Source organism: Pristiophorus japonicus, chromosome 24 (assembly GCF_044704955.1).
Source record: "Pristiophorus japonicus isolate sPriJap1 chromosome 24, sPriJap1.hap1, whole genome shotgun sequence".
Classification (NCBI taxonomy): Eukaryota; Metazoa; Chordata; class Chondrichthyes; family Pristiophoridae; genus Pristiophorus; species Pristiophorus japonicus.
Window position 1 is genome coordinate 9,932,807 of NC_092000.1, and position 144,179 is coordinate 10,076,985.

General features: G+C 47.0%; 1 protein-coding gene across 2 annotated transcripts; it reads left to right on the top strand.

Annotated features, from left to right (window-relative positions):
- Positions 1-4,252: 4,252 nt before the first annotated feature.
- Positions 4,253-89,404, top strand: LOC139237920 (phospholipid phosphatase 3-like). 2 transcript variants are annotated; one of them, XM_070867216.1, is made up of 6 exons: positions 4,253-5,135; positions 49,839-49,996; positions 64,269-64,549; positions 66,242-66,299; positions 80,627-80,803; positions 87,052-89,404. In XM_070867216.1, the coding sequence occupies exons 1-6, from the start codon at positions 4,961-4,963 to the stop codon at positions 87,151-87,153; spliced, it is 951 nt and encodes a 316-aa protein (XP_070723317.1). In that variant the 5' UTR covers positions 4,253-4,960; the 3' UTR covers positions 87,154-89,404. The 2 variants fall into 2 exon arrangements, with proteins under 2 accessions (XP_070723317.1, XP_070723318.1); XM_070867217.1 differs by lacking the exon at positions 4,253-5,135 and adding an exon at positions 12,442-12,503.
- The last annotated feature ends 54,775 nt before the right edge of the window (positions 89,405-144,179 follow it).

Genomic DNA, 144,179 nt, shown 5'->3' on the forward strand with positions numbered 1-144,179 from the left:
GCCCCCCGGTTGCAACACCAGCTCGAAATCTGAAACTCGCCCGATCCACAGCGGGGTGTGAACACCTCCCTTAGCGCTCCGCCCCACACTCAGGGCCCTGCTGGTGAATTTTGCGGCTGGAGACTCAAGCCATTTTCCAGCGCAAAATTTACTGCTCCGCCCGGGTTAACGCCACAACAGAGACGCGCGAGCAAATTTCCACCCCCAAGGGTTTTAATCCCTCTGACAGAAAAGTGTGAAAAATCAAATAAGCGCATCCCAGCGTCCCTTTATCTGGCGGACTCCTTTTAACTTGTTCGACTCATGGTGGCAGCCTTGAGTTGAAAGGATTGTTCTGCATATATACAGAGAGAAGGGAGAGTTCTGTGTGAGCTAATGTTTAATGTATAAGTGAGGGAGAAAGGAATAGAGGAATGAGCGGGCAGGTAATTAGAATGAGAGGAGGCTCTTGCGGAGTATAAACACAAGTATAGACCAGTTAAGAATATAAGAACATAAGAAATAGGAGCAGGAGTCAGCCATTTGGCCCCTCGAGCCTGCTCCGCCATTCAATAAGATCATGGCTGATTTGATCATGGACTCAGCTCCACTTCCCTGCCCGTTCCCCATAACCCTTTACTCCCTTATCGCTCAAAAATCTGTCTATCTCCATGTTAAATGTATTCAGTGACCCAGCCTCCACAGCTCTCTGGGGCAGAGAATTCCACAGATTCACGACCCTCTCAGAGAAGAAATTTCTCCTCATCTCAGTTTTAAATGGGCGGACCCTTATTCTAAGAATGGTCTGTTTCTGTGCTGTAGGTTCACTGCAGTTATGTGCACAGTGTGTGTGTGTGTCACTGTGTAGCCATAAATGTGCAAATGCAAATATATACAAATGTGTGTGTGTGTGTGTGTGTGTGTGTATGGATAGTAAGTGCTTGTAAATGCATGGGTATATATAGATAGTTCTGGGTACAAGCACAGGTTTAGTCAGGAGTTTGCAAATCTGTACACTTTTTTTATATACTGAGGCGGCAAATCAGTTTACCCAAAGGATTTGGCCAAGTGATTAATGCTGCCCTGCACCCGATGATAATGTTGCTCCTTCACACTGAACTAGACTCTGTGCTGTGCGTATAGAAGTGTGTCTATGGTCTTAGAGAGGGACGAGAGTTGGAACAGTGTCTCTATAAAGGGGGAAGTGATTGTCGAGGTAGCCTTTAGAGAAGTGTGGGTCTGGTCGGGCTGTTAAAAATAGATCAAGCTAAATATTGCATATTTATCCTATCATTTTTTTAGATTCAAAAATCTAACAATTGTGAAGTTAAAAGTGCACCATTCATGCAAATATTAGAACCTTTTCCAGGGTGAGCATCTCCTTGGAGATGGGTGCCAGGCATTGAAGAAAGTATTTAGAAAGAACTTGCATTTATATAGCACTGTTCGCAACCTCAGGACATCCCAAAGCGCTTTACAGCCAATTAATTACTTTTGAATTGTAGGGAAACACAGCATCCAATTTGCACACACCACCACCTCCACGTTCCCCTCCAAGTCACACACCATCCTGACTTGGAAATATATCGGCCGTTCCTTCATCGTCGCTGGGTCAAAATCCTGAAACTCCCTCCCTAACAGCACTGTGGGAACACCTTCACCACACGGACTGCAGCGGTTCAAGAAGGCGGCTCACCACCACCTTCTCAAGGGGCAATTAGGGATGGGCAATAAATGCTGGGCCTTGCCAGCGACGCCCACATCCCGTGAATGAATTTAAAAAACACAGTAAGATCCCACGGACAGCAATGAGATAAATAACCAGATCATCTGTTTTAGTGATGTTGGATGAGGGATTATTTTTGTCCAGGACACCGGGGATAACTCCCCTGCTCTTCTTCAAACAGTGGCGTGAGATCTTTTATCTGAGAGAGCAGACGGGGCCTCGGTTTAAGGTCTCATCCAAAAGACAGCACCTCCGACAGTGCAGCGCTCCCTCAGCACTGCACTGGGAGTGTCAGCCTAGATTTATGTGCTCAAGTCTCTGGAGTGGGACTTGAACCCACAACCTTCTGACTCAGAGGTGAGTTTGCTACCCACTGAGCCACGGCTGGCACTTTACATAGAACGACATAGAAATTACAACACGGAAATTGTCCTTTGAGAGGACTTGCTGCCTGGGATGCTGGGCATGTGTAGATATATCCATGGACGGTGGGACCAAACGAAAGGTGGGTCCACAAGAGATGTAAATGACAACAGCAGAACCGTTAGCAGAACCTGCTGTCCGAGACAATGGGACCGCGAGTTGTTGAGCTCAATGTTGAGGCCTAAAGGTTGTAAAATGCCTCATGGAACGATGAGGGCCTCTTCCTTGAGCTTGTGTTGAGCTTCATTGGAAGTGTCTCTTCTCTTCTTCTTCTTAGGCACGCCCCCGGAGTCGGGGATGACTTGCTTCCACACTAAGGTGAGTCCTCAGGTGACTGATGAGTCCGATGTGGGACCTCCAGTCTCTGTCACAGGTGGGGCAGACGGTGGTTGGAGGGACGGGTGGGTGGGGTGCTTGATTTGGCGTGCGCTCCTTCCGCTGTTTGTACTCGGCCTCCGCGTGCTCCCGTGTGAAGAGACTCGAGGTGTTTGGCGCCTTCCCGAATGCTTCTCCTCCACTTTGAGCGGGCTTGGGCCAGGGATTCCCAAGAGTTGGTGGGGGACGTTACATTTTTTCAAGGAGGCTCTGAGGGGGTCCTTGTAGCGTTTTCTCCGCCCTCCTGGGGCTCGCCTGCCGTGTCGGAGCTCGGAGTAGAGCGCCTGTTTCAGGAGTCTAGCATCAGACATGCGGACGATGTGGCCCGTCCATTGGAGCTGATCGAGCGTGGTCAGTGCTGCGATGCTGGGGAAATTGGCCTGAGAGCGAACGCTGATGCGGTGCACCTATCCTGCCAATGGATTTTCAGGATTTTGCGGAGGCAGCCTTGGTGGTAATTCTGCAGTGCTTTGAGGTGCCTACTCTCTGTCCATGTCTCTCAAGCATATAGGAGGGCGCGTATCACTACTGCTCTGTAAACCATGAGCTTGGTGCCGGCGTAGGAGTGTAGTAGGTCGAGGACAGAGAAGTCAGAGTGGAATGGAGAATTAAAGTGGCTGCAATGTATACAGGGCAGAAAAAAGGACAGTGCTATTTTTTTCAGGAAAATATCTCTTCCTGTCAGCTGCTGCCATTGTAATCCATGTCTAGTGTCAGAATCCTATTATAATGTAAACTGGGCCCAGAAGAGCCGAGGGCCCGGGACAGCCTAGGCCAGCCCACACTGCAATATGTGTGCGGCTCGGTCGGTGCAGCAGAGCTGGTCTCCAATCGTCTTGGGTAACCCTTGTCACTGGACCAAGACCTCGCTCTGTCAAGCCCGTGTGGTGGCTGGTGTGCAACGGCCACCCCACGTTAAAAAAAATCCACGCACAGACATCTTCCACCCTCCAAGATGTAGTTCGGGCTCGAAGGGCCAAATGGCCTACTCCTGCACCTATTTTCTATGTTTCTATGGTTCTATGATCTGGAATATTAGGCCCTTCATTGAAACACCTGTGAACTCATCCCTTTTTGGCGTGGAAACAAGTCATCCTCGCTTCGAGGGACTGCCTATGATGATAATGTAAACTGATAGGGGTCAGACTCAGACACTCTATTGTCACATCTAGCATCAAAGGATGGCTGAGAGCAGATGTACATTCTAAATGATTCCAGAGCCTGGTGAGTGGGGCCATTTTACAGGGATTACATGATTTCCTGGGATCGGGAAGACGCCGTCCTTTAACAACAGATTTTAAAAGTATTTCAGGAATTGATGACGTTTTGTGCAATAGTCATTATATACAGGGTAAAGACTTGCATTTCTTGGGGGCAGTATTGGTCTGGATGAAGTCCGACAGTGGGGCATGAATTTACAATCTTGGAGCACTGTGAGCCATGTACACACTTACTTGCGGTTCCAATGAATGGTCCCATTGACTTGCAGAGACCTCAAGCGCCCCATATCAACAGATCCTGGTGTCAGACCTCGGACCTATCCACCAATCAGGGTAGCAGCACTGAGGAGAGATGTCGCCAAATCTGCCGACCCCTGAAAGCAGAAGTAAGAAATATTTTAAGTGCATATTTTGGAGGTTGAATAGCTACAGCCAGGCCCCTCCCCTTCCTCAGTTGTAGTTTGTGCACCCCAGGGGGAGACTAATTCTCCAGCAAGTTCCAATTAAAATACTGGTGTTGCAATGACCAATCCTGCAGTTTTGACGTGCCGCGTCCCTGTTTCCTTTTGCTCTGAACACTCAGCTGAAGCTGGGAGATTGAACGTTCCGCGAAACTGGCCGGAGCGCAAGTTTTTTTTTTCCTCCCCAATTTCCGACCTGCCGAGCCGTCGATCACTAGGTTGTCCCCTGGGTTTGAGTTTCAGCAGAGAAAGAGACCCCGCCTCAGAGTTACCAGGTAATGTGGTTCTGACCACAGGAGAGAGAGAGCGAGAGAGACGAGGAACCAGCAGCAACTCACGGGGCTGTTTGTAGCTGAGAATCCAGGAGCGGGACTGATCTTCGAGCTCACACATTAGCAGCAACTCCAGAGAGAAAAAGAGTTAACTTTTTTCCCAAAGTTTCTGAAACTTTTTGAAAAGTTTTTTTTTGTTGGAAACCTGAACTTTGTAGCTTTTAACTAAAAATCAGGAAGAGCTCCCGGCTTTTTTTCTGAAAGTGTGGGGGGGGGAGATAGAAACCTGGAATTGTTGGAAAGTTTTGGAAGTTTTTGCAGAACTGCCAGCTTGAAATAACGGAGACGGGAGCGGCGGTGACACCGAGTCTGCAGCTGGCTGGGGGGGGGGGGGGTTGAAGTTATTTGGAGAACTGTGGAGTGACAGGAGAGCCAGGGGAAAGAGATAGATAGAGAGTCAGAGCCAGCCAGAGTCCGGGGAAACAAGCGAGCCAGCGACCGGCCATGTCCAAGTGTAAGGCGGACGGGAGTTATACAACTGCAGCCATCGTGCGGATTCCGGACAACGGAGATGCCTGTGATTCGGAGCCGGACGTCGGAGATGGGCTCCCGAGAGGTCGCAGAGCACCCCGAGGCAGGAGGATGTTGGTCTTTCTCGATATGATCTGCATCATACTGGGTAAGAGTGCAATGGGACCAAAGCTGTGGGGAATATCCCTCAGTACCATTCGATTGGCATATAATGGGGCAGATTTGAGCGGAGGTCGGTGTCTGAAAAACACTTATTCAGGGTTAGAATTTCTGTGTTTATATCTCGGGTGTCAAATGACTCACTGAATATTGCATGTGTTAGTACTAATGTCCCAGGATAATTCTTCCCATCCACATACACATGTACCCCTAAGGTTGATGGCGAAGTGATTTTCTCCCAGTAGCATGTTTCATCCATAGCTTGGCCCCATCCTACCTCTGCTATCTCCTCCAGCCCCGCTCACACCCTCCCTCTCAGCTGTGCACCCTCTCTGCTCCCACACTCTCGAGTTTTCCTACATCACTTCACCTTGATATGTTTTTTCAGAAGTCTCCTTTAAAACCTACCTTATTACCTCCCCCTCAGTCGCTTCCCCTAACTCCTCTCTCTTTCCCTCCCCATTCACTCCCCCTCTGCCCCGCCATCCCATCCCCTTCTCTCGCTCCCCCATCCCATCCCATCCCCTTCTCTTGCTCCCCCATCCCATCCCCTTCTCTCGCTCCCCCATCCCATCCCATCCCCTTCTCTCGCTCCCCCATCCCATCACCTTCTCTCGCTCCCCCATCCCATCCCATCCCCTTCTCTCGCTCCCCCATCCCATCCCATCCCATCCCATCCCCTTCTCTCGCTCTCCCATCCCATCCCATCCCCTTCTCTCGCTCCTCCATCCCATCCCATCCCCTTCTCTCGCTCCCCCATCCCATCCCATCCCCTTCTCTCGCTCCCCCATCCCATCCCATCCCATCCCATCCCCTTCACTCGCTCCCCCATCCCATCCCATCCCCTTCACTCGCTCCCCCATCCCATCCCATCCCCTTCACTCGCTCCCATATCCCATCCCCTTCACTCGCTCCCATATCCCATCCCCTTCTCTCGCTCCCATATCCCATCCCCTTCTCTCGCTCCCATATCCCATCCCCTTCACTCGCTCCCATATCCCATCCCCTTCACTCGCTCCAATATCCCATCCCCTTCACTCGCTCCCATATCCCATCCCCTTCTCTCGCTCCCATATCCCATCCCCTTCACTCGCTCCCATATCCCATCCCCTTCTCTCGCTCCCATATCCCATCCCCTTCACTCGCTCCCCCATCCCCTTCTCCCTCTCTCGCTCCCCCATCCCCTTCTCCCTCTCTCGCTCCCCCATCCCCTTCTCCCTCTCTCGCTCCCCCATCCCCTTCTCCCTCTCTCGCTCCCCCATCCCCTTCTCCCTCTCTCGCTCCCCCATCCCCTTCTCCCTCTCTCGCTCCCCCATCCCCTTCTCCCTCTCTCGCTCCCCCATCCCCTTCTCCCTCTCTCGCTCCCCCATCCCCTTCTCCCTCTCTCGCTCCCCCATCCTCTTCTCCCTCTCTCGCTCCCCCATCCTCTTCTCCCTCTCTCGCTCCCCCATCCCCTTCTCCCTCTCTCGCTCCCCCATCCCCTTCTCCCTCTCTCGCTCCCCCATCCCCTTCTCCCTCTCTCGCTCCCCCATCCCCTTCTCCCTCTCTCGCTCCCCCATCCCCTTCTCCCTCTCTCGCTCCCCCATCCCCTTCTCCCTCTCTCGCTCCCCCATCCCCTTCTCCCTCTCTCGCTCCCCCATCCCCTTCTCCCTCTCTCGCTCCCCCATCCCCTTCTCCCTCTCTCGCTCCCCCATCCCCTTCTCCCTCTCTCGCTCCCCCATCCCCTTCTCCCTCTCTCGCTCCCCCATCCCCTTCTCCCTCTCTCGCTCCCCCATCCCCTTCTCCCTCTCTCGCTCCCCCATCCCCTTCTCCCTCTCTCGCTCCCCCATCCCCTTCTCCCTCTCTCGCTCCCCCATCCCCTTCTCCCTCTCTCGCTCCCCCATCCCCTTCTCCCTCTCTCGCTCCCCCATCCCCTTCTCCCTCTCTCGCTCCCCCATCCCCTTCTCCCTCTCTCGCTCCCCCATCCCCTTCTCCCTCTTTCGCTCCCCCATCCCCTTCTCCCTCTCTCGCTCCCCCATCCCCTTCTCCCTCTCTCGCTCCCCCATCCCCTTCTCCCTCTCTCGCTCCCCCATCCCCTTCTCCCTCTCTCGCTCCCCCATCCCCTTCTCCCTCTCTCGCTCCCCCATCCCCTTCTCCCTCTCTCGCTCCCCCATCCCCTTCTCCCTCTCTCGCTCCCCCATCCCCTTCTCCCTCTCTCGCTCCCCCATCCCCTTCTCCCTCTCTCGCTCCCCCATCCCCTTCTCCCTCTCTCGCTCCCCCATCCCCTTCTCCCTCTCTCGCTCCCCCATCCCCTTCTCCCTCTCTCGCTCCCCCATCCCCTTCTCCCTCTCTCGCTCCCCCCATCCCCTTCTCCCTCTCTCGCTCCCCCATCCCCTTCTCCCTCTCTCGCTCCCCCATCCCCTTCTCCCTCTCTCGCTCCCCCATCCCCTTCTCCCTCTCTCGCTCCCCCATCCCCTTCTCCCTCTCTCGCTCCCCCATCCCCTTCTCCCTCTCTCGCTCCCCCATCCCCTTCTCCCTCTCTCGCTCCCCCATCCCCTTCTCCCTTCTCCCTCTCTCGCTCCCCCATCCCCTTCTCCCTCTCTCGCTCCCCCATCCCCTTCTCCCTCTCTCGCTCCCCCATCCTCTTCTCCCTCTCTCGCTCCCCCATCCCCTTCTCCCTCTCTCGCTCCCCCATCCCCTTCTCCCTCTCTCGCTCCCCCATCCCCTTCTCCCTCTCTCGCTCCCCCATCCCCTTCTCCCTCTCTCGCTCCCCCATCCCCTTCTCCCTCTCTCGCTCCCCCATCCCCTTCTCCCTCTCTCGCTCCCCCATCCCCTTCTCCCTCTCTCGCTCCCCCATCCCCTTCTCCCTCTCTCGCTCCCCCATCCCCTTCTCCCTCTCTCGCCCCCCCATCCCCTTCTCCCTCTCTCGCTCCCCCATCCCCTTCTCCCTCTCTCGCTCCCCCATCCCCTTCTCCCTCTCTCGCTCCCCCATCCCCTTCTCCCTCTCTCGCTCCCCCATCCCCTTCTCCCTCTCTCGCTCCCCCATCCCCTTCTCCCTCTCTCGCTCCCCCATCCCCTTCTCCCTCTCTCGCTCCCCCATCCCCTTCTCCCTCTCTCGCTCCCCCATCCCCTTCTCCCTCTCTCGCTCCCCCATCCCCTTCTCCCTCTCTCGCTCCCCCATCCCCTTCTCCCTCTCTCGCTCCCCCATCCCCTTCTCCCTCTCTCGCTCCCCCATCCCCTTCTCCCTCTCTCGCTCCCCCATCCCCTTCTCCCTCTCTCGCTCCCCCATCCCCTTCTCCCTCTCTCGCTCCCCCATCCCCTTCTCCCTCTCTCGCTCCCCCATCCCCTTCTCCCTCTCTCGCTCCCCCATCCCCTTCTCCCTCTCTCGCTCCCCCATCCCCTTCTCCCTCTCTCGCTCCCCCATCCCCTTCTCCCTCTCTCGCTCCCCCATCCCCTTCTCCCTCTCTCGCTCCCCCATCCCCTTCTCCCTCTCTCGCTCCCCCATCCCCTTCTCCCCCTCTCGCTCCCCCATCCCCTTCTCCCCCTCTCGCTCCCCCATCCCCTTCTCCCCCTCTCGCTCCCCCATCCCCTTCTCCCCCTCTCGCTCCCCCATCCCCTTCTCCCCCTCTCGCTCCCCCATCCCCTTCTCCCTCTCTCGCTCCCCCATCCCCTTCTCCCTCTCTCGCTCCCCCATCCCCTTCTCCCTCTCTCGCTCCCCCATCCCCTTCTCCCCCTCTCGCTCCCCCATCCCCTTCTCCCCCTCTCGCTCCCCCATCCCCTTCTCCCCCTCTCGCTCCCCCATCCCCTTCTCCCCCTCTCGCTCCCCCATCCCCTTCTCCCCCTCTCGCTCCCCCATCCCCTTCTCTCTTCTCTTCTCTTCTCTTTTCCACCCCGATCCTATTCTCTTCCCTTCCACCCCCCCCCCCCCCCCCCCATCCTATCCTCTCTCCAATTTATTTTTTGGCCCTATATCAATACGGAAGGTACTATATCAGTAATGTTTGTCACTTGGGCACCCTGGAGCTGCATGGGAATGGTTACCTCCAAATGTTCTGATCCTTCCCATCTAGAATTCGCAACCTTGTTTTCAAATCCCTCCGTGGCTTCACTCCTCCCTATCTTTGTAATCTCCTCCAGCACTACAACACTCCGAAATCTCTTCGCTCCTTGAATTCTGGCTTTCATCACTCCACCATCGGTGGCCGTGTCTTCAGCTGCTTGGGCCCCTAGCTCTGGAATTCCCTCCTGAAACCTCTCTATCTCTCCTCCTTTTAAGCTGCTCCTTAAAACCGACCTCTTTGACCAAGCTTTTGGTCACCTGCGCTTATTTCTCCTTATGTGACTCGGTGTGGAATTTTGTTAATGCTCCTGTGAAGCGCCTGGGGATGTTTTACTATGTTAAGGGCGCTATATAAATGCCGGTTGTTTGAAGGAGCAGTTGAGCCTCAGCTCAGTTGAGGGATTGAAAGTTTGAGCCTGTATCGTTTTATTTAGTGCCATGGTACATTTGTGCCCAGCTGTCTACCAGCTGTGTCACTGCAACCACTGGGAAATTAGAGTCACCCCGAGCCAAAGCTTGATGTGGAATATCTGTTGGCAACTGCGAGGGGTTACAAATGAAATCAGGAACTGGTGGTGTCTGGTGAAAAGGGAAACTGCATTCTGGAAAGCTGAAATAAAAGCAGAAAATGCTGGCAGTACATTGCAAGTCCGTGAGTATCTGTAAAAAGAAAAGTCAGAGTTGACGTTTTAGGATGAAGACCCCCTTATCAGAATTTCATCTGACCCGCTGTCTGTTCTCTGCAGATGTGTCTGTCGCACAGTTCCAGCATTTTCAGATTTGATGAGTAACTCGTTCACAGTGCCCTGTGTTAAACGCTGAAAAGCATAGCGATATTTGCCTACTGCCCATCTGCTATGACCATCTACTGAGCCGTAACCTTCACTTTTACTGTCGGTCGCTGAACACTCCTGCGAAGTGCAAATGGATGGCAGAATACTTAGTATGAAACGCCAAAAAAAGAAGCAAGGATTATTAGCCCTTTGAGGTGCCTCCTGTGATGTTTATGATTAACGAGACTAGTCTAGTCTCATGGTTAAATATTAAAGGAAGATAGCAATAAACAGATTCCCCCACAGATCTCCGGATGCATTCTAAGCTTCAAAGAGGTATCTGAATCCAAACTAATCCAAAATGGATCAACTAGGATCTATCTTGTCCCTTTCTCTCTGTCCTCAGCCGGTTGAGATGGGATTGGACTTCAGACCACTGTTACACCTGTGCAGTCAGTAAATACCCGAAGCTGCAAATGAATTGACTTACTCTTGACGAGGATGAATGTTAGGGGCATTCGTGTGAACGGGGCTTTGCACTTGCATATTCAAAGGGTATGAGCTAACAGTTGGGATGTAGCAATTGGTCTCTGGTGTCCTACGCTTGGAAAAGGAAATATCAATTGGGGCTTTTGCTCCTAATCACGACAACTAGTTTAAATAAACGGATACAGCCGCGTGCCCCCTTATTAAAGGGATACTTGACCCCACAAATGAACAAATGAAACTTTAACCAATCAAATCCGGGGGGTGATGATGCACTCCAGTCCCTCCCGTGCCCACCTCTCGCGGAAGGCCGCGAGCGTACCGGTGGACACCGCGTGCTCCATCTCCAGGGACACCCTGGCGCGAATGTAACTGCGGAAGAGAGGCAGGCAGTCGGGCTGAACGACCCCCTCAACCACCCGCTGCCTGGACCGGTTAATGGCTAGCTTGACCATGCCCGGGAGCAGTCTTACGAGAAGGTCTTCCGACCCGCCCACTTCCCTCCGCACCACCTAATCACTACAGAGCGTGAGATCAGGCTCTCCTCAGTCAAATAGCCTGCCAATACATCATGCCTTCTTGGGCACAAGCCTGGAGGATTGCTTGGAACTATCTATGTCAAATGCCTTCAGGGCATGAAATGAGAACATTGGAGCAAGGGATCTCATTGTAACTTTCACCGCTGGCTGTAGGACACAGTGTATGGAACTGTACAGGGGCTTGCTGGCCATAAGTAGACTTCAGTTGTGCAGATGCGCTTGTCTGTGTAAGGTGTTGAATTTAAATCCCAAATTTTCACCCATTACAAACGCTCTAAAACTTCAACAAATTAAAAAGCGTTCTGAACTTTAGATTCCGAGGTGCATGGAATGGAAGCAGAGTTTGGATTTGATCCCGTTAATGTGATGGAGCCTAGTACTTGGTAACTCAGTCCAGATCAGAATTTTGTAGGGAAGGTGCTCCTGGTTACTTGTTCTTTGTCACGCAACAGCGACTACACTCCAAAAGTGCTTCATTGGCTGTAAAGCGTTTTGAGGTGTGAAAGGCGCTATATAAGCCTTTTTTTGAATAAGACCCATCAAACATAAAAGCCAGTTTATATGGAACATATTAGTGAATTAGCAGCTGTAATCCAATCAAAGGGCTCAGATGACTACAAAAACAGAACTCGAACAGGTTCTATTTTGCTCTTTGAACCCTTTGAGTGGATTTACTGCTTTAACTTAAAATAAAAAAGTGTGTTCCTGGGACTTGGGTGTCACTGGCAAGGGCTGCATTTACAGCCCAACCCTAAACGCCCAGCTATAACACTAGCAGGTATTCATGGGTAGTCCAAAGTCTAGAGCGTGTCACTAATATTTTGCAGCCTAGATGGAACTGCGTTTGCATGGTCTGTCCCTTTTTATAAGGCCACTGCTCAGGTACAGCCTGTGGTGATTTGAGGCTTATCGCTGAGAGAAGATTGGCGGCTGCTTGTAAATTCTTGACCGTGCCCTCTGGGAGGGGTCAGGTCAGAAAAACCTGATTTTTCTCTTTTTTTTTAAGAAAAGTAATTTTGACACAAGTGTGGCAGATGTGCACCAGATGGAAGGCGCGTATATCTGTCACACTGCTGTCTTCTCTGTCGTGTACTACCCATAGCCCATGGCGCTCTGGATGGAGGTGCCAGGTGGACAAAGGTGAGAGGACTGTCTGCTCTCCACTAGCATCAAGCATTACAGTTTTGGGCTTGAGGCAGGCTGCAGGCGTATACCCCAAGTGGTGTGAGTCTACCTCCTCGTGATGCTGTTTCGCCTCTTGCTTAATAATTGTTTTGGGTGATTTTGCACCTTGATTACACTGTGGTGCAATCCACCGATAAAATAACAATGTGACTGTTTTTTAAGAATGCAGTTTATTTATTACTTCTGCTCACCGTTCCTCCTTTGGAAGACGAAGATAGCAACTAGCTCAAAGGGAAGTGGCGACTTTATGATGGAGGTCCGGCAGGCATTTAAGGCTGTCATGGCTGCTGCTACTTGCAGTGACTTGCAGAACAATACTCTCCCTAGTAGACCAGGTACTGAGTAGGTAGGAATTGGTGAAACCACACCAGACCAGAGATGCCAATAGGAACGTACCTCATTAGCCGTGGGTACTCTGCTCCCTTGTAAATAAAATTATTCTTTCCTGGGATGTGGCCAGCATTTATTGCCTTGGTTTAACATCTCATCCAAAAGGCGGCACCTCCGACAATGCAGCACTTCCTCAGCACTGCACTGGGAATGTCAGCCTAGATTTGTGTGCTCAAGTCTCTGGAGTGGGACTTGAGCCCACAACCTTCTGACTCCAAGGCAAGAGTGCTGCCCATTGAGCCACTGGCTGTTAAAGGCGCTTTATAAATGCAAGTTATTGATATCAAAGTGTGACACGTATGCGCGGCTGCACCACATGTTATAGTGCTGCAGTGTCTGAACCAGGCGGGTCTGAAGCTACCAGGGTTCAATCAGTGCTATGTTAGCTGATCTGAACCAGGACAGCGGCTTTGGTGTAATCCTTGGTCTTGATGCCCTGGCTTAGGGAGGGGGAGGAAACATTATCCATTGGCCCTCCCGGGAGAGTGCGCGCATGTGTGTGGAAGTTTTAAGGGGATGGAATCATTTTCTCCCCTCTCCTGAAGGCAGTGACCATTCCATGGATGCATACAACCCTCTGTTACCCCACCCAGGGATAGAGCTCAGCTGTGATGCCCTCCATGGTTCAATAGCTCAATTATGTTGTCCAAGGCTTGTATGAGGAATGACCATGGGGGGAGGGGGCGGTATGTTGGAGACCTGCTGCTGCCTGCAGAATGGTATGCTAGCACTTGTGGGCGGCGAGGGAACAGGAAAGGACCACTGGTTTAACAACAACTTGTATTTATATAGCGCCTTTAACGCAGTAAAGCATCCCATGGCGCTTCACAGGAGCATTATCAAACAGAATTTGACACCCAGCCACAGAAGGAGATATTTGGGCAGATGACCAAAAGCTTGGCCAAAGAGGGAGGTTTTAAGGAGCGTCTTAAAGGAGGAAAGAGAGGCGGAGAGGTTTAGAGAGGGAATTCCAGAGCCTGGGGCCGAGGTAACAGAAGGCATGGCCACCTATGGTTGAGCGATGAAAATCAGGGATGCTCAAGAGGGCAGAATCAGAGGAGCGCAGATATCTGAGGGTTGTGGGGCTGGGGGAGATTACAGCGATAGGGAGACGCTATGCGTATGGTATAGACGGATGGCAGGGACCCCCAGCTTGGGATCAGTATAAATGTACAGGTCTATCGGCTCTCAATCAATGCAGAGTATAACAACAACAACTTGTATTTATATAGCGCCTTTAATGTAGTGAAATGTCCCAAAGTGCTTCACAGGAGTATTATGAGATAAGAAATTGGACATTGAGCCGCATAAGTAGAAATTAGTGCAGGTGACCGAAAGCTTGGCCAAAGAGGTAGGTTTTAAGGAGCGTCTTGAAGGAAGAAAAAGAGGTAGAGAGGTTTAGGCAGGGAGTTTGAGCTTGGGGCTCAGGCAACAGAAGGCACGGCCACCAATGGTTGAGCGATTTATAATCAAGGATGCTCAGGAGGGCAGAATTAGAGAATCGTAGACATCTCGGGGGCGGGGGTTGTGAGGCTGGAGGAGATTACAGAGATAGGGAGGGGGTGAGGCCATGGACGGATTTGAAATAAGGATGAGAATTTTGAAATTGAGGGCCAAGGCAACAGAAGGCACGGCCACCAATGGTGGAGAGATTCTAATCAGGGATGCTCAGGAAAACACCAAAGAGCACTGCAAGTACCCGCTCTCTTAAAAATTGATAGTTTATTGGCTGTGGTTCCAATGGGCAGGATTCAACACGCCCTATCTTGGTTTTCATTCCTCCTTTCTAAATAAATGAAGACTGTCCAGGAATGTTGCATGCCCGAGGCAGAAAATACCAGGTGACAGATAACAACAAGAACAGACATGGCCCCTCTGTGCCCTTGAGCAGTTTTAAAAAAAAAAAAAACAGGCCAGCAGTTCTCCATCAAGATCTTCTTTTTGGCCTCTTTTTATGTTTCACCTGCAGGCAGGTCGAATCCAGTAATCTCCCAGGCAGTGCCCAACCCCCAAGGAAAATTTAGAACTCTCTCTCGCCAGCGAGCCTCAAACCTTTCCGATGGTTCCCCATTCATCAAATGGACTGAATTGCTGACATTGTCAAGGGTCCTGCTTCTGACCCCTTATCCATGTGCATATGTGTGGGCATTGGTCAAAGATGGCTGTGATGCCCCTCCACCACCCCGACTATCAAATAATCTGCTTACACCCACGATCTAGGATCACACGTGAAGAATTGGATTCTCTTCGAGGAGCTGATGGAGCAGGTTGTAGCCAACATGAGACATCAGACTGTATTGGAGAATGTTACTGTGCGAGGCATACAAGATCATTGGGTTGTTCAAGTCTCTGATTATCAATCCTATAAAATGCTGTCCATTAAAGGAACATCTGTATTTTTCACAAGTGTACAGGGAGTAAAGAAAGATTTGAATTTATATAGCGCCTTTTGTGACCACCGGTCTCAAAGCACTTTACAGCCAATGAAGTACATTTGTACTGTGGGAAACACGGCAGCCAATTTGCGCACAGCAAGCTCCCACAAACAGCAATGTGATAATGACCAGAGTATTATGGAGAGGAAAAGGTAGGGGAGAAGGAAAGAAAGGAACGTTTAATGCTCTGTAGTCAGTGCCAGAGATTGGTGTGTGCAATTGTTGGACTATCCCCCAAAATAAAAATTTGTCCTTTTTTTTAAAATAAGTTCAATATTTTTTCCATCTTTAGATTGCCATCTCTGTTGACTTTCTAGATCCACGTAATCCTCCTCCAGCTATGTAGGGTGGGCAGTCTGGCCGATGGAGTGCTCCCCCCCCCCACCCTCCCTTCCGGCTTGCAGTAGTGGGCTGTAGGATAATGTGCATTATGCGTGAGGAGAGAGGGACTATAATTGACCATTTTGGTTTAAAAAGTACTGGCAGAATAGTTCGAGAGATGAGAATTGAGGGCTGTTTAAAATGAAGGTTCCTGATTCAGGCAGACTGATGGAAGTCAGTTTATTGTTGAAGTACTGTTTAAAAATGGGGTCAGCTCGGGTCTTGTTAACTTGACGACATTGCATTAGGAGCCAACCATCCTAAGTGCAGACTCCCCCAGGAGTCTCTTGAAGACTGAATTTCCTTTGCAACTTTTCAGAGACACGTGCCGTCTGTAAAGCAACATTTTATGTCGATGATCTAACATCTGCACGGGTTAAAATCCGTTAAACTTCAGGTTAAGGACGCTGGCTATGAATGTGACATTGTTGGATTTCCCGAGCTCAACCTACCCAACGCACGAGAAAAATGCTCAGTATTTATCTTAATTTTCATTTTATCTTAATAAGCTTACTTCCATCAAACTGTCTGGGTCACAAGGTTGCATGCACTTGATAAGTAAGAGGACAAAAATATCAGTCTTAATTCCCATTTATATTATTTATTTGGAAAGATTTTGGTGATTACTGCGTACACGCACAAGCAGTGGGTGGGAAGTGAAAACTTAACCCATCCCTCTAGTTTACTCCCCACCTCTCCCAAAGGTGCTGACTTGCTGGGGTACAGTTCTATGGCCACTGGCAGTCCTAAAGTTGCGACAGAGGTTAGCAAGGCCATAAAAAAAAGCAAACCAAGCACTAGGGTTTATTTCTAGAGGTATAGAATTGAAAAGTCGGGAAGTTGTGCTAAACCTGCATCAAACCTTGGTTAGAACACACTTCGAGCACTGCGTACAGTTTTGGTCACCATATTAGAAAAAGGATATAGAGGCACTGGAGAGGGTGCAGAGAAGATTTACAAGAAATGCGAGGGTAGACATATCAGGAAAGGATGAACAGGCTTGAAAAAAGAAGGCTGATAGAAGTGTTTAAAATTATGAAAGAGTTTGATAGAGTGGATACAGAGAGCATGTTTTCAGTTGTTGGGAAGAGCATAATATAAGATAGTCACCAAAAAATCCAATAGGAAATTCAGAAGAAAATTCTTTACCCAGAGGGTGGTGAGAATGTGGAACTCGCTGCCACAGGGAGGGGTTGAGGTGAATAGTATCGATGTATTTAAGGGGAGGCTAGACAAGCATATGAGGGAGAAGGGAATAGAGGGTTATGCTGATAGATTTAGATGAGGAAAGAAGGGAGGAGGCTCGAGTGGAGCATAAACGCCGGTATGGACTGGTTGGGCCGAATGGCCTGCTTCTGTGTCGTTTATTCGATGTAATCCTATGTAAGAAAAATGTATCCTTCAATCTCTGAAACCTGGTTTCAAATGAGGGTGTGATACTTTAGACTGAATCTTTTTGCCTCTGTGACCTGAGTATGGATCCACCCAGATCAATGGAATGAAGGTTTCCCCTCATGAGTTTTACTTTATTCAGGAAGCACACATTCACATCACAAAAATGCCCCCAATAATTTACATTTGATGCAAAGAAAAATTCGGAAAGAACGGACAATGATAACATCTCAACCTAATGGACTGCGGTTTGAAATGCTAGTGCATGCACTTCGTGTCAAAAGTCATTGATGGATCAGAGCGGGATGCCCACCTGGATCAGGAGGTAATTACTGGTTTTGGTCTTTAGGAATGAATCACACAGCAGTGTACAGGCTGCAGGCACTCCAACACAGACCCACAAACCCCGCGTGACTCTCCCCTTTAGCTGTGCCTCAGTGGGTAGCACTTTCGCCTCTGAGTTAGAAGGTTGTGGGTTCAAGTCCCACTCCATAAATCCAGGCTGACACGCCTAGTGCAGTGCTGAGGGAGTGCCGCACTATCGGAGGTGCTGTCTTTCGGATGAGTCGTTAAACTGAGGCCCCGTCTGCTCTCTCAGGTAGATGTAAAGGATCCCATGGCACTATTTTGAAGAAGAGCAGGGGGAGTTCTCCCCGGTGTCCTGGGCCAATATTTATCCCTCAATCAACATAACAAAAAACCCCAGCTTATTGGGTCATTATCACATTGCTGTTTGTAGGAGCTTGCTTGTGCGCAAATTGGCTGCCGTGTTTCCTACATTACAACAGTACTTAATTGGCTGTAAAGCGCTTTGAGACGTCCGGTGGTTGTGAAAGGTGCTATAGAAGTGCAAGTCTTTTTTTTTCCTTTTTTTTTTCTTGCCGCTGCTTCGAATCAAGGCCCGTTGGCGGCCATGCCCTGTGAGTAGTAGCGCAGAATGGGAGGGAATCTGTCCCCTATGTGTTCAGTTCAAGTGGAGACTACATGTTAAGTTTGCAAGGCTCATGGAAATGTGGGCCTCCGGAGGTGTCAGTCTCTTGTACTAGTGAGTGTAACTGATACTAGCAGTACCATGAATTAGTTGTCAACAAAACTCCATCTGTAATGGTGTCTACTGAAAGAGAGCTGTCTTGTAAACTACTTGCCCCAGGTGGCGTGGTTGATGTTTTCAGATGTGCTGATAAAGTTTATTGTAAATTCCAAGGAGCCCTGAAAGATGTTTGGGTTCCTCTAAATCCACGCACCTGGTGCTGACTTGACCCTTCGTTGTCTTTTGAATTGCGAGATCATTAAACCGCATGTCGTTACGCACTCTGAAAAGCAAGCATCTTTATTCCTGGCCTTTGTTACTGGATATGGACTGCATTTCTGGCAGTACTGCCAGAACAGGGACTTTCTTTGGGCATGTTGGGTTATGTACAGCTTCCGTTTCTACAGCGCTGTTTGCAGTAAACGGGAGAGGGTAATGCAAGAGTTTGGTCCTGTGAATGTAAAGTGTTTGCTCATAGAATGACTGCCGTTAGAGATTCTGCTATTTTTGTTGTGGATTTACCATAAGAACATAAGAAATAGGAACAGGAATAGGCCATTCGGCACCTCGAGCCTGTTCCACCATTCAGTAAGATCATGGCCGATCCTCGACCTTTCCCGCCTGATCCCCATATCCCTTGATTCCCCTAGACTCCCAAAATCTATCAATCTCAGCCGCAAATATATTCAGAGACTCCGCATCCACAGCCCTCTGGGGCAGAGAATTCCAAATATTCACAGCCATCTGAGTGAAGAAATTCCTCCTCATTTCTACCTTAAATGGCCTAGCCCTTATCCTGAGACAATGTCTCCTAGTTCTAGACACTCCAGCCAGGAGAAACAACCTCTCGGCATCTATGAAATCCCAAACTTTCTCCCTCGCCAATGTTCTCCATCCCCTGCTGAAGTGGGAGCTTCACTGGGACCTAATGCCCGGCCGTTCCTTCCTGAATTAGCCGTTCTACTTGTCGAGTCCAGCCAGACCTTGCCCAGCATTTCAGCCGAGCTCAGTCCTGCCCTTGTTTGACCAGCTCTGAGGGTCCCTGATGATGATCAGAAGCAGGAATCCTGGTGAATATTCCCTGCCACCCCATCCCTGTCCCCTCCCCCATCTACCTGAAGGACACCGAGACCCGTTATAGCATTCCAACCACTGCTCAGCACTGATCAGGAATTCACCTTCCTCCTCTATATGCTGCAGAACCACACCAGTCAGTGTATTAATCAGTCCCGCCACCAGAGGCATTGTGGAGTCCATATTTAAGCTCCTCAAACACGCCAAGGGACAGTTACACGAAAGAAGACCAATTGGGCCAAAAGTAGTGGAGATAGTCAATGCTTGACCTGAGGCCTCTATGGACAGTCCTTTAAAGTACAGAGTTCAGCAGGAATCTATCACGTAGTAGGATGCAGACTGCAGCAGGGAAAGTACTGTTCATTCAAAGCTTTTCCCCACACGACCTACTCTCCCGCTTACAATGTATTACCCAATGTTATCGCTGTCTATATCATTCAGTGCTGACTTGCGGAATTTCCACCAACAGTAAACTGGAGCATGTATCCGAAAATAGAGAAAGGTCTCTTCATGGCTGGAAGATTTCCGCTAGTCACTTTTTAACAAAACTATAAACCGGTTCCACGCTGAAAGAAAGAATAAAACAAAATGACCTCGCAGTCAGACAGCGCCTATTGCATCTCCGGAAACATTTTGAAGTATAGCTATGATAATATTGTTAGGTAGGCAAACGCAGCAGCCCTTTTAAATCCACTGGGATCTCATAAACAGCAATGAAATGAATGGCCAGTTAATCTATCTTGGGTGATGTCGAATGTTGACCAGGGTTCCCTGCTCCTCTCTCAATAGTTCCATGGGATCATTTAGCATGCACTCGACCCGCAGGAGCGAGCAGGCAGGACCTTGCTTTAATGTCTCCTCTGAAAAACGACGCCTCCAGCCAGTGTTCCCTGTCATTTTGTTTTGGGCCGTGGGGCCCCTTTAATGGGCTGCACGGCCCATTCAAAATTCCGCGCACGCTTGTTTTTTTCCCAATTTAAAAGCCGGCTCATTGGCTGCGCGGGAGCTGCAGAGTGCTGATAGGCTGCGCAGCTTAAAGGGAACCTTGCCTCCAACAATGTATCACTCGCTCAGCACTGGAATGGTGGCATAAATGATGTCGCCGGTCCTGGACTAGGGCTTGAAACAATAGCCTTCACAGCTTAAGTGTTACCGACTGACAAATTTGGATCAGATTCAAATATTAGTCTGCTTATCTTGTATCATTGTGTCAAAAAGAGCAGGAATGTGCTCGCTGAAGGCCAATGAAAAGAGTGGTGACCTCCCGTGACCCCCCCCCACAAGTGAGATGCAGGAATGCTTCTCGAAGGAGGGGGATGCATTTTACAGGCGTGGTGTGGAAGGAAGGGCGGTTTGCTGTGTGGATTGTGGAGGAGCAGGGAGTGTCCCATGGGTACGAGCTGTGAACTCCACCTTCATCTATCACATTGGCTGTGCTGGGGAAAGTCGTGCAGGTGGTGACGTTACCGCATCCTTTCCGACACTCCAGACGTTGTAGAAACTGTAATTTAAATGGAAGGATGAGGAAATGCAGATGGATTTAAAGTGGAGCAACGCAGGGTAATGCACAGCGCAGCAGGAAATGTGAAGCCTGCGAACAATGAATGGATGTACATTATCAAAGGTGAAAAGGAACAGGATGAGGGTGTGACTATTGACTTGAGAGTCGCCAGTCAATGCAAGGCCCTTATCAGCAGGGCTGATCAAGCGTGCAAATCCATCTCCGCCATATTAGTTATCGTTAGTTTATTTTAACCCTTCAAAACTCACCGCTAAATCACACTTTCAACATTTTGTGCGTTGTATTTTCAGAAGCCAATAGTGCAATGGAGAAAGTTCAAGGAGAACTACAGGAATGATTCTGGGGCTTAGAATGAAGTTTATATGGCAAGAGATCACTGTAACTGAAACTCTATCAAAATGATAGTCCAGATTCCTGGGACCCAAATGGCATGTCCCTTTTTATATTTAGTAAAGTAATTTTTTTTTTTTAAAAACACCCACACAAACAATTGTTATCTCAAAGCTGGTTTTAGGAATACAGAAACTTGTCTCCTAGAGGGAGGGTTCTGGAGAACTGGAACATCTCCCAAATCTTTCAAATGATGAGACATGGATAATGGAGATACTGGCAGGGTGTTGCTTAACATGAGTGCAGAACGAGAGGACATGAAGATAAAGTTCACAAACTTCAGGAAAGGGAATGTAATAAAAGACCTTTACTTCTACCACCAAAAATCCATTAAATTCTCATCCTTGTTTTCAAATACCTCCAAGGCCTCGTCCCCCCCTCCATCTTTGTAACCTCCTCCAGCACTACAACCCTCCGAGATGTCTGCACTCTTCTAATTCTGCCCTCTTAAGCATCCCCAATTTTAATCGCTCCACCATTGGCGTCTGTGCCTTCAGCTGCCTGGGCCCTAAGCTCTGGAATTCCCTCCCTAAACCTCTCCACCTCTGTCCTTCTCTTTCCTGCTTTAAGAAGCTCCTTGGAACCTACCTCTTTGACCGTGCCCTAATATCTCCTTGCATGGCTCGGTGTTAAATTTTGTTTTGTAATGCTCCTGTGAAGCGCCATAGGGCGTTTTAATAAATTGAAGGTGTTGTATAAATACTTGTTTCTCAAACTAGATAATACGGCATCACAGTTTCTGTAAAAATAGAAAGGTTGGATAAACACCTTTTTTAAAACGGGGATTGAGGTTTTAAGAATAAGGAGAGAGAGAGTAGATTCAGCAGAATGTATTGGTACCTGTGACCCAAGGTAGGTCTTCTGTAGAAATCAGCTGTTGAGAATCCACATCCGGACCGGGGTCAAACAGGGCTGCATCATCGCACCAATGCTTTTCTCGATCTTCCTCGTTGCAGTGCTCCATCTCATTCTCAACAAGCTCCCCGCTGGAGTGGAACTAAACTATAGAACCAATGGGAACCTGTTCAACCTTCGTTGCCTCCAGGCTAGATCCAAGGTTGCCCCATCCTCTGTCATCGAACTACAGTATGCCGACGACGCTTGCGTCTGCGCACATTCAGAGACTGAACTCCGAGCCATCGTCAACATCTTCACCGAGGTGTACATGCATGAGCCTTGCACAAAACATCTGTAAGACAAAGGTCCTCCACCAACCTGACCCCGCCACACAGCACTGCCCCCCCCCTAGGTCATCAAAATCCACGGCGAGGCCTTGGACAACGAGGACCGTTTCCCATACCTCGGGAGCCTACTATCAGCAAGGACAGACATCGACGAGGAGGTCCAACATCGTCTCCAATGTGCCAGCACAGCCTTCGGTCGCCTGAGGAAGAGACTGTTTGAAGACCAGGACCGAGAAGGGCGTTGGCACGGTGATGCAGCCCTGCTTGAACCCGGTCCAGACATAGATTCTCAACAGCTGCATTCTACAGAAGACCTACATTGAGTCACAGGTAACAACACATTCTGCTGAACCCTCTCTCCTTATCCTTAAAACCTCAATCCCTGTTTTAAATCCAGCACCAAGCTTATGGTCTACAGGGCAGTAGTGACCCTCCTATATGGCTCGGAGACATGGACCATATACAGTAGACACCTCAAAGTGTTGGAGAAGTACCACCAGCATTGCTTCCGCAAGATCCTGCAAATCCCCTGGGAGGATAGACGCACCAACGTCCGTGTTCGAGCTCAGGCCAACAACCCCAGCATCGACCAGCTCCATTGGGCAGACCACGTCGTCCGCATGCCCGACACGAGACTCCCACAGCAAGCGCTCTACTCGGAACCCCTTCACGGCAAGCGTGTCCCAGGCGGGCAGAGAAAATGTTACAATGACACCCTCAAAGCCTCCTTGGTAAAGTGCAGCATCCCCACTGGCACCTGGGAGTCCCTGGCCAAAGACCGCCCTAAGTGGAGAAAGAGCATCCGGGAGGGCGCTGAGCACCTCGAGTCTCATCGCCGAGAGCGTGCAGAAATCAAGCGCAGGCAGCGGAAAGAGCGTGCGGCAAACCAGTCCCACCCTCCCTTTCCCTCAACGACTGTCTGTCCCACCTGTGACAGAGACTGTAATTCCCCTATTGGACTGTTCAGTCACCTGAGAACTCACTTTTGGAGTGGAAGCAAGTCTTCCTCCATTTCAAGGGACTGCTGATGATGATTGGTGTTGTGCAGGGTGAGTGAGTGGTCTTGAGTATCACATCATTAATTTCAGGGGTCAGGGAGACATGTCTGTGAACTTTATCTTTTTGGTGGTTGAATTTTCACCTTCAGGAGATTGGGTGGGTTGGATAGAGTCTGTGCAGCCAGATCTTCAGGAGAGAACAGGGATGATAAATCAAAACATGTTTTCTTGTGTGGTTTCAATTAAGTTATGGGAAACTCCACCTATTCCAGTTCTTGTGGCCAATTTCTGTATTCCTAAAACCCAGATTGCAGATATCACTTCACTTGTGAGACTTTCGATTACTTTATTAACCTCGGAGGGACGGGCCATTTGGGTTCCAGGAAGCCTGGGTTGGTTTTCGACTCGTAAGGTAGATTAATACTAAAAGGCCTCCTACGACAATTCTGACAGCAGTGCAGTTTAAACTATGTCAGCTGTGGCTCAGTGGGTAGCACACTCACCTGAGTCAGCAGGTTGTGGGTTCAAGTCCCATTCTAGGAACTGGATCACATAAATCTAGGCCGACACTCCCAGTGCAATGCAGTGCTGTGCGAGTGCCGCACTGTCGGAGGTGCCATCTTGCGAATGAGACGTTAAACCGAGGTCCCGTCTGCTCTCTCAGGTGGACGTAAAAGATCCCAAGGCACTATTTTGAAGAAGAGCAGGGGACCCTGGTATCCTGGCCAATATTTATCCCTCAATCAACATAACAAAAAAAAAACAATGATCTGGTCATTATCATATTGCTGTTTGTGGGAACTTGCTGTGCTCAAGATGGCTGCTGTTTTTCCCCACATTACAGCAGTAACTACACTTCAAAAGTACTTCATTGGCTGTAAAGTGCTTTGAGACTTCCGGTGGTCATGAAAATGAAAGTCTTCAGTCCCTGTCGTCTCCTCACTGCCTCAGTCGGGGGAGTTCCTCTGACATTGTGTATTAGGCCTAAGTACGAAGATGGCTTGTACATTAGTCCTATTCCCTCCACCCTCTGCAGATGCAGACTGGTGTACAGCCCCACAAGCACGCGTCCAAGTGGCCATTCCTTGTGAAAGCCTGTGGCCAGTGAGCAATTGGCTAAGGGATCTCTGAGCCAAGCCCGCTCCTGTTCTCATTTGACCTCCACTCACGTGTGTGCTTTCTCGGAGCAGTCACTGTATAGTGAGTGTGAGTGGGAGTGGGACCCCTGATTTTCCTTACCTGGCGCAGAAGCCAATTGTCGTGCCTCCTACCTACCCCAAGCCTGGAAACAACTAATTCGGCACAGGCTGGGAATGGAAGCCACGATCCTCTGGTTGCATGGATCAGCTATTGCTGCCTGTACCAGATGATCCACGGGGGACCCTGATTCAAGTAAGGTTACAGTCTTTAGTTAGCGGATAGAAAATGCCAATACTAATTAACTTTTGACCCACCTCTACTCTCGGTATGTTGACAGAATAAAGCGAGTTACAAGGGGACATTTTGAGGTCAGGTCGTTCATTGTACTAAAGTTAAACGTGGTTGGAGATTATTGATAGCAATCCTGTTAACTCTCAGAGCGCTGAAGGAAAATTTCCGTGTCCTGATGGGTCAACAGCTTTTCATTAACATTCTCTTAAAGGGAGAACTTCAACATCAGTTGTGTGTGGCGCTGTGTGTGTGTGTGTGTGTGGCGCTCTGTGTGTGTGTGTGTGTGTGGCGCTGTGTGTGTGTGTGGCGCTGTGTGTGTGTGTGGCGCTGTGTGTGTGTGTGTGTAGCGCTGTGTGTGTGTGTGTGTGGCGCTGTGTGTGTGTGTGTGTGGCGCTGTGTGTGTGTGTGTGTGGCGCTGTGTGTGTGTGTGTGTGGCGCTGTGTGTGTGTGTGTGTGGCGCTGTGTGTGTGTGTGTGTGGCGCTGTGTGTGTGTGTGTGGCTGTGTGTGTGTGTGTGTGTGTGTGGGGCGACGAGGACAGGGTCCGGTTGACTGCGATCACTTGCACATTTGGCACTCACTATTGTTCACGTATAAAGAATAGTCACTTGGGTGGGATGTGTGTGGACAATCTAGTCTAACCCTCGAATTCCTCACCCTCTCCCTGGTCTTTCTTTAATGTTGTGGCTGAGATCACAAAATGGGGGAACACAGGGGCATGAACTCGAGATCCGCCCAGTCTGCGGCAGAGGTGGATTAGTAAAAAAAAAAAGTCTTGCATTTATATAGCACCTTTCACGACGCGGGACGTCTCAAAGCACTTTACTGCCAATGCAGTACTTTTGAAGTGTGGTCACTGTTTTAATGTAGTAAATGACGGCACTGTGGTATGTGGTAGTTCTATATTTGAATCTATTACTAAGAAATCAACTTGAGCTAAGAATTTTCAAATAATGAATATTAAAAGTATAATTTACGCTGATTTATATAATTACTAGTCAGCGGTGCCCTTGATTCCCTGCTGTCCACTATTCCGAGAATACTCCCCATACTAAGTGCCCTGGTGCCGATCGCTTGGCTCTGTCACAAATTGAAATGCGTAATTTGCTGTTTACATTTTAACCCTTCGCTGGGTAGCACCAACCAGCGCCGTGTATTCACTCACCTAGCAGCGAGAGGCCTGAGAACAGGCAACAGCTGAAGGGCAAACTCTCCCACTGCCTCAGCAGGTTTCGGAGTGCTGGCCTGGCACAGCCCACTAATGCCCTGTTTATTGACTTTGGTGCAGTGAATGTTGGAGGAGATGAGGTTGACGGGAAGATGGAGTTTTGATTCTGCAGCAATTTCTCAGCTTTTTAATTGATGTGTACGGTGTACGGTGACGAAGAGGGCTAACTGTGTCTTGTTAACAGACGGGTTGTTAAACTCTGTGAAATCAGTCGCGCTGCTGAGAAGGAGCATTTTTCTGACCAGTTTTCTCGGTGGGTAGCACCCTCGCCTCTGAGTCAGAAGATCGTGGGTTCAAGTCCCACTCCAGAGACTTGAGCACAAAAATCCAGGCTGACACTCCAGTGCAGTGCTGCACTGTCGGAGGTGCCGTCTTTCGGAGGAGATGTTAAACCGAGGTCCCATCACTAAAACACATTATCTGGTCAATATCGCATTGCCGTTTGTGGGAGCTTGCTGTGCACAAATTGGCTGCTGCGTTTCCCACCTTACAAGTGATTACACTTCAAAAAGTATTTAATTGGCTGTAAAGCGTTTTAGGACATGCTGAGGATGTGAAAGGCGCTATATGAATTCAAGTCTTTTTCTATGGGAATAATAAAATCGAGGCTGTCATGTATGTAGCCCATGTATACGAACTGTAGTCACATAAGGTGTGCCACCAGAGGGCACTGCGGTGGGAGACCTGAGGGTCACCTGCATATAGGTGTGCAGGGCCCAGTATAAAAGGCTGTCTCACTCTGGAGTTGTAATAAATGGGACTAAGGTCACAACAGCTCAAGTACAATACTAGACCTCGTGGAGTCATTCATAAGAGTAGGAAAGACATAACGGAGGAATTGCTTAACTGAGAGCCAATGTAGGTCAGCTGAAGGGAGAAGGTTAATGATGGGGAGGCCACTTGAAAGGGAGATGACGGAAGTTGGCTGTTGAGTCCATGGAGCCTGTTCCACCATTCAGTGCGATCAAGGCTGATCGACCTAACTCTGTATACCCGCCTTTGGCCCATATCCCCTTAATACCTTTTGGTCTTGTCTGTAGAATTAAATAGACTGCACAAACAGGAAGAATAGACACTGGATAAGATACCAGTGGGTTGCTGGCCCACATTACAAATGTATGATTGCAAGAATCAGAAAAGGAGGGGAGTGAAATGGAAAAAGGAAAACAACAATGTTTTCTTGAAGCTCCCACATAGATGGAAAACATTCTTATCGTCTCTTGATCAGTTACCTTGACAGGAAACGCCAGCATGCATTCCTGCAAGCCTCTCGCCGTCTGTGTGCTTTTATACGCCTTACCTTGCTTTCTTCGAGTTAAAGATGTTGGGTGCAGGAAATGGTGGGTTGCATTCCGAATGCTTGTTCGTGGGTGACGCAGACTGTAACAGCTAAAGTGACACACAAAGGAGGAGTGATAGGCATCGTACCTGGCACGCAGGGCAGGGCACACCCAGAGTGACCTGTGGAAAAGGTGCAGGGTGGGTGAGTAAAAGGAGGAGGGATGAAGGAGCCGTGGTCGACTTGTGTTTAGTGCTCTGTGTGTTTTGAGCAGTTCGTTTACGGCTGTGTTTCTGAGCAGTTTGCTGCTTTTTTTGCACATCCATTTTAATAAAAAAGAAAGACTTGCATTTACATAGCGCCTTTCACGACCTCCGGACATCCCAAAGCGCTTTACATCCAATGAAGTACTGTTTGAAGTGTAGTCACTCTTACAATGTATGGCTGTGTTTGTTGAGATGTGTATTTTTGAACCGTCTGTGTATTGCAGTCTGTTTTTGAGCGATGTGCTTTTATTTTGCTGTTCATGGCTGTATGTTTATGGTTGTGCATTTTTTTGAGCAATGGCTTTATTGCTCACGTCGTGCTTCAGAGCACATTCCAATCTCTCCGAGTGCAGATGCTGCAAATCTCCATTGTACGTGACCCAATCTGGATACTCCATTGAATATGAAATATTTGCCCATTGCACCATCAGTTGTGCAGCCATTGAGGTTGGTTCCCTGTGGATTAGGCTTTGGCAGAGCAACTGGGAACGGGCTGACCTGCTAACATTCAGATTCTGCAGTTTTTTGGGGTCTCTGATTCTTAAGGAGGAACTCTGCCATTAGTTGAATGTTTTTCTCCCGCAATGTTCCTCTTTTCTCCTCTTCTCCTCCACTCCTGAAGGTGCTGGATGTGGCTGCAGTACCATTCCATTGCTACCTGACTGCTCCCTTGCCACAGACGGGTGACATTCTTGTGTGTAACCCTGGAAAGTGACTGGTGGCTGTTCACTAGCATGGGACATCATGGTGAAGCTGGACTCTGTTCTCGCCCGCGTTCATCTGGACTTCCTAGTGGGGGTTACTGGATAGCGATCAGGACTGGGAACCCTGACTTGATTTTTGTCCCCAATTCCTTACTCTCTGCCAGTGAGGCCAAGTCCAGCACCCTAACTGCTGGCTCAATGGAGATGGGTTAACTGGACAGTGACCACAAATGACTCTTACCAGTCTGCTAGAAGACTTGCATTTATATAGCGCCTTTCACAACGACCGGACGTCCCAAAGCTTTATAGCCAATGAAGTATTTCTGAAGTGTAGTCACTGTTGTAATGTGGGAAAGGCACCAGCCAATATTGCGCACAGCATGCTCCCACAAACAGCAATGTGATAATGACCAGATAATCGTTTTTTGTTATGTTGATTGAAGGATAAATATTGGCCCCAGGACACCGGGGATAACTCCCCTGCTCTTCTTTGAAATAGTGCCATGGAATCTTTCACATCCACCTGAGAGTAGACGGGGCTTCGGTTTAACATCTCATCCGAAAGGCAGCACCATATGACCAGTGCAGAACTCCCTCAGCACTGCTCTGGCAGTGTCAACCTAGATTTATGTGCTTAAGTCCCTGGAGTGGGACTTGAACCCACAACCTTCTGACTCGGAGGTGAGGGTGCTACCCACTGAGCCACAGTTGGAGAGAGAGAGAGAGAGAGAGCAGATGCTGTGGGCCAGATTCAGCTGTGATGTCCTCGAGATCGAATCCCTTGCCTGGAGCCAAAAGCGGTCTGTGCACCAATGAGCTGTGCCCACAGAAATGCCTTTATCAGGTGAGAACTGACCCTGCCAGTTTGCACCTGATGAAGTGATTCTTGACAACTTGTGTATCTTAGCTGCCGAGTTTGTTTATTTTCTCTCAATGTTTGCACAGAATCTCGTTTTATAAAGAAATCCTGTCAACACGGTCAGAGTGGACACACTCAAATCCCACGGCAGTTTATCGAGAAACTGAAGATTAAATAACTCTGCAGAGTAAACACTTGAACACTGTCAACTGATGGCCAGTAAACTAGGCCTCAATTCCCCGAGCCTCCCCTCTGGCCTGGATATTAATTGGTGCTGTCAGTCCCTAATTAAGCCTCTGACACTGTTTCTTCCTAGGCTCTGATTTTGTCGAGCTACGGAGCTGCATCAGTTTTTTTTTCTTGGATAGTTTTAAGGTAATTAGCAGCTCAATCATTAAAATAATTAAAGTATGCTTGCAACAGTTGATTAAACATTTTAAGCGTCTGTGTTTTGGTTGACTTGCCCTCCGCCAAGAGTAGTTTCTAGTAAACTCTGGTCAGGCAACTGGGAGCTGTAATTACATGGTACAGTCCTTGTGTCTGTGATAAAGTGCAACATCCTTTGGCTAAGATCATGCGTAACTGACCTGACAGGGGAGTAACCATGACCCCAAAGTGGTTCTCCCTGGATCAGGAAGGTGGTTCTCCTATGCTTTTTGGAAATAGGAGGTGGGTGGGGTGGATTGACCCATCCACCTCCATGGAGGTGTGTGGGGGGCCTGACCCATCCACCTCCATGGCACGAACCTGGTATTGCAGTACTTCCAGGAACGGTGCAGTGGCTCTCGGCCTTTTGGCTAAGAGTATTGGCGCAGAGTGATCCTTGATGTGTGCAAGGTGACCTCTGGCGTTTGTGATTTGACAAAGAATTGGAAAGATTGGCAACGAAAAATTAAAAAAAAAAAAAAAAAATCCCCACCGACACCTGGGAGTCCCTGGCCAAAGACCGCCCTAAGTGGAGGAAGCGCATCCGGGAGGGTGCTGAGCGCCTCGAGTCTCATCGCCGAGAGCATGCAGAGACCAAGCACGGGCAGCGGAAGGAGCGTGCGGCAAACCAGTCCCACCCACCCCTTCCCTCAACCACTGTCTGTCCCACCTGTGACAGAGACTGTAATTCCTGTGTTGAACTGTACAGTCACCTGAGAACTTCCTTTTTAGAGTGGAAACAAGTCTTCCTCAATTTTGAGGGACTGCCTATGATGAATGCATATTTTTGTTAAATAATTCTTGGAAATGTCCCTTTTCACCAAGAATGTTGCGCAATGCCAGAGAGTCATGAAGAATTTAAGTTCTGAGGCAATAGTATAACGGGGATGTACAGCATTAAACAGGCGATTCTTCACTGCATGTGGTCTGCCTCGTAGTGTGAATGCTTTGCAATGCAGCTATCTGTTCCAATGTATTTATGGTCTATCACCGTCCACTTTGTCCTTCTCCATGTGCATGCTGCAGCTGCCCCCTTGAATTTGTGCGATTAACAGGCCAGAGCCCCTATTCCTGCTACTATTTCAACATTTTCAACCTTGTTTACAAATCCCTCCATGGCCTCGCCCCTCCCTATCTCTGTAATTGGGCAAGTGCAGCAGGAGCGGCGAGTGATTATGGAGCGACACGATCACGGCCAGAAGAGGCGAGGGCCCAGGGGCAGCACGGACCAGCCCACACTTCGATATGTGCGCGCACTAGGTTCATGCAGTAGAGCAGGTCTCCAGTCGTCCTGGTTAACCCTTGCCACTGGACCAAGACCTAGCTCCGTCGAGCCCGTGTGGGGTGGCTGGTGTGCAATGGCCACCACACTTTTTTTTTTAAAAAGTCCACGCACAGGCATCTTCCACCCTTCAACATGTAGTTCAGGACCTGGAATATTTAGGTCCTTCATTGAAACACCTGTGAACTCATCCCTTTTTGGCGTGGAAGCAAGTCATCCTCGATACGAGGGACCGCCTATGATGATGAATCTCCTTCAGCCCCACAACCCCCGAGATGTCTGCATTCCTCTAATTCTGCCCTCTTGACCATCCCTGATTATAGTCGCTCAACCATTGGTAGCCATGCCTTCTGTTGCCTGGACCCCAAGCTCTGGAACTCCCTGCTTAAACCTCTCTGCCTCCCTACCTCTCTTTCCTCATTTAAGACGCTCCTTAAAACCTACCTCTCTTACCAAGTTTTTCTTCTTGTGTGGCTCGGTGTAAAATCTTTGTCTTGTAACACTTTTATGAGGTGCCTTGGGATGTTTTACCACATTAAAGGCGCTATATAAATACAAGTAGTTGTTACTGTACCCCTCCCCGGCTAGTGGGACCACAGATTGCATCAGTGCTGGGCTTCCCGCCCATCCCCTCCACAACATTGACAACCCCACCTCACTGAAAAAGCCAGGGACCAAGAGCCATCTGAACGGTCAGTCTAGGTGTTGGCTCTCTGAGTGGCATTAACCCAGGGTCAATAAGAGCCCCTAGCAGAAGTACACGTTGTTGAACACCAACAGCAGAAATGTGAATTTCTTTCTGATAGTTAGCACCAAGAGCAAAGCGTTTACTTTTACTTTTCTTTTTAAGCAGTCCGCTTGCGTGGCACCTTTAATGTAGAGCAAGATCCCAAGGTGGATTGGACACTGATCATTTTTTTTTTTAAAGTCATTCACAGGCCTGCAAGACCATCAGCAGGCTGGGGCCATCAGAGGGAGCAGCGCGTGCTGCGGCAGGGAGGGCGACGGCTACGAAGCCAGGTCGCTGATTGCAGCGCGGGCAGGGACAGCAGGAGGGGCGAAGGAGCGGCAAGAGTCCGTAGAGGGACGTGACCGGGGCCCTGGAGAGGCGTGAATCTGGGGCCCAGAAGAGGTGAGGGCCCAGGGGCAGCACGGGCCCAGCCCGCACTGCAATATGTGTGCGTGCTCAGTCTGTGCAGCAGAGCTGGTCTCCAGTTCGTCTTGGTTAACCCTTGCCACTGGACCAAGACCTAGCTCTGTCAAGCCCGTGTGGTGGCTGGTGTGCAACGGCCACCCCACGTTAAAAAAATCCACGCACAGGCATCTTCCACCCTTCGCGATGTAGTTCGGGATCTGGAATATTAGGTCCTTTAGTGAAACGCCTGTGAACTCATCCCTTTTTGGCGTGGAAGCAAGTCATCCTCGCTTCGAGGGACTGCCTATGATGATGATGTATCACTGGCAAGGCCGGCATTTATTGCCTATCCCTAATTGCCCTTGAGAAGGGGTGGTGAGCCACCGCTGCAGTCCGTGTGGTGAAGGTGCTCCCACAGTGCTGTTAGGGAGGGAATTCCAGGATTTTGACCCAGTGACGATGAAGGAACGGCCGATATATTTCCGAGTCAGGATGATGTGTGACTCAGAGGGGAACTTGGAGGGTGATGGTGTTCCCATGCGCCTGCTGCCCTTGTCCTTCTAGATGGTAGAGGTTGTGGGTTTGGGAGAATGATTAGGGAGATGACTGAAGGTAAGGTCAAAATGGAGACTTTAAAGCTGCGAGAGATGTAGCAAAGTGAAGGACAACTCCACAGTGCACGTGTGAGATGGCTCTGCCACCAATTGAGGAGTGAGGGGGACATTCAGAATCAGCAGTGCAGAAGTTGGGAGCTGGGACATTGGGCTGGGGCAAGGGGAAGGATATACAGGTACTTGCATTGGAGGCAGTTCAGAGAAGGTTCACGAGGATGATTCCTGAGATGAAGGGGTTGTCATACGAAGCAAGGTTGGGCCTATACTCATTGGAATTTAGAAGACTGAGAGGTGATCTTATTGAAGCGTATAAGGTTCTGAGGGGGCTTGACAGGGTAGATGCAGAGAGGTTGTTGCCCCTCATCGGGGAATCTAGAACTAGGGGGCATAATTTCAGAATAACCCATTTAAAACAGAAATGAGGAGGAATTTCTTCTCCGGGTCGTGAATCTTTGGAATTCTCTGCCCCAGAGAGCTGTGGAGGCTGGGTCATCAAATGCATTTAAGATGGAGACAGACAGATTTTTGAACGATAAGGGAGTCGAGGGTTATGGGGAGTGGGCGGGGAAGTGGAGTTGAGGCCAGGATCAGATCAGCCATGATCTTGAATGGCAGAGCAGGCTCAAGGGACCGAATGGCCAACTCCTGCTCCTATTCCTTATGTTCTTGTGTTCAGAGATAGGATAGGAATGAGATGGGATTAGAAGGATGGAATAGTGGAATGTAATAGCAGTGAACGAGCTTCATACACCTGAACACAGCTGTCTAAGCAGATACTATTATCTGATTAGTAACTATATAATTTAGACATAATACAGAAAGAATCTTCACTGAGCAGATGTGTTGGCAGCAACAGCGAGAACTGCCTCGAGCTAACTGCAATCTGTAGCAATTAGTTTCACATTAAAAAGCATTGGAGAATTTTGTGCATCACCAATAGAAATATTTGTTAGCTGAACAATACAATAACAAATAGAAAGCAAAGAATTTGCATTTATATAGTACCTTTCATGACCTCGGGCTGTTCCAAATTGCTTTACAGCCAATGAAGTACTTTTGAAGTGTAGGCACTGTTGTAATGTGGAAAACTCGACAGCCAAATTGCTCACAGCAAGCTCCCACAATGAGATAATGACCAGAAAATCCATTTTTATTTTAACGTGATGTTGACTGAGGGATAAATATTATCCAGGACACTTCGAATAGTGTGATGGGATCTTTTGCATCGACCCGAGAGAGCAGACGTGGCCTCGGTTTGACTCCTCATCCGAAAGACGTCACTTCTGCCAGAGTGGCACTCCCTCAGCACTGCACTGGAGTGTCAGCTGAGAATATGTGCTCTGGAGTGGGACTTGAACCCACAGCCTACTGACGGAAGTGCTACCAACTGCCACCTTTCGTCTATGCTCACTTTTTTTTTCCCAAACAAAAACATCCCTTATCCATTTTTCCCTTTGATATTGTCTCCTTTATCCCCATCTCTCTCGAGGCTTGTCGACCACATGCTGGAAGCTTTCCATTGTCTCGTCCAAGTGGTCCATCATCATTCTTGAGCCTAGACAGCGAGTGACGGCAGGCTATTTGACTGTGTGGGTACCGTGATATTTTCTCTACGACATCGCAGACTGCAAGATGGCTCTACAAGAACGTATGTGACCTTGGTCACATGCTCCTTTTATTGTATTTACTGCAGCAGTTGCATTACCACAGTAGTCTACTAGGTGGCGCTCTATATCATTGTCAAGCTCACTTCTGGCCTCCCCCTGACAGTGCTCGGAAACAGGAAGCCCAAACATTTTTGCTGCCTAACCCAGGGCTCCTTGTATTTCTCCTACCATACCCCCACTACAGCTGAAATCCAGTAGCTTGGCATAGACTGGAAATCCAACCGTGGTCAGAATAGTGCAGACGCATTTTTACACACCACTGTTACCCACTCAACAAGAGAAGGGAACTTATCAATATCCTATTCTTGGGCAGTCCCCCGGAGTCAAGGGTGACTTGCTTCCACACTAAAATGAGTTCTAAGGTGAGTGATGAGCCCAATGCGGGATCTAGTCTCTGTCGCAGGTGGGGCAGACGGTGGTTGGAGGGACGGGTTGGTAGAGAACCTTTGTCTTACTGATGTTTAAAGTAAGGCCCAAGCTCTCTCTCACGTCAGTGAAGGTGTCAACGATGGTTTGGAGTTCGGACTCCAAGTGTGCACAAACACAAGCATCAGCTGCCTATTGTAATTCAATGACAGAGGTTGGAACAACCTTGGATCTGGACTGGAGGCATCGGAGGTTGAACAATTTCCCACTTGTCCTGTAGGTTAACTCCACTCCAGCGGGGAGCTTGTTAAAGGTGAGATGATGCATTAGGTATTATAACATTGAAGGGGCACGTTATGAAGCTGTATCCTAACGGCATCTACTGCTCCTGCCGACGGCATAGCGACTCGTTTGATTTGAAGGCAGGTTTGTCAAGCCACATCCTCGTGAGTCTGTAATGTTGGTTCTCTGTAGGTCAGGTTGTTTATGCTGAAGAGACCCTGAATTCTTCTAATGAAAGAGCCTCTTTGAATCCCTGATGGCCCTGTGGATGAGGCACTGCATGTGCAGCTCGAAGCTCCGCAGACTAGAAGGCCCCAGGTTGGATCACTTACTCACTTGTCCAGGTTTACGCAGGATGACTGGTTCTTTGACAAGGCCAGCTAGCATCTGGGGGAATGGCACCCCGAGAGTTCAGCAGCCTGAGGAGAGGAGGAGGGGGGCAAACGCTTTAGCAGCAAAACCTTTCACTTCTTCAGACTGAGCAAAATCCAACTGTCAAATCCAGGAATATCTGATGTGAAACAGCACTGTAATCGACTGCTGCAATATTATGGTGCGTTGTAAAAGCATCACTCCAGCTATCAAACTGTCTCTTCACAATAGGAAGCATTCTAACTTGGATTAGGCCTATTCTTGAGCTGCAGCTGAGCCTGACCCATTGTTTTCACTGAAGCTCTGGCTTTTTACAGTCGGCTCAATCCCCTATTGTGCTTACTCCCAATCAGCGGCAATCCTCCTCCGTGCTTGTAAATGTCAGCCTTCCCGTCCTAGTGTCTGGTTTCCAACAGCTGCTTGTACCATTCTCTCTCTCACTCTCCTTTTTTTTTTCTCTCTCTCTCTCTCTTCACTCTCTCCAATATCCCAGTCTGCTCACTGGATCACCGCACATGGACCTGGAATTCTTATTTTGAGACGCTGTTGGCAAAAAGTTAGTCAACTGCTTCCACATGATCAGAATTTGAGTCAGATTGCCCATCTCCCCCGTTGTTTAATAGCTTGCTGAAGCTTGCGCTTTCACATCGGATATAACTGCTAGCACCTGTGTAAAATTCTGTCCCAGTGTGACTATGTGAATGCCAGCTGGTATGGAACTCTCTCCCAGTATGGGTACTTGGCTATTAGTATCTGTGGAACTCTCTCCCAGTATGGGTACATGGCTGTTGGTATCTGTGGAACTCTCTCCTAGTATGGGTACTTTGCTGTTGGTATCTGTGGAACTCTCTCCTAGTATGGGTACTTGGCTGTTGGTATCTGTGGAACTCTCTCCTAGTATGGGTACTTTGCTGTTGGTATCTGTGGAACTCTCTCCTAGTATATGGGTACTTTGCTGTTGGTATCTGTGGAACTCTCTCCCAGTATGGGTACTTGGCTGTTGGTATCTGTGGAACTCTCTCCCAGTATGGGTACATGGCTGTTGGTATCTGTGGAACCCAAACCCAGAATGGGTACTTGGCTGTTGGTATCTCTGGAACTCTCTCCCAGTATGGGTACTTTGCTGTTGGTATCTGTGGAACTCTCTCCTAGTATGGGTACTTTGCTGTTGGTATCTGTGGAACTCTCTCCTAGTATATGGGTACTTTGCTGTTGGTATCTGTGGAACTCTCTCCCAGTATGGGTACTTGGCTGTTGGTATCTGTGGAACTCTCTCCCAGTATGGGTACATGGCTGTTGGTATCTGTGGAACCCAAACCCAGAATGGGTACTTGGCTGTTGGTATCTCTGGAACTCTCTCCCAGTATGGGTACTTTGCTGTTGGTATCTCTGGAACTCTCTTTCAGTATGGGTACATGGCTGTTGGTATCTCTGGAACTCTCTCCCAGTATGGGTACATGGCTGTTGGTATCTGTGGAACCCAAACCCAGAATGGGTACTTGGCTGTTGGTATCTGTGGAACCCTTTCCTAGTATGTTTATTTTGGCTGGAAGTACCTGTGAAAGCCTATCCCAGTATGGTTATGGCTATTGGTACCGATGGGGCCTCTCCTGATAATGGGTTCTTGGTTGGAAGTACCTTTTTCAAATCACGTTCCAGTGTAGGCAGTCAGGAGCTGTGGAACCCTATTGGGTATGAGTAACACATTTTGGAGAGGACAGAAAAAAAATTGCGGGGGGGTTGGGGGGTAAATGAAACAGATATATCAGGTATGGGAGTCTTGCCTCCTTTACCACACTACACTTCAAAAGCACTTTGAGACATCCTGAGGTCATGAAAGACGCTATATAAATGCAAGTCTTTCTTTCTTTTACCTAATTAGTTACTGTGTCTCGGAGTGTAAGAATGTACAGCACTGCAAAGGACCATTGCAGTAAAATTGGCTGGGCACAAAGTTTATATTTAAAAAAAAAAAGAATCCTGAATCTCTGGGAATCCTCAATTATGTCTTTCACCAAGAACTCACCATCTTTAATTTGCTGACATGACCATCTCCTCTGTCGCACACATTTACCGCCCTCTGTAAAATAGTTAAATCTAAAACTGACTGACCACCTTGCGTCTTCTGAGCTCGCGTCCATGGCCTCCTGGCTATAGCGTGTGTGATTGTGCCCAACAAGATATCGGGGTTCAGTTTATTTACGTGAAGTTTGCAACGGCCGTGCTTTTTGCAGGAATTGAGTGGACCAGCCTCGGTTTGGACTTTGTGTCCAAGTTGTGCCTCCAGCTCAGCATTCTCCAAATCACATCTGCTCCACTGCAGTGCCTGTGCCAGGAGGCCATAGTTCAGAGAGATGCTGGGCTCGGCTCCACAATCCTCTTCCGGCACAGAACAATCTGCCCTTGTACAGAAGTTAAACAGAGTTGAAACCTAGTTGCTCACCAGCCAGATCACACCGGTGGGAGTTTGAGTGGGTTCACGTTTTCGGCCGGGGTACCACCAACGTCCTCTCCGACCAGGATTTCCTCGTCTCCCTTCCCCCTGCTGAATATCCTGCCTCATTGCTGGGATTAGGAATTCATGGAGATCAGGTAAACCTCTGCTGCCTCGCTTAAGTGACCATTTATGTGGAAGCCCAGACAATGAATGTTGGTGGGATGTTAAGACTGCAAAAGGGGGAAGCCACATCTGGTTCTGACTGGGTATCTGCAGGTACATGATTTCCACCAGGGCTTCGTGGATAGCAATTGGGAGTGGAATCATGCCTAAACTTTTCTCCCAAGCTCTGCGAGAACAACAGCAACTTGCATTTATATAGCGCCGCTAACGTAGTGAAACATCTCAAGGTGCTTCAAGGCATTATCAAACAAAAATTGACACCACATAACTGCTCTGGCTAAGATCTGCTGACTTGGTACAGCCTTGGCCTTAAACCTGGGGCCTTCCTAGCTAACGTGCACCCATCTCTCCTGTGCTCGCTGACCTACATTGGCTCCCGAATAAGCAACTCCTCGATTTTTCTAAATTCTCATCCTGGTTTTCATATCCCTCCATAATCCTGGCCTTTTGAACATCCCCGATCTTGAATACTCCACCATTGGCGGCCGTGCCTTCGGCTGCCTGGGTCCCAAGCTCTGGAATTCCCTCCCTAAACCTCTCCGCCTCTCCAATTCTCTTTGCTCCTTTAAGACGCTCCTTAAAACCTATCTCTTTGACCAAGCTTTTGGTCATCTGCCCGAACATGTCCTTACATGGTTCAGTTTGTTTTAGCTAATACTGCTGTGAGGTGCCTTGGGATGTTTATTACGTTAAAGGCTCTATATAAATATATTTTGTTGTTGCACGGTTCAGTAATCCACTGGGCAGTGGAGTTATTCTGAGCTTTGCCTGCTCACCCTTGATGCCGAAGCAGCAAGTTCAGCTGTCGGCCCTCCACATGCCTCACTGGAGTTGCTTTTGGAATCATTTTTTGCTCATTTTACCATCAGCCCTGGAACACCAACGAGAATGTTTACTGCCTCACAAGGGCTTTGAACTCCCCGAGGAGCCTCACTCCATCCATCTGACTTCTATTCCTGAATTTCAGCTCCATTTCCAAGAAAGAGATGGAGCTGTTCCCAGCAAACTGTGTTGCTGGCTTGTGTTTGGGCTTTATGTTGGCACGGATTCTAACAGGTGAGGGGAAAGCTGGCAAAGCCTCTCTGTCACTAATGGAGAGCGATTCCTACTGCCTCCGTGTGCCACTGTGAGTTACAAAGAAAATATTCCGCAAGCAAGATTCCGCCATGTTCGGCTAGCCGATAGTTTATGCTCTGGAGTAGAGATATTAATCATATTGCACTGCTTGTCCTGATAAATACTCATTATTCTTTTTGGAAAATGTACTATAATCATTTCAGTGAGGATTTTTTTGTGTCGCTTTAATTTGATTCTGTCTCCGCCCAGTGTCGGAAAATTCTGCTTCTACTGATGCATACATCATCATCATCATCATCATCACCGTTGCACACCAGCCACCACACGGGCTTGACCGAGCTAGGTCTTGGTCAAATAGCAAGGGTTAATCAAGACGACTGGAGACCAACTCTGCTGCACGGACCTGGTGCGTGCACACATCGCAGTGTGGGCTGGCCTGTGCTGCCCCCGGGTCCTCGCCTCTTCTGGGCCCCGAACTCGCACCTCTCCTGGACCCCGATCACGTCCCTCTACAATCTCTTGCCGCTCCTGCTGTACCTGCCCGTGCTCCAATCACCGACCTGGACCTTGATGACGTCCCTTTTCACTGCCGTTGCCCTCCTGCTCCAGCTCCCTGGAGTGGCATGCCGCTACACTGCTCCTTCTGCTCCCCAGCCTGCTCCGATGGTGCTCAGGGGCCATGCAGACTGCATACAGATTCCCGATGGGCCTCATACCCTGGAGATTCCTGACGGACTCTGTACCCTAGAGATTCCCGACAGACTCCAGGTGCTCTTGGTTGCTGTCTGACCGGCTCATCGCTCTGTTAGCTTTGTTGATTGCTGCTCTACATTGGACATCTTCTTCTAGGCTCTCTCCCATTTTCAGCATTGACTAATGCAATACCATTCGTGGCCATATGTGCGTTGCACATTTTTTCTCTCTGTGCAGAACCTTCACCGAGGCCCAAACACGACAGTACAAGTCAGAGGGCGTCCTGTTCACGCTGTATGGTGCTCTGGTCAGACCGCACCTTGAATACTGTGTCTGGTCACCAAGACAACAGCAGTTGGGGAACGAGCCATAAGGCTGATTTCCCTCTAGTGTCAGCAATGACTGGAGAGGCTTGGGCCTTTTCAGCCTGGAAAGGAGGCGTCTGATACTGGTATTTCTTTTTCTAGAAAGGAAGACTTGCATTTCTATAGCGCCATTCATGACCACCGGAAAAGCGCTTTACAGCCAATGAAGTACTTTTGGAGTGTAGTCACTGTTGTAATGTGGGAAACACGGCAGCCAATTTGCGCACAGCAATGTGATAATGACCAGATAATCTGTTTTTGTTATGTTGATTGAGGGATAAATATTGGCCCCAGGACACCGGGGAGAACTCCCCTGCTCTTCTTCAAAATAGTGCCATGGGATCTTTTACATCCACCTGAGAGGGCAGAAGGGGCTTCCGGTTTTTAACTTCTCATCTGAAGGACGGCACCTCTGACAGTGCAGCGCTCCCTCAGCACTGCACTGGGAGTGTCGGCCTAGATTTATATGCTCAAGTCCCTGGAGTGGGACTTTAACCCACAGCCTTCTGATGCAGAGGCGAGGATGCTGCCCACTGAGCCACGGCTGACACTGTGTAGCTGTATAAAATGATTGCTGGTCAATGCCGAGTGAATGGTGGTCAATATGGGGCGATTGCTCTATGTCACTGCTGTCCTTGAGTGATTAATGTGATCTTATAAACAATCTTACTGATGTTAAAGGAAAACTAGCTAATAATGAGGGGATTAAAAGGATTAAGCACATTTTGTTCAGTCACTTCATCAACATCTGGGTTTCACAGAAATATTATGGTGTTAGAGGGGGAGTTCTTATAATTTACTCCTCCAATCAGTTGGGTTTGTAAACATTGAATATCAGGCTCACAGATTATTAAGTATGCAGTAATTAAAGGTATACTTAAAAAGCAGTACTTGCGACAAAACCTTTTGCATCCACCTGAGAGAGCAGACCAGGCTTTGGTTTAACGTCTCATCTGAAAGGTAGCACCTCCGACAGTGCCGCACTCCCTCAGCACTGCACTGGGAGTGTCCTTGAGGTCCGTGTTAGTTCAAAGTTCAGTCATTGCACCTAAATTGACTTGTACTACCCTGCCTGACAGGCAAAAGCTGAAGGGTGATATTTCTACAATGTGATCCATTGTGCTATGTAGATAGTTATTAGATGAAAAGCTGGTTTGAGTTGCCTTCAAAAGTTTTTATTAAAAAAATATGAAGAACTGATAGCCGGCCAATAAGAGCGCTTCCTGTGGAGTGAGTGGGAAACCGGTGGTCCTGACATATTGCTGGTGCAATGTATTTGCTTCATGGGTTCTTTGCTTAAGAATTCATAGCAACACATTGCTATTAAGAACTAGTTGTTTTTTTAGCAAAGGTTTAACAATCACACCACACATTACCAGTTCATCCACTAGGCTCTCAACCACCTGCCTCGTCGTGGATCCTCCGAACCCAACTGGCCGGGGTTTGATTGAGTCTTGTGAACATCACGTGACTGACTAAGCCACTCAATTCAACAGCTCTACAACTAATTTAAAAATAAACAGATAAAGCCGAATGCCTCCTTAATTAAAGGGGCACTAGAACCCACAAATTTCCAAATAGAACTTTAAAAGGGAAATTGGATCAAATAAAAATTTGGTTACCGGGGTGGGGGGGGGGGGGGGGGGGACGTACTCCAGACCCTCCGGTGCCCACCTCGTGGAAAGCTGCGAGCGTACTGGTGGACACCGCGTGCTCCATCTCCAGGGACACCCTGGCGCGAGCGTAGCCGCGGTCAACAGCTCTGCAAACCTGAGAGCCTACTGGTGCATACCATTACGCTGGGGGTGCTGGGTCATTGGTCTGCTGGCTGGTCCAGGTTACTGCTGTCCGAGAGTGGTTAATGTGACCCGATAAACTACGCTGTTGTTGTAATTAAAGAAAGGCTAGCCAGTAACATGGAAACAAAGAAGTAAACACATATTTTACTCAACCACGTCTTCCTCTGGGTTGCACGGAAATATTATGGGATGCGATGTGTTGTGTACAGATAGTTATTGGATTAGAAGCTGGCTTGAGTTACATTCTCTCTGCGGTTTTCAAATACCTGGCACAGCTGCGTTTTGTGAGTTTGTCTCTACTCTTCCTCCTCCACAGTTACATGGTGGCTCTCGGGTCAGTTCACAACTCCGTGCCACTTTACTGACCACCCTTTGCCCCATGCTGCAATTGTGGATGTTGGTGAACATCCCTGTTTCCGGGTTCAGTAGAGAAGAAAAATGAACAACCTCGACTTTATTTAAGAAGAAAGCAAACCTGGGGACTCCGATCTGAGACGATTGTAGATTCCCAATCGACACCATCAACGACAACTTGTATTTATGTAGCGCCTTTTCATGTGGTGAAACATCCCGAGGCGCTTCACAGGAGTGTTATGAGACACAGAATTTGACACCGAGCTGCATAAGTAGAAAGTAGCGCAGGTGACCAAAAGCTTGGTCAAAGAAGTAGGTTTTAAGGAGCGTATTGAAGGAGGAAAGCGAGGTAGAGAGGCGGAGAGGTTTAGGGATTGAATGCCAGAGCTTAGAGCCCAGGCAACAGAAGGCACAGCCACCGATGGTTGAGCGATTTATCATCAGGATGCTCAAGAGGGCAGAATTAGAGGAGTGTAGATGTCAAGGTGGTGGGGTGCGGGGGGGAGGGAGGGGGTTGTGGGGCTGGAGGAGATTAGAGAGGGGCAAGGCCGTGGAGGGATTTGAAAATAGGATGGGAATTTTGAAATCGAGGCATAGCTTAACCAGAATAGTAGATAATGTAGATTGTAGAGTCGTCAACCATCCTGTCCATTCACTTTTTAGAATTATTTTCCCAAACCACCCCCACTCCACCATCAAAAGTCTCTTTGACCAAGCCACTGGCCTCCTGCCCTGATGTATCCGACTTCCTGCTCAGTGCCCACTGCAACCTTTTGTAAAGCACCTTGAAACGTTTCATTGTGTGACTGGTCCTATACAAGTTTCTAGATGAATTATAATGATTTTGATACATGAGCAGCAGACCGACGACTCACTGCCTCGCCGGGAGTCAAAATCCAGCTCTTACAGGCTTCTTGTGTCCGCTACTGGCTCAGTGGGTGGCACCCTCGCTTCGGAGTCAGAAGGTTGTGGGTTCAAGTCCCACTCCAAAGACTTCAGTACAAAAATCTAGGCTGACACTCCGAGTGCAGTGCTGAGGGAGTTCTGCATTGTCGGAGGTGCTGTCTTTCGGATGAGACGCTAAACCGAGGCCCCATCTGCCCTCTTGGGTGGACTCGCAAGATCCCACGGCAATATTATCCCTGGTGTCCTGGCCAATATTTATCCCTCAATCAACATCTAAAACAAATTATCTCGGCATTATCATATTGCTGTTTGTGGGAGCTTGCTGTGCGCAAATTGGCTGCCGTGTTTCCCACATTACAACAGTGACTACATTCCAAAAGTACTTGATTGGCTGTAAAGCGCTTTGGGCTGTTCAGTGGTCGTGAAAGGCGCTATATAAATGCAAGTCTTTCCTTTCCTTTTCTTTTCTTGAAGACCACAAGTGAACTAGCATCAGCTGAGGCGGGTATATGTTCACCGACCTGCCCCCTCTGCTCTGAAATAATGTGTGGTGTGGTCTTCCTGCCTCCTTCCTAAAAGCACCGACTTCTCCCAAGGGCATGTTCCAAGGACGCTGGTGTCATCTGGTACCCCATTTTAGTGGTCATTCTGCAACTTGGAACCTATATTGTAGGCGTTGGCAAGCTATTTCCCGGAGACTGCAACAGGGCCAAGCTCGAGCTTGTCAGCGCACAAGTGCTTTCCCATAAAATCACTGAATAGCAGTCAGGAGCAGGAAGCTGAAGCCAATTGTAGCACCACAGCTGCTGCCCTGACTCTGTACAGATGAGGGACCTGCTAATCTGGACATCTCAATGTCACAATGGTGACAGAGCAAACTGTTCAAGGGCAACTTGTAGGGACTGTGCTGTTATAAGGACATAAGAATTCGGAGCAGGAGTAGACCATTCAGTCCCTTGAGTTTGCTCTGCCATTGAATGAGATCATGGCTGATCTTCTACCTCAACTCCACTTTCCTGCACTATCTTTCCCCCCCCCCCCCATATCCCTTGATTTCCTTAATATCCAAAATTAATTCAACAATGCTGTTCCGATTTCCCTTGAAGCTCAGCATGCCCTTCAGGTAAAGCACTCCACCCCCTTTGTTCTGGTAAAAGACTTGCATTTCTATAGCGCCTTTCACGACCACCAAACGCCCCAAAGCGCTTTACAGCCGATGAAGAACTTTTTGGAGTGTAGTCATTGCTGTAATTTCAGAAACACGGCAGCCAATTTGCGCAAAGCAAGCAAGCTGGGATAATGACCAGATCATCTGTTTTCATGATGTTGGTAGAGGGATAAATCTTGGATAACTCCCCTGCTCTTCTTCGAAACAGTGCCGTGAGATCTTTTGCGTCCTCCTGAGAGCGCAAACAGGGTTACTGTGTATCTTTATTTTTAAGAAACTTTATCTTTTATATTCAGCAACATTTCACAGGCAGTTTACACCGGGTGGATTAACTCTGAAATAGTAGGAAATAAAAACAGCAGCATACTTTAAATGGGTTCCCGTTTATTGGGAAGAGTAATGGTTAATTCATGTCGACCATAGAATTTTACAGCACAGAGGTAAGTCAATCAGCCCTCTCTAAAAGAGCAATCTACTTAGTCCCTTTCCTGATCTTGTTTTAAATTTTTCTCTCTCAAATATTTATCCACTTCTCTTGTGAAAGCAGTTATGAATTTGGCTTAGTTTCTGGTTAAACAATGTCTTAATGATCCTCTGACCAAAAAATGGCTCCCTTTGTTCTGTTGGTGATGCTCTTTAATATTTGCCCTCTAGTTACCGACTCGCGTACCAGTGGAAACGGCTAGTCCTGACTGACCTTCTCAAAATCCTTCATAATTTTGAGCACCTCATCAGTCATTTTCTTTCCACCCCCCCCCCCCCCCTCACCCCGGCTTGTCTCGGAGGAAGGCTTAAATATAAATTGCATCACATAGTGAGATGTCAGCACAGTGCAGACGTAGGGCTGGGCAAGCAGCAGCTCAGCCAGAATTAATGTGTCAGAATGTCACCAGGTCAGGACCCTGGACTGCTTCTAACTTAATCATTTACCCGAATTTAATCCATTCCCCATCTGACGGCAAGGCGGTTCCATCTTCGCGGAAGGGAAGCACTGACATTTCCCAGCCCGCCCATACGATTCATATTTCCTGACATCTGATTGACCAGAAATGCCACTTGTGGAGAATTTCATATCCCAAATTCTCCTGACCGGGAGGAGGGAGAGAGAGAAAGAGAGAGAGAGAGAGAGAAAATATATTTTAAAAGCTATAAGCAGTTTTTAAGTCAAATAAACTTAGACCTGGATCGAGCAGTCAGTAATTTCACACTCTCTGACAGCTTCTCTTGGTTTCTGCAAATTCGGGTGGAGGGGCAGTGGGGGGAAACCTGGGCAGCAGATGTGTGCCAGATTCATTAGAATGCAAAGGCAGATCGAATTTGGAGGGTGTAGCTGTGGAGGCTGGCAGGAGCTTCCCTGATAGGATAGAGGCCTCAAACCCTGCTAGTCTGACCGGGTGGTCAGCTGCACATTCCACATGTAATTTATACTGTGGTTTCGGTTATGTGTGGGTGCATTTTCATTGAGGACAAGGCTGAACACTTTCAGTCTCTGCACTCTGGTGGAATCTGGTACTCCTAGGCCCGATATGGTACAGATTAGAGGCACCCCTTCCTCGGGGTTGACTTGACCTCTGCCCTAACGTCACAACACTACCTACTGTGTCACTGGGCCCGTTTCATTCACTGTCTCTCGCCACCTTTCTTTCTTCCTGCTCCTTCTCGTGCTCTACCATCCTTTTCACCTTCCTGCTCCCCCTCTTGCACACTCTTTCTCGCTCTCCCATCCTTCTCTCTATCCTGCTCCCTCTCTCACACTCCCATTCTTCTTCCTGCTCCCTCTCTCATAAGAACATAAGAAATAGGAGCAGGAGTAGGCCATTTGGTCCCTCGAGCCTGATCCACCATTTAATAAGATCATGGCTGATCTAATCTTGGCCTCAGCTCCACTTCCCTGCCTGCTCCTGTTATGTCCGTAATGCACTTATGAATGACTCCACGAGGCAATGTGTTGTACTCTAACTGTAGTGACCTTGGTCCTTTAATCGTAACTCCAGAGTGAGGCACAGGCATGGTGGGCATCCTTTTATACTGGGCCCTGCACACCTATGCAGATGACCCTCTGGTCTCTCACCGCAGTGCCCTCTGGTGGACAGCCTCCTGCCACAGGAGCAGGAAACCCCGGTCTCCACCAGTTACACCCTCTAGTGGTGCCAGCATAGTATATACACAGTGTGTAAACCTTATTGATAGTACATCAGGTAACAAGTCTCCATCTTATGCAACTATACAGTGACTACACAGAGAGTATATCTATAGTCTGCATATATAACACTCCCCATAACTCTTGACCCCCATATTGATCAAAAATCTGTCTGTTGCCACCTTAAATATATTCAGTGACCCAGCCTCCACAGCTCCCGGGCAGAGAATTCCACAGATTTACAACCCTCTACGAGAAGAAATTCCTCCTCACCTCCGTTCTAAATGGGTGACCCCTTATTCTGAAACTCTGCCCCCTAGTTCTAGATTCCCCCACGAGGGGGAAACATCCTCTCTGCATCTACCTTGTCGAGCCCTCTCAGTATCTTATACGTTTCAATAGATCACCCCTCATTCTTCTAAACTCCAATGAGTAGAGGCCCAACCTGCTCAACATTTCATCATAAGACAACCCCTTCATCTCGGGAATCAACCTAGAAACAACTCTTGCTCTCCTTCTCTCACTCTCCCATCCTGCCCTCCTTCCTGCTTCTCTACCTCGCTTCCACTCTGGAGACGAATAGATTTGTGTCAATGACTGCTTGTGTTTTGGAGGCATTATCTGTTGTGATTTCATGGACAACAACTTGCATTTATATAGCGTCTTTAATATAGTAAAACGTCCCAAGGCCTTCACAGGAGTGTTAACAATCAAAATGTGACATTGAGCCACATAAGGAGATATTGGGACAGGTGACCAAAAGCTTGGTCCAAGAGGTAGCTTTTGAGGAGCATCTTAAAGGAGAAAAGAGAGGCGGAGAGGTTTAGGGAGGGAATTCCAGAGTTTAGGGCCTTGGCAGCTGAAGGCATGGCCACCAGTGGTAGGGCAATTAAAATCAGGGATGCTCAAGAGGCCAGGATTAGCAGAGGGGGGAAGATTACAGAGCTAGGGAGGGGCAAGACCATGGAATGCTTTGAAAACCAGGGTGAGAATTTTAAAATTGAGGACCCTAGAGTTATGAAACTGTCATGCTTAATACTTATTCAAAATGAACAAGCCTAGGTTCAGAGTTGAAAGTGGTGTCAGATAGAATCTACTGTACCATTCCATTTCTTTATCTCCTCGACCTGTGCTGAACTTGAACCCAGGCTGCAGAGGTGAAAAGATAGTGATGAATATCTCATCTCCAATTAGAGGCATGACCCCTTAATTCCCCTAAATGCATTACATCAGAAGATTGATGGGAAATCCTGCCCTGACCTTTTCAGTATTACACCGACCATGTAATACTTTCCATCCATCTTCTAATGTATTGCTCATTAGAGTCATGGGGAAGTAAAGTTGAACCCAGGAGTTGCCCAATCCTAATTTATTTAAATCATATCACATTTAGATCTTGGCTTTGAGCCTCTTAGTTTATTTCAAATCTCTTTTGGGGAAATTCCTGTATCAGTTGGATTTTTTATTTTATTCGTTCCTGGGATGTGGGTGTCACTGGCAAGGCTGGCATTTATTGCCAATCCCTAATTGCCCTCGAAGGTGGTGGTGAGCTGCTTTTTTGAATACAACTGAGACTTGCTAGGTCATCTCTGAGGGCAGTTAAGAGTCAACCACATTGCTGTGGGTCTGGAGTCACATATAGGCCCAGACCAAGTAAGGACGGCAGGTTTCCTTCTCCTAAAGGACATCAGTGCACCAGATGGATTTTTACGTGTCCGTGTGGTGAAGGTGCTCCCACAGTGCTGTTAGGGAGAGAGTTCCAGGATTTTGACCCAGCGACGATGAAGGAACGGCGATATACTTCCAAGTCAGGATGGTGTGTGACTTAGGGGGGGAATTTGGAGGTGGTGGTGTTCCCATGCGCCTGCTGCCCTTGTCCTTCTAGATGGTAGAGGTCACGGGTTTGGGAGGTGCTGCCGAAGAAGCCTTAGCAATGTAGCATTATAAACTGCCGGTTAGATTTCCTGTATGCGCTGGGTTAGTGTTATACACCAGTGGGAAGTGGGGGGGGGGGGGGGGGAGAATTCCTGTATATGCTGGGTGAAGCACACGCAACATATAAAGTAATAATTCTAGTTTAATAACCCAGACTCCCAATGCCACCTTACGGGCAGAATCAGAGTTCCAGAATGGTAAAGGATGGGCAACTGTGGGAGTCAGAGTCTTGGATGCTCGGTTTACACTACGCCCTCAATTTCGTCACTCTGTCTGCCTGTGACTCGGGTCAGTGTACAGACACCCGAACTCTCTATGTAAACACCCTGCAAGGTCCAGTAAAGTTTGGGATTAAATAGTGAAAAAGCAGCTCTGGCTAACAAAATAAGACCGCAGTCTCAATGGCCTACTCCTGTTCCAATGTGTTTTCCAAGGAGTTAGAAGATCCAGATGCTGTTGTATAACCAAATGAGGAGCTAATTGAAGAAAGCATTGATTTTCCATACTGGATATGAGAATACATGACTGGATTGGTAATGTTCTTCATTTCCTTTCCAATCATTTTCCAGTTGTTTCTGTAAAATACTTAAAAATCCTGAAAGAAAACAAAGCAGCACATGGGCTGGAATGAAATATCTTTAATTCTAATGGCAAAGTATTCATCGTTTCAGAATAAGGAGTTGCCCATTTAAAACGGAGATGAGGAGGAATTTCTTCTGAGGGTTGTGAATCTTTGGAATTCTCTACCCCAGAGAGCTGTGGAGGCTGGGTCATTGAATATATTTAAGGTGGAGATAGACGGATTTTTGAAGGATAGGGGAGTTGAAGGTTATGGGGAGCGGGCAGGAAGTAGAGTTGAGGCCAAGATCAGATCAGCCATGATCTTATTGAATGGCGGAGCAGGCTCGAGGGGCAAAATGGCTTACTCCTGCTCCTATTTCTTGTGTATCTTAATTTCAACGTTTTATAACATCTGTAATATGATAAAGCGTCTCAAGTGCTTCAAGGAGAGAATCGCAGTATCAGCAACAACGGCTGATTTAGGGAAGGGGCTTATTTTGATGGACCCAGAAGGGTGACACTGGGTAATCAGTGCCCCTTTTAGGGAACTGAAGAGGCTTCCCGAATATAATAACTTTTATTTATATAGTGCCTTTAATGCAGTAAAACATCCCAAATCGCTTCGCAGCAGTGTTACAAGACAAAACAGATACATTTGACACCAAGCAACAAAAGAATTAAGGCAGATGACCAAAAGCTTGGTTAAAGGGGAAGGTTTTAAGGAGGGTCTTAAAGGAGGAAGGAGAGGTTTAGGGAGGGATTTCCAGAGCTTGGGGTCCAAACAGCTGAAGGCACGGCCACCGATGGTTGAGCAGTTACAATCAGGGATGCTCATGAGGACACTACAACCGTAGAAATGAATTAGTGGATTTGTTTGTCAGCAACATGCTTCTTCAGTCCCTCTGTGAAAACTATTACAAGCAAATGGCTGACCTTACTCCATTATTGCTCCATTGTTAGTATATAAGAGATAAGAATTAGGAGCAGGCATAACCCATGCAACTCTGCAACCCTGCTCCACCATGCAATAAGCTAATGGCTGATCCCTAATCGGGTCTATTCACATGATAAAAACAAAAATGATGGAAATACTCAGTGGGTCAGGCAGCATCTGTGGGAAGAGAAACTGAGTTAATGATTCTTTTCAATGGCCTTTTGTCAGAAATGGCAAATGTTGGAGATGGAACCGGTTTTAAGCAAGTGTTGGGGGGGTGGGAGGCATCAGGAAGGAAAGAACAGTCGATTCATATATTGGATTGTATGGAAGTTTATGTAAAAGCTAACAGTCCTTTCTTCCCAAGACGTCATACATAGCTGTTCATTTTCTCTGTCTTGTCTCTCTTGCAGCCTCACTGCCATTCTTCATGGTGGAGTTCAACGCAGTCAAGCCCTACAATCGTGGCTTCTACTGTAATGACGAGAGTATCAGCTACCCACTGAAGAAAGCGGAGACCATCAGTGATCCTGTGCTGTGCACCGCAGGCATTTTAATCACTGTCGTTGCTGTAAGTTTGTGTATTTATCCCGTATGATTGACATTTCCCAGGACTGGGTCCGACAGTGTCACAAGCAGTCCATTCCTGGCCAAGAGGACAGTGACCGGGTTTTGGGGGGGGGGGGAAGAAGACTCAGTCATGTGTAGATACCAAAGTCCATCCTACTCAGCAGAAGTTCCTTCTCAATGTGAAGTGAGCTTACACGGGCAAATCATCTCCATTCGATTCAGAGTGACTTGATTGCTCAAAAGGACGATGTCCTCTCCGTGCTATGTGCAGAAGATTGTAGTGTTTATTTATAAAGAAAATATTTAGGATTTCACATCGTGCCAAGAAAAAAATTAAATGAGTTGGGAGATTTATAATGCTATGAGATACTGTGACTCATTAGTCGTGAAGTGCTGGGCAGAGAAAACAAAGTCTTGGATTTATATAGCGCCTTTCACGACCACCGGACGTCTCAAAGCGCTTTACAGCCAATGAAGTACTTTTGGAGTGTAGTCACTGTTGTAATGTATGAAACACGGCAGCCAAATTGCGCACAGCAAGCTCCCACAAACAGCAATGTGATAATGACCAGATAATCTGTTTTTATGTTGATTGAGGGATAAATGTTGGCCAGGACATTGGGGATAACTCCCCTGCTCCTCTTCTAAATAGTGCCGTGGGATTTTGTATGTCCACCTGAGAGAGCAGACGGGGCCTCGGTTTAACGTCTCATCTGAAAGAGGGCACCGCAGACAGTGCAGCGCTCCCTCAGCACTGCACTGGAGTGTCAGACTAGATTTATGTGCTCCAATATCTAGAGTGGGACTTGAACCCACAGCCTTCTGACTCCGAGGAGAGTGTGCTGCCCATTGAGCCACAGCTACTGTTAGCCACAGTACTAATGGGAAGTCTGGGATGCTGCATCAGAGGTTCCTCATCCAAACATTAGGGGTTCTGATACACAAATGGAAAAGAATGGGCAGTATACAAATGAGCAGATGTAAATGTTAAACAGAGACCAAAAACATGGTGTGTGGATCTTTCAGCACAGTGGGAAAACTTTGAAGAACTTGGGAGGAGAACTCACCGTCAACATCACATGGGAGAAACTTACTCTGGCTCATAGCGTGATGTCCAAGTAAATTAAACAAAGCGTTCAAGAAACAATAGCTTGCACTCAGTGCAAGTACTTTCAGTGAGGGACGGGATGAGAGCAGAGCTCTGGGTCTCGAGCTGTTGTCACTCGGATGATGCCAGTCCAACACTGCGCTGGGAGCATGGCATCACTTACTGCCATGCACTCTCAGTGCCACACTTGCATATCCACATATCTGTGGAGCTTAGTATTCAGAAAGACTTACATTTATATAGCGCCTTTCACGACCACCGGACGTTTTAAAGCGTTTTACAGTCAATTAAGTACTTTTTGGAATGCAGTCACTGTTGTCATGTAGGAAACGCGTCAGCCAATTTGCGCACAGCAAGCTCCCACAAACAGCACTGTGATAATGACCAGATAATCTGTTTTTTGTTCTGTTGATTGAGGGATAAATATTGGCCAGTACACCGGGGATAACTCCCCTGCTCTTCTTTGAAATAGTGCTATGGGATCTTTTACATCCACCTGAGTGAGCAGACCAGGCCTCGGTTTGACGTTTCATCCAAAAGACGGCACCTCCGACAGTGCAGTGCTCCCTCAGCATTACTGGCCTCCTGTAAGGGTGGTGAATCTTCTACTAATTGGAAAGAGCTGGTTTGACAGGAAGGTGGGACAGGACACTCTGATGGGGAGGTGGGGTGGGACATTATGACGGGGCGGTGTGATGGAGTGGGACAGGACATCGTAATGGGAAGAGTAATGGGATGGGGCTCTGTGATGGTAATGTCAGATCTTTCAACCAGTAGACAATAGACAATATAAATTAGCTTCATATTGATGGAAGACCAATACAAAGCAAATCTTGCAGCAACCCTTAAGACTAGGAGCCAGCTGAGAGAAAATGTCAGCACCAGTACCAAGGGTTAGTATAATGGAAGAGGTAATCAAGAGGAAGCAAAGGAGGCTCCCAAACCTTAGTGTTGATTCTCCTACACAAGCTCCTGTACATGTGCTGCTCATTCCTCGTAAGAGAGCAACAGAATTTATGGAAACTTTAACAAGACCTGTTTAAATGGAAATCGGGAACATCTGTCCAATCTGATTGGAGGTTAACCTTAACACAAGGTTATATAAAGATGTAATTTGATGAGGAACACATGGTGGAAATTCGTCTGCATTAACCCCGTGAGCGCTGTCGCAAAGCGTGGAGGATTTTACAAACCCCAGACACCAATAGTGAAACATAATCAGTTTTGATTGTAGACCCTGATGAGGGTGACGTTGAATAATATAGAGACATGGCTTAATGTGGGCAATTGCTCTCTCCAGTCGAGTCCTGATCTAATTAAATCAATACCGATTATTACTACATGGTGGGAAGCGGCTGATAAAAAGGCTATCGGTTTCCATCAGGGTGTCGTAATTAACCAGATTAAAATATTTTAATAAGCTATTCAGTTTCATTCACTTGGTTGAATGTTATTAAAAGGACTGTTTTCATCAATTAATACAGAAATGATCTTGTGATTTTATTTGAAGATCCTCTCCGAGAAACCATTGTTAAGTTGCACATCTTATTTACATTGGGTCCTTGTGAATAAGCAAGATGCTGGAGGGTATTTTGTAGCGAGATATTGGCCAAGAAACTTGGGTTACCTTTTATAGTTTTTTTAAAAAAAAATGCTTTTAAAATCATTCTTTGAATATGGATATCGCTGGCAAGGCCGGCATTTATGGCCTATCCCCAGTTGCCTTGAGAAGGTGGTGGTGAGCCACCTTCTTGAACCGCTGCAGTCCGTGTGGTGAAGGTACTCCTGCAATGATGTTAGGGAGGGAATTCCAGGATTTTGAGCCAGTGATGATGAGAATGGCTGATATATTTCCAAGTCAGGATGGTGTGTGACTTGGAGGTGGTGATGTTCTTGGGGACCTGCTGCCCTTGTCCTTCTAGGTGGTGGAGGTCACTGGTTTGTATCAGTCTTTATGGTAGAGGACACTGAAAATATCCCAACAGTGGATAGTCAAGAAGCTATAGGGGGGGAGGAACTTAACACAATCACAATCACTAAGGAGGTGGTGCTCAGTAAGATAATAGGACTAAAGGTGGATAAATCCACTGGACCTGATGGCTTGCATCCTAGAGTCTTAAGAGAAGTAGCAGCTGGGATAATGGATGCATTGGTTGTAATTTACCAAAATTCCCTGGATTCTGGCGAGGTCCCAGCAGATTGGAAAACTGCAAATGTAATGCCCCTATTTAAAAAGGAGGCCAGACAAAAAGCAGAAAACAATAGACCAGTTAGCCCAACACCTGTAGTTGGGAAAATGTTAGAGTCCATTATTAAAGAAGCAGTCGCAAGATATTTGGAAAGCATAATTTAGTCAGGCAGAGTCGGCATGGATTTATGAAGGGGAAGTCATGTTTGACAAATTTGATGGAATTTTTTGAGGATGTAACGAACAGGATTGATAAATGGGAGCCAGTGGATGTGTGGTGTATATGGACTTCCAGAAGGCATTTGACAAGGTGCCACATAAAAGGTTACTGCACAAGATAAAATTTCACAGGGTTGGGGGTAATATATTAGCATGGATAGAGGATTAGCTAACTAACAGAAAATAGAGAGTCGGGATAAATGGTTCATTCTCGGGTTGGCAATCAGTAACTAGTGGGGTGCCGCAGGGATCAGTGCTGGGACTCCAGCTATTTACAATCTATATTAATGACTTGGAAGAAAGGACTGAGTGTAATGTAGCCAAGTTTGCTGACGATACAAAGATGGGAGGAAAAGCAATGTGTGAGGAGGACACAAAAAAACCTGCAAAAGAACATAAACTGGCTAAATGAGTGGGCAAATATTTGGCAGATGGAGTGTAATGTTGGAAAGTGTGATGTCATGAACTTTGGCAGAAAAAAAATCAAAGAGCAAGTTATTATTTAAATGGAGAAAGATTGCAAAGTGCTGCAGTACAGCGGGACCTGGGGGTCCTGGTGCATGAAACACACAAGGATAGTATGCAGGTACATCAAGTGATCAGGAAGGCCAATGGACTCTTGGCCCTTATTGCAAAGGGAATGGAGTATAAAAGCAGGGAAGTCTTGTTACAGTTATACAGGCTATTGATGAGGCCACACCTGGAATACTGCGTGCAGTTTTGGTTTCCATATTTACAAAAGGATATACTTGCTTTGGAGGCAGTCAGAGAAGGTTCACTAGGTTGATTCCGGGGATGAGGGGTTGACTTATGAGGAAAGGTTGAGTAGGTTGGGCCTCTACTCATTGGAATTCAGAAGAATGAGAGGTGATCTTATTGAAATGTATAAGATTATGAGGGGGCTTGACAAGGTGGATGCAGAGAGGATGTTTCCACTGATGGGGGAGACTAGAACTAGGGGGCATAATCTTAGATTAAGGGGGCGCCCATTTAAAACTGAGATGAGGAGGAATTTCTTCTGAGGGTTGTAAATCTGTGGAATTTGCTGCCTCAGAGAGCTGTAGAAGCTGGGTCATTGAATAAATTTAAGATAGAGATACACAGTTTCTTAACCGATAAGGGAATATCGGGAATAAGGTTATGAGGAGCGAGCAGGGAAGTGGACCTGAGTCCATGATCGGATCAGCCATGATGGTATTATATGGCGGAGCAGGCTCGAGGGGCCGTATGGTCTACTCCTGCTCCTATTTCTTATGTTCTTATGTTTGGGCGCTGCTGTCGAATAAGTCATCAGGATCTTTATCATCTGTCACGACCTGCAAAAAGAGTGTGTGACTTTTTTAAAATTAGTTCATGGGATGTGGGCGTCGCTGGCAAGGCCGGCATTTATTGCCCAATCTAAATCGCTCTTGAGAAGGTGGTGGTGAGTCGCCTTCATTGGATTCATATAACACCTTTCACACCCTCAGGACATCCCAAAGCGCTTTACAGCCAATGAAGTACTCTTGAAGTGTGGTCACTGTTGTAATGTAGGAAGTAAGTTTAAACTCTTGTCTGAGGGAAGCCTTCATTGCAATTCAGTGAGGTGTCAGTACTGGGAGTAAGCAGGGCTTAAAACCCACAGCTCTGTGGTTTATAAGGATAAGCACAGCCAGCTGATCCGATGTGTACAAGCACATCAGTTAGTCCAAGATGGCAGTGGAGGTAAACGTTTGCAGTAGTTTTTATACTAGAGTTATTTTTAGCCCAAGAGTGTTTAGTACCCGCTCCATTGAGCAGCAAGGACTTCCTGCACATTAATGTCTTTTGGAAATTTAATGTTGAAAGATTACTTTCATTGGTTAGGAGGATTCCGTGAGATCAGTGGTTTACCAGTGACATCAGGCAGGGTAGTGGTTTGGGGTTGTGGTGAAACAATGATCACGAGTCATGTGTCTACTAAAAACTGTATTAGTGAAAGGAAGCATAGATACACCATGGGTCATTTCTACATTTTGGAAATTTTTACATTAGTTTTCAACCGTGGTCATGTTTGAACATCAGATTCAAACAACTTATACTGTGTCCACATGATGCCTCACCTCTTCTCTTCTATCATTTGTGCGCTGGCAAAGGGGAAAGGGGGTGTGGGAGTGAGTCACCAGCTGTTGGGAGGTCAGGCAATTGGCTGAGAATGCTGGGCAGGATCAACCAATCAAAGGGTGGGATGCTACTCCCTGCCACCAAACAGACTCTGCTGATTGGACGGGGGCACTGGAGCGTTGCCAGATATCTCCAGATTGGTGACATGCAGCCCCTCAGCCCAGCAACCAGGGCTGCAAGTCTCTGTAATATTGCCCTATTTGTGCTTATATTTCTTCCTCTCTGGGATTTGTCCTGTTTGAATTCCCTGGGTCTGGAGGTTTGAGCAGGGCTGTTCTTGATATTGGTGCTTCATGATTGGATAATTACTAAATCAGCAGCTTGAGGTAAGAACATAAGAAATAGGAGCAGGAGTGGGCCATTTGGCCCCTCGAGCCTGCTCCGCCATTCAATAAGATCATGACTGGTCTGATATTGGCCTCAACTCCACTTTCCTGCCTGTTCCCCATAATCCTTGACTCCCCTATAGTTCAAAAATCTGTCTATCTCCACCTTAAATGTATTTGATGACTCAGCCTCCACGGTTCTCTGAGGTAGAGAATTCCAAAGATTCATGACTCCCTGAGAGAAGAAATTCCTCCTCATTTTAAATGGGCGACCCCTTATTCTGAAACTATGCCCCCTAATTCTAGATTCCCCCATGAAGGGAAACATCCTCTCTGCATCTACCCTGTCAAGCCCCCTCATAATCTTATACGTTTCAATAAGATCACTTCTCATTCTCCTAAACTCCAATGAATACAGGCCCAACCTGCTCAACGTTTTTTTCCCTTCATCCCAGGAATCAACCTCGTGAACCTTCTCTGAACTGCCTCCAATGCAAGTATATGCCTCCTTAAATAAGGAGACCAAAACTGCGTGCAGTACCCCAGGTGTGGTCTCACCAACGCCCTGTATAGATAGCTGCAGATTAATGGGAATATGGGTTTAAACTTCAGTTGAGGCTCCATGCTACTCACCTATGTGATCCTCAAAGGCAACAGGCTTGGACACGCAAGACATCGGCCTCCAGGGTAGCTGGAATTTTCCAGGTTTTGGATAGAGGCAGGATGTCACCTGCTCCGAAAGGCAGATATTTCATAGGTGCCTCATTGACTTTAGTTGTGGGAAAAGTAGATCGGCATATCACAGAGATTGACTGGCTGGGATAATTTCATACATCTCTCAAATTACTGGTTTTAGCTATGGCTGGAGTGTTGAACTCTCACTCAAGTGGGCCCGTTTTGGATGACTATTCAGAGGGTGTGTGATTATGGTATGTATGATGTGGGATTATAGTTTTACAGTGTGTATTTCATCATTTGTGTCAGCAATCTCCAGGGAGTCTTGTGTGATAACTCTTTGGAACAAACATGTCGTACAAGACATCAATGTACCTTACTAGTAAATGTGGGATGCTGTTCATGCTGGTGCCCTGAGTCCGTACGTTGCTGTCTGCCACTAGTTGGGTTTTGGCGTAGAGTCAGAAACCATTAATTCCTGTCCAACCTGTGACGTCTACCACCTAGGAGGACAAAGGCAGCTGGCGCATGGGAACCCCGCCACCTCCAAGGTCCCCTCCAAGTCACACGCCATCATAAATTGAAAATATACTGGCATTCCTTCATCGTCGCTGGGTCAAAATCCTGGAACTCCCTCCCTAACGGCACTGTGGGAGCACCTTCACCACACGGACTGCAGCGGTTCAAGAAAGCGGCTCACCACCACCTCCAAGGCAATTCGAGACGGGAAACAAATGCTGGCCTTGCCAGCGACGTCTACATCCCATGAAAATCACCACATCTCTTACTGCAATAAGAAAGTATAACCTGTTCACAAAAATACAGCAAGATGAATCACAGGTTACATAACCTGAGCCAGCCGCAGCCAATGTGACTGAACCTGGGATCCATCACTTTCTATTTTCTGCCACTCATTAGTGCTGCATTCTGTTTTGACATGAATAAGTCTTGTTTGTGTTGGCACAAAGCTTGGCTCCGGTGCGTTGCAGAAAATAGAAAGTGAAAAGGACAGAAGCCCTACTCGCCCGATGGCTCTGGGAGTTATTAAGCCGAGTGTCCTGGATTCAATCTCTGATCTGTGCTGAATTCGCGGAACTCTGCTGGGGGTGGTGGATACAACAATTGAGTTTCGTACCTCTGGGTGAGGGAGAAGAGAAACTCAGCCAAGAATCCTGTTCCTGTTCGCTGCCAAGCAAAATATGCTAAACTGTGCATGTGTGGATGACGGGTGACTCAGTTGTGATGCCCTCGCAAAAGTAACCCACTGACACACACTCTCGATGCTATCGCATGAATAATGACTACTTACTCGAGACAGTCTAGGTTCCATGTTGCCCATACCATGCTACAGTAAAAGCATTCAGGAACGAGGGAGAAATAGGAGAAAATAAACAGGAGTTAAGCTAGAACTGTGTACAACACTACTTGACCTGAGTGCTGCGTACAGTTCTGCTCACCGCACTAGAGAGGGTGCAGAGGTGATTTACGAGGATGTTGCCAGGACTGGAAAACTTAACTATGAGGAAAGATTGGATAAGTTGGGGTTGTTTTCCTTGGAACAGAGGAGGCTGATGGAATATTTAATTGAGGGTTATAAAGTTATGAAGGGCCTCGATAGAATGGATAGGAAGGACCTATTTCCCTTAGCAGAGGGATCAACAACTAGGGGGCATAGATTTAAAGTAGTTGGTGAAAGGATTAGAGGGGCGATGAGGAAACATTTCTCCACCCAGAGGGTGGTGGGAGTCTGGAACTCACTGCCTGAAAGGGTGGTAGAGGCAGAAACCCTCATTGCATTTAAAAAGTACTTAATTGTGCACCTGAAGTGCTGTAACCTACAGGGCTACGGACCTAGTGCTGGAACGTGGGAATGGGCCGGGTAGCTCTTTTCCGACCGACACGGACACGATGTGCTGAATGGCCTCCTCCTGTGTCGGAATCTTTCCATGATTCTATGAAAAGGTGTGCAGCCAAGCCAGTCTGAAGCCAAACAAGGCAAAGGTGGGTGGAGTCTGGCCATTGTATAACTGGAATTAGCTTTACACAAGTACGAAGTTTGCTAGCTTGAGCAAGCTGAGAGATTCAAAAAGAGTTTTCCTCCCAAGGGGAGTTGATTTGGAGTGGACTGACACCGTAGAAAAGAGCTGGGGTAATATCTGTTGAGAAAAGGTCTGAGTGAGAGTTGGAGCTATTTAAGAGCATAGGTAATGTTTGTTAAAGTAGGGGGATCAAAAGGTGCTGGTGGAAGAGGGGGGGGTGTTCCATGACAAAAGACTTGCATTTCTATAGCGCCTTTAATGACAACCAGACATCCCAAAGCACTTTACAGCCAATGAAGTACTTCTTGTAGTTACTTGCAATGTAGGAAACCGGCACAATAATTATACACGGATCCTGCATGGAGGTGGCTCATAGGTCGAATGGCCGTTTTTTTTTTGCCTTCTGACTTTATTTAGAACATTGTCACAAAATAGCATTTCCTTTCATTGTTTGATGAAGTATGTACCCAATTTATGGGGCGGAGGAGCTGCTTTTACTTTATTACAATAGGTAATTATTACGGAGCCCTATTGCGTATGTGATGTGCTTCATGTTGGTTCATGTCCTCTGTGGGTCAAAAGGCCTTGTAGTTCACAGTAGAGGGTTACTCCTGAGTGTGGGCCACACTCCTGTTCTAAGGGATATACTATAAATCGCACTGCTGTACAAACAATCCCCATGTACTTTGAAGGGCTATATTAGCCCTCAATAACTTGAGTTATGGACTAAAGGGAACAGTGAAATGTAAAGATAACCCCTTGAGTGAGCGAGATCTCGTGATCCATTGCTGATGAGGTCAAGTGCATTTACAATGGAAAGAGAATATTGACACATTGCATTAATTAGTAACTTCAGGAGCACATGGAAACAGTTACATACTGAGGGCAGTTCGTCGAAGGTCAGAAGGAAACTGAAGTAACATAGTTATTGTGACATCCGAGAAAATGATTACATTTTCGGTAGAATGTGGAGCGTACAGAGTAAAGGATGATGGGGGAGGAGTGGGGCCCGAGTAGCCAGCATGAATTTCATCGAGACAGCCAGATGATATCATGAACCACAAGTGTCTAACTTGAGAAGTATGTGGCTCTCTCCCATAATGCATGATTAATGGACATGTGTTGAACTCAAATCACAAGTATTTATTATTTTTAATAAGCAAAAAAGTTTGCATTTATTCAGCACCTCATCACATCTTCAGGGTGTCACAAAGTACTGTCAGATGATGAATTACTTCTGAAGTGCAGCCACTGTTATGTAGCCAATTTGCACACAGCAAGGTCCCACGAACAGTAATTGTAAGAATTGACAAGCTAACCTGTTTTGGCGGTGTTGAGAGAGACATGATGGCCAGGACACTGGAATAGTTCTCTCTTCTTTTGTGAACTGTGCTGTGGGATCTTTAATATTCACCTGAACAGGCAGGTAGGGCCTCATAGTTTTCTTCATTTGAGGGACCACATGCATCACTCCCGCAGTATTACTGTGGAGTGTGCGTCTAGATCATGAGTTGTTGTACTGAAGGCCTTTAGACGAGTTCTAACAACTGGGATAAGCCAGCATTTATATTATGATATACCAAACCAGATTTAGTATTTAAATTCAAATGAGATGGAGATTTTGGGGCTCTAGGGGAATCGAGGGATTATGGGGATCAGATGGGAAAGTGGAGTACAGCTCGAAGATCAGCCATGATCTCATTGAATGGTGGAGCACGTTCGAGGGATCGAGTAGCCTACTCCTGCTCCTAATTCTTATGTTCTTAAAAGCAGATTGCACCAGGTTCCACCTTGGAGTCAGTAAGAAACTATTGAGATACTTTTATATCACGTAATTCCAAGGAGGGTACAATTAGGGAATTAGTTGGAAGTTGGTATTATAAATTATAGGGGGAGTCGGGGGCTTGCACTGTAGAATATGTCAATTCTATTTTACACCTTTGCTGACCCCACACCTTAGATGGAACAAGGGCATACTCATTCTTGCTTTTAATATCTATCTCAAATGGACAAATGTTTTTTTTTCTCTACCATTTTGAGTAGTTACCATTTTAAAATCTTCATCACATCACCTGAAAATCCTACGGGCTGGATTTCCTGCCCATTCATAGTTGATGGCCGAAAAGGTTTCCCTTGGCATCGGCTGCTAGCATTTAGGTATTTACTGCCTAATTGATTTGAGCATGTAATCCAGGCTCTCACTCCAGGACAGTACTGAGAGACTGCTGCGTCATCAGAGGCGTAAAACTGCTGCCTTGTCTGCCTGTTACTGTAGTTCAGGTGAATGTTAAAGAGCCCATCACACTACTCCCAAGCTCTCCTGGTGCCCTAGTCAACATCCGTACCTCAACCAACACCAGCAAGGACACATTAACTGGACATGCAACACATTCCTATTTCTGGTATGTTGCCAGTGCATATGGTTGCCATGTTTTTTTTCCACATAACACGTTACTTTGCGCCCAGCGTAATTAATTGCGTGAAATGTTTTGATAATGAGGTGCCCTGGAGCTACTTCGTCCTTGGAATAAGAGGAAACAGTGGCTGAATCAAGTGCTACCTTATGGGCAGATAGTGACTGGTTGTGACATTGTTTTGAAGGACTCCTCATAAGTCAAGGCCTGCCCTGGCAGGTGCCAGTATCTTGCATCTAGAACCGTCATAAAATCGCCATAAATATTTTATATTCGAACTCCGAAAACCAAGTGGCATGGTACCACAGGGCAGAGCATGAATGGAGGGTCCACCATGGCACATGGAGCAGAGTCAGCTGAGGCCTACAAAGTGGGTCTGAAAATCTGAAAGTGTACAGCCTCAACACTAACGTGCTTTCTACATCCATTGCTCTTAACTCTAACAGAATAATCCAGCTCTGCATCGTGAAATAATTACATCGGATATACGGCACAGAAACTGGCCATTCGGCCCAATCAGTCCATGCCGGCGTTTATGCTCCACTCGAGCCTCCTCCCGTCTTTCCTCATTTACCTCTATCAGCATAACCCTCTATTCCCTTCTCCCTCATATACTTGAGCACATAAATCTAGGCTGACATTCCCAGTGCAGGGCTGATGGAGTGCTGCACTGTCGGAGGTGTGCCGTCTTTTGGATGAGACTGCCCTCTCAGGTGGGCGTAAAAGATCCCACGGTCGCTATTTTGAAGAAGAGCAGGGGAGTTATCCCCGGTGCCTTGGCCAATATTTATTTATCCCTCAATCAACAGAAGAAGAAGCAGTATATCTGGTCATTATCACATTGCTGTTTGTGGGAGCTTGCTGTGCGCAAATTGGCTGCCACATTTCCCACATTACAACAGTGACTACACACCAAAAGTACTTCATTGGCTGTAAAGAGCTTTGAGACATCCGGTGGTCGTGAAAGGCGCTATATAAATGTAAGTCTTCTTCCTTCTTTCTAGCGTCTCCTTAAATGCATCTGTACCATTCGCTTCAACCATGCCCTGCGAGTTCCACATTCTCTCCGGATAAAGAAGTTTCTTCTGAATTCCCTATTTGATTTTTTGGTGACTGTCTTATATTGATGGCCTCTAGTTTTACTCTTCCCTGCAAGTTGAAATACTCAAGTGAAAAGGGACCCAGCCTGTTCTTTCCTGATGGGTATAATTGAGTTGTCTTGTAGTTCCCTGGTGTGTGCTTTCTGATGCAAAGGCTGTTTTTCCAGACCGGAAGGGGTTAATAAAGCTATGTCAGCAGTTTGTTCCTGTAAAGGAATTCCTGTAGTTATTTACATGTTAGATGTCAACTGTGCAGGCCCTTTTGGTGCTGCCTGCTCCCTGTGTGATTAACGATGTGGGGAAGGAGCAGTTGCTCACTCGTATGCCACAGAATTTATCTTGGCATTGGGCTCGCACTGACGTCACAGCTGTCAAGCCTGCCTTGGATGCTACGAATTTGTCTTTGAAAAGATCAGTGGAAAACACAAATGGGAAGGACGCGGCCAGGTCAATCGACTGAAACGTGCTTCTCACTGTACGGACACAAATAGAATCTTGTGTTGTCTTTACCTGGTAGGGGATGTTTCTTGAGGGAACACAAAGGTTAGCCTGTACCTTAAGCATACAATAAGGATATCATTTATTAACTACGCAAATACACTGCCAATGGCTTGCTTGCCAGCTTCTGGCTCGGACCTTTATTGCCTTAGTATAACAATAGCCTCGTCTGTCTTGGTGTCCTTGACTTATAAGAATGACTTAGTCGCTAATCTATACAGTGGCCACAGAGACCTGAGGTTTTGTTTCACAGAACTTGTACTCTCCCATGGGCAAAGTTCAGCAAGAGTAACGTTGAGATTTTGACCTGCATCTAAAGAAAGACTTGCATTTCTATAGTGTCTTACACGACCAAAGTACTTTGCAGCCAGTTAAGTACCTTTTGAAGTGTAGTCACTGTTGTAATGTGGGAAATGCAGCAGCCAATCTGCGCACGGCAAGCTTCCGCAAACAGCAATGCCGGAGGTGTCATTGTTCGGATGAGCCGTTAAACCGAGGTTACGTCTGCCCCCTCTGGCGGATGTAAAAATCCCATGCCACTATTTCGAAGAAGAGCAGGGGAGTTCTTTGTCCCTCCTTTCTAACTCTCTCTCTCTCTCTCTCTCTCTCTCTCTCTCTCTCTCTCTCTCTCTCTCTCTCTTGCATTGCTGACAATAGCCCCGCCATCTTGTTTGGTCCCTCAGCCCAAGAAGTGGGGTGTGTGGTTCTGTTTTTGTTATTGTTATGTAATGATGTGGGTATCGTCCCAGTACCTTAAATGTAATGTAAGCACTATGCCACACCACAGAGGGCGCTGTGGTGGGAAACCCTGGTAGTACCTGCAACAGGTGCTATATAAGGCTGACCACCACACCTGAGAGGCACTTTGGAGCTGAACAATAAAGGACGAAGGTCACAGCAGTTAGATTTACACCAGACCGTGTGGAGTCAGTGATTTGTGTGCTACATACACCACAGTTATGTTGATTGAGGGATAAATATTGGCCAGGACATCAGGGATAACTCCCCTGCTCCTCTTCGAAATAGTGCCATGGGATCTTTTACATTCACCAGAGAGAGCAGACAGGGCCTCGGTTTAACGCCTCATCCGAACGATGACACCTCCGACAATCCCTCAGCACTGCACTGGAGTGTCGGCGACATTCTTGTGCTCTAGTATCTGGAGTGGGATTCGAACCCACAACCACCTGACTCGGAGGCCAGTAGTCGGTTTTCAGCCATGACGGCAGAGTGTACTACTGCCCATTCAAAGGCCCACTAGCCTCACTGATGGTGGTGGGTTTCTATGCAGATAGCTCGAGTTCAAATCCCCTTGCCTGACTGGATTAATTTTACGAGTTCTGGCCCAAACTGGTTAAATAAAACTCTGCTGTTGAGGGCAGAGACACATCTTCTGCCGTCCCTTGTGTCCATCCATGTGTTCTGAGCTGTGCCAGCAGCAGAGGCAGCGAGTGCAGTGGGATGACAAAGGGAAGGATGTGAGGGCGCGGGGAGGGGGAAGAGTTGAAAATAGCCAATGTCACAAAATTAAATTTTTTTTCTCGCTTCCATTGTCTCCCCACAGATTGCCTTTGGTGAAAGCTATAGAATCCGATTCTTGAACGAGAAAACAAAGTCATTCGTCTCGAACCCCTACATATCCGCGATCTACAAGCAGGTTGGCTGTTTCCTCTTCGGCTGTGCTGTTAGTCAGTCCCTCACCGACTTGGCAAAGGTTGCAGTTGGGAGGCTGAGGCCCAACTTCCTGGATGTCTGCAAGCCAGATTTCTCAAAAATTAACTGTTCCAAAGGCTATATAGAGGATTATGTCTGCAATGGGACAGCTTCGGCAATTACAGAAGCCCGGTAGGACAGCTTTGTGTCTCTTTCTAACTGATGCACCTCTCTCTCGCTCTCTTTCTCTCTCTCTCTCTCTCTCCCCTGCATTGCTGACATCAGCCCCGCCATCTTGTTTTCTCCCTCAGCCCAAGAAGTGGGGCGTGTGGTGGTATGTGCTCTCACTGCAGCTCTGTGACTGGCTGATCAGACCTGCCCATCCCGGGGGCAGGGAGGGGGGATGGGTGTGGAGGTGTGATAACTGAGTCACCAAGACCAGCAGGTCGCAGGTTTTATCTGTGGTTCAAGCTGAACTAACTGTTGGCCTCAAAATGACTGAATTATGGAACACAAGAAATAGGAGCAGGAGTAGGCCATTTGGCCACTCTGGCCTGCTCCGCCATTCAATAAGACCATGGCTGATCTGATCTTGGCCTCAACTCCACTTCCCCGCCCGCTCCCCATAACCCTTCACTCCCTTATTGTTCTAAAATCTGTCTAACTCCACCTTGAATATATTCAATGACCCAGCCCCCACAACTCTCTGGGGCAGCGAATTCTACAGATTCACCACCCTCAGAAGAAATTCCTCCTCATCTTACATGAGCGGACCCTTATTCTGAGACTATGCCCCCTCGTTCTAGATTCCCCCACATGGGAGGATGCAAAACAGCCAGGGTTTCAGGTGCTGATCGCTGTCCAGTGATCTCGGCTGGAAAGTGTCGCTCGCGTGTGTGCGCGGGATTTTGAACTTTCCGACCTGCTCGGAGCAGAGGTGCCGGCAGACCGTGGGAATCCAGGAAGCCGGGGTTTCCCCGCACCCTGTGGAGTTCTTCCTCCACCGCGTGCATGTGACCAACGGGCTGGCTTCCAGTTGGGCAGGAAACACTGGTCAGCAAGCCACACCAAAGGTGTGGGGTCCGCCGTCGAGGGGTCCGTTTCCCGGGAGAGGGGGGGGGGGGGGAGTGGTGGGGGGTTCCCGATTCCCGACCACGGGGGGGGGGGGGGGGGGGGAGGGGAGAGGAGAGAGAGGGTTCCGACTCCCGACCCCGGGGGAGGGGTGGTTCCGATTCCCGACCCCGGGGTGGGTTCTGATTCCCGACCCCCCAGGGGAGGGGGGGGGGTTCCGATTACCGACCCCGGGGGGGATGGGGGTTTGATGGTGGTTGACCGTGGAGGTGGGGTGGCGCTGGAAACAGCTGGACGCACTCCTGCTCCTCCCTGCCCACAAGGATTGCTACCCGAGTCTGAGCTTTTCTCGCTGCAGCTACTGGGAATCCCAGGGCCCAGGATCCCTGGCCAGCCACAGTTCAACCTGCACAGCAGGTTAAAGCAGATGCCTCGGGGCCCGATTATCATATTTAAAGTGCCAATCCGTGCCCCCGTCCCGCCTGAGTAAATACCGACGTAGGCGGGTTTGGGATCGGGATTTAGGTTTCGAATTCTTTCACTGTTTTCTCATGTTAAAATTCCCGTGTGTAAGTGCGAGTGCACGTCGGGGCTGAAAGCAGGTTTAGGCTTGACCTGTGAGAATCTCCATAGTCGAATAGTCTGCCAGCCTTCGCTGTCTGGCCAGTGGAAAGGGAGCAGCCGGTGCCCTTGGAGTTCTCTTCCCTCCCCCGCCCCGCCACCGCCCCGAGCAAAACCGAATTTTCTCTCTGGCACAAAGTGCTCGCCATTCACCGGAGTGTCTCACTCGGAGTTTTGTGTTTTTATTTTTAGGAAATCATTTTACTCTGGACATGCCTCCTTCGCGATGTACACCCTGCTCTACCTGGCGGTAAGTAACTTTCCAAATTGGCAAAGCAAGTTAGTGTTGAGGCTGTATACTACAGGCAGCCCCCTTCAGACCCACTTTGTAGCCCTCAGCTGACTCTGCTCCATGTGCAATGGCGGACCCTCCATTCGTGCTCTGTCCTGTGGTGCCATGCCATTTGGTTTTCGGAGTTCGAATTTAAAAAAAAAACTACTTACGGCGGTTTTATGACCGTTTTTAGATGCAAGATACTGGCACCTGCCGTGACTTATGAGGAGGCCTTCAAAACAATGTCACAACTGCACAATCTGCCCATAAGGTAGCACTTGATTCAGCCACAGTTTTCTCATATTCCAAGAACTAAGTAGCTCCAGGGCACTTCCTCATATTATCAAAACATTTCACGTAATTAATATTCCATCGGCTGATGTCGAGCTTGAACAAGTCACAACACTGTGGCGTTATCACCGAAACATGTCGTGGGAAGGAGGAAGCGATATAAATTTTTCAATGAAACTACGCAGTACATTTACAAATTCATACATTTAACCATTCCTTGTTTGAATTTTTTAAACTTTGCCCTGATTTGCTTGGGTTTCAACTTGCGGTGAGGTCAGGGGATAGGATTGCAATAGTGCCAGGAGTGCATAGCTTTGGCACCAGAATCTTGGCATTCACACTGGCTTCAAACTCATGAAACAAACATTGCCACTTGGCAACGTCGTAGGGGGCAGTAGAGGGGTACCGTGGTATAGTGGTTATGTTACTGACTAGAAATCCCAGAGGCCTGAACTAATGATCCAGAGAAGTGAGTTTAAATCCCACCATGTGAATTTATATTCAGTTAATTAAATACATCTAGTGTAAAAAGCTGGTGACCATGTAATGACCAGATTGTTGTAAAAACCCATCTGGTTCATTAATGTCCTTTTTTTAGGGAAGGAAATCTGCCATGGAGGGAAATATGAGACTCCAGACCCACAGCAAATGTGGTTCACTCTTAACTGCTCTTCTGGTGATCGCCACCACCTTCTCGAGGGCGATTAGGGATGGGCAATAAATGCTGGTCTTGCCAGCAATGCCCACATCCCGTGAATGAATACAAAAAAAAAAAGTTTAATCACTCTGTATGTGTGCTTCCAGTGTGACAGTCTATTAAATATAAGCATGGAAGTGACCATGCATATTAGCTTAGGAATGTTCAGCATCTTCCTGTGACATCGCTTTCTGCTGTGTCTTAACAGCAGCGATAAGCCATTTAATAAAAGTGCAAACCTGTCCAGATCAATGCAGTGACTACTGATTTAATTTTGCTTATTAAAATGAGCCGTGATCTTTCTGACAGGCGGAACATAAAATCATATTCATCTGCATCACCCTTGTGCTCACTCACCACCCTTGTGCTCACTGACCTACATTGGCTCCCAGTTAAGCAACATCTCGATTTCAAAATTCTCGTCCTTATTTTCAAATCCCTCCGTGGCCTCGCCCCTCCCTATCTCTGTAATCTCCAGCCCCACAACCCCCCCCCCCCCACCCCCGAGATATCTGCGCTCCTCTAATTCTGCCCTCCTGACCATACCTGATTATAATCACTCAACCATTGGTGGCCGTGCGTTCAGCTGCCTGGGCCCCAAGCTCTGGAACTCCCTCCCTAAACCTCTCTGCCTCTCTACCTCACTTTCCCCCTTCAAGACACTCCTTAAAACCTACCTCTTTGGGCAAGCTTTGAGTGCATCTGGAAAATGGTGACATGATAGGTCCAAGTCAGCATGGATTTGTGAAAGGGAAATCATGCTTGACAAATCTTCTGGAATTTTTTGAGGATGTTTCCAGTAAAGTGGACAAAGGAGAACCAGTTGATGTGGTATATTTGGACTTTCAGAAGGCTTTCGACAAGGTCCCACACAAGAGATTAATGTGCAAAGTTAAAGCACATGGGATTGGGGGTAGTGTGCTGACGTGGATTGAGAACTGGTTGTCAGACAGGAAGCAAAGAGTAGGAGTAAACGGGTACTTTTCAGAATGGCAGGCAGTGACTAGTGGGGTGCCGCAAGGTTCTGTGCTGGGGCCCCAGATGTTTACATTGTACATTAATGATTTAGACGAGGGGATTAAATGCAGTATCTCCAAATTTGCGGATGACACTAAGTTGGGTGGCAGTGTGAGCTGCGAGGAGGATGCTATTAGGCTGCAGAGTGACTTGGATAGGTTAGGTGAGTGGGCAAATGCATGGCAGATGAAGTATAATGTGGATAAATGTGAGGTTATCCACTTTGGTGGTAAAAACAGAGAGACAGACTATTATCTGAATGGTGACAGATTAGGAAAAGGGAAGGTGCAACGAGACCTGGGTGTCATGGTACATCAGTCATTGAAGGTTAGCATGCAGGTACAGCAGGCGGTTAAGAAAGCAAATGGCATGTTGGCCTTCATAGCGAGGGGATTTGAATACAGGGGCAGGGAGGTGTTTCTACAGTTGTACAGGGCCTTGGTGAGGCCACACCTGGAGTATTGTGTACAGTTTTGGTCTCCTAACTTGAGGAAGGACATTCTTGCTATTGAGGGAGTGCAGCGAAGATTCACCAGACTGATTCCCGGGATGGCGGGACTGACCTATCAAGAAAGACTGGATCAACTGGGCTTGTATTCACTGGAGTTCAGAAGAATGAGAGGGGACCTCATAGAAACGTTTAAAATTCTGACGGGTTTAGACAGGTTAGATGCAGGAAGAATGTTCCCAATGTTGGGGAAGTCCAGAACCAGGGGTCATAGTCTGAGGATAAGGGGTAAGCCATTTAGGACCGAGATGAGGAGAAACTTCTTCACCCAGAGAGTGGTGAACCTGTGGAATTCTCTACCACAGAAAGTAGTTGAGGCCAATTCACTAAATATATTCAAAAGGGAGTTAGATGAAGTCCTTACTACTCGGGGGATCAAGGGTTATGGCGAGAAAGCAGGAAGGGGGTACTGAAGTTTCATGTTCAGCCATGAACTCATTGAATGGCGGTGCAGGCTAGAAGGGCTGAATGGCCTGCTCCTGCACCTATTTTCTATGTTTCTATGTTTTGATCATCTGCCCTAATTTCTCCTCATGTGGCTCGGTGTCATTTGTTTTGTCTCATAATACTCCTGTGAAGCGCCTTGGGACATTTCACTGCGTTAAAGGCACTATATAAATACAAGTTATTGTTGGATCAGGAATTAAAAAGCCTCAAGTGCAGCAAACTCCGATATCAGTGTTTGAGAGTTACACTTTCTCTCTCCCTCTCTCTCTCTCTCTCTGTCCAATGTTACATCAGGTTGAATATGAAAAAAAATGTGTCTTTGTTAAAGAGTAAACAAGGTGTTCGACTGGCTTCACGGGAAAGACACCCTCCGCTGCAACGACTCTCAGCAATGTTTCCGAGGAAGCCGTGTTCCCTTTATTCAATCAAGCGATTTATTTTTTTACCCTGTTTTGTTTTGGAGTGACAGAGTTGTGCTGGTGTAAATTACAGGCGGCTTTTCACCTGGACCAATGTGCTATCTCTCGGGACCATTTGCCCCAGTTCCAATGAATGAGCAAGTACTGAAGCCAATCCTATCAACTGTTTGAGTACAGTCACTGTTCCATTCAGTCCCAAGCTCTCTGGAGGTAGCCGGTTGATCGCCTAGTGCCTAGGGAAACATGCAGAACAGCCCCAGCATCGTCAAGCACAATACAAATAGCTAGAAGAAAGATTGGCCCAGGAACTTGCTGCCCTGATGAAATCATTTTGCCTATGAAACTGACTGACTGCAATTTTCAGGATGTACCACATGCGCAGCCTAACGCAGAAATCCAGAAGTTGTGGTCTGTCATTCACTACTCCTCTACAGCTGTGCTGTGGGCCCCGGCCCCCCCCACCCCCCTCTGCCCAACCATTTAAAAAGAAACCTCCCCAGAGCCTGCAATCAGTGAAATCACTGATCTGATGATGAGACACAAACCCTCACCACATTTAAAAAGTACTTGGATGCGCACTTGAAGAGCCGTAACCTGCAGGGCTATGGACCGAGAGCTGGAAAGTGGGATTAGGCTGGATGGCTCTTGGTCGGTGCAAACACGATGGGCCGAAATGGCCGCCTTCTGTGCTGTAAATGTCGATGATTCTATGAAATTGCGGGCCATTAACATATAGTTTTAACATCTCGTGCAATGTTTACTCGCGGGTCATTGGAGTGTGGTTGTTGGAAGCCGCACAAAATGGGTCCAGTAACAAACTGTTAGTACAATAATCTGCTTATTCTCAAAGTGACCCACGTGCAATTTTCTTAAAACCAGAAGGTAAATATTGAATTCTGCATTGAGGGTGGCTGCTCTCCACAGCCCGAGTCCCCACATTCCGATTGGTGTGCGGGTGACGTTGGGAGGAATAGCTGTTCCTTTTGCACTTTAAATGCAGCAGCACCACTTGTGCTGCTCTGGGGTGGGCATAATGAGCGCCAAGTTCAGCACATTTACCCGCTCCCAGTTTCTAAACTGAATGTAACATGATTCCACCGCATCCGTAGCAACACTGTAAACATCACATACAAGCACGAATGGGGCAGGCTTGCACACGAACTGTGCCGCCAACACAACTGCTTTGGGCAGAACTGAAATAAAATGTAGTCCCCTGGTCTCTCATCCTCGCTTTCATTTTAAAGATATTTGAATGTACCCACTCTGTCCCATCAGCAATCTACATTTAAGGAGCTAAGTGCCTCGTCAAGTGTGATTAACTGTATATTAAAGAAAGACTTGCATTTATATAGCGCCTTTCGCCAACACTGAACATCTCAAAACGCCTTACAGCCAATGAAGTACTTTTTGAAGTGCAGTCACTGTTGCAAAGTGGGCGACGCGACAGCCAATTTGCGTACAGCAAACTCCCACAAGCAGCAATGTGGTGATGTTGATGGAGGAATAAATATTGGCCCAGGACACCGGGGATAACTCCCCTACTCCTCTTTGAAATAGTGCCATGGGATCTTTTACATCCAGCTGAAAGAGCAGACGGGGCCTCGGTTTAACATCTCATCCGAAAGACGGCACCTCCGACAGTGCAGCACTCCCTCAGCACTGCACTGCACTGCACTGCACTGGGAGTGTCAGCCTAGATTTTGGTGCTCATGTCTCCGGAGTGGGACTTGAACCCACGACCTTCAGACTCGGAGGTGGGGTGCTACCCACTGAGCCACAGCTGACACTGGAGTCAAAGTGTGGAGAATAAATTGTACACGAGGACAATGCACGATGGTTTATTCCTGTTTTTATACAGTTGAGAATTATCAAGCATTGAGCTGCAGCATAGCAGCATAAACTATATCTCCAAGATGTTTAATGGAGGAGCCTGCCATTAGATGTGCTTTTGATTAACTTAATTCCATTTCCAGCTTGGCACATTCCCTACACCCACACACCCTGACGAGCTTGCCTTTTAGTGATGCAATACAGAAACATTAGTCTCTGTGCTCCCCACTTCCTGTCTGCTTTCAGTCTCTGATCAGTTCCAGTCAATCTTCTTTACGTTTATTTCATTTTACAGGAAAGAATTGGCTGGAAATTCCATGTTGCGTGCACAACCTGTGCCTTTTGATCACTTTCTCAAAAGCTGACCTATTAGAACATAACATAAGAAATAGGAGCTGGAGTAAGCCACCTAGCCCCTTGAGTCCGCTCTGCCATTTAATAAGATCATGGCTGATCTGATCATGGACTCGGCTCCACTTCCCCGCCCGCTCTCCATAACCTCTTATTCCCTTATCGCTCAAAAATCTGTCTATCTCCGCCTTAAATATATTCAATGACCCAGCCTCCACAGCTCTCTGGGGCAGAGAATTCCACAGATTTACAACCCTCCTGAGAAGAAATTCCTCCTCATCTCAGTTTTAAATGGGCGGTCCCTTATTTTGATACTATGTCCCCTAGTTTTAGTTTCCCCTATGAGTGGAAATATCCTCTCTGCATCCACCTTGTTGAGCCCCCTCATTATCTTGTATGTTTCTGAATTGCAATGCGTATAGGCCCAACCTATCTTAATAAGTCAACCCCCCCCCTCCTCTCCGGAATCAACCTAGTGAACCTTCTCTGAACAGCCTCCAATGCAAGTATATCCTTCCTTAAATACGGAGACCAAAACTGTACGCAGTACTCTAGGTGTGGCCTCACCAATACCCTGTACAGTTGTAGTCGGATTTCTCCTGCTTTTATGCTCGATCCCTGTTTCAATAAAGGCCAACATTCCATTTGCCTTCCTGATTACTTGCTGTACCTACATACTAACATTTTGTTTCATGTACAAGCACTTTGCAATTTTTCTCCATTTAAATTAGAATTTGTTTTTCTATTATTTCTGCCAAAGTGGATAATCTCACATTTCCCACATTATACTCCATCTGCCAATTTTTTGCCCACTCACTTAGCCTGTCTGTATCCATTTGCAGATTTTTTGTGTCCTCCTCACAATTTGCTTTCCCGCCCATCGTTGTATCATTAGTAAACTTGGCTCCATTACACTCGGTCCCTTCAACCAAGTCATTAATATAGATTGTAAATCGTTGAGGACCCAGCACCGATCCCTGCGACACCCCAATAGTTGCTGTTTGCCAACGGAAAATGACCCATTTACCCCGACTCTCTCTATTCTGTTAGTCAGCCAATCCTCTATCCATGCTAATATATTACCCCCAACCCTGTGAGCTTTTATCTTGTGCAGTAACCTTTTATATGGCACCTTATCGAATGCCTTCTGGAAATCCAAATACACCACATCCACTGGTTCCCCCTTATTCACCCTGCTCGTTACATCAAAAAAATTCCAACAAATTTGTCAAACATGATTTTCATTTCATAAAACCATGCTGACTCTACTTGATTGAATTTTGCTTTTCCAAATGTCCCACTACTGGTTCCTTAATAATGTACAGTGTCAGGATCTTCCCCCAAACTTGCTGATGTTTCCAAGATACTAAATCTTTACCTTTTGGTGGGTGTATTGTACTTTCTCAGCTTTTTGAGCCCTACAAACTAATTAAATCCACAGTGCAGAAGATCATTATCATAAATCCAGTTTAGGAAGGCCCTATGGACCACCTTTTCAGGTGGTCAAAGTTTACTGCCTCACAATTGGTTTTCTAATCCGATCTTGCTATATGTACAATACCATTCAATTCTCCATTAGGGGTGTTATCCCCAATGTCCTGGCCAATATTTTTCCCTCAATCAATGTCACCAAAACAACTTATCTGGTCATTATCGCATTGCTGTTTGCGGAAGCTTGCTGAGCGCAAATTGGCTGCCGTGTTTCCAACATTATGACGGTGACTACACTTCAAAAATTACTTCATTGGCTGTAAAGTGCTTTGGGACATCCGGTGGTCACGAAAGGCTCTATATAAATGCAAGTCTTTCTTTTTATAACTAAATTTGACACTGCGTCAGTCCTGTGGCTGTTCCCTATACCAACTCCATGTTTTCCTCGTGTATACATGATCCAAACAGTACGCAGTACTCCTGGTGCAATCCAAACCGCACTGTCCTGTTTAAGTATGATTTGGTAATATCCCTTGGCATTCTTTCCACTTTGTTTATTGCTGCTCCAAAGTGATTAGAGATGTTCAAGTGCTTAGGTGACAGCATTGGCTCAGTGGGTAGCACTCTCACCTCTGATTCAGAAGATTGTGGGCTCAATTCCCGATCCAGAGACTTGAGAAAATAATCCAGACCAACACTTTAGTGCAGTACTGAGGGAGTGCTGCACTGTTGGAGGTGCCGACTTTCGGATGAGATGGTAAACTGAGGTCTTTTCTGCCCATACAGAAGGGCGTAAAAGATCCCAAGGCATTAATAATGAAGAATAAATGGGTCGTCCTTCTGGTGTCCTGGCCAATATATGTCCCTGAATATACATCACCATTTAAAAAAAAAACAATGGATTATCTGGTGATTTATCCCATTGTTGTTCTTGCGCACGTTTCTCCACATTATAATCGTGACGACACTTTAAAAGTATTTAATTACACCAGTTGGAACAATGTCTGCTAGAGAAGAGCAGCAAATCTGACTGGAACTCTAAATCCAGGTGAAGGTTGGAGATGTGGACACATTCGGGACAGTTTTGAATTTGGATCTCCGCTGGTTCTTCCTGTGGAAATTTGCAACTTCCTGCCAGGAAACTAAGCAAAAAAAATGAGCCTAGAACAATCGCATAGGGGAGTGAGGGGATGCTTTAGCCTTGTGGTGCCACATATGATGTGTAAAACTCACCATAACCTGTGTGGTTTGGCCCCAAAGTTTCCAAATTGGAACCAGTACAGTAGCTTCACAAACAAAGACTTTGTGCTCATATTCTGAGCTGTGTGCCGCTGTACTTATGAATCCAACTTGAGACCTTCTGACATCTTTCCACGGGTGGCGACATTCTGGCTTCCATCTCCTTGATGATTTCATGTTGCACCGGCCTACTCAACGCCAGGTATTGTGTTGTATGGCGCTGAGCTCAGTAAACGGATCACAGGACAATATTGTGCATTTGGCACAGTGCATCTCACTCAGGAAGTCATCGGTGGGAAACCTGAAGTAATTAAGCAAGCAGGAAGACGGCAGCTTGTCGCCACCCACTCTCATGAAGTGAAATGACAATGCTTCGAGCTGAACTTTACCACAGTGCACAAACACACCCATCTGAACACTTGTGTTTATGAGGAAACTGTTGAAGTTTGTCATTTTTTTTTTTAAATAGGGTAGAGATCCCCTTTAAATAGAGCGGCACTTCCCTTTCAAAACAAAACAAACCTTTCAGGCTATTTCTTGCCTCACACTAGAGCTCTTCAGATGTTGCTAAAAATTCATCTCTTTTTGGAGGCTGTTGCGAGGGTGGGGCAGACATGACAGGACTTCGAAGTGTCGGCCAAGCTCGATGTAGAGCACGTACTGCTCTCTAGCGCCAGCACTCTGTTTCCTGTGGGGCTGAATCTGCTGTAGGAGATACCGGACCTGAGATCGAATGAGCCTGCTGTAGTCAGAAGGGATGAGCTGGAAGGAAAAAGATTGGTTGAAAAATTTGAGTTAAATTCTGACACAGCAGTAGGTTGTAGACAGAAAAATGGCTGCCCCCCCTGGGCTGAAATCCATGCCTCTGGCTTTACTGTGACCTCCACCTTTACTGTTGCTTTTTTTTTAAACCAAGACTGTATTCTCTGCCGCACTGCCTCTATTTCAGTTCCTGATCTGCTCCTATGGGCTCTCTTCTTCTTCGCAGTCCCCCGGAGTGGAGGATGACTTCTCCAGTCTCTGTCACAGGTGGGGCAGACGGTGGTTGGAGGGATGGATGGGTGGGGTACTTGGTTTGCCGTATGCTCCTTCCACTGTTTGTACTTGGCTTCCGCGTGCTCCCGGCGACGAGACTCGAAGTGTTCGTATGCTTCTCCTCAACTTTGAGCGGTCTTGGGCCAGGGATGTTACATTTTTTTCAAGGAGGCTTGAAGCATTTTCTGTGTCCTCCTGGGGCTCGCCTTCCGTGATGTAGCTCGGGGTAGAGCGCTTGTTTCAGGAGTCTTGTCGTCATCATAGGCAGTCCCTCGGAATCGAGGGAAGACTTGCTTCCACTCTTAACATGAGTTCTCAGGTGGCTGAACAGTCCAATACGAGCGCCACAGTCTCTGTCACAGGTGGGATCGACAGTGGTTGAGGAAAAGGGTGGGTGGGACAGGTTTGCCGCACGCTCCATCCGCTGCCTGCGCTTGATTTCTAAGTTCCCGGCAACTATGGCGGTGCTGCGTTCCGGCCTGTCGGTGTTGGGGTTGTCCATGATGGTCCTGACGTTCCAGGTCCCGAACCTCATGTTGACAGGGTGGAGGATGCCTGTGCGTGAGTTCTTTTAACGTGGGGTGGCCGTTGCACACTGGTAACCACACGGGCTGAGCTGAGCAAGGTCTTGATCCAGTGGCAAGGGGGTCCAAGACAACTGGAGACCAGGCACTGCTGTATGTTGCGCAGGTGGGAACAACCAAGTCAGGATCAGGCACTTCCCCGCTGTGCGGAACGGGAAAACCAGAGAGTGTTGTAGCTTCAAGTCCCACTCTAGGACTTGAGCATTTAATCAGCAACAACTTGTATTTATACCCCTCCTTTAACATAGTGAAACATCCTAAAGCGCTTTACAGGAGTATTATGAGATTAAAAAAAATATGATACTGAGCTGCATAAGTAGAAATTAGTGCAGGTGACCAAGTATCGGGCATGCAGACGATGCAGCCCGTCCACGGGAGCTGGTCGAGCGTGGTCAGTGCCTCGATTCTGGGGATGTTGGCCTGAGAGTGAACGGTGACATTGGTACGACTATCAAGCCAATGAATTTGCATTCCGCTATCATTTTAATAAATGGCGAAACCCGGAGCGCAAGGGACTGGAAAATCCAGCCATGTCTCTTTTCACACTTCTAAAACATGGATCGCCACTAAAAATATTTAAGATTCCCCTGAGTTATTCCAGCTTGACCTTTAAACTCTCGGCTGCACGTGCTGGTGAAAGTGATTTGAATAGTCATTATAGATGAGTGATCTGTGGAAAGCAGGCATTTTCTGGTTATCTGAGGACACGATACCGTCGAGGGGCTTGCATGTCACTGACAGTTTATCATGGCACTTATCTGGAGCTAGCTATGGAATGTCTGTGTGGGTGAGAGGGGGTGGAGGGAGAGAAGGAAAACACAGAGCAGAAGAAAGAATTGGAACCTTTGTTGTTGCGAAGTTCTTCTAAACCCCATAGTGATTTTATTTTGGCTTGAAATCATGCCGCGAGATATTTACCCAAAGGTTTACGCGCTTCATTCAAATAACACAGGAATTTCATACATGCTTCTTTGTTCCTAATATTGTACAGCATGGTTTCAGGATATTCCAAGTATTTATTTCTTTTTCAAAATAAACAAGGTATTTTCTGACCAGTAAATTAATCGGTATACAAAAGCAAAATGCTGCGGATGCTGGAATCTGAAATAAAAACAGGAAAATACTGGAAACACTCAGCAGATCAGGCAGCATCTATGGAAAGAGAAACACAGTTAACGGTTCAGGACGGTCATCCTTCATCGGAACTTCCCTTGTAGGAATACCCACCTTGAAGTTCTGCTCTTCCCTCTGTTTGTCTTCTTCATTACTTTCCGTTTCACTTCAGTTCTGACGAAGTTCTGCCGAGATTTCCAGCATTTTCTGGTATATTATAAATGAATCCGTATGTACAGGACCCTGCTGTGCTTTCAGATGTTGGCCGAGGCTTCTTAATTGGAATGCCAATTACCTTTACCATTTGGAATTCTAGGCTGTTCAGTCCAGGGAAGTAATAATACTTCATAAACAGTTAACAGTATTTCCAACATTGAATACAAGGATTAACTCCCAGCGAGTGGACTGCTGGGAAAAGCAATAACGAAAAACAGTTTAACAGAAATAGAAGGAAAGGAGGCTTCAAATTGAAAGGTGCAGCTGAGAAAGACATGACCCTTGCATCATCACTCCACTTAGTGCTTCACAGGCACTTTGAAGTGTAGCAGCCATTTTGCACACCGCAAGATGATGCCACCAATATGTTTTTTGTGTTACTGGTTGAGGGAGGGATGTCTGCCAGGAGATCTGAAAAACTCATTATTGTGAAAAGTTCAGTATCCGCTGGGAAGGCAAACTGGATCTCCGATTTCATCTCATCTGGAGATGGCATCTCTGACTCTCACCAAGACACTAGAGTGTCTCCGTGCCCCACGCTAGGATTTAAGCAGGTAGTCTCGGCTGACACTTTCTCAATCCAAGGTGACTGAGCCATGTCCTCTCCACCTGCACCTTCCACAGACTCAGTACAATTTACCCCATCAGATATCTCCTATGGGAAGGTTCTATATGAATACTTCCTGATCCCAAAGTTAATCAGACAAAACTCCAGTGCATTGGGGAGACTTGATTGAGGTGTATAAAATTATGAGGGGCCAAGATAGAGTGGATAGGAAGGACCTGATTCTCTTAGCAGAGGAGTCAATAACTAGGGGGCATAGATTTAAAGTAATTGATAGGAGGTTTAGAGGGGAATTGAGAACTTTTTTCACCCAGAGGTGGGTGGGGGTCTGGAACTCACTGCCTGAAAGGGTGGTAGAGGCAGAAATCCTCCTCGTATTTAAAAAGTACTTGGATGTGCACTTGAAGTGCTGTAATCTACAAGGCTACGGACCAAGAGCTGGAAAGTGAGATTAGGCTGGATAGTTTTTTTTTGGCCGGCGCGGACATGATGGGCCCAATGGCCTCCTTCTGTGCTGTAAATTTCTATGATTCATCCATCCTGACACCTCCAGAATTCAGTCCTGGTCAAGGAATAATGCATCCTGTGACGTTAGAGAAAAAATACATTCTTTTTTTAAAAGCACCATATCTAAAACATGACTTCTTATTTGTTGCTCCTTTTCCCAGCAGTATAATAAAACTACACATTGCCTTACAGTCAGTTCTGGTGTGTCAGCATCAAAGACAATGAGGTCGATATTGCTCTGTTTAGCGATGCCCTCCAGGGAGTGCTAACTGGGCGTGAACAGTTTTTGCCCTGCAAAATTGTACGGGAGTTAGCGGAGGTGTTGCCTACAGTAGCGCCCGGGGCCGCCGCACAACCACCGATTACATCATCGTCGTATGCAGCGACCCATTAGCACTGTGCGCCGACTCCTTTCTGTCCAGCGGCGGACATTGGCTAGCGCCCCACGCGCGGTGTCAGCTTCAACCTCGCGGGTCGCGAACCGGGGCGGAAGTTAAAGGGGAGGTCAGGAGAGCCCCGCGCCGCCATCTTACCTGTATGGCCAACTCACCGGTGTTGGCCCCTTCTTTGCTTCTTTGGCTTGGTCCGGGCTGCCATCGTGCAGCCCGGCACCACGCCGCCCTGGTGGCCCAGTGGGGACCATCAGAGGCCCGGCTGAGTGCGCAGCGGCCCTCCCCTTAAAGTGAAGGGGAGGGCGCTGCCGATCGCGCCCCAGTAATGACCCGGAACCCGGCCCCATCAGGAAGTGGAGCGTGCAAGATGGCGCACCACCTCTTGTGAGGGGCGGTAACCGCCATTTCACGGCCAGGGCAGGACTTCCGCACTGGGCGCAGGAAGTTCCACCATCTTCAGTTCATCTGGAGTCTGTCATACTGTGGGCAGAGTGACCCGGCAATACTGTGTGTGTGTCTGTATTCTGTATTTGCTGACCTATTGTAATACACTATTTATTTTGCTGTACAATGTTGGGGGGGGGGGCAGGGCGGGGGGAACATGCACTGGTAGCGCAGCTCCCTTTTGGGTAGCTGACAGTGTTTTTCAGAAATAGGGCAGGAGACCCAGAGGCTATGTCAATATTTACAGGAGGTCCCCCAAGGGGTGTGCAGTATTTGTAGGAGATTCCGTGAATGTGTCAGTATATGAAGTATATGAAGGAGGGCCCCGCAAGTGATTATGCAGAGGTGCGTTGATATTTACAGCTCTCCTCGGAAGGTTTTACTTTTTGCAGGGAATCCGAGGGAGTGTTAATATATATCAGGCACCCCCGATTGTTTCAGTATTGGTAGACATCCTCTGTCAGCATGTCAGTTTTTACAGGGGATCCCTGGGAGAGTGTTAATAAAAGAAAAAGACTTGCATTTTTATAGCGCCTTTCATGACCATCAGATGTCCCAATGCTTTACAGCCAATGAAATACTTTTAAAGTGTAGTTAGTCACTGTTGTAATGTGAGAGATGCGGCAGCCAATTTGCAAACAGCAATGTGATAATGACCAGATCATCTGTTTTAGTGATTTTGATTGAGGCATAAATATTGGCCCAGGACACTGGGGATAACTCTCTTGCTCTTCTTCGAAATAGTGCCGTGGGATCTTTTACATCCACCCGAGAGAACAGCCTCGGTGTAACGTCTCATCCGTAAGATGTCACCTCTAACAGTGCAGCACTCTCTCCGTATTGCACTGGGAATGTCTACCTAGATTTATGTGCTCAAGTCTCTGGAGTGGGACTTGAACCCACGACCTTCTGACTCTGAGGCGAGCGTGCTAGCAACTGAGTTACAGTTGACATTTGTGTAGATGGTCCCTGGGAATGCATTAGGATTGACAGGAGATTCAAGGGAATGTGTTAGTATTAGCAGGAAGTGTGTTAATATTTGTAGATGGTCCCTAGGAGTACATTAATAATTAGAGGGGATATCTGTGTCAGTATATGTAGTGGCTATCAACACTGGAAAAAGTTTTTTAAAAAACTAGTGCATTGAATGTCTGCCATCATCAGAGGAAAAATTTCAGTATTGAAGGTTGACTTTAAAAATACTTTTTCTTTCCAAGTTTTATCTGGAAGCCCGGTTTACCTGGAAGGGAGCACGGCTGCTGAGACCACTCCTACAATCGCTCTTAATCATGATGGCATTTTACACCGGACTTTCCCGTGTGTCAGACTACAGGCACCACCCATCAGATGTCTTGGTGGGGTTTCTACAGGGAGCATTAATCGCCTACTGGATTGTAAGTAGTCATATTTTTTTCTCTAACTGTAACAAGGGGGTGGGATGGCATGTTTGTCATCGGCTCGAGAGAGAGGAAAAATATTAGCCCAAGTTCCTTCTATCAATTGGCACTCTGACTCCTGCAGGGAGAATGTTTCCCCCGGGCTGGGGAGTCTAGAACCAGGGGTCAGTCTCAGAATAAGGGGTCAGCCATTTAGGACTGAGATGAGGAGAAATTTCTTCACTGAGGGTGGTGAATCTTTGGAATTTTCTACCCCAGAGGGCTGTGGACGCTCAGTCATTTGAGTAAATTCAAGTCAGAGATCGATAGATTTTTGGATATTAAGGGAATCCAGGGATATGGAGATAGTGCAGGAAAGTGGAGTTGAGGTAGAAGATCAGCCATGATCTCATTGAATGGCGGAGCAGGCTCGAGGGGACGAATGGTCTACTCTTGCTCCTAATTCTTATGTTATGTTATGAAGTTGGGTGAGGACAAGATCGGGCATGATGCCCTTTGATTGAATACTTTGCTGGCACTCATTGTGTAGACTCTCAGACCTGAGTGTTTGGGCTGACTCTTGACCCCCACACACAGGTGGGTTGGGGTCGAGTGAGATGTTAAGACGTTAAAGATCGCAAACCCGCCCATTTCTGGGTTTAACGGAGGTGCGGCAAGGCGAGGAGAGCAAACTAATGTTCCTCCTGAGATGCGCAGCCGTGCAGTAATCTCTCAGGTCCCACGCAGACCACTCGCCGGTTGTCATACTGTAAACACCGCGCATGCGCAGAAATTTAAAGGGACTGCGCATTAAAAGAACCAGGCCACGCAGCTTACAGGAAACATTGCAGCCAACCTGCTCCCAGAAGGCGGGCTGGCCAATTAAATGTTTTAATGAGACTGGCAGCTTCTGATTTAACCCTGGCCAGCCGGGTTTCCCAGAAGACTGTTACCCAATTTAGCCGAGAATGCTTGACTGAGAGTGACACTGGTGAAATCCTGAGATATCTGCCAACTGGAACACCGACCTCCTGCTCGAGAACAACTGGGAACAGGTGGAACAGATGAAATAAAACAATCTTTTGATAACAGCCATTTTACAATTGCAGGCATATGTAGGAAATTAATGTGGACAAATGAAAGGTACAAATCCCAGGGGACACCAATTAAGCATGCGTAATGGAAGTCAGACAGAACTCCTTCATGAAAAGGGTAATCAAGTTGGGGAATAAGTTACCAGGGAAGGTCGGTGAAGTGGGTAGTGTGAATGAGTGAGTTTGAGAAGCAATTAAATGTTTCTGGAGGGATAAGGGATTAAGGGATATGACAAAAAGTTCGGTAGGTAGGCTTGATTTATGAATTGGGGACAGCATGGTAGGTCTAATGGCCTTTGTTGTTCCTATAAATTCTTGTTCTTGTATATCATATGAGAGCTGCACACTATTGGAGCAGAAAACACAGACCATTTATTATCAGAAGGTTGATTGCAGATTCTCTGTCACAGATAGTTTTTCATGCTCTCAGATGTCAGCTCCTCTGATCATGTGTACATCTTCCCTAGTTGGTAATGCACAGGAATGAACAGTGAGATAGAGAGAGCCACACAATAGTGCACATAAGTGAATTATTCCTCGTCCTCTGTTCGTCATTGGATGTGCCCATTGTTCCTCATAGCCTGTGCTCCCCTAATTCTTGCTGGGACTCTGTGTTCATTCCTGGGACCTTCACACAGGCTGTTCCTTCCTTCCGTAATCACCTTGTATGTGGTGTGAAATGTTGGCTTAGCTCTACCCATTATTCTGCATTAATTTCTCAAATCACATCACTATGGCGGGTGGAATATCACTGACTAGTAGAAACTTCTTGGAAAACATATTCACCAAGTACACCCCACATTTAGGGAACTGATTCACAGGAGCAAAATCAGGGCAGGTTACAATGCATGTTTGGTGAGTTGCTATAACCGAAAAAATATTGGGTCGGAACTTAATGGCTTCAATTTGAAGATGTGAAGAAGAAATAAATGGTTTGGTATTTTACTCTTGGGCTTTGTTGGACTGTGGAACCAAATAAGTATATTTTCAGAGGATAGAATCTTATTTTCATTGGTGTGAAATATTATCTTCAAGGACCATACCTACAGAAGGGCTGGGCCCCATCTCTAGATCAGTGTCTAAAATGTTCTCCATCTCTGGTCATTTAAATGACAGTGAGAAATACACAATCATTCTATCACTCATCACTGGCTCCAACCCTTTATCCCTATCACTCACTCTTAATTTGTATCTCGGGTTGCAGCAATTTTAGCACAACCATTGTAACTCCTTGTGCTGGTATGAAACTCTTATATTACACCACACAGACATGCTCTCGCACGTGTACACATACGCACATGCGTGCTAGCACACAATTGCACATTCCCTCTCGCACAGATGTGCACACATTTAGACATACGCACGGCCACATTCATGGACATACACACAACCATACTCTCTCATACAGCGATACACACGCACATTCTCTCTCAGATGCAATCACACACACACAGATTTATACACACGTAGATACAGGCACGCACATAGACTTTCTCTCGCACGCAGATTCAGACACACTCTCACATTAGACTCTTTTCCCTCCCATTTTCACACGAGGACAAGACTTTATTTCTCCTCTTTCTCTCTTCTGCCAAAGACAAAAGATAGGAGTAAAAGTGTATCAGGTTATAATAGTTTCCAGAAAAGCAAGAAAACCTCTTAACAAATGTCTATACAGTGAAAATATGGAGAGAGCTGCTATCTTTGATTATACTGATAGTATAATTTGAGAGATGCTGGCATTTAGCGTGTTCTGATAAGTGTAGATATGTGTAGAAATTAAAAAGCTTGTCACTTGACAATTACACAACAATGACTCAATTCTTTGCGGAGATTAAACCTCATAGTTTCCAATTACCAGTAACTACTTCAGACTGTAGGAATATTGTGAATAACCTTCTTCACTCTTTCCTGCTTTACACTGAACCTTACTTGACCTTGTTGCATGCTCAGACTGATTTGGAAATAGGATTGCTGCAATCGGTGTAAAACAGCTGTGGCCTCCGAGCCAAGCCTGAAATCGTTGGGACTGGCAGTGAACATGTCCCCTTTAACAAGTCATTCATAGAATCATAGAAATTTACAGCACGGAAGGAGGTCATTTTGGCCCATTGTGTCCGCGCAGCCAACTAAGAGCTAAACAACCTAATCCCACTTTCCAGCTCTTGGTCCGTAGCCCTGTAGGTTACGGTACTTCAGGTGCATATCCCAGTATTTTTTAAATGTGGTGAGGGTTTCTGCCTCTACCACCCTTTCAGGCAGTGAGTTCCAGACCCCCACCACCCTCCTAGGTGAAGAGATTTCCCATCAAATTCCCACTGAACCTTCTACCAATTACTTTAAATCTATGCCCCATGGTTGTTGACCCCTCTAAGAGAAATAGGTCCGTCCTATCCACTCTCTCTACTTCCCTCATAATTTTATACACCTCTAAGGTCTCCCTTCAGCCTCCTTTGTTCCAAAGAAAACAACCCCAGCCTATATAATCTTTCCTCATTAGCTAAAATTCTCCAGTCCAGGCAACATCCTTATAAATCTCCTCTGTACCCTCTCTAGTGCAATCACATCATTCCTGTAATGTGCTGACCAGAACTGTAAGCTTACTCTAGCTGTGGCCTAACCAGCATTTTATACAGTTCAAGCATAACCCCGCTGCTCTTGCATTCTATGCCTCGGCCAATAAAGGCAAGTATTCCGTATGCCTTCTTAACCACCTTATCCACCTGGCCTGTTACCTTCAGGGACCTGTGGATATGCACTCCGAGGTCCCTTTGTTCCTCTACACTTCTCCGTGTCCTACCATTTAATGTGTATTCCCTTGCCTTGTTAGCCCTCCCCAAATGCATTACCTCGTACTTCTCCAGATTGAATTCCATTTGCCACTGTTCTGCCCACCTGACCACTCTATTGATATCCTCTTGCAGTCTACAGCTTGCTGCTTCATTATCATCCACATGGCCGATTTTAGTATCATCTGCAAACTTCTTAATCATATCCCCTATATTCAAGTCTAAATCATTGATATATACCACAACAAGCAAGGGACCCAGCACTGAGCCCTGCATTCCTGTTGCACAGCAGACTCCAAGAGAATGAATTAGTGTTCGAGAAGATGGGTGCCGATAAAGTAGGTTTCCCACCTACCGTTGTTGGGAGCCTGGATCTTGGTGACGTCCAATCCAGTCGCCCTCTTCGCTGCCGTTGCTCTCCTGCTCCAGCACGTGCTTCTCCCTGGAGTGGTATGCCGCCATGCTACTCCTTCTGCTCCCCGGCCTGCTCCAGTGATGCTCGCAGGCCGGGGGCCGCGCAGACTGCTGGGCCAGGCCGCCAAGCTGCTGCTTCTGCTCGCAGGCCGAAGGCCTCGCTGATTGGAGCGTGGGCAGGTACTGCAGGAGCGGCGAGAGATTGTAGAAGGACGTGCTCGGGGCCAAGGAGAGACGCGAGTTCGGGGCACTGGAGAGGTGAGGGCCCAGGGGCAGCCCAGGCCAGCCCACACTGCGATATATGCGCGCACTAGGTCCGTGCAGCCGAGCTTGGGCTCCAGTCATCTTGGATAATCCTTGCCACTGGACCAAGACCTAGCTCTGTCAAGCCCGTGTGATGGCTGGTGTGCAACAGTCACCACACATTAAAAAAAATCCCCGCACAGGCATCTTCCACCCTTCAGGATTTAGTTTGGGATCTGGAATATTAGGTCCTTCATTGAAACACCTGTGAATGCATCCCTTTTTAGCGTGGAAGCAAGTCATCCTCGCTTCGAGGGACTGCGTATGATGATGATGATTGACCACCATAATTAAATGGATTGACTCTATGTGTAGCTTCAACATCCTCCACAGGTTGAGGCCAACTCGATTTTGGTCTCTCTGCAATGACACATTTTGCTGTACCGGAGTTGTTGCACTTCAACATCAAAAGTGCATTGACAAAGAGCTGTTGTGCTATCAGCGGCTCGCAGATTGCAGCATTCTTTGGGATGAGATCTTTGCCCGGGGCCAACAACACAGAGTTCAGTAGAGGGACGTGGCTGCTCTCATGAAGCGCTCTCAGTAACATTTGCTCGAGGCATTTTGTTTAATGTAATTTTGTAGTAGAAGTATCATGGGGTCAAAACTGAAACTCGAACTAACCTTTAGATAATTAGGTTACATTTTAAATTCCCAATATTCATTTTTCTGAAAGTTTTAAAGGCAAGAAATAGGCTGAAGATGATCTCAATAGGAGGCCTAAGTGGTTGGGTTGCTGCTCTCCGATTGTATCTATTACTGCCTGTAAGTTAGACTAATAGCAGCTATGATACTTGTATGAGGGGATACATGATTAAGCCCCATAAGATTAGCAGTTGACTATCACAGACCAGGAAAGTTCCAGTGTCTATCACAGTTTATGCTGAGTTGCTCTGTGTCAGGGCAGCAATAGGGGTGCCTCAATTAGCCTCGGTGCCCCTGGATTGTGGTTTGGAAATCATCCCTGGTTTCCACTTTGATCTAGTCAAGACTTGACTGCTCCACTGCACTCCTGGCTGGCCTCCCACATTTCACCTTATGTAAACTAGAGGTGATCCAAAACTCTACTGCCACTGTCCTAACTCGCACCAAGTCCCACTCACCCATCATCCCTTATGCTCGCCCACCTACATTGGCTTCCGGTTAAGCCAACGCCTCAATTTCAAAATTCTTATCCTTATTTTCAAATCCCTCCATGGCCTCGCCCCTCCCTATCTCTGTAATCTCCTCTCAGCCCTCCAAACCCCCCCCCCCGCCCCCGAGATGTCTGCGCTCCTCTAATTCTGCCCTCCTGAGCATCCCTGATTATAATCACTCAAACATCGGTGGCCGTGCCTTCAGCTGCCTGGACCCCAAGCTCTGGAACTCGCTGCCTAAACCTCTCTTCCCCCTCTTTTCTCCGTCAAGACGATCCTTGAAACCTACTCTTTGACCGTCACCTGCGCTAATTTCTACTTGTGTGGCTCGGTGTCAAATTTTTATCGGATAATACTCCTGTGAAGCGCCTTGGGATGTTTCACTCCATTAAAGGCGTTATATAAATACAATTTATTGTTGTTGTTCTTGTGGCCTGACTGATCTGAGTCCAAATATAATTTGCAGATTTGAGAAAGGTGATTTAACCCCTAATGGTGAAAGTGATCATTGCTGTATTCTTTCCTTTCAGGCGCTTCACATCTCCGACATGTTTAAATCAAAGAGAAAGCTGACAAAAGAATCAAACATCTGTTCAGACAGTTCCATACAGACCAATCACACGACGTGTTAGCAGAGACGAGTGCCACGAGTATGGGAAGGATGTTGGGGGAGTCAGCATGGACCACCTTCCCCATCCTGCACCAGAAATGTATCGTGAAACCAGTGCTCAAAGACAACTTTCCACTTTTTAATCTCCAGAATGTTTTCCAAGCACTGCTTCATTCTGATTTTAATTTTCAGCCAAGTCCTTGATCCCATGTTCACTTGGTGACCATCTGGAAGTTTTCATGATCATTCTGTTACCTACTGGCTCTCTGAGTATTTATTTCTGTTACAGTTTCTACTGCAGTGACTGATGGATTTTGAACCCTTTCAGTCACAATTGGCCTATTTTCTCTTTAGATGACAGCCCTGAAGTGCCTGATGCCATAGATGCTAGCATCATATGGAGACTCTAAACAATGCACACACATTTAAAGCTGTGAGCGACAATGTATTCTGTAATGAGAAATTAATATTATGGGTCAGACTATGTTGAGCCTTTAGTGAGTGTATCCTTGTGACTGAAGGAACCATGATTAAGATATTTACCAGTTATTCAGTATATGGATGAAACAAGCTAATTTCTTTCCAAAATTATTACCTGCTTTTATTGTATCTGTAACTAATGGAGTCTAAACCAGGGACAGGAGTTGGCTTGATGACATGTTTTGGATAATTTGAGTTCCACTGCAATTTATTCAATTCAAGTCATAAAGTTGAGATCTGTGTTTTAATTCCAATAGTTTTATTTACTTTTTGTTTTACATAAACATTTAGTATAATGCTCAGTTGGATACCTACGAGCTCTGTTTTAACTTGTGGGTGTTATTCTATTCTTAACTGTGGACTTTTGAACATCAATTTTATTCCATGTGGATATTTTACCCTCCCTTGAGGTAGCTGCCCGAATCAAATCTCCTTCAGAGAATAGAATGGCATTAAATCACTGAATTTCTTCCCCCCACCCCCCCCCCCCCCCCCACCCAAAACCCGAGAAGTTCATAGGGCCTACACTTGGAAGTGGCCACAGTGTCTGTGTCATTTCAGAAATACCACATCGGAACATGGAACATCATGGCACAGTCACCCATAACACCAGCATTAATATCTGTAGTGTTGCAGTTAGCTCTGTGAATGTCATCATTAAATGCTACTGTAAACTTGTTTGTTGAGGGAGATCATTGTACAATATTTACTGGGTTCAATGTTACTGAGCTTCCACTAGTGTTGGGTTGAGGATTCAGAATATTCCAAACCGCCCAGAATTTTCCATTCATGTCACCTGCCCTCTTGCTTTGCAACTGTCAAGGACAAAGTAATATTTTCTTGTATGGAGCGAGGCTTGGAACTGTGCCTTGTTAAAATTAGGCAGGGGGGTGAAGAGAAATCTACTTTAGTAGCGTGCCGAGTAGAAAACTGGCAATAACATTCAAGTTGAATTGAAATATTCTGTTTTCTACTCTAAGTGTGGTGACCCCAGCTGCAGTTTCTGCTCTACTTGTGTCATTGTTGTGTGAATAGGGATTCATTTGTTAAGATTATTTGTTAAACTAGATTTGGGCCATTTGTATAACATCATTACACATCTGTTCTGCTGTCAACATCGACACTACAATAAAGGAAAAATAGCTTGCATTTAGTTAGCACCTTACCGTCAGGACATCCCAAAACTTTTTAAATCCAACGGATCACTTTTGAAGTATGGTCAGTGGTTTCCAGGGCAACCAATTTGTGTATAGCGAGGTCCAACAAGCACCAAAGTGTTTGAGTTTGCATGAAAATAGTGTTTAGGAAATCTTTACTAACATGAGGAATATTTCTCTCTATGTACCTTAACCCCAGCCTCAAAGTTCCCATTGAATTTAGTGTTTTAACTCTATTGCAGTAATGGCTGGTTTGTGCTGGGCATTTATGCCCCAATAAGGGATGGATTAAGACTAATTCCAGACTCATTTCACTTGAGAACATTTCCAGCTCGGAGAAAGGGCCCAAGGGATGAAAAGCCAGTTTTATTTCTAAATCATTGGAGCATCTGGTCATCAAAATCTTAAATTCTATAGATGTCTGGTGGTGGTGTGCAAATGGCCTGATTGTGAATTGCTTCGTTATGCTGCTATAACCCAGGCGACTCTTGTAGACACCTCAACAGCCCTACCAAAGGGTTTTGGTGTATGTTATTATAAATTGTGAGTATAATGTGTGAGAAACTTAAAGCCTCAAAATATATGTGTATAAAAATTTTATTGTAAATAAAAAGTTAATTCCATTTTCAATTTTAATGAGAGCAACAGTGATTTTTTTAATTGACTCTTGCATTTCAACTTGGCAACAACAATTATATCGCACCTTTAGTGTCCCACACACTCCCAAGAGTAAAATTATACTTCTGAAGTATAGTTACTAAATAGAGTTTTTGGCAGTTATGGGGTATATTATTTTTGAATAAATAAGCCAGTAAAGCAAATGCTCTGAAAATGCTACTTTCAACTTCACTTTTAGTGTACAATTGTTGCAGGATTCAGCATTTCACACATCATCAGAAGAGCAGGAGTGGGCCGTTTGGCTCCTCTAGCCGGCTCCGCCATTCAATAAGATCACGGCTGATCTACCACAACTCCACTTGCTCTCACTGTCCCCATATCCCTTGGTTCCCTTAATATCCAAAAATTCCATCGATCTCTGTCTTGAATATACTCGACGACTGAGCCTCCACAGCCCTCTGGGGTAGAGAATTCAAAAGATTCAGCACCTTCAGAGTAAAGAAATTCCACGTCTCAGTTCTAAATGACCGACCCCTTATTCTGAGACAGTGACCCAGCCCGGGGGAAACATCCTCCCTGCATCTACCCTGTCGAGCCCTGAAAGTATGTTGTATATTTCAATGAGATCACCTCTCATTCTTCTAAACTCTAGAGAATATAGGCCCAGTCTGCTCAATCTCTCCTCAGGACAATCCATCTATCCCAGGAATCAGACTGGTGAACCTTCATTGCACTCCTTCAATGGAAGTATATCCTTCCTTGGGTAAGGAGACCAAAACTGTACACACTACTCCAGGTGCGGTCTCACCAGGGCCCTATATAATTGCAGTAAGACGTCCTTACTCATACACAAATCATCTTATAATAAAGACCAACGTACCATTTTCTTTCTTAATTGCTTGCTGTACCTGCATATTAACTTTCAGTGATTTGTGTACAAGGATACTCAGATCCTTCTGAACACCAACATTTCCCAATCTCTCACCATTTTAAAAAATATTCTGCTTTTCTATTTTTCCTACCAAAGTGGATAACTTCACATTTCTCCACATTATATTCCATTTGCCATGTTCTTACTCACTCACTTAGGTTGTCCATATCCCCTTTGATATGTCCTTACTATGCAGTATAAATGCACACGAGGCCCATACTTGAGAGAAGGTCACTCTGTGACCAGTAACCTTTATTACCAAGACCTCAAGTGATGAAGGTGGGTGGAGCTTCCCCTTTTATACCTGAAAGTTCAGGTTAGGAGCGTCTCCCACAAGTTCACCCTCTTGTGGTCAATGTTCTCAAGGTGTACAACTTAGGTCAGCTTATACATGGGTTACAATGATAGTTGAATACATGACTTCACCTCCCCCCCCCCCCCCCCCTCCAAAGTCTTATTGGGATCACAGGTTAAGTCTCTGGTTTACGCTCCCTTGTAGAGCGCCTGAGTTGGGGCTCCGGTTGTTGGGCGCTGGCCTGAGTGTCTGCTGTTTGCGGTGCCTCAGGCCTGTCCGGCCTGCCCACAGTGACTGGGCTCTCCTCCCTTTGGTTCCGGTGTTCGGTCACCTGTGGTGGAGTGAACTCTACATCGTGTTCTTCCTCTGCTTCTTCTATGGGTTACTGAACCTCCTTTTAGTTTGATCAACGTGTTTGCGGCAGATTTGTCCATTGGTAAGTTTAACTACCAAAACCCTATTCCCCCTCTTTGCAATCACAGTGCCTGCAAGCCATTTGGGCCCTGCAGAGTAATTAAGGACAAAAACGGTCATTGACATCAATACATCACGCCCTCACATTCCTGTCATGGTAGTCACATTGTGACTGACGCCTGCTCTCAACAATTTCTTTCATAGTCGGGTGTATAAGGGATAACCTGGTTTTGAGCGTCTTTTTCATTAGCAGCTCTGCGGGTGGAACCTCTGTGAGTGAGTGTGGTCGGGATCTATTGGCCAACAGCAGGCGTGATAAGCGGCTTTGTAGGGAACCCCCTTGGATTCTGAGCATCCCCTGTTTGATTATCTGCACTGCTCGTTCTGCCTGGCCGTTTGAGGTCGGCTTGAGCGGTGCTGTTCTGACATGGTTGATTCCATTGCCTGCCATGAAGTCCTGGAATTCAGTGCTTGTGAAGCACGGGTCACTGTCGCTGAGCAAGCCATTCGATAGACCATGGGCGGCGAACATTGCCCGTAGACTTTCTACCGTGGCAGAGAATGTGCTTGAATTTAAAATGGCGCACAGTCCATTTGGAGTAGGCGTCTACTACGACCAAAAACCTTTTTCCCATGAAAGGACCTGCGTAGTCCACGTGGATGCGTGACCATGGCTTGGCGGACTTCTGGAGGCATAAGCTGTAATTGACCATTGGCATTCACATGCTGCAACACACACCCGACACCATAGGACGACGCATCGCACGTTAACACAGGTTTCTTACACTGGTCATATAACGTTGCATGCTCTATCAAAAGCCCTTTCCTGGCTGTCCCCCCAGACCCAATCGCGACCTTTGCGTAGGAGCACGTGTAGCGGCTCTAGCAACGTGCTCAATTTGGGAAGAAAGTTACCAAAATAGTTCAAGAGCCCCAGGAACGAACGCAGCTCCGTCGTGTTACAGGGTCTGGGTGCTCTCTGGATCGCTTCCATTTTGGACGCAGTGGGTCTGATCCCGTCTGCTGCTACCCTCCTCCCCAGGAAATCTACCTCTGGAGCTAGGAAGATGCACTTCACCTTTTTCAATCGCAGCCCTACCTGTTTCAGTCTGAGTCCCACTTTGTCCAGACGATTTAGAACCTCTTCCAGGTTGTTCAGATGTTCCTCGGAGTCGCGACCTGTGATCAGGATGTCATCTTGGAACACGACGGTTCTGGGAACGGACTTCAGTAGACGCTCCATGTTCCTCTGAAATATTGCTGCAGCCGAGCGAATTCCAAGAGGGCACCTGTGATAAATAAACAGTTCTTTATGCAAGTTAAAGCACGTAAATCTCTTCGACGTCTCGACCAGCTCCTGTGTCATGTAGGCCAACGTCAAGTCCAGTTTGGTGAACGACTTTCCCCCGGCTAGCATTGCAAACAAGTCATCAGCCTCCGGTAACGGGTTCTGTCCTGTTTCGAAACCCTGTTGATCGTAGCCTTGTAGTCTCCACAGATTCTGACTGTGCCATCACTATTCAGCACAGGAACAATGGGGCTAGCCCATTCATTAAATTCAACCAGTGATATCCCCTTCACGCTGAAGTCTGTCCAGTCGATTTCGACCTTCTCCTTCATCATATATGGAACTGCCCGAGCTTTATGATGGACGGGTCTTGTATCTGAGTCCATGTGGATCTGCACCTTGGCTCCCGTGAAGTTGCCGATTGTAGGGGGTTTTTGCTCTGCCCAATTACGGGGGTCTTTGGTGGCTGTTGGTGTATTGGGCCTCTCTGTCCCTTCTAGGGGACGGTCCAGCAGCTTATGGCTCGCTGACCACTAAACTGGCGGTTTCGAAGCGCCCTAGCACCCCTATCTGGTTCTAACCTCAGAATTTTGGTGGATTATGAGCTTCCAAAAGGGAAAACAAAACACTTAGAGACAAGTGGTCCTTGGAACGAAAAAAACGGGTAAGTCCAATTTATTAACCACGGTAAGTTTCCAACAAGGTCAAACTTCATCAAAACACAGATCTGACGCACACTTATAAACTATGAACATCTATGGGAAGAAACGGACACAACGAAAACCTTACACAATTTTATCTTTACAAGACAGATCTAACACCACCCCCACACCCCCTTTTTACCTGACTGACCTCGGCTGACAGTTGGGAAAAGAAACCCCAGGATAATACTTACGATCCCTTTTGACAGTTATTGTATTTTAGCCTTAGGATGGTTGGTTTACGGGGTAGCTGGAGTGAATGTTGCCTCTCCCAGTTACTTCGGTCTCCGGTTCTTCAGCTGGTTGGCCTCGGAGCGTTGTTCGGTGTGCGGCTCGGCTTCTTGAGACGACGTTAGGCCTCTCGGTAGTTGGGTTGTATATTCTGCACACAAGTCGAGTCCAGGGCCCGTTCGATGGTAGGTTTCCCAGCCGGTAACAGTCCGTCTCCGTTCTCTCTCGGTTTCTGTCCGTCTGTGACTGCTACTGCTCCTCGACTCCTTCTCCTACTGCTCCAGCTGCTTCTCCCCTCTCGGTGGTTCCGTAGGTCCTATATTTGTATCCAATTTAGTTCTGGCCTTTTCGCGCCCAAACTCAGTTGGTGGTCCATTGTGTAAGTTTGGGCGGGGAGATAGCTTTGAATATTTAATCAGAAGATGTCACAGGTACAGGTAGGTGTGAGGACAGGGGTATTGTTTCAGTGCACATTGGTGCCTCAAAGTCCGCTGGTCCATTGTAACAATCCTGGGAGTCAATCGGTTTGGGCCTCCAGTGATCCAGTGATCTCAGGACGATTGTTCACTGTCCATATTAATTAGGTAGATGATGGTCCACATTCATAATTTGATTAGGGGTGAGTCATATTTTCGAACTGGGCCAGGTAGTCCCCATTGGTTGAGGATTTCCCCGCTTCAGGCCCGGCCCGACCCCTGATTGGCCTGCCAGAATGCACTTTTCCCCCATTGGCCAGTGCCTCTGTCTCACTTGTGAGCCAGACTCCACAATGTCTGTATCCACCCACACGTTTCCCAGCCTGCCTGGTCTGAGGATTTTACTTGGCCAAAAATGTTCATTTAAAATGTATAGGATGATCCCATCTTAGTTTTCTTGTCCTTAGGGTGTTCCAATAAAATGCGGCCGTGGATTTTCGAACCTTACACGATGCCTGGTTCGAACAGCGAGGGGAACTTGCTCAGTACTTGGGCACATGTATCTTTCTCCGACAACAATGCCTTGATGTCATTCCAATCGCATCTGAATTTTTCAAGCCAGTTCCTGTCGAACAGCGTTGGGCCATTGCCTGGGACAATCCATAGCGGTAACTCATGAACCGCACCGTCATACACTTTAATTGTGGCACTGCCAATCACTGTTATGAGTTCTTTGGTGAACGTGTGCAACTTGGCATTGACTGGACTCAGCCTGAGTCTCACAGCCATAGTATCCCACAGCTTGTCGAATGCCCTCTGGCTCTTAATCGATTGACTCGCCCCCGTGTCCAGTTCCATCGATACCGGCACCCTATTAAATTTCACGTTGATCATTATCGGTTTGCTCTTAGTTAGGAACGAGTACAGTTCCATACACTTCCTCCTCTGGTATCTCAGATTGTGTATCCGGATCCGTGCTAGTCTGACCATCATCCTCCACATGCTGTGTCGCAGCACGCTTGCTCATCTGCGGACATTTGCGTTGGAGATGCCCCACTCTCAGACAGCCTTTGCAACTATATTGTTTAAATCGGCATTGCTGCTGCCGGTGATTTCCCCCACAACGCCAACACGGAGAAATCGGATGCATTCCCGCTGGTGGACTTTGAGCAGCCACAAGTTTCACGTACACAGTCGGGTAGGCCCTGCCATGTGCTGCTCTGCTGAACGGCGAATCAATCACATTTACAGTACTTGCCGAGTTTCGATTTTTCACTGATATCTGCTTTAGACTTCTATCCATCGTCATGCATGACTGAGCGATCGTGATGGCCCTGTTCAAGTCCAACGTCTCCACCGCCAGTAGTTTACGCAGGATTATCTCGTGGTTGATGCCGATTACAAAGAAGTCCCGCAGCATGTCTGCCAACACAGCCCCGAACTTACACGGTCCCGCTAGACCTCTCAGGTCGGCAATGAATTCTGCCGCATTCTGGCCCTCTGAGCGAACGTGCGTGTAAAATCTGTATCTCGAGATGATGCTGCCTTCGTCTGGCTTAAGGTGCTCCTGTACCAGTGTACACAATTCTTCATACGTCTTCTCTGTTGGACTCACAGGCAGGAGTAGATTCTTTATCAGACCATAAATTTTTGGACCGCAAACCGTGAGGAACACCGCCCGGCGCCGATCTGCGTCGCTGACCTCCTCCATTTTGTTGGCCACGAAGAACTAGCTCAAATGGCCCACAAAGTCTGCCCAATCTTCTCCTTCCACAAATCACTCCAACAATCCAATTGTGCTCATTTTTGCATGCAAAGGTTCTTGTTAACTCGTCGCCAAATGATGTGTATGCAAAAACTGTTAGACTGAGTACTGTTTAACTCCAAGAGGTATGACCTTGGCTCTGCTTTATTAAGGCCCAAAATGACTAATATACAAATTGGCTGGCCTTTTATACTTGGGCTGCACACACGACTGTGCAGCCCAATGGCCTCCAACAGTGACGCCATCTAGTGGCTAGTGATCCCAAAAGTACATACATGACAATGGGAAGAAAGGATTGTGGATTTAATGACATATCAGTTAACTGATTGAGAATTGGTGTCAAAATAAAGGTTGAGGCATTGAGTGGTGCAGCTTTAAGGGGGCCATCTGGGTGCCCTGTTATTCATGCTACAGTACTGAAAAGTATTGTGGAGCAGGCGGCTTCTAATATTTGCCGATGACAGCAAGCTATATGGCCATGTGACTAGTATAGGGGAGATTTGATAGCTTTGAAGGGCTGTGGATAAATTAAGCTGCTGGGCGAAGTAATAGTAGATGAGTTTTAATGCTGATCTAAATATACACTAATGCATGTTAGAACAGGAAACTTGAAATGCAAGCACATAATGAATGGCTGTCTATTTACAAAGGTGGAAAAGGAACAGGATCTGGGTGGGATTATTAACCATTTACTAAAAGTATCCAATCAACACAAAACTGTTATCAACGAGGCAGACCATGTACTTGACACATCCTGGGGGGATTTAATTATAAACCACAACAAATTATTTTAACCCTGTGTGACTTACTGTGAAAAACACTTAGGATATTGTGAGCAGTGTAAATTATCACATTCTAGCTCGTAACTAACTCATAGGTATTTGCTTATTCTGTCTAAAGCATTCAAACCAGTTCATTAGATTCTAGCCTGTAACTCTCTCTTAGCTATCTGCTATTCTATGTATAAATCATCTAAACTTCTTGATCATATTTCAGCCATTGGCAGAAGTGTCGAGAACCGATAACCAGAGGGCACAGATTTAAGGCGATTGGCAGAAGAACCAAAGGCGACATGAGGGAAAACGTTTTTCCCGCAGCGAGTGGTTAAGATCTGGAATGCGCTGCCTGAGAGGGTGGTGGAGACAGACTCAATCGTGGTTTTCAAAAGGGAGTTGGATAAGTGCCTGAAGGATAAAGAATGTGCAGGGTTACGGGGAAAGGGCGGGGGAGTGGGACTGGCTGAAGGGCTCTTGCAGCGAGCCGGCACGGGCTCGACGGGCCGAATGGCCTCCTCCCGTGCTGGAACCGTTCTGTGATTCTGTGAAATCACTCCTGGGTATCCATTATTGCATATATAAACTATCTGAACCCCTTCATTACATTCCCAGATCTGTTATTCTATATATAATTCATCTCAACTCTTTGATCAGATTCCAGCCTCTATCATTTAATGGTATCTATTATTCTGCATATAAACCATTTGAGCCCCTCAGTTAGGTTCCAGTCTAAAAAATCCTTCCCAGTTATCTTGTCTGTCTAGAAGCTATCTTAATCATTCAATCAGATTCCAAAACTCACCACCTGATGGGTAATTTTAACTCAGCCCAGCCGACAGGATACTGATGGGATGGCATCAGCTGTCCATTTTGCACTCCACCCAATTTAGGTTACCATTTACTTTAATGGAAAATAAAATCAAGGAGGTGGCTGATCCAATCATTAGATGAGTTGGGTTAAGATAAGCCCCTGCTATCTGTAGTTCTATATATGTACCATCCGACCCCCTCAATTAGATTCCAGCCTGTAACTTATTCCAATTATCTGTTATTCTATATATTCGCTGATGGCGAAATGCTTGGAAGAACTGTGACATACGGAATGGATTCCTTATCGAGGACCCCACAGTACAACCTGAAGGATCAAACCTTCCTCGCAAACCGTGGATAACCATCGACCACCTCGGAACTGGTTATGGTCGATGCTGTCACCCTCTCCACAGGTGGAAGATTAAAGCATCCCCAACATGTGACTGTGGAGCTCCTAATCAGACCCTGGAGCACATCATTGAGCACTGCCCTCAGAGGGAATTCGCAGGCAGTCTATACAGCATCCACGCTGTTACACCGGAAGCTTTGGCCTGGATATCCAACTTGGATATTGATGTTTGATTTGCTTTGCTACCACCATACGAAAGAAGATATATTAACCATCTGAACCTCTCAATGAAATTCCAGCCTGTAGCTCAATCATGGTATTCTTTCTGTATAGCAGAATTTGGTTGTAATCAACTCATATAGAAAATAAATACTTCCATTTATAAAGCGCCTTTCATAACCTGAAGACATCCCACAGTGTTTTACAGCTTTCCTTTTGACGTGTAGTCACTGTTGTATTTTGGGAATGTTCAAAACTGGTCTGGTCTAGTTTGGGTATAGACCCATTGCTCCTCATCATCCTGGACACCCACATCATTCATGGTGAGTTCTCGGCCTTCTCTCACAGGTGCAGAGACGGTCACTTCTCGCTCAAAGTGCAATATCCTGATCACTATTGAGTCAGTGTCAATGATTGCAGATAAGAGGGGGGAGAACAGCTTGAGTAGAGGTGAGTCGATGGGGACATCGTCGCCCTCTGACAACACTTATGGAAAATGGAGTAAGCCATGGAATGCTACAGACATGATCAAACGTGTCAGCAAACAATGCCCATATTCCTGTGGGCTTCCCAGGCAGCAGATTGTGCTTTGAGGAGATGTCAAAACCATTACTCCTCTGAAAAAAAAACATCTCTGCCCACGAACACCATAAAAGGGTTCTTCAGAAGCTCATTCCGCCTGGCCCCCAAAAAAGACAAATTAGAACTAGCCTTGGGGATGTTTATCGCATTTCCTTGGTAATCCTCTGTGAAAACAATCCTCTTTAAAACAAAGTTTACATTTGTAAAGAACAAAGGGACCCATCAAGGAATCAGACATTCAACATCAAGGGTCTTTTATCTCCCCAGAAGCTGTTAAAACCGTGCCTGGGATGCTGGTACTTTTCTGTAAACTTCTATCGCTGAAGAATGCCCCTCATTAATTTCACTTTGAAAGGAAATCGACCGTTGCTGTCGTTAAGGGTCAGGCGCTCTTATCCTTTGAGATAGGGTGGCATACTTGTTCTAAGTGCTGATAAGGGATGCTGGGAGTTCAAAGACAACACAAAGAGATTAATTTTTTACGGGTCTATTGTGACTGGCATCTCTGCACCTTCGTAACTCTCTGTATAATTTTAAATATAACCAGCTTTTCTCAATTTAACTTTGGTATTTGGCACTCAACCACTCATTGGCTTGCGTGTGTATACCTGCGTTTCTCTATAATGTGTACAGGCAGGATGGCAGGGTCGGTGAAGCAGCTCCATGGGTTAAAATGTTCTTGTAAAAAATCAATATTAACTGTTGAGAAGGGTTGTCAATAAGTTAACGCTGTGTTTATAATGTTGACTTTGTTTATTTACTGTTAATTTTAACTAAAAAACACTGGAACAGGAGAATGAGGGAGATAAGTGTAAGTGTATTTGTCCTGGTTTTGGTGTTTCTGATAACAAAGGGTTAAAATTGAGGTCCAGGTCGGTGATTGGAGCGTGGGCAGGAACAGCAGGAGCGGCGAGGTCGGGTCGAAGGCGTGCTGACCAAGACCTAGCTCTGTCAAGCCCGTGTCATGGCTGGTGTACAACGGTCACCACCCTTCAAGATCGGACCTGGAATTTTAGATCCATCATTGAAACACCTGTGAACTTTTTGGCGTGGAAGCAAGTCATCCTCGATTCGAGGGACTGCCCATGATGATGATTGAGGTTGTATTCATCTGTGCATCCTGCCAATTCAGTCACTTTGATGCTGGTCAGGAGAGACACAGACAACTTTGTTAGTATTGGTACCCTGAGGCTCTCCTCCAAACTTTCTCCAATATCCAAGTTCTGTTGTTGGTGTAAAAATAACCAACTAAACACAGTCCAGCCTAATTCCAGTGATAGTGAAAGAAAGACTTGCATTTATATAATGCCTTTCATGACCACCGGATGTCCCAAAGCGCTTTACAGCCAACGAAGTACTTTTTGAAGTGTAGTCACTGTTGTAATGTAGGAAACGTGGCAGCCAATTTGTGCACAGCAAGCTCCCACAAACAGCATTATGATAATGACCAGATAATCTGTTTTTGTGATGTTGATTGAGGGATAAATATTGGCTAGGACTCCCCTACTCTTCTTCAAAATAGTATCATGGGATCTTTTACGTCCACCTGAGAGGGCAGACAGGGCCTGGGTTTAACGTTTCATCCGAAAGACAGTTTAGCTCTGACAGTGCAGCACTCCCTCAGTACTGCATTGGAGCATCAGCCTAGATTTTCGCGCTCAAATCTCTGGAGTGGGGCATGAACCCATCTCCTGACTCAGAGGCGAGGGCACTACCAAGTGAGCCACAGTGAATGGCTTTGATTTAAAATCTCTCCACTGGATGTCTATATCCTCAGGCAAATTGGTTAAAGAGGAGCATATAGGGTTGCTACTGGGTTATTGTGTTTTGTTAAAAGGTACTAACCTGGTAAATTCTGAGTATTTTGCTGAGTTACTGTGTGACTCCTCAGTGGGGATGGGTGGAGACAGTTATTCACCATGTTGCTCCCCAGCATAACAGACGTTATTGCAACATTGTTCTGTTGCTAACTGCTAGAGCGATCAAAGGTTTTATATAAATTTATATAAACATCCAGTATTTTTTGTAGTAACCAGCGAGTCCTACAGATTGAGTTGTCATTCACTAAGGCATGCAATGAAGGATCATGGTGTGCAGCTTATCACTTTAAATTCTCCAGATTCTGCTATCTTTAGACTGAGATTGACATATCCGTCAGTTTGTTGTGACAACAGCCGAGGGAAGTTTTGCCGTTGTCACAATGGAGCTGAAATCAGAAGAATCAATCGGATAATTGAGATCACTCAAATCAATCAGGAGGTTGCCTCTGAAACTGGCACGATCCTTCAGGACAAATGCGCGTCTCACCTATTTCTTTATGTTTTGTTTCTTTATTGCTTATCATAGAATCGTAGAAATTTACAGCACGGAAGGAGGCCATTTCGGCCCATCATGTCCGTGCCGGCTAACAGAGAGCTATCTAGCCTAATCCCACTTTCCAGCTCTTGGTCCGTAGCCCTGTAGGTTACGGCACTTCAACTGCACATCCAAATACTTTTTAAATGTGGTGAGGGTTTCTGCCTCTATCACCCTTTCAGGCCGTGAGTTCCAGACCCCCCACCACCCTCTGAGAAACTCTTTGAATTTTATTTCTGTTTTATGAGTGATTTATCAATTCTATTTTTATTTTAGTATTGTGTGACGTGAACAAGAAATAGATTTAATTGAAAAGCAAAAATAATTTTATTTTCTCCCTTATCCTCTTTCTCCTGAAGATTCTAATTTACGGGTTATGGTATAATTCTCCCAAAGACGCTGAATCCTGGGGCTTATACTTCTCCTAAAGCTGCTGACTCTGAGAATCATAGAAGTTAATGGCACAGAAGGAGGCCATTTGGCCCATCATATCTGTGCTGGTTCAAGATAGAAGAACATAAGAATTAGGAGCAAGAGTAGGCCATTCAGCCCCTCAAGCCTGCTCCGCCATTCAATGAAGTCATGGCTCATCTTCTACCTCAACACCACTTTCCTGCACTCCCCATATCCCTTGATTCCCTTAATATCCTCCCAAAAATATGTTCATCCAAATATGGTGACTCTTTAGTGTGTGTGTGGGGAGGGGTTTATGGTTCTCCTGAAGGAGAAGGGGAGTATGTTTTTCTTCAAGGTGCTGACTCACAAGTGGTATGGTTCTGTAATGTATGTATGCTTGGGTTTACTAGCCACCAGGTGGCGCCACTGTCAGAGGTCATTGGGCTGTGCGCACGTGTGTGCGGCCCAGGTATAAAAGGCCAGCATCTGGTAATGTAAGCACTTTGGACCCTAATAAAGTAGACCCAGGTTTGCACCTGTTCGGAGTTTACAGTATTCAGTCTTTTGAGTTATTGCATACACAACATGTGGCGACGAGGTGACAAAAAATGAGCACAATTGGAATTCTGGAGTGATTCGTGGAGGGAGAAGATTGGGCAGACTTTGTAGCCCGCTTGAACCAGTACTTCCTGGCCAACAAAATGGAGGAAGAGGCAGACGCAGTTTGGCGCCTGGCTGTCCTCCTCACGGTTTGCGGTCCGAAAATCTATGGACTCATAAAGAATATGGTCGACACATCGAAGAAACTTACGTGCATCAACACTCATAAAGGAGTGTTTATCTACAACAGGTGCCCTTTTGGAATTCGCTCGGCTGCAGCCATATTTCAGAGGAACATGGAGAGTCTACTGAAGTCCGTCCCCAGAACCGTCATGTTCCAAGATGACCTACCGATCACAGGTTGTGACGCCACCGAACATGTGAACAAGCTGGAAGAGGTTCTACATCATCTGGACAAAGTGGGACTCAGACTGCAATGCTCGAAGTGCGTCTTCATGGCACCAGAAGTCTAATTTCTGAGGAGGAAAATTGCTGCTGATGGTATCAGGCCCATGGGCGAGAAAACCAAGGCCATCAAAAATGCACCCAAGCCTCAGAATGTGACGGAGCTGCATTCGTTCCTTGGTCTATTCAACTACTTCGGTAATTTCTTACCTAGATTGGGCACCTTATTAGAGCCACTGCACATGCTGCTAAGAAAAGGCGACAACTGGGTTTGGGGTGCATCTCAAGATAGAGCTTTTGAGAAAGCTACTAATCTGCTTTGCTCTAACAAGCTGCTGGTACATTATGATCCATGTAAGCGTCTAGTATTGGCCTGTGATGCTTCGTCATATGGAGTTGGTTGCGTGCTCCAACAAGCTAATGAGTCGGGCAAATTACAGCCTGTTGCATATGCTTCAAAAAGGTTGTCAAAGGCGGAAAGAGCCTACAGCATGGTAGAGAAAGAAGCACTAGCCTGTGTGTATGGGGTTAAAAAGATGCATCAGTACCTGTTTGGTCTTCGGTTTGAAATGGAAACAGATCACAGGCCACTCATTTCATTGTTTTCGGAAAACAAAGGTATCAATACCAATACATCGTCCCGCATCCAGAGGTGGCCGCTGACATTATCTGCCTATGATTATGTCATTCGACATAAACCTGGCACTGAGAATTGTGCCAATGCACTGAGCAGTCTGCCGCTGCCCACACCGGAGGTGGAAATGCCACAACCGGCAGACCTAGTGTTAGTCATGGATGCTTTTGAAAGTAAAGGAACCCCTGTCACGGCCCAACAAGTTAAGACCTGGATCAGCCAGGACCCGATATTATCGGTTGTGAAATGTTGTATTCTTCGTGGTGATTGGTCTGCCATACCCAAGCAAATGTGTAAGGAGACCAAACCTTACACCCGTTGCAAAGATGAACTATCCAATCAGATTGTATACTGTGGGGTAATCGTGTTGTTATGCCCAAGAAAGGCAGAGAGAAATTTGTGCATGATCTACATAGCATACATCCCAGTATTGTCATGATGAAAGCGATTACCAGGTCTCATGTATGGTGACCTGAAATTGACTTTGATCTGGAATCATGTGTGCATCAGTGCAACACTTGCATGCAGCTTACTAAAGCACCAACAGAATCACCGCTGAGTCTGTGGTCGTGGCCATCTAAACCATGGTCCAGGATTCACATCGACTTTGCAGGTTCCTTCCTGGGAAAGATGTTCTTAGTTGTGGTGGATGCTTATTCCAAGTGGATAGAGTGTACAATCATGTCATCCAGCACATCCACAGCTACCATTGAGAGCCTTCGTGTCATGTTTGCTATGCATGGTCTGCCTGACATCGTTGTAAGCGACAAAGGATCTTGCTTCACAAATATGGAGTTTCAAGAGTTCATGAAACTCAATGGTATCAAACATGTGAGGTCAGCACCATTCAAACCCGCATCCAATGGACAAGCAGAGTATGAAACGTGTAACTCAAGGTTCACTGCAAATTCGCTTGTCACGCATATTGCTTAGTTACAGGACAAGACCCTATACGCTTACCGGGGTCTCCCCTGCTGAACTATTGATGAAGAGAGGTCTCAAGACCGGCTCTCTCTTGACTTGAATAATCGTGTCGAATACAGACGTCAGCAAGTGTATCATGATCACACTACTGTGTCATGTTACATTTCTATCAATGATCCTGTATGTACTGAATTATGGTCAAGGTCCCAAATGGATCGCCGGTACTGTTACGGCTAAGGAGGGTAACGGTTTCTTAGTTGTGGTGGATGCTTATTCCAAGTGGATAGAGTGTACAATTATGTCATCCAGCACATCCACAGCTAATGGGAGGAAACATGTCGATCAGATAAAGTTGCGGCACACGGATTAACTGGAACAGTCTGAGGAAGACACAATTAGTGACCAACCAACCTACCCTCAGCCATCAGAGGACTCCACTGTCTTCAATGAATCTGGACTTTCAATCCCTGACGTGGTCATTGCCACTACCATCAGATCAGCTACCCAGCCCCCAGTCATAACGAACTCAGAGCGCTCACCCAAGGCTGGAGTATGAACTGAGATGTTCAACTCGGGAGCGGAAAGCTCTGGACCGTCTCAATTTGTAAAAAGACCGTTACTAATATCTTAAAGCGGGATATTGTCATGTATGTATGCTTGGGTTTACTAGCCACCAGGTGGCGCCACTGTTGGAGGTCATTGGGCTGTGCGCACGTGTGTGCAGCCCAGGTATAAAAGGCTAGCCATCTTGTAATGTAAGCACTTTTGGCCCTAATAATGTAGAGCCAGGTTTGTACCTGTTCGGAGTTTACAGTATTCAGTCTTTTGAGTTATTGCATACACAACTGGTTCCCCTTTGCATTATCATCTTTCTCCCTGCATTGACTCCAGCTCCTCCTGGCCCTACAATGAAAGTTGAAGAAGAACATGACCTTTTTGGACCTCTTCTGGCCTTCATCTGCTTCTCCGCTAGGTTGGCCTGGTGGGAAACTCATTGTGGCACCCCGCTCAGGCCGCCGAATTAAAATTGCAGTTGGGTCCTGTTGACTTCATCGACATATATATGTAAAATAGGGCCATGCCGGCTTTTGCCAGCCTTGTCACCTGCCCAGTTGAACAGGATAGAATTCTAAACCATCGGCTCCCGAAGGCTCCAGGTCGGGTGAATAACTTGGGTATAATATATAGCTGTCTGTCCAGCCACCCCATTTCTGCTGGGTGGGAAGGGTTCAAAGTGGCCAATAAGCAACAGCTTAGGATCATGCACGGTGGAAATTAGGAAAGCAATGCCTTGATCAATGCTTGCTTCTATTTTGAACTTAGTAACAGGGCTTTATTTTGTTTTAAGGGAAACATTCAGGCCATGGAGGCTATGCAGAATCAAGCAACAAAACTAATTCCTTGTGACAAAGAATTGAATTGTAAAGAGTGGAAAAACTGGGGCTCTTCAGTCTTGAAAGAAGGCAGCAGTGGGAAATTTTTAGAAGTATATTAGATTTTAAATAGTGTACAGTTAATCTGAGTCTGAAGCAATACCTCAATGCAAGCCAAATCACTAGAACAAGGAGCTTAGGCTACAACTGGTGAAAGATCAACTTAGGACTGATGTCAGGACGAACTTCCTACTAAAAGTGGTCAACACTTAGAATGATTGTACAGGTGGGGAAGGGGAGGCAAAAGCCTTAGATTCATTCAAGATCCAATTTGATGGTGTGATGGGGAGGGATTATAATTTTGTCTATGGAGTGATGAGCTAAAAGGGACCAAATAATCTACGTCATCTATATGTTTACAGGCTGAGCGTCCAAAATCCGGAATCTGAGACGATCCATGGCAAGGTCGTCCAGAATATGTAAAATGTTCCAGAATCCGGACCAGACGACCATGCCAGCCCGCCCGAACACCTCCTTGACGGGGCACGCCCGACGATGACATCCTTGGTGGGGCCCTCCCCCAACAACAACCTCGGCGGGACCCGCCTGAACACCTCCACAGCCTGACCTCCTGGACAGGGCCGGCGACCCAAACAGCTCCTCGGAGAGCAACACCCCCACCCCCTTTCTGATGTTCCGAAATCCGAAAATACCCGAAAACCGACTCGGCTTCGGTCCCGAGGTTGCCGGATTAGGGACGCTCAACTATATTGCATTAACAAAACGCTAAAGGTAAGTCTGGGCCTTACATTAGACAGAGGCAGAGATTATGGGTGAATGGCTGAAATAATAAATATTCTGGGCCAAGCACTAAATGACCAACGCTGAGGTAAACCTGTATAAAAAGAGTTCCTGGTCCACATCAGGTCAGCTATATAGCTGAAGTGCTAGACAGCTGTTAATCTGGTCAGTGTCCGAACCTTTACATAAGCATAGCATTAAGCAGCTGGTCAGAGTTTATCTGACAAGAGAACAGCCATGGGAAATACTACCTCAAAATGTGAAGGTCCCGCTGTTGGCAGCAAAGTCAAAGCTTTTAAATCACCATTCCTTGGGATCTACATTTAGTTGGTTAAAGGGCTGGATGTATCATTATCCATTATGACAGAAAAGGGAATGCTTTGCTTGTTCACTGTGTACAGTGCACACAACACAAGGGTAATTAAAGACGTGTATAGATGTTTATATACAATGATGAGACATGTGGGCTGTGCACTACTGGCATTGGGAATTTATATTGGGTGTAATGTCAGTTTATGAGCTGGGATTCAATCTGTAAACCAACTCCTCTATAACCTCAGCTTGTCTCATGCTTACAGGGTATAAGAAAGAAAAAAGACTTGCATTTATATAGTATCTTTCACAACCACTCGATGTCCCAAAGCACTTTACAACCAATTAAGTACTTTTTGAAGTGTAGTAACTGTTGTAATGTAGGAAACACGGCAGTCAATTTGCGCACAGCATGCTCCCACAAACAGCAATGTGATGATGACCAGACAATCCGTTTTAGTGATGCTGATTGAGGGATAAATATTGGCTAGGACACTGGGGATAACTCCCCTGCTCTTCTTCGAAATAGTGTAATGAAATCTTTTACGTCCACCTGAGAGAGCAGTTTAATGTCTCATCCGAACAATGGCACCTCCAACAGTGCAGCACTCCCTCAGCACTGCACTGGGACTGAACCCACAACCTTCTGACTAAGAGATGAGGGTGCTACCAATGAACCACGGCTGATACAAGAGGTAAGTGCTAATATGTACAAGAGTTTAGAGAATAACCGTACATACAAGAGTAAATGTTCTATTCATACAGGCACAATGCCAGCACAGGGACTGAGCGAGCAGGTATTAGGTATGCTGAGCGCCCAAGGCCTTCTGCCTGTGATGTTCTGGTTGGTCACATTTTGTATGTTAGAGTATTAGTACATATTTTGTGGCTGTATTTTGGCCACAGAATGTCTGCAAAGATATTTTAATTCATTCCATAAGCAATTTCCTGGCTTTTATACCAAGATTGTTTTTTGTTTTCAAAGCCCATTTTAAATGGGCACAAGAAACTCTATGAGTTCTTACAGAGGACAGTCTCTGTTGTTTTGTTGGAATCCTTACAATATTATTTTATTATTGTGTTGTTTATTATTAGTGCTTTTCAATATTTCAGAAACTTGTATTAATAATATGTATTCTGGAATAATTTTTGAAGGATATTTTTTTACTTAATCATTGGAATAAGTTTGATTTTTAAACATTCCAAATAAATATGCCTTTGTTACTTCTAGACTCGATTATTCCAATGCTCTCCTGGACAGCCTCTTCCCCCCCCCCTCCCACCCCCCACTTGCACCCCCCGTGAACTTGTGTTCATCCAAAACTCAGGTGCCTGTGGCCTCTTGCACCAAGTTCTGTTCACCCATCACTGACTTACTTTGGTTCCCGATCCGGCAAGGTTTCAATTTTAAAATTCTCATCCTCGTTTTCAAATCCCTCCACGGCCTCACCCCTCCCTATCTCTGTAATCTCCTCAAGCCCTACAACCCTTTGCGATCTCAGATTCTGGCCTTATGCATCCCCTTCAGCTGCCAAGGCCCGAGGTTGAAAATCCCTCCCTATACCTCTCCGCCTCGCTACCTCTCTTCCCTCCTTTAGGCGCTCCTTAAAACCTACTTCTTTGACCAAGCTTTTGGTCACCTGTCCTAATCTCTTCTTACGTGTCTCGGTGTCAAAGATTGCTTGATAATCGCTCCTGTGAAGCACCTTGTGACATTTTACTACATTAAAGGCACAATATAAATGCAAGTTGTTGTTGTATAGTCCAGTATTGCTCAATAAGACACCAGAAAGCAGATTGTAGAATCATAGAATGATTACAGCACAGAAGGAGGCTATTTGGCCCGTGCCGGCTCTCTGCAAGAGCACTTCAGCCAGTCCCACTCTCCCACCCTTTCCCCTTAACCCTGCATTTTTTTTTTCTTCAGGTACTTATCCAACTCCCTTTTGAAAGCCACAATTGAGTCTGCCTTTTAGGCAGTGCAATACAGATCCTAACCATAAAAAAGTTTTTCCTCATGTCGCTTTTGGTTCTTTTGCCAATCACCTTAAATCTGTGTCCGCTGGTTCATGACTCTTCCGCCAATGGGAACAATTTCTCTCGATCTACTCTGTCTAGACCCCTCATGATTTTGAACACCTCTATCAAATCTCCTCTCAACCTTCTCTGCTCTAAGGAGAACAATCACAGCTTCTCCAGTCTATCCACGTAACTAAAGTCCCTCATCCCTGGAACCATTCTCGTCAATCTTTTCTGCGCCCTCTCTAAGGCCTTCACATCCTGCCTAAAGTGCGGTGCCCAGAATTGGACACAATGCTCCAGTTGAGGCCGAATCAGTGTTTTATACAGGTTCATCATAACTTCCTTGTTTTTGTACTGATGAAATGCATCCCAGGGTATTAAAAGAGATGGCGGAAGTTATAGCAGATGCAATTGTTATAATCTATCAAAATTCTCTGGACTCTGGGGAGGTACCAGCGGATTGGAAAGCAGCTAATGCAACGCCTCTGTTTAAAAAAGGGGGCAGGCAAAAGGCAGGTAACTATAGGCCGGTTAGTTTAACATCTGTAGTGGGAAAAATGCTTGAAACTATCATTAAGGAAGAAATAGCGGGACATCTAGATAGGAATAGTGCAATCAAGCAGACGCAACATGGATTCATGAAGGGGAAATCATGTTTAACTAACTTACTGGAATTCTTTGAGGATATAACGAGCATGGTGGATAGAGGTGTACCGATGGATGTGGTGTATTTAGATTTCCAAAAGGCATTCGATAAGGTGCCACACAAAAGGTTACTACAGAAGATAGAGTTACGCGGAGTCAGAGGAAATGTATGAGCATGGATAGAGAATTGGCTGGCAAACAGAAGGCAGAGAGTCGGGATAAATGGGTCCTTTTCCGGTTGGAAATCAGTGGTTAGTGGTGTGCCACAGGGATCAGTACTGGGACCACAACTGTTTACAATATACATAGATGACCTACAACATGCTGCGGTGCAGAGGGACCTGGGGGTCCTTGTGCATGAATCCCAAAAAGTTAGTTTGCAGGTGCAGCAGGTAATCAGGAAGGCGAATGGAATGTTGGCCTTCATTGCGAGAGGGATGGAGTACAAAAGCAGGGAGGTCCTGCTGCAACTGTATAGGGTATTGGTAAGGCCGCACCTGGAGTACTGCGTGCAGTTTTGGTCACCTTACTTAAGGAAGGATATACTGGCTTTGGAGGGGGTACAGAGACGATTCACTAGGCTGATTCCGGAGATGAGGGGGTTACCTTATGATGATAGATTGAGTAGACTGGGTCTTTACTCGTTAGAGTTTAGAAGGATGAGGGGTGATCTTACAGAAACATTTAAAATAATGAAAGGGATAGACAAGATAGAGGCAGAGAGGTTGTTTCCACTGGTCGGGGAGACTAGAACTAGGGGGCACAGCCTCAAAATACGGGGGAGCCAATTTAAAACCGAGTTGAGAAGGAATTTCTTCTCCCAGAGGGTTGTGAATCTGTGGAATTCTCTGCCCAAGGAAGCAGTTGAGGCTTGCTCATTGAAGGTATTCAAGTCACAGATAGATATATTTTTAACCAATAAGGGAATTAAGGGTTATGGGGAGCGGGCGGGTAAGTGGAGCTGAGTCCACGGCCAGATCAGCCATGATCTTATTGAATGGCGGAGCAGGCTCGAGGGGCTAGATGGCCTACTCCTGTTCCTAATTCTTATGTTCTTATGTTTTTATGTACTCTATGCCTCTATTTATGAAGCACAGGATCCCATCTTTTTTACTCGCTTTCTCTACCTGCCCTGCCACCTTCAACGATTTGTGCACACATACCCCCAAGTCTCTCTGTTCATGCACCTTTTTTAGTTTATTTTGCATCTCCTCTTTCTTCCTACCAAAACTTTGCACTTTTCTGCATTAAATTTCATTTGCCACATATCCGCCCATTTCACCAGCCTGTCTATGTCTTCTTGAAGTCTATCACTCTCCTCCTCACTGTTCACTTTTGAGCTAGGTGTCATGGTACATCAGTCATTGAAAGTTGGATGCAGGTACAGCAGGCGGTGAAGAAGGCAAATGACATGTTGGCCTTCATACCTAGGGGATTTGAGTACAGGAGCAGGCCGGTCTTACTGCAGTTGTACAGGTCCTTGGTGAGGCCACACCTTGAATATTGTGTTCAGTTTTGGTCTCCTAATCTGAGGAAGGACATTCTTGCTATTGAGGGAGCGCAGCGAAGGTTCACCAGACTGATTCCCGGGATGGCAGGACTGACATATGAAGAAAGACTGGATCGACTAGGCTTATATTCACTGGAATTTAGAGGAATGAGAGGGTATCTCCTAGAAACATATAAAATTCTAACGGGATTGGGCAGGTTAGATGCAGGAAGAATATTCTTGATGTTGGGGAAGTCTAGAACCAGGAGTTAAAGTCTAAGGATAAAGGATAAGCCATTTAGGACCGAGATGAGAAACTTCTTCACTCAGAGAATTGTGAACCTGTGGAATTCTCTACCTCAGAAAGTTGTTGAGGCCAGTTCATTAGATATATTCAAAAGAGAGTTAGATGTGGCCCTTACGGCTAAAGGGATCAAGGGGTATGGAGAGAAAGCAGGAATGGGGTACTGAAGTTGCATGATCAGCCATGATCATATTGAATGGTGGTGCAGGCTCGAAGGGCCGAATAGCCTACTCCTGCAACTATTTTCTATGTTTCTATGTTTGTAAAGTCCTGTAAAGGATTCACTGTGAATCCTCTACAGGACTTCAGCTCAACAGCAGCAGATGAAAAAGAGGCCCTATAAAAGCAGTTCTTCAAGCACCAACTTGCACTGGGGCTCAAGGACCCACAAGGTATCAAGCTGCAGAAACCCATGGAGGACAGCAAACTAAGGTAAAGTTAATGATAGGGGTTAGTTTGGATGCATCCCAAATATAGTATTTCATGGATGAAATGATCCAACACAAAAGAAGACGTGCGGGGAGATCAGTAGACATCTAATCCGCACCTGCCACCAACAATCTCTGCACAATTTGGCAAAGGCCAAGCACAGCTGCCTTTACGTGCTGTGGGTGAGGAGGGAGGTTTCTCTGCAAGGACAGCTGCAGTAGAAGCAGGGCACTGTCGATGACAGGCAAGGTCATTACCACCCTCAGCTTGATTGCAGCCGGCCTGGGACACGGCAGTGATGGCAGGCTGCTCTTCCTAGCCTACACTGACAGAACAGGAACAGTGCCCCCACGATTCTTTTTCAAGAAGTTTTCTGCTAGGCATGACTCCTCACCAGCAGCGCAGGGGTCTCGGAAAATGTTGCCCATTATGTACAAGCTATACAAGAAAGAAAGACTTGCATTTTATATAGCGCCTTTCATAACCACCGGACGTCTCAAAGCGCTTTACAGCCAATGAAGTACTTTGAGTGTAGTCACTGTTGTAATGTAGGAAACGCGGCAGCCAATTTGTGCACAGCAAGCTCCCACAAATAGCAATGTGATAATGACCAGATAATCAGATTTTGTTATGTTGATTGAGGGATAAATATTGGCCCCAGGACAATGGGGGGAACTCTTCTGCTCTTCTTCGAAATAGTGCCATGGGATCTTTTACATACACTTGAGAGAGCAGACGGGGCCTCGGTTTAACGTCTCATCCGACAGCGCAGCACTCCCTCAGCTAGAGTGTCAGCTTAGATTTTTTGTGCTCAAGTCACTGGAGTGGGACTTGAACCCACAAGGCCTAAAGTGTACAGGGATTGTCTATTCATAATATTTACATGGGCTGTATAACATATAGTTGTGTAATTCATACAAGATATATAGTGTCTGTGACATTCACTGGAAATGATTCCATTAACCCTTCCTTCTCTTGTCGTTTGACAGAATACTCCTGTCAATCACTCTATGAAATAGTTCCTTTTCAATAACATGAATTTATATGGTATTCCTCATTCTGGAAAGACATCTCTGAGCAGAGAAGAGTATGTTCACGACACAAACATTTCTTTCACGTTTTTGTTACGTTTGAAGTTCACGGCTGGTTTCCCTCCTTAAAAGGGGAAACCAGATCCGCGAGTATTGGTTGAAAGCTCGCTTCAAATCCCTTTTGGATTTCACAGAAACTTGCACCTTGACACTCAGTGGCAGACCTATAACTAATGTGTGTGCTGTCAGAGGTGGTGGTGCATCAGTGTTATGCACTGCAGAGGAGTGTTATAGCGAAGCTATTTTATATGGCTTCTGTATTAACTGGGGACCTAAACAACAACTTGCATTTATATAGTGCCTTTAATGTAGTAAAACATCACAAGACGCTTCACAGGAGTGCCAGACAACAATTGGATACGGAGCCACATAAGGAGATACTAGGGCAGGTGATCAAAAGCTTGGTCAAAGAGGTAGGTTTTGAGGAGAGGCGGAGAGGTTTAGGGAAGGAATTTCAGCGCTTAGGGCCCAGGCAGCTGAAGGCACGGCTGACATGGTGGATTAATGTTATATTGAAATGTGCACTCTATTTTTGGTACTTTTGCGTTACAAGTTCAAAATATTATCTTTCAGGTGCTGTTGATTTGCGTGAGACTGAAGCTTAAACAACGTATGATGATATCAGAACACTGAAATGGTACACCTGAAATGTGCTCAGATACTTATTGATCTTTGCAATATATACAGACTTACCTGAGATATTCCATCAATCATGTTACTGAGGTTGCAGTGGCAAGGCCTCAGACTAAGGGGCCAGTGAGGAGGCAATGGAGACAGTGTCAGAGTTGGCCTGAAGACATTACTGTGGCTCACCCTCACTGTAACTAAAAAGGCAGCAATCCTCACAATCAGGTTTCAGCATTTTCATCATGTATGTATCATATGGAGAAAAGCAGATGACTGTAAGGGTACAACAAACTTTTTTAAAAATTCATTGAATGTGGATGTCACCGGCAAGACCAGTATTTATTGCCCATGAAAGTGATGCTGAGACACCTTCTAGAATACAGCCGCGTGGATTGCTGGGCCATTCAGAGGACAGTTAAGATTCAACCACATTGCTGTGGGTTTGGAGTCACATAGAGGCCAGACCAGGTAAGGACAGCAGATTGCTCCCTGCAGGATTTTAGTAAACCAGATGGATTTTATTGCAGATTTATTGAATTGAATTTAAATTCCCCAGCTGCTGTGGTGGGATTTGAACATATGTCTCTGGATTAGTAGTCTAGTAACATATCCACTGCGCTACCATATCACAGGTTGAGGTAATGCAAAGTGGAGGGGTCTGTTGCAAAATCATTTTTGAACATCACATTTCCTTGTGTTCTTGGGTATGGTGCATGAAGTGTGGCAGAGGGAACAGTTGAGTGGTCATAGACATCTCACGGTCTCTGTTACAATGCGGTAGTGGCACAATAGAACTCGAAGAAGAACTTGGTCAGTTTTTATCTCTTCACAGTTTGTTGGGGGCCTCAGCCCCACTCAGCGCTGTGATGAGGTCAAAGCTCTTAGGCTGGCAGGAACCCTTGGTTGGGATTCGAGGGCAACTGATTCATATAGTCACCTAATGTCAATGTTTGCAACCACCCACTACCTACAACCAAATCACTGTGTGGCACGTATTATGCGTGCTTATTCTCTTGCTCATGCATGAGACAGCTTGAAGTAGGCCTGATGGAGACTAGATATAATTTGACATTCCAGACGGCTAGATACTGTTGCTACTATGCTAGATGAAATCAGGAGGTTGTTTTGTGATAAGTTCTCCTCATCAGGTCAGCTCTCTGTTGTGTTGGAATAGTTATTCATATAAGTGCCAGTGTGTTGTCTTACACATGCTTAAAGGTAAAGGGGGCGGAATTCGGGCGCGCCTCAGTTGGGGCGGTAACCCAGGCGGAGCGGTAATTTTAGCGCCTTGACAAAGATTGCGCCTCCCGCCCAGAAATTAGTCAGAATCGGTCAAAGAGCTGAAGAGGGGGTGCTAAATCAGCCATTGCACAACAGAGCTGGGGGGATGCTAAGGAAAATGCCGGCCATTAAAGTTTTCAAAATCACTTTTTCTCAAGCTGAACTCTTATGTCTGTCTGCTGCTGCAAACTCGGAGGCTCACGCACTGTGCCGTGTCTAAACATTGCACTGACTGTGACCTCCGACAGAAGCACTTCCTCATCCCTTTAAGTAGCCACCAGTTAACGACTCCGAAAGCCTGTTTATCCAGGCATTGTTCTCGGCGGGCGCTCAATGAGGTGGCCGCACCGAATTTACCAACCGGGACGCACCAGGTATATGCCATGATCATCAACAGCCAGGCACTACTGGTTTGCACCACCGGTGAGCCTCTAATGAATTTTCGGTCGGGACGCTAAATGCTGCGCTCCCGGTTGGTAACCTCTTACGCTCCCATTAACGCCCCCTCTGGCCGCTAACTGGGGCGTTAGACACCCGAAAATCCAGCTCAATCTGTCCCTTCCCTCATAAAGATGTCACCTCTTGGGGCAGAGCATTAGGACTGACCATTCAGCTATGCAAATAAATGTTTAAATGCTTTTAGTTTCAGCAGAAACTTGAGAAACAGAGATAGTTCCAAGAAATTATTTTTCAACATTGCCACAGTCTGTTAATCAGGATATCTTGAAATCCTTCCAGATATCAGATTTTAATTCTAGCCTCCACATTAGAATGTTTTCACTGTGTTAAATGTGGTATATAACTTGTTATTAGTTTCTATCTTAAAGTTGCAGCGCCCCGCAGCTGTTAAAATAAATTATACATCAGAGTTAACGTCACTCAACTGTTAAGTGTTTTCTTAAGTGTTTTTTGTATCACTTCCCCCAGGGCTCAGGAGATAAAGGGACTACCTGATGTGGTTCAGCCACAAGGCAGTATATTCTGTGCTTGATGTGTGCTGAGTTAGCTGATTATGGCTGGCTGTCATTAAAAACAGCAAAGGTTCCCACCCAATCGCTACCCAGTGAACCTTTCTGAAAAGTATGTGTGTGTGGATGTTGGTTGAGATAACAATTAGGTTCAGCATGGATGCCTTGGGATCATCATCATCATCAGAGGCAGTCCCTTGGAATCGAGGAAGACTTTCTTCCACTCCTGAAGTGAGTTCTTTGGTAGCTGAACAGTCCGGTACGAGAGCCACAGACTCTGTCACAGGTGGGACAGACGGTCATTGAGGGAAGGGGGTGGGTGGGACTGGTTTGCCGCACGCTCTTTCCGCTGCCTGCGCTTGATTTCTGCATGCTCTCGGCGATGAGACTCGAGGTGCTCAGCGCCCTCCCGGATGCACTTTCTCCACTTAGGGCGGCCTTTGGCCCAGGGACTCCCAGGTGTCAGTGGGGATGTCACATTTTATCAGGGAGGCTTTGAGGGTGTCCTTGTAACGTTTCCGCTGCCCACCTTTGGCTCGTTTGCCGTGAAGGAGCTCTGCATAGAGCACTTGCTTTGGGAGTCTCATGTCTGACATGCGGTCTATGTGACCTGCCCAGCAGAGCTGATCGAGTGTGGTCAATGCTTCAATGCTGGGGATGTTAGCCTGGAAGAGGACGCTGATGTTGGTGCGCCTGTCCTCCCAGGGGATTTGTAGGATCTTGCGGAAACATCGTTGGTGATATATCTCCAGCGACTTGAGGTGTCTATTGTACATGGTCTATGCCTCTGAGCCATACAGGAGGGCGGGTATTACTACGGCCCTGTAGACCATGAGCTTGGTGGCAGATTTGAGGGTCTGGTCTTCGAACACTCTTTTCCTCAGGCGGCTGAAGGCTGCACTGACGCACTGGAGGCGGTGTTGAATCTCCTCATCAATGTCTGCTTTTGTTGATAAGAGGCTCCCAAGGTATGGGAAATGGTCCATGTTGTCGAGGGCCGTGCTGTGGATCTTGATGACTGGGGGGGGGGGGCGCAGTGCTGTGCGGCGAGTACAGACTGGTGGAGGATCTTTGTCTTCCGGATGTTTAGCGTAAGGCCCATGCTTTCGTATGCCTCAGTAAATACGGCGACTATATGCTGGAGTTCAGCCTCAGAATGTGCGCAGACGCAGGCCTCGTCCGCGTACTGTAGCTCAACAACGGAAATTGGGGTGATCTTGGACCTGGCCTGGAGGTGGCGAAGGTTAAACAGCTTCCCACTGGTTCTGTGGTTTAGTTCCACCCCAACGGGGAGCTTGTTGACTGTGAGGTGGAGCATGGCAGCGAGGAAGATTGAATCTGCTGACATTCACTGTCTAGGTTTACTGAGCAAGACCCGCCACTTGGGAGTGGTAAATCTATAAAAATCACTGCCTTCAGGAAATGAGACTAAAATTGGTGTGGAAAAAAATGAAAGCATTTTTCTGCAGACCATTCTCATGTGTGTGTGTGGATCCACATCACTGACTTCTGTCCTTTACTCTGGGTTCTGTCTGCATGACTGGTGGGAACCGTCCTTGACATCTTGAAGGAAATTACATCCATCCCAAGTGGACTCTAGAAAGTTCTATGACACAAAGTATTTTCACTTTATAGAGAGTTCCACAGGAACAGCTACTATTTAAGCTGAAATAAGTGGGGATTCTGGGTTAAACCTAGTGTAATGTATTTGCTTCATGGGTTCTTTGTTTAAGAATTCATAGCAACACATTGCTATTAAGAACTAGTTGGTTTATGAACAAATACACACGACACATTACCAGTTAAACATCACACTACTCATTACCAGTTCATCCACTAGGCTCACAACTGCATACCTCATTATGGATGACCTGGACTCAACTGACTGGAGTTTTATTGGGCCCGAAATTGATGAAAGCTAAGTTCCACCCAAAGGACCACTGAGATCCTGGCGGTACTTTGGGCGGAAGTTTCATGAAAAAATCTGGGAAAAACTGTCCGGCGGCAAAAATGGGACTTACGCGCCGAATCTGGGCGGCAGCGGGCGGTCACTCCCATTCTGGGTGGAAAATGCAATCCTCGGCAAAGTACCGCTGGGGATAAAGTCGGGCCCAGGGAGGAGGGAACTGCTAAAATAAAACAAATTCAAAACGTAAGAAAAAAACTGCTAGAAATCCTTCAGGGGACACCATCCACCTAAATCCCTGAAAAAAAAATAAAGAAAAGAAGTGGACTGATCGTTTTTTTGCAGGCAGGAGAACGCAAGAGATCACACCAGCTAGCAGGAGAAGTCACAGAACACACGCATAGGTGCTCCAATGCACCACACCTCAATTATTTTACCAATGAGAATTATTTAGTTTAGTTCAAAAATACTGGCAGTTCTATAAAGTTGTATAGGTTCATCACTTTGTGATTAAACATTAAATACTCCATAAGAATAGTAATAGAGAATTGACAGAACTCACCGGGAGGCAGGAGAACTCGCAGGTTACCAATGCAGCCCGATCTTTTTGGCGCAGATCAAGGCTCCACGCCCCCCCCCCCCCCCCCCCCCCCCCCCCCTCGGGTTAGGCCACGGCAAAATGAAGAGATCCTAAGAGAAAACTTACAACACATTTTTTTTGGCGTACTCGGGCCACAAAAAAATCAGGCGTAACGCTTCAAGTACGCCAAAAAAATGCTTTGGGGAAAATTGAGTCCCATGAAACTACACATCTGGTTCACTAGTGTCCTTTAGGGAAGGAAGACCTCCGTCCTTACCCGGTCTGGCCTATGTGTGAGTCCAGACCCACAGCAATGGGGTTGACTCTTAACTGCCCCTCTGAACTGGCCTAGCAAGCCAGTCAGTTGTCAAGAATGTCAAGAATGTGGCTCACCACTCAAGGGCAATTAGGGATGGGCAATAAATGCTGACCTTGCCAGCGACGCCAACATCCCGTGAATGAATAAAAGAAAGACTTGCATTTATATAGCGCCTTTCAAAACCACCGGACATCTCAAAGCGCTTTACAGCCAATGTAGTACTTTTAGAGTGTAGTCACTGTCGTAATGTGGGAAACACAACAGCCAATTTGCACACAAACAACAATGTGATGATGGCCAGATCAATAATCTGTTTTTGTGATGTTGATTGAGGGATTCATTTTGGCCAAACTCCCCTGCTCTTCTTCGAAAAAGTGTTATGGGATCTTTTATGTCCACCTGAGAGAGCAGACAGGGCCTCGGTTTAACGTCTCATCCGAAAGACGGCACCTCCGACAGTGCAGCACTCCCTCAGCACTGGGAGTGTCAGCCTAGATTTTTGTGCTCAAGTCCCTGGAGTGGAATATGAACCCACAACCTTCTGACTCAGGCGAGTGCGCTGCCCAGAGGTGGTGTCAGCTGTGGCTCAGTGGGTAGGGAAACCGCTGCTGACACAAAAAAAAATATGCTCCTTGAACTATGCAAATACAGTGTGGGACAAAAAGCAGAAGAACATTTTCAAGGAGAGGAACAATCAGAAAGGAGCACAACCGTACTTCAGTATTGCTACCTTTGTGACAGTGCTGTGCCTACCGACAGTCCCTACTTCAGGAGCAGTGCTGTGATCTAATAGATAGAGCATTGCCACTCTGGTAGCAAGTACCACCTCTGCTGTGACTTTCCACAGCACTGCAGTAGACATTGTTTCACCAGTGACAACTGTAAACAATTGCCTAAGGGCATGAGTCATCACAGAATGGCATTTTTTATCAGATTGCCAGCTTCTGAAAACTTTCCCCTAGCCATCAGCCCAGAAATGGAAGTTGTAATTATCATTTTTAATCATTTTGCCTGTGCACTTTTTCCACTGGCACCAGTACTCTGGAATGCACCTTGGAAAGTAAATAGGGCAAAGTGCAAATGGCAGAACAGTCCCTGCAAGTTCCCACTGGATTCATTTTGCATATTTTTCCTTTTACACAATTGGCAAGAGAAGTGATTTGGCACTTCCCACCACAAATCCTACTTACTTCTGCAATTGGAGCAGGTGGCGTGATTTACCGTCCCAGTACTGCAATTTTGAATTTATAAAGTCAAAAGTCCTGGAGAGAGTGAAATTGACTCTAATGATCGCACATAAATTAGCCAGGATTTTGCAGTCGCAGGTATAAATAAGGAATGCGCACTTACCCGATGGGGACCCTCCTTCGAGCACTTGCTGGCAGACGCCTAGTGGCCCACGGATCCCAGGGGCGCACCGTGTGCTGAAGCGTACCTGGGATCATGTGGGCCGGTGCTCCAATCAGGAAACAGAAGGCCTCTCGTTCATCTCCCAGCCTCTCACTCACAAGTCAACCACATTTGCATCGTGGGAAATTACTGATATGTAAATGCTTGAAACATTCAAGTAAAATGCAGCAACTTTCTATTCACATCCAAAAATAAAAATAGAGGTCATATGCCAGGCTATACTGGAATGTTTTTTTGTATATTATTGAAAATGTTTGGAAGAGTTTTCTACTCTGATGGGTACTAACGGTAAGTTTGAAAGACTGGCTTGTAATTTAAGCTTTTAAAATTAAATATATACTTGGATTTCCAAAAGGTTATCCCCTTGCACTATGCGAACAAGCTGCTGCACCTTTTTGCAGCAGCGTAAAAGTTTGAGGCATAATTGCTGTGTAGTTGGTGGCCAATTAGCCCAACTCTGTGCCAGCAGTTAGGATTTCCATGTCGGTGCAGATTATCTGTCAAGTTGGAACATGACAGATCGCAAGTTCCAGATACTTGCTGTCCATTTCAAAGGTGGTATGAGGCATAGTCTGAGAGTACGCCATCATAACAACCGCAAAATCCCAAACAATGAGAACAGGAAGGGCACAGGATGAGTGCTGATTCACTGAAAAGGGGAACCTTTAAGTGTGAAAGCAAGTTTCATTGGTCACATCATAAGCAGTTTATCATATGTAAGCTGCCCCTACATGTAGTGCATTGCTTACACGGACTGCTCTGACGTCCTTTCTAAAAAAAACAGTTGTTTCCGTTCCTCTATCAGGTATGGAGTGCGATGGTTGGCAGATTGGAATTTTTTCAGCAGTCCATGAACAGTCGATGTAGGCGGGAATGTTTCTGTATCTGGTGGATCACATTACTTACACTGGAGAAAAATGGAAAATAGAGCTGGGAGATGGAGCTTTGGGAGGTATGAATATCAGGGAAAGTAAATGCTTGGTGGAGAATGAACAGGAGAAAGACTTGTAACAAAAAAAGAAAAGACTTGCATTTATATAGCACCTTTCATGACCACCGGACGCCCAAAAGCGCTTTACAGCCAATGAAGTAGATTTTTTTGAAGTTAGTTACTGTTGCAATGTAGGAAACGCGCCAGCAATTTGCACACAGCAAGCTCCCACAAACAGCAATATGATAATGACCAGATACTCTGTTTTAGTGAAGTTGATTGAGGGATAAATATTGGTTAGGACACAGGGGATAACTACCCTTGCTCTTCTTCGAAATAGTGCCATGCAATCTTTTACATCCACCTGAGAGAGCAGAGGGGACCTGGGTTTAATGTCTCATCTGAAAGACGGTACCTCCAACAGTGTGGCACTCCCTCACTACCACACTGGGAGCATCAGCCTAGATCTTTGTGCTCAAATCTCTGGAAGTAGGAACTTAAACCCACAACCTTCTGAAGGTGCTACCAACTGAGCCACAGCTGACACTCTAAGCTGAGAAACAACCTGGGAGGGAGGAAGAGAGCATGACCACTAGCAACATTAGTAGGAGAGGTTTGGGACATGAATGGTAACACAGAGAAATCGTTACAGCAACAACGCGTGATGCTTGCTACTGCCGCACAGGTGGGACAAATGCACTGGAGAAATCTATTGTGGCTGAAAACAGGGTAAGGATTGAATGCATGAATAATTTAAATTCAGAATTTTTCAACCTGACTGCAAAGCTGGAACTTGGACTGAATTGCAGCTCGTTCTTAGTCTTTTTCTATTGCGAAGTTGGTTACTGTGCTCTGAATTAAACAACATTCTGACAGCTCAGTGGATAAATGCATTGCCATTCATATCAGGAAACCTCTCGGTTCAATCCTCGTTCTGTGTTGAGGTAGCTGATCTCAGCACAGGTGGTCGGTCACAGGGGTGCTACCATAGATCTCAGTGCCTCTGGCCCCTACAGTGTCAGCTGTGGCTCAGTGGGTAGCACTCTCACCTCTGAGTCAGAAGGTTGTGGGTTCAAGTTCCACGCCAGGGACTTGAGCACAAAAATCTAGGCTGGTACTCCAATGCAGCACTGAGGGAGTGCTGTACTGTAGGAGGTGACGTCTTTTGGATGAAACATTAAATCCAGGCCCCTTTTGCCCTCACAGGTAGTCATAAAAGATCCCATGGCACTATTTTGAAGAAGAGCAGGGGAGTTCTCCCCGGTGTCCTGGCCAATATTTATCCCTCAATCACCATCACTAAAACAGATTATCTGGTCATCTTCACATTATAGTTTGTGGGAGTTCACTGTGCGAATAGTGGCTGCTGCCTTTCCTACATTACAACAGTGACTACACTTTAAAAAGTACTTCATTAGCTGGAAAGCGCTTTAGGATGTTCGGTGGTTGTGAAAGGTGTTATGTATGCTTGCTTGTATTGTTATATGATGTTTGTAACACTGAATGTAACTTACACTGTACACAACTTACTGTACACCAGATGGTGCTGCTGCTGGAGACCTAAGGGTTACCTACACACTGCGGGTAACCCAGTATAAAAGGGAGCTCACAGCTTGGTGTCCTAACACAGATGAGACTGCACACAGGGAGGTTAAAGTAACAGTGACTTCAGTCTTTATTAAGACACGCCAGAGTGAGGAACAGGCCTTAGGAGCCGGCTTATGTACAGTGTTCCCAAGGGATGCTGGGATCCCTTGGGACTTCAGGGGATGCGGCCCCTGATGGCGGAACATGGGAGTGCATGCTTTACAGATACACAACATCACTCCCCCCCAAAAGTCAAAGTGAAAACTATTTACAAGGTGAGGCGGTTGGGAGCCTTTCTTTCCCTGGCGGACCGCCTCGGTACAAATGTCTGGTCTGGTATGTTGGCTGTGCCCTCGTTGGGCTGGCGTGTTGTTGGCCCTGCAGGGCTGCTGGGTGAGCCTGGCCTTGCTGGGCTGTTGGACGTAATGGGTTTGATTTCCTGGTCCAGCATGGTGTCGTGTGTGTTGTGGGCTCGAAAAAGGTGGTGTCTGCTGTGGGTTGTTCAGGGCAGTCTGTGAACCGCAGCCTTGATTGGTCCAGGTGCTTTCTGCAAATTTTTCCATTGTCTAGTTTGACTACAAACACCCTATTCCCTTCTTTAGCTATCACCGTGCTCGCAATCCACTTGGGACCATGTCCATAGTTTAGCACATACACAGGATCATTCAGATCAATATCCCGTGACACAGTGGCGCGAGCATCGTTTACATTTTGTTGCAGCCGCCTGCTCTCTACCTGATCATGCAGGTTGGGGTGAACCAGCGAGAGTCTGGTTTTAAGTGTCCTTTTCATGAGTAGCTCAGCTGGGGGCATTTTTGTGAGCGAGTGGGGTCTCGCGCGGTAGCTGAGCAGTACTCGGGACAGGCGGGTTTGGAGTGAGCCTTCTGTGACTCGTTTAAGGCTCTGTTTGATGGTTTGTACTGCCCACTCTGCCTGCCTATTGGAGGTTGGTTTAAACGGGGCCAAGGTGACATGTTTGATCCCATTGCGGGTCATGAATTCTTTAAATTCGGCACTGGTGAAACATGGCCCGTTGTCACTGACCAGTATGCCAGGCAGGCCGTGGGTGGCAAACATGGCCCTCAGACTTTCAATGGTGGCGGTGGCGGTGCTTCCCGACATTATTTCACATTCAATCCATTTTGAAAAAGCATCCACCACCACCAGGAACATTTTACCGAGAAACGGGCCCACATAGTCGACATGGATCCTCGACCATGGTCTGGAGGGCCAGGACCACAAACTTAGTGGTGCCTCTCTGGCGCGTTGCTCAACTGAACACACATGCTGCATTGCCGTACACAGGACTCTAAGTCAGAGTCGATATCGGGCCACCACACGTGGGATCTGGCTATCGCTTTCATCATTACTATACCCGGGTGTGTGCTGTTGAGATCCGAGATGAACGTCTCCCTGCCCTTTTTGGGTAGCACTACGCGGTTACCCCATAACAGGCAGTCTGCCTGAATGGACAGCTCGTCCTTTCGCCGCTGGAACGGCTTGATTAGCTCTTGCATTTCAACGGGAATGCTGGCCCAGCTCCCATGCAGTATACAGTTTTTTACTAGGGACAGCAGAGGATCTTGGCTGATCCAAGTCCTAATCTGGCGGGCCGTGACAGGTGATTTATCATTTTCAAACGCTTCCATGACCATCAACAAGTCTGCGGGCTGCGCCACCATCAACAAGTTTGCAGGCTGCACCATTTCCACCCCCGTGGTGGGCAATGGTAGCCGACTGAGAACATCCGCACAGTTCTCGGTGCCTGGCCTGTGGCGGATGGTATAGTTATACGCTGATAGCGCGAGTGCCCATCTTTGTATGCAGGCTGAGGCATTAGTATTTATCCCCTTGTTTTCAGCGAACAGGGATATGAGGGGCTTGTGATCGGTTTCCAGCTCAAATTTGAGGCCAAACAGGTACTGATGCATTTTCTTTACCCTGAACACACACGCTAATGCCTCTTTCTCAATCATGCTGTAGGACCTCTCGGCCTTAGACAAGCTCCTGGAGGCATAGGCGACAGATTGCAACTTCCCCGCAACGTTAGCTTGTTGTAATACACACCCGACTCTGTACGACGACGCATCACATGCTAGCACAAGTCTTTTACAATACAAGCAGCATAAAATGTTTCTGGCTTTCTTAAAAGCAATTACTTGTTTTTTTTCCCCACACCCAGTTCTCACCTTTACACAATAACACATGTAGGGGCTCTAAGAGGATGCTTAACCCCGGTAGGAAGTTGCCAAAATAGTTGAGGAGTCCCAGGAACGACCGCAGCTCTGTGACATTCTGTGGCCTGGGCGCGTTCCTGATAGCCTCTGTCTTGGCATCTGTGGGCCGAATGCCGTCCGCCGCGATTTTTCTCCCCAAAAACTCCACTTCTGTTGCCATGAAGATGCATTTCGACCTCTTCAGCCGCTGGCCTACGCGATCCAGTCGCTGGAGAACCTTCTCCATCTTTTGTAGGTGCTCAACGGTGTCCCAACCCGTGACCAATATGTCGTCCTGAAAAACCACCGTGCGTGTTACCGACTTGAGTAGGCTCTCCATGTTTCTCTGGAAGATCGCTGCAGCCGACCGAATTCCAAACGGGCATCTGTTGTAGATGAACAGTCCCTTGTGCGTGTTGATGCAGGTGAGGCCCTTCGAAGACTCCTCCAGCTCCTGCGTCATATAGGCAGAAGTCAGGTCAAGCTTGGTGAATGTCTTGCCTCCTGCCAGCATTGCAAATAGGTCATTTACCTTAGGTAGTGGGTATTGGTCCCGTAGCGAGAAACGATTAATAGTTACTTTATAATCGACGCAAATCTTGACCGTGCCATCACTTTTGAGTACTGGAACAATCGGGCTGGCCCACTTGAGAATTCCACTAAGGAGATGATGCCCTCACGTGGCAGCCTGTCCAGCTCGATTTCCACTCTCTCCCTCATCATGTGAGGTACCGCTCGTGCCTTGTGGTGAATGGGTCGTGCCTCTGGGACCAAGTGGATCCGCACCTTCGCCCCTGAAAAGTTTCCAATGGTTTAAAAAGGGAAGGAAATTTGGTAAGAACCTGGGTACATGAGGCCTCATCGACATGTGATAGCGCTCAGATGTCATCCCAGTTCCAGTGGATTTTGCCCAGCCAGCTTCTTCCAAGCAGTGCGGGGCCATCGCCCGGGACAATTTAGAGTGGCAGTTTGTGCACCGTGCCCTCGTAGGTGACCTTGACCATGGCGCTGCCCAGGAAAGCGATAATCTCTTTGGTGTACATTCTCAGTTTCGTGTGGATGGGGCTCAGGGCTGGTCTGAGTGCCTTGTTGCACCACAATCTCTCAAACATCTTTTTACTCATGATGGATTGGCTAGCGCCAATGTCCAGTTCCATGGCTATGGGTAAGCCATTCAATTTTACATTTAGCATTATAGGTGGACATTTCATCGAAAATGTGTGCACCCTATGTACATCAGCATCTGCCTCCTCACTCTGAGGCTCGAAATTACTTTGATCCACCATGAACCGATCTTCCTCTGATACGTGGTGGTTAGCAGGTTTTGCAGAGCTTGCAGCTCGTTGGAGGTGCCCCATTGTTCCACAGCTCTTGCAAACATACCTTTTGAAACAGCATGAATAGGCTGAATGGAAGCCTCCACAACGCCAACAAGATGTGAATTGCCTTGCATTCATCCTTTGTTGTGGACTCTGAGTCATCTGGGTCACCTGAGGCCTGTTGGCAGTTGCAGACTCGTGGTTTCTGTCCTGTACATTTCTGCTCGCAAACACAGTTCCAATTAATTTATGAACATTGCTAGCACTTGTGTGCTGAGAGATTTGTTGGTGTTATCACTGGTGGACATAAACGCCTGTGCTATCGCAATGGCCTTACTGAGAGTCAATGTCTCTACAGTCAAAAGTTTTTGTAGGATGGTCTTGTGGCCAATGCCCAGTCCAAAAATGTCTCTGAGCATTTGCTCCAGGTCGCCATCAAACTCACAGTGTCCTGCAAGTCGCCTTAGCTCGGCAACGTAGCTCGCCACTTCCTGACCTTCAGATCGTTGGCACATGTAGAACCGATACCTCGCCATCAGCACGCTCTCCCTCGGGTTAAGATGCTCCTGAACCAGTGTACACAGCTCCTCATACGACTTATCTGTGTGTTTCACCGCAGCCAGAAGATTCTTCATGAGGCTGTAGGTCGGTGCCCCGCAGACCGTGAGGAGGACCGCTCTCCTTTTTGCAGCGCTTCCTTCTCCGTCCAGCTCGTTGGCTACAAAGTACTGGTGTAACCGTTCGACATAGGCTTCCCAGTCCTCACCCTCCAAGAACTTCTCCAGGATGCCCACAGTTTGCTGCATCTTTGCATTGGATTCGTATACTCGTCGCCAGTTATTGTGTTCCTAACACAGATGAGACTGCACACAGGGAGGTTAAAGTAACAGTGACCTCAGTCTTTATTAAGACACTCCAGAGTGAGGAACAGGTCTTAGGGGCCAGCTTATATACAGTGCTCCCAAGGGATGAGGGGATCTCTTGGGACTTCAGGGGATCCACTTCCTGGTGGTGGAACATGGGAGTGCATGCTTTACAGATACACAACATCATCCATGATTGCTATTAAGTGATTCCTCACTAGAACGTACGTGGGGGGATCAAGTGAGGACAGCATCAATCTTGACTGTCATGCCTTGTTGAGCAAGGTAATGGAGGCTGGCCAGCACTATGGATCAGTATTTCAACATGACTTTAGGAAAGAGAGAAAACCGAGTGAGAAGGTCAACAAAATTTTTTAATCAAAGAAGGCAGGAAGAGAGTGAAGAGGAGGATATGCTAATCGTTCAGGAATTTGAGACAAACAATCCAAATCCCACAGCTGGTTGTTGTCTTGAGTAAGGGTGCCGAGTTCTCAGGCCAATAAGCCAAACCTGATTACAGGTCAGAGTGGGTGGCCTGAACATAGCATTCTACTGTTCGTTTAACTGGGTCAGTGTAACACCATCACTCAGCAGATTATCAGAGTAAAGCCAGAGGAACTGTTAGACTTACTGCCTGCAAACTGTCCCAAGTTGACCTGTGAGAAACTTAAAAACAGTGTTTCCCTTGTGTTAAAGAACCTCTCTTCTGCACATTGTACCTACTCTGACCCCCTCCTCCCTCTCCTGCTTCATGGCTGGACTCTTCTTCCCCAGCCTCCGTGCTGTTGTCATTCATAAATGACCTCATTGTTGTATTCACCCACATTAAGGCCCACATAGCCATCACCTTATTCTCGCCAAGCTCCATTGGCTTCTTCTGTCCCATTGACATTACGATTCCTCTTCCCTCCTTCAATCCCTCCACAGCCTTGACCCTTCCTACCTCTGTGATCTCTAGACCGGTTTTTCTACATCCACCCTGCAGTACTAGCCTACTTCTTGTTCCCCGCACCACCACTGGCCACTCCTTTAGTCACCTTGCCCTTGTGCTCTTGAATCGCTTCAGCATCTCCATGTTGCCGTCTCTCTCTCTCTCTGTCCAACTCAGGAACCTCTTCTTCTTTTCTCCCCTCCCCCATTTTCAGTGCACATTATCCACCACTCTGTAAAGTGATCTAGGATATCTCTCAGCATAAGGGAATCACACTGCGGCTTCTACAAACATTCGAAATAGGAGCATTTGACCTCTCGAGCCTGCTCTGCCATTCAATAAGATCATGACTGATCTGAACTTGGCCTCAACTCCACTTCCCTGCTCGCTCCCCATAATCCTTGACTCCCTTATCGTTCAAAAATCTGTCTATCTCCACCTTAAATATATTCAATGACCCAGCCTCCACAGCTCTCTGGGGGAGAGAATTCCAAAGATTCACCACCCTCTGAGAGAAGAAATTCCTCCTCATTTCCGTTTTAAATGGGCGGTCCCTTATTTCTATGTCTCCTTGTTCTAGATTCCCCCACAAGGGGAAATATCCTCTCTGCATCTACCCTGTCAAGCCCCCTCAGAATCTTATACGTTTCAATAAGAGCACCTCTCAATCTTCTAAACTGCAATGAGTATAGGCCCAACCTGCTCAACCTTTCTTCATAAGACAACCCCTCCATCTCAGGAATCAACCACGTGAACCTTCTCCTAACTGTCTCCAATGCAAGCATATCCCTCCTTAAATAAGGAGACCAAAACTGTATGCAGTACTCCAGGTGTGGTCTCACCAACAATAGGTACAGTTGTAGCAGAACTTCCCTACTTTTATGCTCCATTCCCCCTTGTAATAAAGGCCAACATTCCATTTGCCTTCCTAATTACTTGCTGTACCTGCATGCTAACTTTTTGTGTTTCATGTACAAGGACCCCCCAGATCTCTCTATACAGCAGCATAATTAAATAATAATTTGCTTTTTTATTTTTCCTACCAAAGTGAATAACCTTCTACAATTCCTGTGGACTTGGGACCAGAAGAAATCTAAAGACGCCATTGAAACTAGAAGTTGTTTGCCGAAGGAGGAATGCTAGCCAGGAAACCACCTTGCTTTTCTTTGAACAGCACCATAAATCTTTTACAGCTGTTTGAACAAGCAGTCTAAGGGTAGCATCTCACGTGAAAGACAGCACTTCTGACTGTGCAGTACTTCCTCGGTACTGCACTGGAGCGTCAGCCTAGATTAGCTACTGAAGTCCTAGAATGGGACTTGAATCCATAACCTTTTCAATCAGATAAGACTGTTACCAACAGAGTCAAACTGACAAAGTTGCGAAGCTAAGTCCGTAAGTTCCAATTGTTCATTTGGCTCCATACTGGGTGAAAGCTACATTTTAGAAGTGGGCAGGGAAGTGGAGCTGAGCCCATGATCAGATCAGCCATGATCTTATTGAATGCCGGAGCTGGCTCGAGGGGCCAAATGGCCTATTCCTGCTCCTATTTCTTATGTTCTTATGAATTAGGAAGGTGGAGTGGGTGGGGATGGGGGGGGGAGGGGGGGGGTGGAGTTCGATAAATTAATTAAAGTTTCAACATAACCTTGCTATAAATTCCACTTGACTACCACTACATCTGGTTTTACTAGGTATTACAATACATTTACAGCACAGAGACAGGCCATTCAGCCCAACAAGTCCATGCCAGTGTTTAGGCTTCACACGAGCCCCCTCCCACCCCTCTTCATTTAACCCCATCAACATATCCTTCCATTCCTTTCTCCCTCGTGTGTTTATCTAGCTTCCCCTTAAATGCATTGATACTATTCACCTGAACCACTCCCTGTGGTAGCAAGTTCCACATTCTCACCACTCTCTGGGTAAAGAAGTTTCTCCTGAATTTCCTATTGGATTTCTATCTTATATTTATGGCCCCTAGTTCTAGTCCCACCTGCAAGTGAAAACATCTTCTTCTACATCTACCCTATCAAACCCTTTCATAATCTTAAAGACCTCTATCAGGTCACCCCTCAGTCTTCTCTTTTCATCTCTCCTGATAGGTATAATCCTCTCAGTTCTGGTGTCATTCCAGTAAACTTTTTTGCACCTTCTTTAGTGCATCTGTATCCTTTTTTATAATATGGAGACCAGAACTGTTCACAGTACTCCAAGTGTGGTTTAACCAAGGTTCTGTACAAGCTGAACACAACTTCTCTACTTTTCAATTATATCCCTCTAGAAATTAGCCCCAGTGCTTTGTTTTTTATGGCCTTATTAATCTGCGTTTTAATTAGAATATTCAAAAGGTTAATTGTTAAGAAAATTGGCGAAGTCCGCAACACTCGCCCAGCCAGTGAATGGTTAACATTTTGACTGGAAAGTTGGGAACTTGTCAACATTTAGGGAGATAACAGCATTCTGTGGCAAGTCCACTGCTACAAAACACTGCTAGGAACATATTAACTAAGTACATCAAGTTCTCAGGCAGTGAGTTTGGACATGATTCTGGTTATTAAGTATCCAAAGTGGACTATTATAAACCATTCCCTTATGTTTTAAATTTCCCCCATTTTCTACTTTTACATTATTTTTTTAACTCTATTCCCTGTATTTTATGGAGCACCCCTCTCCTGTGCTTTCTGCTATGCCCGATTGCAGGAGTTGGGCATGGGAACTTGGTAATATGTGGAATCTCTCCTGCTGGGTGTAGCATAATAGTGCCATAATGGGCTGCCTCGTAGCAGGTTACTCTAAATAAGCAGCATCTAGCTTTTCATGAATGTGCCGGGTGTCCCAGGATTTCTCTGGTCTCAGTAAACCGACAGACCATTTGGGATAAATTTAGAATTTTCTCAACTGCTCAGTGCTGTATGTAGCAAGACACGAGTTGAGCAACTTGGAATCTGTAATGTATGCCCTGTGAGTATGCCCACAGGTTTGTAGAGCTGTTGCATTGTGAGTGGCTTAGCCAGTCACATGATGTTCACAAGACTCAATAAAACCCCAGCCAGTTGGGTCTAGGTCATCCACGATGAGGTATGCAGTTGTGAGCCTAGTGGATGAACTGGTAATGTGTAGTGTGATTGTTAAACCTTTGTTTATAAACCAACTAGTTCTTAATAGCAATGTGTTGCTATGAATTATTAAGCAAAGAACCCATGAAGCAAATATATTACATAATCCACCTCCATTTGACCCTTTCAAATGCTGTGCCCCCCACTTGCAGAGTGTATCTACTTTACATGATTGCACAAGCCCTGTCCCCTCTGATCTCAAGGTGAGCCTACTGCATAAACTGCCACATCTTGCCCTGAACATTCAATATTTACCTCGTGGGCTACTTCCGGACAATCGATAATCTCTCACAGCAGATTGCAATGTTTTCCCTTTTGGAGCTATGTGGAGGGTTGCTCCAAGGACACCATCTGATTCAAAGTCAACTTTTACAGCAAGTATTAAGCAGTGGAGTACGGTTCGTAAATTTTTATACTTGTGCAACATCTCCTCCTAAAATGACAGAATAGTGTTGTCTGGATGTGTCAGCAATTTTAGTAAGATTTTTAGTTTCAAAAAAAAAATTAAGATGATTACATTAATGTCACATGGAATCGACGTGACTGGTATGAGAGATTAATAAGGGGAAAAATTACAGTTTCAGACTCACATGTCATTCTGGGACCTGACTAAGGGGTGAAGTCAGAGATTCAGTTCTGATGCCAGCATCATTGGCAAACTTAGTGTGCACATCCGAAGATTCAGAAGCAATTGGGGGAGGGGGGAAGGGAGAAAAGGGAATGAGAGCTTATATATATTAAACTTCAGTTTGTTTTAGAAATTTCCAGACAGAAAAAAATTCAAATCCAGACAAGTGGCAGGCCTGTCTGAATTCAAGAGGCCTTGTGAGAAAGTTCTGTTACCTGTTCATGGTGAAGAATGAGAGGTGTGTGTGTTGAGAGGAAATCATTTTTCTTTCCAATTGGCATCTGCCTCAAACGGCACCTGGTCAGATACACTTCGAAGCTCTCTCCGCACTGCCCAATCTGGGGGGGGCGGGGGGCGGGGTGTTGAGGAGAAAGTGGCTTCCCCTAGTTGCTAAGGGTTTCCAACTTTGTGATCCCAGTGGGAAGACCTCTGGCAAAATCGTAAAAGCATTCTAAAAGAACGAGGCCGCGAAATTCGGCGCCTTAGCGCAGGCTGATAAGGCCGGCTTCGGAGAAAAAAAATGGCAGCCGCCTCGCTTCCGCCCGCTGCTGACTCGGACAGGGGCAGCCACCATTTTGGGCAGGTCGGCAGCGCTGTCGTTGCCTGCGCTCACTGGAAAAATGGTAATTAGTCAGACCGTGACGCCAATCAGCACGCAAGATGGAACTGACACATAACTTACTATTTTGGACGTTGCCACTCCATTCAATTCCCTCTCCAAAGCACGCACAGCGTTCAACTGCATGACGGACACCCGTCCTTCTTAAAGGGACACATCCAACTTGCAGGTAAGTTGAGACTTTTGTTTTTTTACTGGTTCCTGTACCTTTTATTTGAGTAGTGGTTTGGTGTAAGACAATTTTAAAATTGTTCAAGTGTGCAGGGAGTGCTGCTGGACGTTTGCAAGGTTTTGGCTCTTAAAGGAAGGCCTCTGAGAACATCCCTTGCTCCCAGTTCTGGGGGCTCTAGTTGCTGTCCCCATTGGGCTGTATCATGACATGGAGATGGAGCAGAAGCAGCAAAGGGGCCAAGCTGCTCGCAGAGGGAGAGAGGAGGAAGAAGAGGAAGAGGAAAAAGGAAGTGTTTGAGGAGGAAGAAGCAGAAGAGGAAGAAGCAGAAAAAGAAGAAACAGAAGAGGAGGAGGAGGAAGCGGAAGTAAAGAGGCAACCCAGACAGCATCTTTCTGGCTAGGATCCGAGATTGAATCATCTGCCTGCGATAACAATGAACACAACCTCAATACTCCTTACAACATTTGTCCCACACCTTACATTACCTCTGTTACTGATCAGCACAGCATCCTCTTGGCCACAATGCTGAAAAAAAGCCACTACGAAGCAAACTTTCCAATCCAACTTTATCCATATATGCACCCTGTATTACATCAAAAAACCAACTAATCACCCTTGTGCATTCCTTTACTGACTGTCTTGCGTGTGCCTTTGCCTGTCCTAGTGTTCTTATGCAGTGCCATACCCCAGTGACTGCAGCATTGCTGGTGGAAGGCTTCTGACGTTTAGTAGGAGACAGCTCTTCCCCCTCCTCCTCCACCTCCACGGGTAATCGTGGAACCTGTGGTGGCAAGGGCTCTGCCATGATGGCAAAGTTGTGGAGGATGCAGCAGATCACCACGAATTGGAACACCTGATCCAGTGAGTATTGGAGGGCTCCTCACAAACGGTCAAGGCAGCGGAACCGTTGCTTGAACACCCCAATGGTCGATGACGTTCCTTGTGGCAGCATGGCTGTCATGATATGATTGTCGGTCATGAGTGGTGGGGTTGCGGAGGGGAGTCGATAGCCAGGTGTAGAGCGGATAGTCCTAGCAGCCACCCTCGGGTTCGACGTGGTCCCTGGAAGATTGCTGGCACACCGGACTAGCGCAGGATGAAGGCATCAAGGCTGCTGTTAGGGTACCGGGCATTCACCATCATGATGTGCTGGGCGTGGTCGCTCAACAACTGCATATTAAGTGAGTGGTACCTTTTGCGGTTACGAAACATCTCACCATTGAGATGCAGTGCCCGCAAAGCGCAAAGCCACCTGTGTACATTTGATGGCTCCCTGAACCATGGGGAAGCCCAATATCCTGGCAAAGCCACGTGCTCATTTCTCCTGCTTCTCTCTGGTTAGAGAGAAGACAATGAAGTCCCCTCTCCTAGAGTACAGCGCCTCGGTGACGTCCAGGATGCAGCAATCGACAGCGAACTGCGAGATGTTTGCTAAGAAAGCAAATGGTATGTTGGCCTTTATCACAAGAGGATTTGAGTATAAGAGTAAAGACATCTTACTGCAATTATATAGGGCCCTGACGAGACCGCACTTGGAGTATTGTGTACAGTTTTGGTCTCCTTTCCTAAGAAAGAATATACTTACCAAAGAGGGAGTGCAACAGACTGATTACTGGGATAGGAGGATTTGCTATATTCTCTAGAGTTTAGAAGAATGAGAAGTGATCTCATTGAAACAAATAAAATTCCCTACAAGGCTAGATAGGGTAGATGCAGAGAGGATGTTTCCCCTGGCTGAGGAGTCTGGAACAAAGGGTCACAGTCTCAGAATAAGGGGTTGGCCATTTAGTTCTGAGATGAGGAGAAACTTCTTCACTCAGAGGTGAAATTCTCTACCCCAGAGGGCTGTGGAGACTCAGTCTTTGAGTATACGAAGACAGAGATCGATAGATTTTTGGATATTAAGGGAATCAAGGGATATGGGGACAGTGCAGGAAAGTGGAGTTGAGGTCGAAGATCAGCCATGATCTCATTGAATGGCGGAGCAGGCTCGAGGGGCCGAATGGCCTACTCCTGCTTCTAATTCTTATGTTCTTATGTTTTTCATGTCACCTGTTCCAGCCTGGAAGGATCAGCTAGCAAAAAAATTCAGGGCCACGGTGATCTTGAGGGCCATTGGCAGCGCCCTCGTTGCCCTGCTCTATGGCTGCAGGTCTAGTTCCCAGAGGTGGCAGAGTTCTGTGACCACCTGCTTGGTGAAGCGGAGCTGCCAAACACACTGCTCCTGGCTTAGGTGGAGATAGGAGAAGTGCTCCATGAAGATCCTCGGTGGGTACGGCCTCCTGCAGAGAGCTCTCCTCCCCCTTCCTCTGTGAGCAGCTTGTCTTCTTTGCTGCCTCTGCTCCAAATCTCTGTTGTTCTGCCAACGCTTCCCCAGCGCCATTCCGTGCATACTTTGACAATTTTTGAAATGTTTTCCAGCAACCTAGTATTCATACAAACTCTGCAAGAGCTAGTACAAGAGCAATAATCAACTTACCTGAAAGTTGGATGTTTCCCTTTAAATAGTGCTGGTGGGGGTCCCTCGTACAGCCGAACCCACATTCAGCCCTGCGGGTTTAGGAGAGGACGTAGAATGGAGCAGCGATGTCCAAAATTGCAGGTCGTGCATCAAATCCGCGTTAAACGCTGACTGACGTCACGATCTGTCTACTCTACATACTGCCACGCACGCACGTACTGCCCGCACTATTGCCTTCAGCAAGACAGCGAACAGCGTGGGCCACAGCGGAAGTAGGAGGAAGCAAGGCCGATGTCATTTTTTTTTCAAACGGCCATAACTACCGCCACTAAGAGGCCAAACTGCGCGGCCACCACCTCAATTAGCTGACTGATGAATTTATTTTAAATATATTTGGAATTGGGCAGAGAGTGCATATTATCCGTTTTCCCATGCTTCACAATTTGGATCAGCCCGGACACGTAGCATTGTTTCTGCACTTTCCCAGTGCAGTTACTCAGGATTAGATTCCAGCTACAAAGAGATTGGGACTGCACGAACATGACCAAAATCTAGGGTTAGATTTCCTTGTATTTTATTTAGTTAACAGATCGTAAACAGTGGGAGCAGAATTCTGTTCCAGAAATTCTTTCCTATCAATGGGACTTTCCGGTGACCATTTTCTGTGGCAAGAGATAGCTACTGGATACTGGCAGTGTTTGTCCTGAGTTCAGGCTCCATGTTCTGGGAAGCAGGAGAAACACAGAGCCATACAAGTAAAAGGCTCTTATCCCAAGTCTGTGCTGACTTGGCTAACGACAGTTGAAGTGTTACAATTGCCTCGAGGTCAGGAGAGAATAATCAGGCAGGATTCTCGCTCCTGACTGCTAGTCAGTGACCTCTGCTGGAAGGTCCCTGTGGAGATGTTGGGTTAGTACGCGAATGAAGAATGAGAGGTGATCTCATTGCAACATGTAAGATTCTGAGGGGGATTGGCAGGGTAGATGCTGAGAGGCTGTTTCCTCTGGCTGGAAAGTCTAGAACTAAGGGACACAGTCTCAGGATAAGGGCTCAGCCATTTAAGACTGAAATGAGGAGGAATTTTTTCACTCAGAGGGTTGTGAATCTTTGGAATTCTCTACCCCAAAGTGCTGTGGATGCTGAATCGTTGAGTATATTCAAGGCTGAGATAGATAGATTTCTTGACTCTAGAGGAATCAAGGGATGTGGGGATCGGGCGGGAAAGTGGAGTTACTAAATAGGTGCAGGAGTAGGCCATTTGGCCTTTTAAGCCTGCACCACTATTCAATAAGATCATGGCTGATCATGCAACATCAGTACCACATTCCTGCTTTCTCTCTATATCCCTTGATCCCTTTAGCCGTAAGGGCCACATCTAACTCCCTTTTGAATATATCTAACGAACTGGCCTCAACAACTTTCTGTGGTAGAGAATTCCACATGCTTACAACTCTCTGAGTGAAGAAGTTTCTCCTCATCTCGGTCCTAAATGGCTGATCCCTTATCCTTCGACTGTGACCCCTGGTTCTGGATTTCCCCAACATCGGGAACATTCTTCCAGCATCTAACCTGTCCAATCCCATCAGAATTTTATATGTTTCTATGAGATCCCCTCTCATTCTTCTAAATTCTAATGAATATAAGCCTAGTCGATCCAGTCTTTCTTCATATGTCAGTCCTGTCATCCCAGGAATCAGTCTGGTGAACCTTTGCTGCACTACCTCAATAGCAAGAATGTCCTTCCTCCGATTAGGAGACCAAAACTGTACACAATACTCAAGGTGTGGCCTCACCAAGGCCCTGTACAACTGTAGTAAGACCTCCCTGCTCCTATACTCAAATCCTCTCACTATGAAGTCCAACATACCATTTGCCTTCTTCACCGCCTGCTGTACCTGTATGCCAACTTTCAATGACTGATGTACCATGACACCCAGGTCTCGTTGCACCTCCCCTTTTACTAATCTATCACCATTCAGTTGAGGTTGAAGATCAGCCATGATCTTATTGAATGGCAGAGCAGTCTTGAGGGGTTGTATGGCCTATGCCTGCTCCTAATTCTTATGTTCTTATGGACAGGAATGGTGGAATGGTCTGCTGATACTGACTAGGTAGATACATGACATACTGACGAGCAGCCCATCAACCATGACACAGCACAAGTCAGTGTCTTCAGAAGAGATAAAAGCTGTCAAAACTTTAAATTGACAGGAAATCAGCTTTGCAGTTTTCACAAAGCCACAAAGAGAGTTTAGTTCAGTTAAGAACAGTTCCAGTTAGTATTTACTGTTCCATTAAAACAGGGTTGCTCAATAGAAATCTCAGACCAGCCATAGGCCACGACACCTTTTTTGTGGAAAACGCCTTACATACAATATAGGTAAATGTAATTCCCTTGAATGTTTACTGAACAAGCACCCATCACCATTCAGTCTTTGCAGTCTTTCACCAAAGTTTAGAATTTTGACACCTGTTGCTGGTGCTTCTATGATGCTGAAGTCTGGCGTTTTCACCCATATTACACACCATTTTAGCAGATAACCAATAAGCAGCAACCAAGGACGTAAAGCACACTCAATAAGCATAAAACACTACACATTGTTTAGTTGTACTTAGTGTACTGTATTCACTGCTCACGACGCGGTCTCATCTACACTGGGGAGACCAAACGCAGATTGAATGACCACTTTGCAGAACACTTCTGTTTAGTCAGCAAGCATGACCCTGAGCTTCCGGTCGCCTGTCACTTTAATTCTCCGCTCCACTCCCACTCTGACCTCTGTCCTTGGCCTCTTAGACTGTTTCAATGAAGCTCAACGTAACAGCAACTCATCTTTCGATTAGGCACTTTACAGCCTTCAACATTGAGTTCAACAATTTCAGATCATAACCTCTATCCTTTTTCCCACAGCAGATGTTGATGATTCTACTATTCCCATTTACACGTCCTCTAGATCCACCTTTTGTTTCTTTACTTGTCCCAATACTGCACCCCATTGCCTTGCACCATCATCCCTTTTATCATTCCATCTCTCCTGCCCTCCACCCTATCACAGACCTTCCCTTTTGTTCTTTCCTCCACTCCCCCCTTTCTCTGCCTCCGTACTTGTTAAGTCAGCAAGGTCCAGGTCGGCGATTGGAGCGTGGGCAGATATAGCGAGAGACTGTGGAGGGACATGATCGGGGCCCAGGGGAGGCCTGAGTTCGGGGCCAGGGGCCCAGGGGCAGCACAGGCTAGCCCACACTGCAATATGTGTGCGCACTAGGTCCGTGCAGCAGAGCTGGTCTCCAGTCGTCCTGGTTAACCCTTGCCACTGGACCAAGACCTAGCTCTGTCAAGCCCCTGTGGTGGCTGCTGTGTAATGGTCACCACATGTTAAAAAAATCCACGCGCAGGCATCTTCCGCCCTTCAGGATGTAGTTCGGGATCTGGAATATTAGGTCCTTCATTGAAACACTTGCAAACTCATCCTTTTTTGGCGTGGAAGCAAGTCATCCTCATTTCGAGGGACTGCCTATGATGATGATGATGATGATGATGATGATTAAAACCTGTTACATCTCTAACTTTTTCCAATTCTGAATGAAATGTCTCAGACCTGAAACGTTAACTGTTTCTCTCTCCACAGAAGCTGCCTGACCTGCTGAGCATTTCCAGCATTTTCTGATTTTATTTCCGATTTCCAGCATCCGCAATATTTTGCTTTTATACACTTTGTTTTTAATATGTCCTTACTCTGCAGTACAAATGCACACGAGGCCCATACTAGAGAGAAGGTCACTCTCTGATCAGTAACCTTTATTTGCCAGCACTGAAGTGGAGAAGATGGGTGGAACTTCCCCTTTTATACCTGAAAGTCCAGGTTAGGAGTGTCTCCCACAAGTTCACCTCTTGTGGTCAATGTTCTCACGGTGTACAACTTAGGTCAGTTTATACATGGATTACAATGACAGTAGAATACATGACATCACCTCCCACCCAAAGTCTTATTGGGATCACAGGTTAAGTCTCTCTGGTGGTTTACGCTCCCTTGTAGAGCGCCTGAGTTGGGGCTCCGGTTGTTGGGCGCTGGCCTGAGTGTCTGCTGTTTGCTGTGCCTCAGGCCTGTCCGGACTGCCCACAGTGACTGGGCTCTCCTCCCTTTGGTTCCTGTGTTCAGTCACCTGTGGTGGAGTGAACTCTACATCGTGTTCTTCCTCTGCTTCTTCTATGGGGTTGCTGAACCTTCTTTTTGTTTGATCCACAAGTTTGCAACAGATTTGTCCATTGGTAAGTTTAACTATCAGAATCCTATTCCCCTCTTTGGCAATCACAGTGCCTGCGAGCCATATGGGCCCTGCAGCATAGTTGAGGACAAAGACAGAGTCATTGACATCAATACATCGCGCCCTCGCATTCCCGTCGTGGTAGTCACATTGTGACCAGCGCCTGCTCTCAACAATTTCTTTCATGGTGGGGTGTATAAGGGATAACCTGGTTTTGAGCATCCTTTTCATTAGCAGCTCTGCGGGTGGATCCCCTGTGAGCGAGTGTGGTCGGGATCTATTGGCCAACAGGAGGCGTGATAAGTGGCTTTGTAGGGAACCCCCTTGGATTCTGAGCATCCCCTGTTTGATTATCTGCACTGCTCATTCCACCTGGCCGTTTGAGGCCGGCTTGAACAGTGCCGTTCTGACATGGTTGATACCATTTCCTGCCATGAAGTCCTGGAATTCAATGCTTGTAAAGCACGGGCCATTGTCGCTGACCAAGATATCCGGTAGACCATGGGCGGCGAACATTGCCTGTAGACTTTCTACCATGGCAGAGCATGTGCTTGAATTGAGAATGTCACACTCAATCCATTTGGAGTAGGCGTCTACTACAACCAAAAACATTTTTCCCATGAAAGGACCTGCGTAGTCCACATTGATGCATGACCATGGCTTGGCGGGCCAGGACCAGGGGCTAAGGGGGGCTTCCCTGGGCGCATTGCTCAGCTGTGCACACATGTTGCAACTGCGAACACAAAGTTCCAGGTCTGAATCTATCTCTGGCCACCAAGCGTGTGACCTGGCAATTGCCTTCATCATGACAATGCCCGGGTGCTCATTGTGGAGTTCTCGGATGAACGCCTCTCTGCCCATCTGGAGCATGACTACTCGGTTACCCCATAGTAGGCAATCGGCCTGAATCGAGAGTTCATCCTTGCGCCAGTAAAATGGTTTAAATTCCTCAGGGCATGCCCCGTACGTGGCTGCTCAGTCCCCATTCAGGACACATTTCTTGACTAACGACAGTAGCGGGTCTCTATTTGTCCAGACTTTGATCTGACGGGCTGTCACGAGTGAGCCTTCGCTTTTGAAAGCTTCAACAGCTATGACCATCTCAGCAGCATGCTCGGTTGCCCCCTCGGTGGTGGCTAGTGGGAGCCTGCTGAGTGCATCGGTGCAGTTTTTAGTGCCCGGACTGTGCCGAATTGTATAGTCATAGGCGGCTAACGTGAGTGCCTACCTCTGTATGCGGGCCGACGCATTTGCATTTATGGCCTTGTCGGCCAAAAGGGACATTAGGGGTTTGTGATCTGTCTCCAGCTCACATTTCCTGCCAAACAGGTACTGGTGCATTTTTTTTACTGCATATACACAGGCAAGCGCTTCCTTTTCTACCATCCCGTAGCCCCTTTCTGCCTGGGACAGACTTCTGGAGGCATAAGCTACCGGCTGTAATTGACCCTTGGCATTTACATGCTGCAACACATACCCGGTCCCATAGGATAACGCATCGCACATTAAAACAAGTTTCTTACATGGGTCATATAGCGTTAACAGATTGTTGGAGCATAACAAATTGCGTGCTCTGTCAAAAGCCCATTCCTGGCTGTCCCCCCAGACTCATTCACGACCTTTGCGTAGGAGCACGTGTAGCGGCTGTAATAGCGTGCTCAATTTGGGAAGAAAGTTACCAAAATAGTTCAGGAGCCCCAGGAATTAACGCAGCTCTGTCGTGTTGCGGGGTCTGGGTGCTCTCTGGATTGCTTCCGTTTTGGACGCAGTAGGTCTGATCCCATCTGCTGCTACCCTCATCCCCAAGAATTCTACCTCTGGAGCTAGGAAAACGCACTTCGCCTTTTTCAGTCGCAGACCTACCCGGTCCAGTCTGCGTAGCACCTCCTCCTGGTTGCGGAGGTGTTCTTCAGTATCACAACCCGTGATGAGGATGTCGTCTTGAAAAACCACCGTCCTTGGAATAGACTTGAGGAGACTTTCCATGTTTCGTTGAAAGATCGCGGTGGCCGAGCGAATCCCAAACGGACATCTGTTATACTCAAACAACCCCTTGTGTGTCATGATCGTGGTCAGCTTCTTCGACTCACTCGCCAGCTCCTGGGTCATGTAAGCTGAGGTCAGGTCCAATTTTGAAAAAAGTTTGCCACCGGATAGCGTCGCAAATAGGTCCTCCGCTCTCGGTAGGGGGTACTGGCCTTGGAGTGACACCCGATTGATGGTGGCCTTGTAATCACCACATATCCTGACCGACCCATCTGCCTTGAGCACCGGCACGATCGGGCTCGCCCAGTCACTGAATTCGACTGGTGAGATGATGCCTTCCCTCAGCAGGCGGTCCAATTCGCATTCTATCTTTTCCCGCATCACGTAGGGCACCGCTCTGGCCTTGTGTCCGGGTTTATGTGAATCACTACCTTGGCCCCCATGTAAGTGCCGATGCCGGGTTGAAATATTGAGTCAAATTTGTCCAGGACCTGTGAACATGATACTCGCTCCACAGAAGAAATTGCATTGACATCGCCCCATTTCCAGTTCATGACAGCAAGCCAACTCCTCCCCAGCAGTGCGGGACCGTCCCCCGGGACAATCCAGAGTGGCAACCTGTTCTCTGAATCTTTGTGGGTCACGACTACCGTGCCGCTGCCTAGCACTGGAATGATCTACTTTGTATATGTCCGTAGCTGTGCCTCAATCGGCAATAATTTTGGTCTCCTGGCCTTGGACACCCACAACCTTTCGAACTGTTTGACACTCATCAGGGACTGGCTGGCCCCCGTGTCTAGCTCCATTGATACTGGGATGCAATTAAGGAGCACTTTCATCATTATCGGTGGCGTCCTGGTGTATGAACTGTATATGTGCTCCACATGAACTCACTGACCTTCAGCTTCCAGCAATTTCCCCCAGTGTCCATTTGACCTCGTAGGGCTTACATTGGGCCCGTCCTCCTCGTACATCAACCTGGCTGCAGGCTTCCTGCACATACGCGCCAAGTGACTGCTGACGTTGCAATTGCAAGTGTATTGCTGATACCTGCAAGCTCTGGCTGTGTGTTTGCCTCCATACCTCCAACATGAGCCGTTGTTGGAAACAAAAGGTCCATTACCAGTCGATCGTCTCTGTCTCTGTAACTGTCCTTAAACGCATCATTGACAGGTGTTGATGGCCCCATTACTGGCCGCATTGTCCCTTGCGATGGCATGAATCGCCGTTCAGCTAGCCGTTGTCTCTGTTGAATTCCCCTTTTGGGTTCGACTACATGCTTGGGCATGTCCGATTGCCCCTGTCTGTCTGGAGAACTGTGTGCCGCATTAACAGTGTTGACTCCCTGTCCATTTGCTGCATTTAAACCAAGATTTTTGTCAAACATCATTCCTCCCCTGAGATAAATGTCTGGGCCATCAAAGCCGCCGTTTCCAGGGTCAAGTCTTTGGTCTCAATCAGTTTCCTGAAAACCCCAGCGTGCCCGATGCCCTCAATAAAAAAGTCTCGCAGCATCTCCGCTCTGCATGCATCTGGGAACTTACATAGACTCGCCAGTCGCCGGAGGTCTGCCACGAAGTCTGGAAAGGTTTGCCCTTCTCGCCACCGGTGTGTGTAAAACCAGTGTCATGCTGCTCGCCGGTTTATGGTGTTCCCCGATCAACTTACTGAGCTCTGCAAAAGTCTTGTCCGCCGGCTTCTCTGGCGCTAGAACGTCCTTCATCAGGGAGTACGTCCTGGATCCACAAACCCTCAGGAGATGAGCCCAGCGTTTGTCGGCCGAATCCTGTCCCAGCCATTCCTTAGTGACAAAACTTTGATGTAGTCGCTCAATAAAATCGTCCCATACATCACCAACACAGTACCTCTCGTCTGTGCTGCTAGTGGCCATGCTCGCGTGGTTTAAATCCCAGTTTCTCGTCGCCAATAATATGTCCTTACTCTACAGTACAAATGCACACGAGGCCCATACCAGAGAGAAGGTCACTCTGTGATCAGTAACCTTTATTTGCCAGCACTGAAGTGGAGAAGATGGGTGGAGCTTCCCCTTTTATACCTGAACGTCCAGGTTCGGAGTGTCTCCCCCAAGTTCACCTCTTGCGGTCAATGTTCTCACAGTGTACAACTTAGTTTAGTTTATACATGGGTTACAATGACAGTAGAATACATGATAGTTTTTGTCTAACCTTTTTACAAACAACTGGACAAAAAAGCTTAAAGTACACATGCATATATGCCTTGCGTGTTTGAGTACTGAAGTCACATGCCCAACGACGGTGTCTATCACTCATTTTTTTTTGCTAAGCAGAAATGCAATTCCCAATTGGCCACATATGGCTAATGCTTATCGTATTGGACAAGACTTCATTAAAGCAGTAGTGAACAAACATAAGTACATGCTTATCTCTTATTTGGACTGCTAACTCCTCATGTGTGTGTGTGTGTTTGCACAAATGGCATATTAATTCATGCCACTGTTCAGCATCAGACACAGATTGCACGCCCTGCCACTAACTATTCAGACAGATGCTTTTTGGCTGGGGAAGAGCATAGCCCAGAGAACAGGTGGGGTAAGGTGACTCAGGAAGTAACCTGGTGATAAGCAAGTCAGTTCCTTGTTAGTTTTAGTCCTTGTTGTTTCGTATGATGGGTGTAATGTATGCACCTGTGAATATGCTCATAGGTTTTTGGAGCTGTTGTAAACTTCCCTCAGGTGCCGGTGCCTCACAACTTGAGCCTCCTCCGGGAAATCCCTTCTGTGCCTTTCAGTTCTGCGTGGAGGGGATTCCTATAGGGGCTGCTCTTGCACGTTGCCAGCCTCGTCTGCCGTCCGGACACGCCATGGTGCACCATCTTGTCGTCCGGGGGAGGCGGGGGTCCCCAATGGAGTGTTCTCTACGCGGGAGTCCTCCCCTTATTTATTGGGGACTTGGCCTGGAGGGTGTTGCACAGAGCAGTCCCGTGCAATAGGTTTTTAAGTCGGTTCATGGTCTCCCAGGCTGCCTGTAATTTCTGCGGTCTAGAGGAGTCCGTGTTCCATGTTTTTATTGAGTGCTCGAGGTTGCAGTCCCTCTTCTAATATTTGAAGGGGTTGCTCCTCAAATTCTGGTTGCACTTCAGTTCCACGCTCTTGATCTTTGGGCACCCTGTGCAGTGGGGAGCGGGCAGGTCGGAAGGCCTCCTCGTAGGACTGCTCCTGGGCATGGCCAAAGGGGCCATCAACCGGTCCAGGCAGCGGGCGGTCGAGGGGATCATTCTGCCCGACTGCCTGTCGCTCTTCCTCGGTTACATCCGAGCCAGGGTGTCCCTGGAGATGGAGCACGCGGTGTCCACCAGTACGCTCGCGGCCTTCCGCGAGAGGTGGGCGCCAGAGGGACTGGAGTGCATCATCACCCCCCGGCAACCAAATTTTAATTTGAACCACACGTCTAAAGTTTAATTTGTTTAAGTTTGTCAGTTTTAGTGCCCCCCCCCCTTTTAGCCAGGGGGCACGATTTAACGATTAATGTTTTTACAGATACAACTCAAAATAGTTATACAGCTGTTGTAAACCTCCCTCAGGTGCCGGTGCCTCACAACTTGAGCCTGCTCCAGGAAATCCCCTCCGTGCCTTTCAGTTCTGCGTGGAGGGGATTCCTGTATGGGCTGCTTTTGCACACTCTCCACTTTGCCATTCTCGTCTGCCGTCCGGACACACCATGGCGCACAGTCTTGCTGTCTGGAGGAGGCGGGTATCCCCAATGGAGTGCTCTCTACGCGGGAGTCCTCCCTCTATTTATTGGGGACTTGACCTGGAGGGCGTTGTACGGAGCAGTCGCATGCAATAGGTTTTTAAGTCGGTTCACGGACTTCCAGGCTGCCTGTAATTTCTGCGGTCTGGAGGAGTCCGTGTTCCATGTTGCTATATAGTGTGTGAGGTGCCATTATCTGAAGAGGCTGCTCCTCAAATTTTGGCTGCACTTCAGTCCCTCGCTCCTTATCTTTGGGCATCGGAGGGGAGCGGGCAGGTCGGAGAGCCTCCTCGTAAGACTGCTACTGGGCCTGGCC

Bases quoted from the DNA above. Each gene is read 5' to 3' on its own strand.
- LOC139237920 (XM_070867216.1), top strand. From the start codon at position 4,961: ATGTCCAAGTGTAAGGCGGACGGGAGTTATACAACTGCAGCCATCGTG. The intron at 64,550-66,241 runs GTAGGACAGCTT...TTTTATTTTTAG, and splicing joins TCGGCAATTACAGAAGCCCG to GAAATCATTTTACTCTGGAC. The intron at 80,804-87,051 runs GTAAGTAGTCAT...CTTTCCTTTCAG, and splicing joins CATTAATCGCCTACTGGATT to GCGCTTCACATCTCCGACAT.